This window comes from Aspergillus caelatus (assembly GCF_009193585.1).
Source record: "Aspergillus caelatus strain CBS 763.97 unplaced genomic scaffold BDV27scaffold_118, whole genome shotgun sequence".
Classification (NCBI taxonomy): domain Eukaryota; kingdom Fungi; phylum Ascomycota; class Eurotiomycetes; order Eurotiales; family Aspergillaceae; genus Aspergillus; species Aspergillus caelatus.
Genome location: NW_022475381.1, coordinates 1 through 108911, shown reverse-complemented (window position 1 = coordinate 108911; position 108911 = coordinate 1). Strand labels below are relative to the sequence as shown.

The 108911-nt window shown below is 48.4% G+C and overlaps 31 protein-coding genes across 31 annotated transcripts; 19 read left to right on the top strand and 12 right to left on the bottom strand.

Moving 5' to 3' along the window:
* Positions 1-1359: 1359 nt before the first annotated feature.
* Positions 1360-3967, bottom strand: BDV27DRAFT_8873 (uncharacterized protein). The gene is made up of 3 exons (XM_032077876.1): positions 3843-3967; positions 3352-3762; positions 1360-3205 (listed from the first exon to the last, which is right to left on the bottom strand). Exons 2-3 carry the CDS (start codon positions 3652-3654, stop codon positions 1538-1540), a joined length of 1971 nt encoding a protein of 656 aa, XP_031926368.1. The 5' UTR covers positions 3655-3762; positions 3843-3967; the 3' UTR covers positions 1360-1537.
* Positions 3968-11421: 7454 nt separating this feature from the next.
* BDV27DRAFT_130194 (uncharacterized protein) lies at positions 11422-13350 on the top strand. Its single transcript, XM_032067370.1, has 2 exons — positions 11422-12318; positions 12433-13350. Exons 1-2 carry the CDS (start codon positions 12103-12105, stop codon positions 13162-13164), a joined length of 948 nt encoding a protein of 315 aa, XP_031926367.1. The 5' UTR covers positions 11422-12102; the 3' UTR covers positions 13165-13350.
* A 629-nt stretch (positions 13351-13979) lies between these two features.
* Positions 13980-15470, top strand: BDV27DRAFT_8777 (uncharacterized protein). The gene is made up of 2 exons (XM_032077849.1): positions 13980-15233; positions 15302-15470. The coding sequence occupies exon 1, from the start codon at positions 14215-14217 to the stop codon at positions 15127-15129; it is 915 nt and encodes a 304-aa protein (XP_031926366.1). The 5' UTR covers positions 13980-14214; the 3' UTR covers positions 15130-15233; positions 15302-15470.
* A 479-nt stretch (positions 15471-15949) lies between these two features.
* On the bottom strand, positions 15950-16918 carry BDV27DRAFT_146267 (ribulose-phosphate 3-epimerase RPE1; the record flags this gene model as incomplete). Its single annotated transcript, XM_032070548.1, has 3 exons — positions 15950-16213; positions 16298-16549; positions 16676-16918. The coding sequence occupies 3 exons, from the start codon at positions 16916-16918 to the stop codon at positions 15950-15952; spliced, it is 759 nt and encodes a 252-aa protein (XP_031926365.1).
* A 766-nt stretch (positions 16919-17684) lies between these two features.
* On the top strand, positions 17685-18199 carry BDV27DRAFT_8715 (uncharacterized protein). Its single transcript, XM_032077828.1, has one exon. The coding sequence runs from the start codon at positions 17800-17802 to the stop codon at positions 18085-18087; it is 288 nt and encodes a 95-aa protein (XP_031926364.1). The 5' UTR covers positions 17685-17799; the 3' UTR covers positions 18088-18199.
* Positions 18199-21347, top strand: BDV27DRAFT_8720 (uncharacterized protein). The gene has a single exon (XM_032077831.1). The coding sequence runs from the start codon at positions 18311-18313 to the stop codon at positions 21257-21259; it is 2949 nt and encodes a 982-aa protein (XP_031926363.1). The 5' UTR covers positions 18199-18310; the 3' UTR covers positions 21260-21347.
* Positions 21348-21737: 390 nt separating this feature from the next.
* Positions 21738-22767, top strand: BDV27DRAFT_130188 (Sm-like protein LSM2). The gene is made up of 3 exons (XM_032067369.1): positions 21738-21978; positions 22040-22290; positions 22368-22767. The coding sequence occupies exons 1-3, from the start codon at positions 21965-21967 to the stop codon at positions 22397-22399; spliced, it is 297 nt and encodes a 98-aa protein (XP_031926362.1). The 5' UTR covers positions 21738-21964; the 3' UTR covers positions 22400-22767.
* Positions 22768-25414: 2647 nt separating this feature from the next.
* BDV27DRAFT_130187 (uncharacterized protein) lies at positions 25415-26161 on the top strand. Its single transcript, XM_032067368.1, has 3 exons — positions 25415-25524; positions 25621-25943; positions 25997-26161. Exons 2-3 carry the CDS (start codon positions 25744-25746, stop codon positions 26115-26117), a joined length of 321 nt encoding a protein of 106 aa, XP_031926361.1. The 5' UTR covers positions 25415-25524; positions 25621-25743; the 3' UTR covers positions 26118-26161.
* A 2822-nt stretch (positions 26162-28983) lies between these two features.
* Positions 28984-31147, bottom strand: BDV27DRAFT_165538 (glycoside hydrolase family 32 protein). The gene is made up of 2 exons (XM_032073959.1): positions 30451-31147; positions 28984-30388 (listed from the first exon to the last, which is right to left on the bottom strand). The coding sequence occupies exons 1-2, from the start codon at positions 30841-30843 to the stop codon at positions 29174-29176; spliced, it is 1608 nt and encodes a 535-aa protein (XP_031926360.1). The 5' UTR covers positions 30844-31147; the 3' UTR covers positions 28984-29173.
* Positions 31148-35476: 4329 nt separating this feature from the next.
* On the bottom strand, positions 35477-36977 carry BDV27DRAFT_130180 (NAD(P)-dependent oxidoreductase). The gene has a single exon (XM_032067367.1). It carries the CDS (start codon positions 36673-36675, stop codon positions 35767-35769), a length of 909 nt encoding a protein of 302 aa, XP_031926359.1. The 5' UTR covers positions 36676-36977; the 3' UTR covers positions 35477-35766.
* Positions 36978-37756: 779 nt separating this feature from the next.
* On the top strand, positions 37757-39764 carry BDV27DRAFT_130178 (S-adenosyl-L-methionine-dependent methyltransferase). The gene is made up of 4 exons (XM_032067366.1): positions 37757-37910; positions 37964-39087; positions 39146-39254; positions 39305-39764. The coding sequence occupies exons 1-4, from the start codon at positions 37806-37808 to the stop codon at positions 39485-39487; spliced, it is 1521 nt and encodes a 506-aa protein (XP_031926358.1). The 5' UTR covers positions 37757-37805; the 3' UTR covers positions 39488-39764.
* A 449-nt stretch (positions 39765-40213) lies between these two features.
* BDV27DRAFT_130177 (mandelate racemase/muconate lactonizing enzyme family protein) lies at positions 40214-41780 on the bottom strand. Its single transcript, XM_032067365.1, has 2 exons — positions 41536-41780; positions 40214-41473 (listed from the first exon to the last, which is right to left on the bottom strand). Exon 2 carries the CDS (start codon positions 41464-41466, stop codon positions 40348-40350), a length of 1119 nt encoding a protein of 372 aa, XP_031926357.1. The 5' UTR covers positions 41467-41473; positions 41536-41780; the 3' UTR covers positions 40214-40347.
* Positions 41781-42222: 442 nt separating this feature from the next.
* BDV27DRAFT_158963 (uncharacterized protein) lies at positions 42223-43359 on the top strand (the record flags this gene model as incomplete). The annotated part of the gene is made up of 3 exons (XM_032072793.1): positions 42223-42505; positions 42596-43077; positions 43132-43359. 3 exons carry the CDS (start codon positions 42223-42225, stop codon positions 43357-43359), a joined length of 993 nt encoding a protein of 330 aa, XP_031926356.1.
* An 852-nt stretch (positions 43360-44211) lies between these two features.
* BDV27DRAFT_158962 (uncharacterized protein) lies at positions 44212-44595 on the top strand (the record flags this gene model as incomplete). Its single annotated transcript, XM_032072792.1, has 1 exon — positions 44212-44595. One exon carries the CDS (start codon positions 44212-44214, stop codon positions 44593-44595), a length of 384 nt encoding a protein of 127 aa, XP_031926355.1.
* A 746-nt stretch (positions 44596-45341) lies between these two features.
* BDV27DRAFT_8659 (Zn(II)2Cys6 transcription factor domain-containing protein) lies at positions 45342-46951 on the bottom strand. Its single transcript, XM_032077818.1, has 2 exons — positions 45731-46951; positions 45342-45678 (listed from the first exon to the last, which is right to left on the bottom strand). The coding sequence occupies exons 1-2, from the start codon at positions 46722-46724 to the stop codon at positions 45527-45529; spliced, it is 1146 nt and encodes a 381-aa protein (XP_031926354.1). The 5' UTR covers positions 46725-46951; the 3' UTR covers positions 45342-45526.
* Positions 46952-48069: 1118 nt separating this feature from the next.
* BDV27DRAFT_146260 (MFS transporter) lies at positions 48070-49715 on the bottom strand (the record flags this gene model as incomplete). The annotated part of the gene is made up of 4 exons (XM_032070547.1): positions 48070-48900; positions 48953-49030; positions 49078-49456; positions 49516-49715. The coding sequence occupies 4 exons, from the start codon at positions 49713-49715 to the stop codon at positions 48070-48072; spliced, it is 1488 nt and encodes a 495-aa protein (XP_031926353.1).
* Positions 49716-50430: 715 nt separating this feature from the next.
* On the top strand, positions 50431-52793 carry BDV27DRAFT_146259 (putative transcription factor; the record flags this gene model as incomplete). Its single annotated transcript, XM_032070546.1, has 5 exons — positions 50431-50513; positions 50574-51181; positions 51240-51271; positions 51333-52560; positions 52639-52793. 5 exons carry the CDS (start codon positions 50431-50433, stop codon positions 52791-52793), a joined length of 2106 nt encoding a protein of 701 aa, XP_031926352.1.
* Positions 52794-52953: 160 nt separating this feature from the next.
* Positions 52954-65596, top strand: BDV27DRAFT_8643 (uncharacterized protein). The gene is made up of 9 exons (XM_032077809.1): positions 52954-53737; positions 53785-54426; positions 54474-57216; positions 57322-57542; positions 57604-59824; positions 59875-60572; positions 60638-61787; positions 61837-62534; positions 62583-65596. Exons 1-9 carry the CDS (start codon positions 53113-53115, stop codon positions 65408-65410), a joined length of 11826 nt encoding a protein of 3941 aa, XP_031926351.1. The 5' UTR covers positions 52954-53112; the 3' UTR covers positions 65411-65596.
* A 165-nt stretch (positions 65597-65761) lies between these two features.
* On the top strand, positions 65762-68760 carry BDV27DRAFT_8624 (DNA cross-link repair protein PSO2). Its single transcript, XM_032077797.1, has 2 exons — positions 65762-66935; positions 66990-68760. Exons 1-2 carry the CDS (start codon positions 65967-65969, stop codon positions 68574-68576), a joined length of 2556 nt encoding a protein of 851 aa, XP_031926350.1. The 5' UTR covers positions 65762-65966; the 3' UTR covers positions 68577-68760.
* Positions 68761-69310: 550 nt separating this feature from the next.
* On the top strand, positions 69311-71550 carry BDV27DRAFT_8622 (cytochrome P450). Its single transcript, XM_032077796.1, has 4 exons — positions 69311-69506; positions 69607-69972; positions 70098-70904; positions 70976-71550. Exons 2-4 carry the CDS (start codon positions 69671-69673, stop codon positions 71418-71420), a joined length of 1554 nt encoding a protein of 517 aa, XP_031926349.1. The 5' UTR covers positions 69311-69506; positions 69607-69670; the 3' UTR covers positions 71421-71550.
* Positions 71551-72399: 849 nt separating this feature from the next.
* BDV27DRAFT_146255 (uncharacterized protein) lies at positions 72400-73323 on the top strand (the record flags this gene model as incomplete). Its single annotated transcript, XM_032070545.1, has 1 exon — positions 72400-73323. One exon carries the CDS (start codon positions 72400-72402, stop codon positions 73321-73323), a length of 924 nt encoding a protein of 307 aa, XP_031926348.1.
* A 110-nt stretch (positions 73324-73433) lies between these two features.
* BDV27DRAFT_146254 (DUF2461 domain-containing protein) lies at positions 73434-74674 on the bottom strand (the record flags this gene model as incomplete). Its single annotated transcript, XM_032070544.1, has 4 exons — positions 73434-73622; positions 73677-73970; positions 74027-74196; positions 74242-74674. The coding sequence occupies 4 exons, from the start codon at positions 74672-74674 to the stop codon at positions 73434-73436; spliced, it is 1086 nt and encodes a 361-aa protein (XP_031926347.1).
* Positions 74675-76349: 1675 nt separating this feature from the next.
* On the bottom strand, positions 76350-79575 carry optB (small oligopeptide transporter, OPT family). Its single transcript, XM_032067364.1, has 2 exons — positions 77222-79575; positions 76350-77171 (listed from the first exon to the last, which is right to left on the bottom strand). Exons 1-2 carry the CDS (start codon positions 78909-78911, stop codon positions 76516-76518), a joined length of 2346 nt encoding a protein of 781 aa, XP_031926346.1. The 5' UTR covers positions 78912-79575; the 3' UTR covers positions 76350-76515.
* Positions 79576-80090: 515 nt separating this feature from the next.
* Positions 80091-83541, bottom strand: BDV27DRAFT_146252 (fungal specific transcription factor domain-containing protein; the record flags this gene model as incomplete). Its single annotated transcript, XM_032070543.1, has 5 exons — positions 80091-80211; positions 81192-81357; positions 81408-82258; positions 82307-82747; positions 83519-83541. 5 exons carry the CDS (start codon positions 83539-83541, stop codon positions 80091-80093), a joined length of 1602 nt encoding a protein of 533 aa, XP_031926345.1.
* Positions 83542-88122: 4581 nt separating this feature from the next.
* BDV27DRAFT_146251 (GFA family protein) lies at positions 88123-88702 on the top strand (the record flags this gene model as incomplete). The annotated part of the gene is made up of 3 exons (XM_032070542.1): positions 88123-88243; positions 88339-88547; positions 88622-88702. 3 exons carry the CDS (start codon positions 88123-88125, stop codon positions 88700-88702), a joined length of 411 nt encoding a protein of 136 aa, XP_031926344.1.
* A 452-nt stretch (positions 88703-89154) lies between these two features.
* BDV27DRAFT_165530 (putative citrate synthase) lies at positions 89155-93918 on the top strand (the record flags this gene model as incomplete). The annotated part of the gene is made up of 11 exons (XM_032073958.1): positions 89155-89558; positions 89606-89803; positions 89858-90607; positions 90662-90744; positions 90793-90852; positions 91196-91368; positions 91436-91785; positions 91987-92305; positions 92382-92655; positions 93091-93234; positions 93317-93918. Exons 1-11 carry the CDS (start codon positions 89320-89322, stop codon positions 93916-93918), a joined length of 3192 nt encoding a protein of 1063 aa, XP_031926343.1. The 5' UTR covers positions 89155-89319.
* Positions 93919-94584: 666 nt separating this feature from the next.
* Positions 94585-96092, top strand: BDV27DRAFT_146249 (uncharacterized protein; the record flags this gene model as incomplete). Its single annotated transcript, XM_032070541.1, has 3 exons — positions 94585-94891; positions 94955-95704; positions 95962-96092. The coding sequence occupies 3 exons, from the start codon at positions 94585-94587 to the stop codon at positions 96090-96092; spliced, it is 1188 nt and encodes a 395-aa protein (XP_031926342.1).
* Positions 96093-96785: 693 nt separating this feature from the next.
* On the top strand, positions 96786-97376 carry BDV27DRAFT_158946 (uncharacterized protein; the record flags this gene model as incomplete). Its single annotated transcript, XM_032072791.1, has 1 exon — positions 96786-97376. One exon carries the CDS (start codon positions 96786-96788, stop codon positions 97374-97376), a length of 591 nt encoding a protein of 196 aa, XP_031926341.1.
* A 343-nt stretch (positions 97377-97719) lies between these two features.
* On the bottom strand, positions 97720-98352 carry BDV27DRAFT_146248 (YbhB/YbcL family Raf kinase inhibitor-like protein; the record flags this gene model as incomplete). The annotated part of the gene is made up of 1 exon (XM_032070540.1): positions 97720-98352. One exon carries the CDS (start codon positions 98350-98352, stop codon positions 97720-97722), a length of 633 nt encoding a protein of 210 aa, XP_031926340.1.
* Positions 98353-98804: 452 nt separating this feature from the next.
* On the bottom strand, positions 98805-100153 carry BDV27DRAFT_158944 (Aconitase/3-isopropylmalate dehydratase; the record flags this gene model as incomplete). Its single annotated transcript, XM_032072790.1, has 5 exons — positions 98805-99163; positions 99231-99408; positions 99503-99613; positions 99677-99842; positions 99912-100153. The coding sequence occupies 5 exons, from the start codon at positions 100151-100153 to the stop codon at positions 98805-98807; spliced, it is 1056 nt and encodes a 351-aa protein (XP_031926339.1).
* Positions 100154-101719: 1566 nt separating this feature from the next.
* Positions 101720-106796, top strand: BDV27DRAFT_130155 (pleiotropic drug resistance family ABC transporter). Its single transcript, XM_032067363.1, has 5 exons — positions 101720-102495; positions 102552-104064; positions 104127-105620; positions 105681-106144; positions 106216-106796. The coding sequence occupies exons 1-5, from the start codon at positions 101948-101950 to the stop codon at positions 106640-106642; spliced, it is 4446 nt and encodes a 1481-aa protein (XP_031926338.1). The 5' UTR covers positions 101720-101947; the 3' UTR covers positions 106643-106796.
* Positions 106797-108911: the final 2115 nt, after the last annotated feature.

The window sequence follows — 108911 nt, the reverse complement described above, 5'->3', positions numbered from 1 at the left end:
TTTTTTGTTTTTTACCTGTCTGATAGTGGATAAGTATAGTGGTGCCACGTGTACTTACCTCAAATCCTCTTCAAATCAGTCTATATGCAAGAGGAATTTAGTCCAGCGTATAAGCGTCTTAGTAGTCTGAAGGGTTATAATGATAACCATGGTATACCATGATAGACCGATATGGTGTATATCTCCATGGCAGTCCCAGAATCAGGAGCTTTTGCACGAAAAGCCAACATACGCTTACTAGAACTGATCATAAACAGAGAAATGGTGAACAGGTATTCTATCAGTGCTCTATTGTCATAGTTTGTAACACGAAAGAGAAAGGTTCAGCGAATGAGTATTCGAGACATTCCTAATTGTGTGGCACGGTCGCTTTTCCTGAAGGGAAAGGGGGTAATCTAGAACGGGCAGAATAGAAGGGTAAAGTTCGAATGTCTGGCTAATATATGTTAAAAAATTAGATCTCAGGGATTGTGCAAGTTTAATAAATCAAGTTCATTAAGTTTTGTTATTCTATATATACCCTTTATAATTGTTAGTACAGTTATCTGCAGCGTCAGTATTGAATTGTATCCTTATGGACACATGCTCCTGAAAAAGGAGGCGGAGAATAAATATCGTATCATTCAGTTCCCGAAAAGTATCATCACAGAAGAAGCGAACTTAAAATAGATACACCATGTGACTGATTTGGTGTTGCAGGTTAGTCCCAGATTGCTGGCGCGGTACAAAGCATGTGCTATGGTTCCCCGCGTCGGAGGATTTCAGAGTCCTTCTCATTATTATTAGGGGGTCATGTCAGAGGTCAGTGGTCATATCCATGTGAACCTGACTGCAAACCAATCCAACCAAGTCATGCCCGTTCGATCTAAAGCAGTAATGTAGTATAGTACCACTTCGAGGTAAGTGAAAATACCACGAGGATCACTAACTCGCGCAGGGTATGCACTGCCTTGAAATCTACGCCCTGTAAATTCTCTCGGAGAAAGTCAAGAGTAAGCTAATTAGTAGGAAAGTGCCATATAAGTAGCTAGTTGGCACGGAGTAGCAGTTGTAGAAGTCGTTGCGCAGACATTCCATCCTATCCCCGTTGGGGACCGAAATGGGCTTCCGTCGCTTTCGAGTATGATCTCCAATTGAATATATTGTTAAACTTTGAGTCTGGCTGAGGTCACTGTTCATCATCACACATTATGTCGTATCGCCCGGTGGGCTTAATAGAGGTCCGGGTTATCTCCCACTGCAGTCTCGAAAGGAAGAGAATTCCAAAAATGAAGAAAAGAAAAGAAGAAGTGTAGAATGAAAAGATGAAAGAAGATGATAAAGTGGCTGTGAAAGAAGAATATAGAAGAAGTTCGAAGAAGCCAAGAATCGAAGAAAAAGCCGAAGAATAGAATGATGTGAAAAAATTAAAGCAGTGAAGCAATATAAGACAGGTCCCCAGGGGGAGAAGAAGTAAAAATAGACAGGAAAGTGTCAAAAGATATATCAACAAGAAGTGCGCGAAATCATCAGAAATCTAGTGAAGAGAAACGTAAAGTCACACATACGAGTCGATCTCAGGAACTAAAGGCTGAGCATCGAGATAACATGAGGCATCAAGTGACGGTTCCAGGCCCATCACAGGAAAGGTGGACAATGCATCATACCCATTCGTCAATGTTGACTCCAGCCCTGGGACCGGAAAGTCTTCTGGGGAGATTGTAGGCAACCCATTCATCATATCCTCTGCGGGAACAGGGGGTGGTGCCGCAACTAGATCATCACCTAGTGCTTCCTGGTCAATAAGGTTTTGAGCGTTCTCGAGAACTACTTCCTCCTTCTGCACCATCCAGTGCTTAAGGACTTCCATAGGTGGTAGGTTACCACCGCCCTTGCCACCGCGCTTCTCGCTATCTTTCCCACGTCCGCCCCGGCCACGCTGGCAGGGGTTAAAGTGGGTCCGACGCAAGTGAGCAGCAGCGTTGTAGTTAGCACCATATCGCTTTCCATTTCGGCAAGCTTTACAGTTGGCCAAGAAAGTCTTTCCAGGAGAGATATCAACACAGACCCAAACCTTACGAACCACAGCGTGGACCCGCTCAATGTGACGTCGCAGCTCGTGCTCCCCGTGAAACCCATCAGGTTGGTCGTTGCACATAGAGCAATACGTCTTTTGGCGCGGGGGCCGCTGGATTGAGGCCTTGGGAATAGCTGCGACCTCTTTGGAAGTACCATCAGAGGATGAGATACGTATCATCTTGGTCTGGTCGGCCGCCTTAGGCGGAGACATGCTCTGCGATCCCACTTTCGGGGCAATGGGTCTGGTGCCCTGAACAATTTGTTCTTGGGTCCTCCGAGCCGCTCTTGAGGGCTGCGACAGAGACGAGCTGCTACTGTCTGAAGACATGGAATGCTTCATCTCCGTCGCCGGGGACGAAGAAAGAGTGGACACGGGCGGTGCAAAGGTTGTAGTAGGGGGTGCAGAGCAGGAGAAGGGCGGGGCAGTAGATTCAGTCAAAGGGAACGAGACATGATCCATGTCGCGCTGCGCGGATGTGAAGGGGTTTGTAAATGGAACTTTCATAGGGGACGTGGCGGGAATGAAGTCTGAGGATGGGAAAGGAAAGGGGCAGTTTGGATTGAGATGTGGTCCCGAAGAATCAAATCTCATCATCCCCATACCTCCGCACAGTGAGTCGGTAGTTGGGGTTCTACTCATCTCCACTGCGGCCGACACCGGTTGGGCCGGTTGGTCAACCAAAGATGGCCTCCCTAGCCCAGTCAGGTCGGGAACCAGATCCGATTGTCCGTGATATTGCGGGACGAATGATGGATTCGAGGGTTGAACTCCAGTCGCCGTGGCATCCGTAGCAAGCGCCATCGAAAGTGCGGAGACTCCGCCTTGGGCCTGGTATTCATCCAAGTATTGTTTTGCATATTCGGACGGGGAATATTCGTTGACATGGTCAAGGCGACGATGGATGCGTTGGGGTCCATAGGAGTGTCGATGTCCCGTCAGGGGTGAGGCCAGCGAGGGTCGATGGGAGACCGGAGTCTGCTGGCTCTGTGAGCGGACCATAGCCGTGTGCCGAGAGGTGCCCAAGCCCGAGTAGTTCTCCTTCCGAGAATTCGATCTAGATAGCTTCCGGATCGTCTGAGGAGCAGCTGGCGAGGACGCATGAGACAGATCGCGCGTCAAGTCAACGGTCACCGGAGGTTCCGGAGTCTGCCAAGTGTCAATCCAGGGACTGTTGGCGGGAGAGCAGAGAAGAAAGTGAGGAAGGATGGAGTAGCGCAACAGGAACACAGGATGGGTTAAGAACGGAGAGGTGGAAAACAGGCGGGAGCAGAAGACCAAGATAGATCACATACGGTGACTCGTCGTTTCGTCGGAGGAAGACCAGAACCAGGCAAAGTCCGCGGAGTATCCTGTCGAGTCCGTTTCCCAGATTTCTCGAGAGATGAACCATCATTGTGAAGGGTGCCAGAGCCAGAAACCGGGAGGTAGCTGGGGGAAGATACAGCGGCTGTGGTGGGCATGAACTGATTTAATTGTTCACTCCAAAGTTCGTTGCGCTCTGCTTCCGAGAGGTGAGAAAGCCGATCCAAGAAAGCGTCCCGATACCCAGAGATGGCCCGTTTGAAGAGTTCCTCGTCGGCCATATTCACAGCCATATTGGAAAGATAATTCTCTTTTGAGTGTTGCCGTTTCTCACGTGAGATGAGGCAGGAAAAGAGCTGCTATCAGTACCAAATGACTCTGGGGGCTTAGGAGGGGCAGTTCTCTATCCGAGTCGCGAGTTAGTGCTTGATGATAAGGAGACACTGACAACTTAGAACAAGTGGGTAGAGAGAGGACTAACTGGTAAATCAAGATTGATCCCGTGATGTGCCGTGCGGAATCGGCGAATTTGATGGAGTAAAGAGAGGGGGGGCGGTAGTGTGATGTGATATGCGATAAGGAGATAAGGAGAAGGAGAGATCAGGAAGTATAGGAGGTAAGAGGACAAGGTTTCGGATGTGGAACGGTTGAGAAGATGGAGATGGAAAGGAGGAGGAAAGGGTGTGATAAATATAAGGGCTCCGAGAGTTGGAAGAGCAAGTATCACGATATATATGTTGATGCGACAGACGATCGATAGTTGGGGAGGTTTGAGAGGAGGGAGGTGAGGGAGATATCAATTTAAGAATTGAGCCCAAAGCTCTCCACAGCCTGGTTTGATCAAATGGCCCGGACTACGGAGTACAATGGATGACTGAGATGGGGGAAAGGGGGGTGTGGATTTGATGGTGTTTGGAGAGGTAGGTTGTAGTCGTAGCGTGAGGACAAAAAGTCCGTCAGAGAGCTGTAGTTCATGGCAGGTTTGAAACCAACCGGGCGGGGATGAGACTCCATGAGATGAAGGGAAAGATTGGCCAGTGCCAGCCTGCACTAAAGCAGGAATGGCAGTGTGGACCGGGGGGCATGAGAATGATCATGGATGAGCAGAAGGGTTGACAGAGATGAGGGTCTGGACTCTGGAACAAGTCTGTCGACCGTCCGGGGTGGGCAACAGTCACCAGTGGTCAAATGGAATTATTTAATTTTGGATTTTGGATTTTATTTTATTATTTTATTTTTATTTTCTTTTTTCTCAATGGATTATAATATTTTAATTATTTCATGATTTTTTATTTTAATTTTTAAATTATTTATTTATTCATCCATCCATTCATTCTACCCTATTCCTTTTTTTGGGCGGCCTAGTGTTTACCTAAAATTATCGTGGATTCAATACGTATCCTAGTTATGATTAAATTATTTAATTTTTGTTTTATTTTTAATTGTTTCCTCTCTTTTTCCTGGTGGTTAGAGAAAGCACTAGTACAAATCCATCTATGGGGATGTCCAAGCCTGGGGCAACAACAAAACAATAAGAAAAACTTACTCAGTAGATGAGAAACAAAAGAAAAGTAGTAGATCAAATAAAATAAAATAAAAACAAGAAAAAAAAAAAAGAGATAGAGAACATCGTCATCGTCAGTAAACTAACTAAAACCGCGTTAGCGCAAAGAAACCCAGAAGGTGCCCGGAAAAGAGAAAAGGGGAGAGTAACACGCTGACTGGTTAAACGCAGCTTGAATCTCTCCAGACCAGACGGACGGCTATCATGGGACAAGATACCTCCATGGCTTAGACGGATAACGAGTCAATGAAGGATGAGGTGTGAGCCCGGAAGTGAGGCAGCGAAACGGATTGCGCCGACGCGCAGCCGGTCCAGCAAGAGAACAGATAAGTAGGATGTGTTGGATGATCAGTCATCGGGACTACTTTTATTAGTACATCCCATAGAAGGTTAGGCCGTAGGACGGACTACTACCTAACCCACTCTGGACTAAGGTCAGTCAGTCCACTGCAAGTTAGTACCCTAGATTAGTTAGGTTAAGCGTAAGTGCAATGCTCTGTACGTCGTGGTACTAAGTACGGAGAGAGAGGGTGATGGGGTTCCAGTCCGTATTCCCGTTACCTCCCTAAGGGCGCCTACAGCGGGAAAGCCTTAGGAATATTCGGTACCAGCGTTACGTACCCTAAAATACCCTATCATCGGCCACCTGAGGGAAAGTCCATGAGACGCAGCGCTCCGTTCGCTGTACAACTTGACCAACTGCTCCTCACACCCACTTCTCTTGATTTTTAGGCCCTGTTAGTCGTCCTCATCGCTGCCTCTATTGTGACGTACAGCCCATTCGGGTCTCAGCTAAACTTCCCCCATCGACTCGATGTCTGCCACGTCGTTTAGCTTACACCTATTTGGGCTCTTTCGTCCCCATCCCTAATCAAAGTGGTGTCCTTGTTGGGTCAGTCGCTTTTTCACTATCAGCTCATGGTGAACCGATTATGGGACAGCCGATTTGAACGTTAAACCCGCCATTATCGTGGGAATGAAGAACCCGATCTTTATCGGTTCTAAACCGTTTGTCACATTTACAAGATCCAGGTATAGTTCAGGAGTATAGTAGTCTTCCCGCTATAAAACAGAATACTGGGCTCTATCTTCCGGAAGGCCAATCCGTGCAATCAGAATTTGGGTAGCAATAGATGTGCGCCACGTTCTAGCTTGACCACCAGAAAATGTTCTTTTAGTATCTTTTTCGGCTCGAGTCGTGAAGGTTCCCAAGTTGTATAGCTATTACTCAACAATGGTCGCAGTGACAGTAACCTACTCCCCGAAATTGAGGAGTCCCATGGTACGCCTGCGGGAGGTTCCCAAGGTTCCGTACAGAATTTCGACTCCGTATATTCGACTTGGTTGCGGGTATACGTACGTAATCAAAGTTCTCCTAATTTTCCTCTCTTCGGAGGGGTATTTTCGTTCTTCTTTCGGCTTCTGAGTTCTGCGATGGCTCCGCCTCTATTGTCTGCGGTGACCGGACGATCTCGAAACTATCGACGAACGAACGATCGATCATTTGACGAGGGATAGAGTGGGGCTCCTCCGACTGCCCAACAGGGTAAATGATAAGATCACGTGCAGCACGTGATAACGGGTGCCAACCAGGTCCTCAGGCAGAAGGTCACGGCAGTCGCGGGTGAACAACAACACAGTTGAAAGTGGAGCTGTAGTAGTACTATGGTACTCCGTAGTAGAACGGCCTGAGAGATACCATACCTAGTAAGCGCTTCGCTATCCACCACCATCATCATCATCAAACTCATTACCTATAGCCGACCACGATAATGACTAACCGATGCAGTTTCAAGTATTTCCCTCCCACTATGATGCAGTGGTCGCTGCGATTCCAGCGGTCAGGGAAAAATCCCCCAGCCCGCCGTTGTTTCATCTGTAGGAAACCCGACATCCACCGCCAATCCACAGCTAGGTCACCGCTTTTTTGAGTCTTGGTATATCCATTCTTAGTAGCCAATACCATGTGCCAAAACGTGTGACTCAGTCCCTTCACATACCCGATTCGGCTCTCGTTTGTTCCTTGGCCATGTAAACTCTCCTCATTATTCATACCGTCGGACTCAATTTAATCTAGAAGGAATCTGAGGACACTCGGATCAGATCTGTACCTGAATTGCTGTTCACCGGCTTTAGAACGTTTACCCCTCTATGACGAAATGTTCGAGAAAACCGCGGCAGCCTCTTAGTTACTGCTCCACCACCTTTAATGAGTTTTTTTTTTTTTTTTTTTTTTTGTCCCCTTCGTGAGTACTAAGTAGTACCCTGAATGATCGGGTCACTACAATGAAGTGGGGGTTCATCCGTCTCCTACCGGATGAATTTTCATGGTGAGAACAAAACCTAATTATTCTCCGGTAACCCGACTATCCCCTCCTCCACTGCTTAGTCGTTCCCATTTAGCAGATTGATAGCCAAGATGCTATCATCCAATACATCCATAACAACCCAATCGCCTAGCAGCAACCACGAGAGAGGGAGGAGGGGGAAGAAAGAAATGTAAGGTACAAACAAATCTCATGGTGGTATGGTGTCCAATACGTACCTGATCACAATATCGCAAAAATAGCCCCTCTAGCGCTATTCGTCCTTCCAGAAATGTCGGAGCGTGCCCTCGAAGGGAGAAGAATCATTTCATCTGACAAATAGACGATCGACGTGGCTATAGTGGAACTCAGGGATCGCCGTCTGTCCTGTCACAGTCGAATGATAGGGCCAGGACCTCTGAGCGTTGGTACACTAGTATTCACTATCTGTGATTTTATGCATCTACACCTACACAGGCAGGTACCAATCCTGGACCGTCCCGCGTAGGTAGTGAAGAGCGAAGCACAAGGAATCTTCTTAGAAGCTGTCTGCGGAGGGGTAAACGAGAAGAACAAGGTACGTAGATGGAAACCCGAGGCGTACTATGTCATGAAGCGCTCCACTTCGGAAAGTCTAAGGTTACACTTCGTCGAAGAACATACTAGCAGTAAATGTCATACATATCCGAGTGCCTGGTGCAATTAGGTGCCTCAGGTGCTGATTCATGAGCTAGAGAGGTGCAGTGTGGTCTGACTTCGTATCTTGTACTCATTGGTGGAACCTAGATCCCTATGTTGGGGTCGATTATACCTTCCTGACTAGATGATTTGTACAATGGCCTAGGGACAATCAGTGCGCAGGACGTTCTCCAGGCAATGCGCCAACGCTCGGATGTTGATCGACCCGAACAAGAAAGCAGGTGGCAGTACCATTATCTCCTCAGAAAGCTGAACCTACGACAGCAAATCATTCTCAAATGCCCAATACCAGTCTGTGCCTTACTCTGATCCCTGCAGACGGCGAGTGAGTCAAAGACTGCTCAAACATCGGATACAGACTCCGTATGCGTGTGAGGATATCTCGAACGCAAGAGCTCTCGAAAATCAATGCAAAAGGCTGTCTGTGCCTGGCCAGGCTCTGCGACGCCCCACGCTGACCACCATGTCGGATACATACTACACGCTCTTATAGAGCCACCTTCATGCTCAGCAGCTTCGTTAAGGTTCCGAGACGCAAGCCTATCTGTTTCAAGTGGCACAACCTTTTTCACCTCGATGCTCATGGCCACATTTGGAAATCTGCTACCTTACACTTGGGTATCTCGGGCGAGCGCCTCAGTTAGCCACTTCCACTGCGCCAGGTTTATCTGGGTGTTGTGGTGGTGGTAAGGCACAGGACAGTTCAGCCATAATTCCTACAGTTCTCTGAACAGGATATCTGTCGATGACGCGTCCAACACATGTTGGCAGCCTTGAGTCTTCTCCAGGCAGAGAGAAAGCCTTGGACTGGACAAGGTTTCAGAAATCAGAGTAGTTGTATTTGATCACGTAGGCCTTGGTTTATTAATGGAATATGATGATAGGGTGCGCTCAGGCCTCAATGCCAAAACCTAGATTGATCGGTTGTCTACGGAACATCTGTCAGAATGCCAGCCTTGTGGCCTGACATCGGGAGCGACAAAAGCGCAGCATCTAGCCACTGCATGGAGATGAAAATGGAGAGCCCAGTAAAAGTCGAGAAGAGAGGCGAAATAATCATGCCAGGTAGGCAGAAATGCGAGAGATATCCAAGGATAGTATTATCGCCATGACTTGTCGTTATTGATCGTACAAGAAACCCGATTCATGACCCCGCAGATCATGTGCGAAGACCGACAGAAGGTCAAAGTCACAACCTCAGTTCGGCTGAATTTGCAGGTCAGTAAGTTCTATCTACTTGCCTAACCTAACCCATCGTGTTCAATGGCACGGCCGAGATTACATCATTATTTTAGTAGTGCTCTTCAATCAGGGTATTCAGAACCAACGTTCCCTTAGAACGCTTAATATTCAGAAAACCTTCATTTGAATCATCATTAGCTTTGTTTCTTGCCAAAACACCCTACCTACTCCTTTAGAGGCACGATAATCTTACAGAAAATTATTGATAGCAAATCATGTACTCTGTATCCGAAAAGGTCAGGAGGGTAATTACTAGACTAGGGCCCGAAATTTCTCCGCGAACCGTTCAACACTCTGAGCCCGTTACGCATTGAGGAATTCAACGGTTGTCTCCTAAATTTAGCGTGCTCGGAGATTACCTCTTTGAATAGTTACCAATCTAAACTTCGGATTGCGAGTGTCCAGAAAACCTAGTTGGAACTATGCGACCATGTGCGAAGTAGACACCTTCACACGAGCTCGTATTGCACTTTCCTTCTGCGTCATGTGGATCAACTCATTCGTCGGCTCCGAGAGAGATCGTACTAGTCAACTACCCCTATTCTTAATCACACTACGTATATGGCGTCTTCAAGCCATGCTAGCAAATCTAATGGCGAAGATCATCGACAAGAGATAATGGATCACAGTGTACGGAGCAGAGCAGCTAGAGCTTGTCAAGTAATTTAGTTCGTGGCATCGTGCCGGCAACCATCTTCAATATGATACTCGACTCCCCGAAGAGCAGTATACTATGCGAAGCGCCTTAGTATCTCGCCGCTTGGGGTCCTAATAGTGGTACTGAGGCTAATTTCTACTTGGGAATACCACTCAAACACCTTGAGTCACAAAAGAAAAGAAAAAATAAAAATAAAAATAGCGAGAAGGGGTAAAAGCAGTAGGAGACAAAGAATAAGGTTGTGTCTGCAAATATGTGTGGGCACTATTGTATATAGTCGCAAGCTTTGAAACAACTATTTAAATAAGTAATAAAAGACATAAAATGGACATTATATTCACTCAGGTTATAGTCAACCACTTTAAACATGTGTACAGAGTGGGTATAGCTTCTTTCCTCATACCCAAACGTGGGAGACACCTTCCAAGCATGAAGCACATTATCTCCAACCTTTAATGTACGACGGAGCATTACTTCGACATGACAGTATCTTTGAGTCGTGACCAAACCAATAACCGACAAGTGTAGCAGTACTCTTGAGTACTATCTGTGAGTACACAGAGATAACTGACCGCCAGCTCCCCAGCAGTGAAGCCCTCATGCATAGATAGTTTATGGACTACTTATCGCATTTCGCTACGTTTATTCATCGATGCCGAAACCAAGAGTTTCATTGTTGAAAGTTTGAACTTACTGCAATACAGTCAACTCAGACTTCACTAAATCAGGCAGAGTTCGTGGTGTCTCGGTATCCAACCACATGTATCCGCATCGTTTACGACTGAGCTACTTTCTTCCCAACACAGATCATGGGTACTGTATTTATGTGACCGCTATAGATCTACACTACACATGATCAGATGTGACGACCCCTTCTTATCTTTGCTTTCTATATCACCTCCACTATAGTCTCAACAAGGAATGTAGTGCAATCAGTAAATGTCTACACTTAGCAGCTCAAAAACAGCTTCTATTGTCTACTATCTGTAATACTATGCACTGACACTAATAGTCTCCATGTTATACACGCTCAAATACCTCGGCAAGCTGTTAACTATTAAAGATATAATGACTTAGCTATGTTCATTGGACTGAATAGCGCATAACCTTAACTCGGTCAAGCATCTGATCAAGGACCTCTGATCAACAGTCCATTGTAGGATACCGATTCTCTGTGCATAATGTGCCAGGTATTTGGTAGAGCGAGGTCATGCCAACAGTGTATTGTGCCTTCTTTATGTTGGTAAATAATTAGATATATGCCTTTTCAGAATTCCCAGAGTAGTTCTTGCGCTGAAACACTGGGAAGAGCATGCTTAAGTGTGCCGACAGGGAGATTGGAAGAGATCCTGGAGACTTTATCATCTGATGAGAAGCATACGGATCAGTCTTTTGCAAGATCGAGGTCGATACTGAATCTGAGGCCTACGCTGTAGATGATGAATGGCTAACATAGGTAGCTACGAAAGCATTGTAGCTCTTATCTGGGAATATATATGTAGAGATTGTATATGTGTAAAGCCTTTTTATTGCTGCAAGCAACCACTTTAAGACTTAGCTCTACGCAAGAGAAAGGTATGCGGATTATGCTGAATATCACTGTTGTCGAGCTCCAGAGATATATATATCGAGGTAACTTGAAATTTTACATACAAACGGCATAAAACCTATACAAACGATCCATTATCCAGCATTTAAAACCTTGGAATACTTTATCACAGGCTTATAATAGACAAAAGCCATTTATTCTGCAGTGACCTCAAAACACCGTTGAGAACTTGGTTTCTGGATGTGGGAAGAGGCCCAGCTGACGTCAGGTTGCCACTTTCGGGGCCCATTTCCTCCCAAACGGCGGGGAGAGTGACTGGAGGCAAAGGACACTGACATAAGAAGACCACTGGTCTTTATATAAAAACTGGACCTCCTGTTTCAACCTATTCTCAACGTTTTCCCTCTTCTTTTTCGTGCCAGCCAGTGGATGAGAGATATATTAGCTTGAATATTTCTATATCTGGCATCTCGTTAGCACGTGACTTCGCGTGGGCGGTCAACAGCCACGTCATAATACGGTGCAGAAAACGAGTCCAATTAATTTGAGGGTCTTTTTGGAGAAAGAAGAAACACTGGTGGGACGTGCTTCCAACCCCCATGCCACTTTTCATCGTTCCCCCTGAATGATTATCACCATCTCCTCACTGTATTGTGAGCAACCTTAGCCCTTCGACCTAGAGGGCACTTTTCTTCTTCTTTACTTTTCCGATTTCACTTCGCCATGTCCGATTCGACCCTTTATCTTTACACCTCCCTTACTGCGGGGTCGTCCCATATCGTCACCGCTACTGCACGATTGGAGACGATCCTCAAGGCCAACAAACTCCCTTTCCGCGCAATTGATGTAGCCACCGATGACGCAGCCCGGAAGCTCTGGGGTCGCCGCTCCAAGGGTAGGAAGTTGCCGGGTCTGGTGAAGTTTGGCACAGTCGTCGGCGTAAGTGGTCTTTGTTCCATTTACCCCTCCTTTCTATATGCTGTGGAATTTAGCTGTCAGTCAGGGGATGATGAGCGATGATCACGTATGACTGACGATTGTGGAACCCTACAGGACCTGGAAGAGATCGAAGAATGGAACGAATATGGTGAGCTGAGAATGCAGGTCAACAGCGTCGAAGATTTTGGTGATAGTATTCCTGTTACGAGTACCGTGACCACCCAACCCGAGGCTGGATCCGCTGTATCCACGCCCGCATCAGAACCTTCGGTACCAAAGCAGAGTACTATCAAGATCCAGAACCCGCCCGCGAAGGAATCTCAGAAAGACGACTCCATCACGGTCGCTCTGCGCCAGGCTAGCGAGGAGGCCGCCGCCAAAGCTAAAGAAAGCAAGGCTGAGAAGGTGACTCCAGCTGCTGGGCAGAAGCAGCCCCTCCCTGCTGCCGTCGAGGAGAAAAAGGAAGGAGGCGCAGATAGTGTACGTCGGAAATCATCGGTTGCTCCCGAGATCGTCGAGGGGGGCAACCCAAAGCGGCCACCTCTGGTGCCAGAGGTTGCCGCGGTGTCCTCTGCCAATTTTCATGCTGATAATGCCGAAGCACTAGGATTAGTTGAACATCATCGTGGGTCCATCGTTTCTGCCACGTCCCCGGAGGAAAAAGCAAAGGTCGCTCAGGATATCCGTAAGTCGATTTCTGGCGGTCATGCAGAGATGTTGGAGTCGTTGCGCGACGACCAGGCGCAGAAAGCTGGTCAGGAGGAAACCATTGATGAAGAGTCAGAAAGTGGCGAGGATGTCGAGGATGCTATGAATCGAAAGGCAAAGAGACCAGGTTCCAATTGAATGGCCCATGATAGGTCTTTGTTGGACTGCTGCTGATTGCTTTATGATACGATGGACACGCCCGACATTACTTTTACTCGCCCTGTTCTTTCTCCTTTCTTTTTATTTTCTACTACCCTGTAAAGATACCAGCGCATTGATATCAGTCATTTTTAATCCGATAATTGTGAATTTCAAAATTTTGTGTAATCCTTGTTCATCATTTAGCCGTATTTACTAGTCTATGCAAACTCATCTAGGTACATTCTCCATACCCGCTGTATTGGATATTACCGTATACCAACCCTTGCCCACCTTTTAAACCATCATATGGTCTAAAGCCAAGACGAAAACTGGGATCAATAGAAACCTCCAAAGCGAGGTAAAAAGAAGAGAAAAATCGGAAGAAAAGAGGGGGAAAAAAAGAAAGAAAAAGAAAAGAAGGGTAACCATTACGGGCTATGCGCGATTAAACTATCGTGTCACATGGAATATGTAGTAAGTAATATCGGGACCTGTGAATTACTATATCCGGTTAGTCTTGCCAGTTCTGGGTTAGCGCCCCAATACGCTGTCACGGTAGGTCAAAAGAAATCATGAGGTCATCTCACCACAACCGATTCAACTTCAACGAGCAGTTCAGAACTACCACAAACTAGTACTAACATGGTTGGAACCCAGGGCAAAGGGGAAATGTCCCACCAGTTTCCGATGAGGTTATATTGACAGTCCAAACTCAAAAAGTAAAAGAAGAAGAAATAAAGAAGGCAAAAGCGCAGATCACACTAGGAACGAGAAACGATGCACAGTTCTTCCAACGCCCCCCCCCCCCGGGTCTCTTACAGATGGTGATGATCCTCAAGCACAACCTAAACTAAACCAAATCCAAGATGAAGTTCCGATTCGTAGTCAACAAAAACTCTGGTACACAGGTTCCGATGACAAAGCAAATCCCGAGTCACGATCAATATAACCACAGGCATAAATGGATTCTACCGCCTTTCCCTTCTTATCAGTCGTGAGTGCCTATTCTAGCTGCCTGCCTTCTAACTACCCTACTTCTCACCCACCATGGACCTCCCTCGATCCACCTCGAACGCGTCTCAGTCTTCACCGTCTGAGGTCTCATCTGAGGATCCTCTTGCACTACTGGCCAAGGATGTGAAGCAGCAACCATTCACCACCAACGAGAGCTTACAAAAGTCCTTGGAACGCCGTCAACGAGAACTTCGGCAAGATCAAACTCGGGATCAGTACCTCGTCTTCACGTCTGTTCCCCCGGCGCAATCTTCCAGACTGAGTGATGATGGGTCGCGAACAAGCAAGTACAGTCGATTTTTTTTCAATGCAGAAACGGGAATTTTGATCGCGAAAGTCATGCCGAATCCTGCACACGAACTTGCAATAAGATCATTTGATTCGCTGATTTCGCTCGAGCTGCGTGCGATGAACGTCCATCGTGACGTGAGGCCTTTCGGTTCGACAACAGTTACGGTTGGAAATTGGAAAAAGGAGGCTGACTGCTGCTGGGCTCCGGCTTCGACAAATGCAAGGCTGAGTTTTGTGGTGGAAGTAGGATTGTCAGAATCTGAGCGACAACTTGCTCTTGATGCGCGCGGTTGGCTAGAGGCTTACTCCTCATCTGTGGAACTTGTGGTTACGATCAGCATTAAATGCGAAAATCCCGAGATCATGGTGCACCGATGGGAACTTGCTCCCCGAGGATATGTCGTCCTTACAAGGTCATCCCCTCTTTCAGCGCGTCGTACTGCATTCCTCAAATTATCTCGAACGAATAACACGACTTCTGTTACCGGAGAGTCCTACATGAATGGCACAACTACGACTACTGCACAGCTGGATCTACCCTTCGACAAGGTTGTTGGCCGTCCTCCTCACCAGCCCCTGGAGAGAGACTTAGTGATACCCGAGCAAGAGCTGAGAAGTTTTGCCGAGGATATCTGGTGTGAGCAGAGTCTCCTATAAGTCATCTCGATTCTGATATGTTCGTTGGCCACCAAGCGACAGGCCGCATGGAAGACGATGTTATACTCACGAAGGACGTGTTGATTCGAAAGATTTCTGGGGAGGTACGTGGCTGCTCGGGACTCAAGCCAGGGTCTCATATAATATTCGGCCTGGAATGCTGATGTCTCAGGTTAACTTCGCATCTACTGTATCCGTAGGTCGAGCGGAATTGAAGAGGGACTGTGATGACTAAGGCCTTGGTAAAAAGGAAGCTGGAAATAATGGCGTTGAATGTAGTCAGCCATTTCTGGCGCCCGATTTACCGTCGCTTAGCCTTGGGGTATAATATACTCCGTACAGTGGTGTTCCATAAGTGATGTACAGTGACGTTCCATAAGTTTTTAACCCCCTGCCCCACACCTCCGTAATTACATAATATACTGCCGTCACAAAACCTCCACCAAAACTCCATAATATTGATAATTCTACCAAATAACTAGCTAACGCACCCCCATAGGCCCTAATATGGTGTATACCACCCCTCTGATTCAATGATTGCTTCAACCCTGTTAGGCATAGTCTCTGAAAGGTGCTCTAGGTGCCGCATATCAATGTTTTGCCATGCAATTTGCGCATATTCTCAGCGTTGAGTAGTCCTCGAATTGAGGCATATTTCAATTGTTGGGTGCAGAATAGGGGGTGGTACAGGGCAGCGGGCGGTCAAGCGGCACCTCGCCGTCCGAAGTTACGGGTGGAAAGGCGGTCGTTTCTGGAGCCAGAGGCTGTCATCTTCGGCGTCGATTTCACAGGTCCCCATATTCTAATTGTAAAACTACTTTTAAAGCTTTTGGCGTTTGTTAACAGCTTCGCGAAGCTTTGCGATGACGTCGGCAGGATCCTGAGCGCCAAAAACCGCCGAACCAGCGACAATCACATTGGCTCCAGCTTCAGCGGCCTGGTCCACCGTCCCGAGCCCCAGTCCGCCATCAACCTCGATATTCAAATTAGGGTATCGCTCACGGAGAGCCTGCACCTTGGGCAGCTCGGAGGCCATGAATTTCTGGCCGCCAAAGCCCGGGTACACGGTCATGACTAGGACCATCTGTGGAGGAGGTTCGTTTAGTATGGATTAAGCTATGGGGGGATGTTGCGGGGGTTTCTTTTATGTAAGAATGATGTCACTTACATCTGGGCGTTCTGTTTCGTCTTCGCTCTCGAGGATGTCCCACAGTACGTCTACTGGCGTGTCTGGCTTAATAGCAATACCGGCTTGCATGCCCTCCTCGTGGATGTAACGGATTAATTCCTTCGGGCTCGTCTTGCGAGTGGTTGTCGAGTCGGCAGGCTCGGTGGCTGCGACGGAAGCTACGGCGGCTTCGTAGTGGAAACAGTAGAGGTCGCATCCGGCGTTCTTGAACTCTTTTACCCATTTATGTGGCTAGATATAAACACGGGACGATCAGCCGGCCGTTCTTCGAAATTGTACGGAATAATCGGAAAGCTTAAAAGGCGATGCGCGAAAACGGTGCGGGTTGTTGAAGCTTCACGAGCAGGTATCTCTCACCTCCATGATCATCATATGGCAGTCAAAGGTACCCCGGCCATGGGGCTGGGTTGGACGGTCAACGTGAGACCGGATCTTGGTGACAACGGGAGCTCCGAAGGTGATGTTTGGGACGAAGTGACCGTCCATGATGTCGACATGGAGCCAGTCTGAGCCCTGAGCCATCTTCGTTGAGCATTCGCTTCCTAGAGTCGCGAAATCTGCGCTCAGGATGGACGGGGCAATGATCGCCGGCGGGGACATGATGTCTGGTAGGTTTCAGGAGTTTGTATGAAGGAAAGGAAGCAAATGACGGGCACGGCGGGGCAATGGTCAAGGGAAAGGATAAGCTTCAAGGGACGATGGGGAGATAAGACCGGTTATATACCTGTATCAGGAATGGACTGTGTGAACAGCACAGGTATGGGGAAGGAGTGGATATGTGTACTCCATCAGTAGGCAGGAAAATGCCCATAAAAAAATTAATCACCGGCCATTGATATCACCGCCATTTACCGGTCGACGTCACTCCGAACAGCCAAATCCGGCAAGTTGGATATTGATGATAAGGGCTAGGGCCAAGGCTTTCACGTGGACCACCCGGTGAGGTTGCATTAGGGGGAGCTTCGATGCCTGAACGGAGGTCGAGACTCAGGATCACGGGAACCAGCTTCCTGCCATAGAAATGCCGTTGACCACTTTGGCCGCTGCATCATTGGTAATCTCATGACTTGACTCAACACTGACTTAAATTAGTGCCAGTTCACCTTCGGCGGCCCAATTTCCGATGAATTGGTCGGCTGACCTCGTCGTACATCATTAGTCAACCAGTTGTTGGGCTGGTTGGGAGCGGAATGACCACTTTTGTCTTTCCAGAGAGACCGGTGATGATGAAGACAATGTCTTACAACCATACTTGCTACCTAACCATCATTAATTAACCGCCTTTCCAAAATAACGTTGGGTGGGGAAGCCACGATCTACTGATTAATCAGAACACCCCTCAACAGAAGTTCTAAAGATAGATCGCCCGGCGCTTGTTGTTCACCAATCACACTCACCTTAACTTCCAGTCGCTAAGCATCATTCGTCAAGAGCCGTTCTCTGCACGCGCCCCCCACCTATTGGTGTGATATCTGTCCGGCATGCTGGATGTCACTTCTGTTGTACCTCTCAGAGTGCTGGAAGTCCTTCAGGGGCGAAGCGCCGCCTTTACAGCAACCAATGGTAGCCTCTCTGAAATGCCTATTTCCAAGGATCCCCGGCTTGTCGTGCGCAATGTTGCAGTAGTTTCTGCACAGATGATGGTTGGCGTGGACGGCGTCTCCAGATCTTCCCCTCTTTCTCTCTCAGACCTGGGTGTATTTATCAGAGCCATGCGCCACGGATCGATCGTGATCTTCACCTACTTCTTTGTGGTCATTTTACCTTAATTTTCTTTTTCCTTCTTGTTAGTTTTGAACATTTGTGCCTTCGGCTCTGTGAGCTAGGCTGTCCTTCGTTGTATCCTTTGCTTGCGCTGGTGGACCCGTTGATCGGTGTCGAACGCAGTTGAAATAATATACCCTTAGAACGTTACTTTTGGCAACATCGGCTTATGCTATAATTCCTTATTCTCTATTGAGAGAGAAGAAAAAGAACCACGCATAGGGCAACATGACTGAGTCATTGCGCTCTGCAACCGCCAGATGCCCGCCTCCTCGGCAGGCCCGAGGGACGAGGCTTAATACCATAATTGAGGATTCTCGCGAGGGGGAATACTCGGAAACCCCGCGTCACCGAGGAGCTGGTCCGGACAAGACTGCTTCTCAGCCACAGCTAAGGTTGAAGACCAGTGGTCTGGCGCTGGCGTCTAGACTAAACCGTCTGCTGTCTCCCTTGTCTGCTGGAACTACCTCCTCTTGCTCAGATACAGAATGGCAAAATCAAATGCAAACGTTTGATGATCTGTACGATGCAACTGACGAGGAATCTGAGATGAGTGATGAGTGCACTTCGATCTCTAGCACTCGCCCAACAAGCCTGGTGACGCCTACGACGAGAAATTCGATTTCACCGACTAGTCGCAATCGCTATCCCAGTCTTACGATTCCCTCACCGACAATGTGGCCGTCTCTTCAGGGAGCCCCGAAAAGTTCACCAGTTCCCCCAACGCCGCCACCAAAGATCCCAGTTTCCCCAGCAGCTTTATCATTGCTTAGCCATTCTGTGCCGGCCGTACATGCTCCTCCATCGCTGGATGGTAGTGTCTCATCGGACCAAGTCTCCAACATTAGTGCTCCAGCTACTCCAGATGTCCAGTCACTTCCTGATAATGACTGGAATCCGCATGAAATCCTTGTGCGACCGGACCTCGAAGGTGAAGAAGATGCAGATCTTCAAAATCCAGAGACAGCATCGGATTTACAAAGTATTGAAATCGCAATCGAAGACACCGAAGAGGATTGGCGACAGTTTCTTGGGAACTTCCCTCGAATTCCTGGCCAAGCGAGATCGCCCCCCATTGCTGACCCTGTCCGCGAAGATACACCTTCTGACACAGGCGTGCATCTTCCTGAAGATGCGTTGGCAATGTTAAAACACATCCCGCTGGATGTGACCCCAGATCCTTGGTCAGAGACTTCTGAAAGTAATGAAGAAATGTGGCAGATCGAAACGCCAGAGCGACCACGCAGTGCTGACGATGCGACCCCTGCATCGGACCTCTCTGGATATAGCTTCAGTAGACTCAGTATACCCTCCCCAGGTGGCTTCTTTGCCTCCCTTGGCCCACGGGCTCGTCACACTTGGTCGATTCCCAAGTTAAACAACATTCCTTCATCTGCCATTGCTGAGAGGTTCTACGATCTACCATTCACCCGGACCGAAGGGGAAATCGTTGAGCAGATCATTGAATGCCCTCAAAGGTCAACCGATGAACAGCTAACAGCTGTTTATGACCCAAGTGGACCACCGACTGCGATCAGGATCTCTTCTGGAGACCCGGGGTCCTATTTAGAACATGCAGAAAGCCCAGTTAGTGACGATGTTGACGGTGTGTATGAGATTGCAAGACCAAGCATGTATAATCCGGAGGAGCGAGATGAGAATTATGAAGATGAGTTGCAGAAGAAGGCAATGGCAAGCCTAGACCGAACTAGCGTCTGGCTCGCAGCCCAGTCGTCCTATCTTGCTGCCCTGTGTGAAACAAATCCCGCCAATACCCCGGTAAACGAAAGAGAAGACTGTATGGCGATCGCAGAGAGTGTGACACAAGCCGTAGCACAAGTCGTTTCCAAGAAGTTTGTCCGATTTGACGAGACAATCCCGGAAGCTCCCAGCTCCCAGCCGTCTGCACTGGCAAGCAAGGACTCGATCTATTGGAGGGGATTCCAATCGATCCGGCGACGTGCTAGCAAGACAGACACTTTCATGCACCGAACCATGCGCTTCGACGCTGTGCAATCAATTCGACTGGGTCTGCCTAATATGCATATAAATAGTTTGTTGGGCAATTACGAATTAGTTCGTCCCGGACGACCTCCTTATAGAGGTCCATTCTCTCAAGCACCTAGTGACTCAGTGGTGGGTCCCATCTTGGAGGAAAAGGCGCAGTTCGCCATGTTGGAGAAGGAGCAGTTAGTGCTTACCCAGATTAGCGAGCCCATGTGGGCCATGGACGCACTTCGGTACCTCAATGGTGGTCATCTGATTGCTAGTCCTGCTTTCAGGAGGCTCGCTAAGTCGAAGTCAGTCTCAGCAAACCATCAAATATCAGGTTCAGGTCGCATTAGAGTTCTAGACCTCGGGGGTCATGCTTCGTGTGAGTGGGCATGGCAGATTGCACATGACTACCCTAACGTCAAGGTTTACACCGTCTTCACCGAGCACCAGGCGGTTAACCGTGGTATCAAAGGGCCCGCGAACCACCGTCAAATTTCCGTGCAAAATCTTTGGCAACTACCATTCTCGAACAATAAGTTTGATGTGATCTCAGCTCGTTCACTGCCTGCCTTATTGAAGAGCGAACGCTCCCCTGGTGATCAGCAAGACGAATATGACCTTTGTCTTGAAGAATGCCGTCGCTGCCTGAAGCCAGGGGGGTACCTGGAATTCTTCGTGATGGATGCACAGATATTGCGCGCAGGGCCTTACGCATCTGCCACGTCGGTTGAGTTCACATACAACCTCAAGACGCGGGGCTACGACCCAAACCCTACGAAGAACTTCCTCGGGCGTCTGCAGAAAGGAGGTTTTGTAGGGACCAAACGAGCTTGGATGTTCTTACCAATGGGCAACGAGCCTGCGGTCTCCCCTGTTCCCCGGGAGACACCCGAGCCTAGAGTCAAGAGCCACATCAGCGAGTGTGAAGCGGTCCAAGGCCCGATCGGCAGCACAGCCGATGCTGCGAGTGTCACGGGTCTATTTGGTGGGTGGATTTGGGAACAATGGCTTCTCAAGTTGCAAATTGAGATGGGTCGAGAGCAGGGGAGGCTGTTACAAGGAATTGGAAGCGTTTTCGACGAGGGTCGCAAGAACGGCGCTGGTTGGACATGCTTGTCCGGTTGGGCGATGAAGCCGAGACAGAGGAAGCAAAGCAGGTCTCGAAAGAACCGTGAGAGCTAAGAATTCCCTCACACTTTCACTCCCTGTTTTTGTGTCTGTGTGGGTCTGTCCTTAGTTTGGTTCACATATGTCAAACGATATAAGTTAGCTATGATACCCATATAGCGCCCTGGCGGCGAGTATTAATGTAATGTACAAGATCGATTGACGCCAAATTCCAGACTCTTTTCCAAAGCTCATGCTATGCGAGAGCTTTTGGGGAATATAACTTCGTTCGGGCGCGTTGGGCAAATGTATGATACAAGAGCAGAGCTCATACCGGAACTATATTTCGACAACACGTGTAATGATAAAAAGTGACAATACTTTTTGCCTGGAATTAGACACCTATATAGAAATTTGTTTCGTTCGTTGACAGCCGTCTATTGGATTGGGTAGACTCTGAATAACATTGTTTGGTCATTGCTAGAGGGGTCGAGTAGCTAGTCGAGTAGCTAGTAGTGAAGCAAGCTCGCTGAACACAGACACAAAAGTCTATTGTCACGTGACATCCGACCGGAGCAGATTAGATTGCGACTGACAACATCACATCAACGGCGTTATATTCCCCCACTTTTGCGCTCTCTCCGTTGTATCCCGAATTGCTCGCTGGGAAGTGCAAGGCAATTGTACTTACCGTTCACACATATACTCCACGAGGCAATGCGATAGTCCTATAAACACCGAAACCCCACCCCCACTGTCAATAACCTTCCCGCCGCAACCATGCTCTTCTTCAGGTATGCCGGCCAACGACTGGTAGATCGAATAAAAGAAGCAAGCTTGTCTAACACAATACAGTTTCTTCAAGACTCTCACAAACCAGACCGTGATTATCGAGCTCAAAAATGACATTCGCATCCGCGGGATACTGAAATCCGTCGACCAATACCTCAACATCAAGCTCGACGATGTGGACGTCCTGGACCTGGACAAGTACCCTCACCTGTCGTCCGTGAAGAACATGTTTATCCGTGGTAGCGTGGTTCGCTACGTTGTCTTGCCCCGGTCGGAAGTGGATGTCGGTTTGCTAGAGGATGCCACAAGACGAGGTAAGCCTGCGATTTGCGTTTTCGCTCGGCTTGTCCACACCATTTTCGAACCATTACTGATATCCGTTCTACTACAGAGGCAGCCAACCAAGCCGGAAAAGCCCGGTGATCGAAGTACTCCGAAATACAAAAAGAGAAGAAAAACCGACCATGCTAGCTTAATCCCCTTACGATGTGACGTCGCTACTGCGTGCCCCCGGAGCGAGTTGTCTATGTGATGATCGCCACGGAGAAGCCTAGGATATGAATACCGGTCTAGGTAGTGGTGGAAATTGAATATTCATTTTGGTCTTTGAAATGTCAAAGGAAGCTAAGAAGGGCGCTGAGGATTTGAAGATCCTGTTCCTGTCGAATAGAGCTGATGCCTTCCCTGCATGCAGCAGCTTAGGCTATGTCTACACGCATGAGGCACGGGTTCTTTGCCGGCGCTTTACAAATTCAGATATCATTCAACCGTACTGGTGAAACTAAGTTGAACTTGAGGCAAATCGTAATCCTTATGTGGTATTCATATATTAAATTTCTTATATAAACCCTCTTAATATATATATACAGTATAAAAAATACTATTATGTAGTGTTTTTAGTAGGTTTCTTCAGTATAAAGGCCGACGACAACTTAGAATAAGAAAATCCTCGTGATATGTATATTCGATAACTACAGTTCGTATTTGTGAAAAATACGCACGTGACTAGTGCTACATCCATAAACTTTTCACAGGCTGGCATCATTAAAATACCGCCTCAGATATTGAAGATAAGACGTCATATTCAGGGTGATTTTACCGTTTCGAGTACTTGAATGTGGCGCTGAGCATTTCTTGGGCAAGGCAGTCATGAAATTCGTCTCAAGCCCTCATGAAGAAGGGGACTATCTGCATAGGAAGTAGAACTCGGGGTGGTAGTGAAGCTGTCAGTCAAATAATCGCTATCTCGGAGGTTGAAAACATCGCTCCTGAAGATCCTGTTTCAACTTTATGAAATGTTACGGTTTTAGAGGGTTGTGTACGTGCTCAGAAGGGATCGGATTAAGATAATTAAGCAGGTATAATGTGCAGATCCTCATGTATTCATTTTTCATGACCATTGATTTGCTAATTTATATCGACTACCATATCTATTGACAGAAGCTCTATACTTCTTCCTACATAGAATAGGTAACGGTCGCACAACTTCCATAGCCACTAGTGCTGTACTGTACTAGGTGGAACTAATTTATGAGATCACCGTGGAAAAGATCTCCTAGTGTCAGGTATCGATTCTCAGATTAATATAATCTACAGGAGTAGTTAAACCATCTATTTTAATCTTATCGAGTACTATCCTATGCGGAATAATTAGAAAACTTATTTTACCGGTAATATAGACTAATTTCCCATTCCAACTACCTAATAATACAGATATCAGAGTAATCTAAAGGATTGATTCACGGATCCCAACACAACTATTATCCTAAGCAGTTCTTATCGACAAATTCTACATCAATCACAGACGTAAACCGATAATCTGAGCTTAATTTATCTATAAAATAGATATATATTTAGAGTAGAGGATCTTTAGCTATCCAAAACTCTACTTTATTTGTTAACTTAGCAAAAGTTCTGAAGACAGTTTTCACTCTATACTCCATCTCTTTCCTTATCAGTATCTATTATTCTACTTGAGAGTGTAAAGTTTAAACTTATTTAAAAGCTTTGGTAAGCTCCTGGAGAGCTTATATAGCACTTTCAACTGAGTTCCAGTTAGCAGTCGTTAGGACTATACTAAAAAAAATACCAGTCCTCCCTTAATTTTCTTAGAAAGAACTAGAATCCAAAAGTCGACTAAAACTTAATTACACCTACCCGGCCTTTGACTTAATTAGATACAAACAAAATTAGAAGAAATAATCCCGAAGAGTCCAAGGTGAGCAGGGCATTTGTGCAAGGCACTATATCACAGTTCATCGGTCATCGCTAACCTAGGGCTTTCTCCTGCTGTAGGCCGGGTAGGTGACTATTGGCCTTACAGTCTCTGTCTTTTGAGCCGGTGTCAGATAGTAAGTGTCCTAGAAAGGTTAATTTGTCATTAGTAGTATGCTTTGCCCGGTAATTTGCCAGCTGTGGGCGTGAAAACACCCCAAATCTCGAAGGATCAGCAGTAAATGTAACGAATCATCCATCTATTCGAATTCGAACGCCCAAACAAACATCACCATCACATAATTGGCTGAACACTAATGCCTCTTTAAAGAGGCTTCTAAGACGACGCTCTCTCTGCTGTCGGATTGATCTTTGACTGGCATGTCGCTTTGCCGTGGTCGTTGGAATGGTAGAGGTTGAAGACATTTTCTCTTGCTTGTGTAGAAGGTGCTGTAAGAATAATCGTTCAAAGGGGAAGAAAATAGATTGATGGCAGTTACTTTACACCGCACGAATATTCGCTTTTGCTTAAATGAGTGTTCAGATTCCCTTCCAGTCACCCATGCGACGAATCTGTTTCCCATCTTGTCATGGGGTGAGAAATCATGGATTGAACACATCTTGGTAATACATTCCGTGGGCGTTAATCCAACCAGGTATGGAAAACCTGCATTTGCTAGCCGTCTATGGTGAGAACCACTAATAAGTTCATTAGTATTGCTGTAAGATGTTTAATTCTGAGCGACATATCACCGCAAACTGACCAAACAACCATGCATCCGCTGGTACGTTAGAGATTATATTATACAAGCTACTGGTTATGATGATGTTTCTGTACTTTTTGCTCCTCGAAGCGGCGTTGGTCGCTGTTTGTTTTCATGGCACTCTAAAGCTGTTCCTGCTTATACCTTTGCTTGCATCCTTGTTTTGTCATATAACCAGGTTACAGGGGGGGACTTAGATGAGTCATATTGTCAACTTCAGCCCGAGACTCGCGCCTCTGTTGGTTGCTTGAGCGGTGCATCTGGGTTCCATTGTTATGGGTCCATGGTGGATCATCGAAGGATGCTGTGGACTGGAAGGTTTAATAGCCACAACCCGAATGTTAGTGCCAAGACAATAGCGCCGTCGATGATTCTAAGCTAAGGGAGGATATCCTCTGCGTTGCGGTACTCTATATCTCTTGAGAAAGGGGATCTTGCGATCTACACCCAATTATGAACTGTCCAGCCCCGCATCATGTGGAGTTCACAAAAAGATTGCCCTCCCTATGTTCGCCAACAAAGTCTCGATAGGCTACCTACGTCGCAGTATGCGGACACTATACCGAGATGGTGGGCCATATCCTTTTTTTTTTTTTTTTTTTTTTCCAAGATCTACACTTCGCCACAAAGGGAGACACTCCTGTTGATCTCGCTAATCAGCCTCAGCCTGCCAGAGCTATGTAAGCCACCAAAATCCTCTTTCCTATCCCCCCCCTCCCCAAAAAAGACAACCAAAAACTTTCTCTCGCCAAAACCCTACTCCATCGGAATCCCCCATTTCAAACCAACATGAAGATTTCATACGCTTCTATCATGATGCTGCTTTCCTTGACAGCTCTTGCGATTCCCAATCCGGAAGCATACAGCCAAGATCGGTCCGCACACGCATTGAACATACTTGAAGCGCGGAAGGGCTGTTCCGGCGCGAGAAAATATGAAGATAAATGCTCGGGCAAGCGTCTCGGTGAGATGAACAGTTTCCATGGCTGGTCAGACATCAATCGTCCCCTCATATCTTTAAGAATATTAACTTTGTATATAGTTTACAAAGGGAAGGCAAATGCTGCGCGAAAAACAAGGACGGAAGTGGTGGACAGGATGTGAAAAGGGGCCAGGGTCGTGAGGACTGTGGCTTTTGTTTCACAGGAAAATGCAAGGCATAGATAATAATATACAACTTCAGTATATACTTGTTAATGAATGTTCAATCTGGTATTATCGGCCCATTCCTTTGATATATTAGGAAATGTACTTTCTACCTACGGCATACATTTCAAAAGGAAAGATCTCTTAAATTCGAACCCTTTCCCCAATCTGCGCCCAAGTCTCATCGAAACCTATCGAGCAAATCTATATCGCACTGTCCAATTTACCATTCACGGAATCATGAACTGGACATCCCTCAGTGCTAATTGGTAATGATATATATATACACTAATTCATCTGCGTAGCGTTGATTTAGTAGAGATACCCGCTTAATCTTGCTATGCCAGTCTGGAGTTGAGCCAGCACGCTCGCTTCTTTCCACGACAATCAATCATACAGCTGCTGGGTGAGTTTTCCTGGGAGGGCTACATCCACTCATCTGGCATGTCACCCTACATCCTCTAACAGGCCTTTGCTAGTGGCTATATGTGATCGTACAATCCTTAGGGTTGTTGGCTTCATTCTGAAGACCTGCTCTTATAGGATAGCGTCCTCCTGGGTCATGGCCATAGCCTGCTCTTTAGCCAGGCCCAGCAGCTTATTGCCTTTGCTGGCAGAACCCAAAAGATTTTGACTCAATCTCCGTTCCTCCGCCAGAGTGAGCCAGCTGTATAGCTAGACTTCGATTTTAACTAGTGAAAATAATGTGATCTTGGTTATTATAAGGCAAGAAGTCTTTCAGTGGTAGGATGGTACTGTTGCTCTTATTTTATATATCTATATTATCTATATTGTCATAGATCAAGAGCCACTTCCTGTCTATTTCACTAAAGTGTGCCTTAATATAATCTTTAGTCTTTTCTGGTTTTGTATTCTGGATCCCTACTATCTGTGCAATGGCCGTACACGCCTGTTCAACAACTTCAAGGCTGGTGCAGGGAATCCAGAATATTGAGCATTCAGTGTCTTTATTACACATACGGTAAGCCAACTCAAGAGCTACTTGGGTCTTCCCTATACCCCCCAGGCCAGTAATACCAAGTTTTTTTGGTCTATCAGATATAGAAATTAGCTTCTCTAAGTTGAGGTTACGATACTTAACCGGCTATTGCAGTGACGGAAATGTTCAGCAAGTATCAAAAGATTTTGCGTTGATAGACACAGGGTATTATGAAAAGAGAGAATTATCTACTCGGGGCAATACCCCGCTCACAGCTAATAACCAGGATTCGTGGCATTCGAGGCCGGAATACATCAAGCGGTATGGGTCAGGCTCCGTTGTTTCTAATGGAGCCAACAAGAGAATTGAAGCAAGCGTTTATTGGAATATTCTTCTGCCAACACGCCCTAACCCTCTAAAAAGCCGCTCAGTCAAAGGTAAAGGAGAAGCTTGATACTGTAGAGACAGAGAATATTTCACTAGAGAGAGTATTGAAGGCAAATACTAAGGTCGCCAATAAATCTCAAGAAGCTGATACTTTTAAGGTTACATTTGCCGTCCCACCGAAGGCAACCGAGATTTGGAGGAGGCTTGAAGATTCTTATTTGTGAAATTTATCACAGAGCGGCATGTGGCATTAGTGTCTTGAACCACCTTCCCTCCTTCCCTCTCCCTGTTGGGTGCAAACTCCGGGAGCAAAAACACGTATCTCACTTGTTGTTTCTACACGGCAGACCCATATGCTCCTTGATGTTTGTCGTGAGGGAACCAACCACAATCCTCAGTACGGTATATTGGTCTTACTCTCTCTAATTGTACTCTCCTAGATTGCTATTACAGACAAGCAGAGTTTCTCAATATATCAGGACTGGGAGAGACTATGGAGTAATATATAAGTAAATAGAGATATCTTAAAGCCAGTACTTACAATACAGTAATTAGAGAGGGCAGGGCTATAAATATTACGAAATTTCTACACGCCGGCCTGTGGCAATATACCATAGGATAAGGTACAGCCGTTCACTGTATGTTCCTGCGATAGTTGCTTGATTCAATCAGCTTTCTCAAACGCCGCCTGTTTAGGCCAGTAGGCAGCTCTGAAATTTACTTATCTTCCCGAGAAATCGCAGTAGCACGAAATAGCTGGCCTAGCGCCTGCTTTGTGGGAGTCCGCTGCTCACCCCCACGAAGCTATCCAAAAATATAGAAAATAATTATCCCAAAGAAAGTCTGGTAGCTAGATTTCCAGGACTCCTATTTCTCACTGCCACTGCCGCTGTATGTCTGCGGTTGGAAGTTGATACATTGAAAAGCCTCGGAAGACTCAGCCTTCCGACGTCTCTCCTTCTCCTCCAAGAAAACGTCTGCGTCCGCCAAATCAGTGCAATAATATTATTGTGGGGCGGTTCCAGTACGCGATCTTGTCCAAATATTTGACATATTTAAGCTCCTTAGTAAATTCCACATATTGGCAAGTAGAAGTAACTTCTTTTTATAAAAGTCCAAGCCCTCTCAAGAATTACACATCGCTCTTATAGTCTGACCAGCTCAAGTTTCTCCCCCAAGCAGCAGTTAATTCCAACTAAGATTTTTGTGAGCATATGTGGAACTGAAAGGACCTCTTCAGACAGCTCTTTGAGTAATGATTCCAAAGCTGTCGGGCTCGGGGTTCGGGCCTGGCGGCAAAGCAACCGCCTCTCGATTTCTCCATCCATGCGAATCTTGACATGTCGTAAGGTCCTTGAATATCGCATGGCCCCATCAACCATTGCCACCATTCGCAGGTCACTCATGGCTCCCAATTCTCCCAAATGGAGGGCCCGCAAATCAGAGCGCACCATCGGTTCCACTGTGCCCAATAGAGATTCTTCACCTCTAGCCTTTTCTATTTGGCCCCGCTCTCTGGATCTCTAAAATGACGTGCAGACCGACTTTTATCTTTTATATATTCCATCCATGCGCATGACTTAATATCTAATTATCTCTCGTAGACTTGAACTTGGTTCGTTTTGCTTGATCTGGAATTTCGGAGGACTTTTAGGGCATTACTTGAGATCCTTGCTCATCTATTTTGGGAATCTGGACGATGTTCGCTTGCTGCAGTGTATATTATCTTCAATGCACATGGTCTTTCTAGTTCCAAGTCGAGGACACCTTCCGGATGCCAATCTTGACATTTCCAGTTTGTCCGCCATGCGAGAATAGCTGCGCGAAAGTCGCATTTCTGCTTGGGAATATCTGGGCGGTCAGAGTCGATTCTCCCTCGCCTCCAAACACTTCAACACTAGACCAATCGACCAGTATCCGAAGGTGTACAATTCCCTCGGAACTCGGAACTAATGGCGCATGGTATACCCTCGCGAAGGTCTCGTCAAAAGAGACATCTCCCGACTTTGTTCGATCCACGAAGATCTGCTGGCTTGTAACGTTGTAGCCAATTCTTGTTTGCTGCTTCCAGTCAGAGGTCGCTTGGACAATGATTCCGAACTCAGCTGCATCGTAGGGTGAGAATTCTAAGTCGATATCTAGCGTTTTACCCACAGAGCCGAGATCCTTCTTTCCTTCAGCGAATGACTTCCAGACTGAGTTTCTCGTGTGGCTCTCGATCGATTCCAAGTTTTTATATGGTTGCTGAATCAGGGTTGGCTTCTGGTCGATTGTCTTTAAGGACATGTGTCGAGGGGTCGCCATTCCGCCGTGCCAAGGGTATGCTGGGATTTTCGCGTTGTACTGCCAATTGCTCATCCATGCCATCACAGTACGATTAGTATCAGACAGGCCGTTATATGTAGCAGCGGCGTAGTAGTCTGGACCCCAATCCAGCCAATTCGCGGTCTTGTTTCCCGGGTAAACACTCTCATTATCGGCAACAAAAGTCGTTCCGTCAAAGTCTCCAATGAAGTATTGTGTTCCTGACCCGACTGTGCCTGGTGGTCCTCCAGGATTGAGTCCCAACACCAAGACCCATTTTATGTTCGATGCATCGTTGTCGAGGGCGAGAGGGAATAAGTTAGGGCATTCCCACACCCCACCAACGGCGTTGAATGGCCCAAATTCACTCGCGACTTCCCAGTCCTTCAAATTGTCGGAGGTCCAAAGTACAAGCTTGTGCAATTCGGCCACAGTAGTCACCATGATCCATTTGTGGGTTTGTTCATGCCAAAACACGAATGGGTCTCGGAAGTTCTCCCATTGTTCTTGGTATGGCGTCGGTGGGTGTTGGAGCACAGGATTTCCTGCGTCATAGGTTGTCCATGTCATACCATCGTCGATGCTGTATGCAATTGACTGGGATTGCTGATTGGCTTTCACCTTCTTGCCACTAGGTAGAGTTTGCGTGACATCGTACTTACCAGATATGCGAATTAGCCGGTTTGTGTTTAGCTCGACGAGGGCACAAATAGACTTACGAAGGAAGTGTACACAGCAACCAAAGGGATCTTGCCATTGGCTCCAAACCCACTAGTGTTGTGTATGTCGACAACAGCGCTGCCAGTGAAGAACATCTCCGTCACATTTTGGGGAAAACCTCGGGCAAGGAGGGCAACGGGCTCCTCTTTCCAATGGGTCAAGTCATGACTCGTCGCATGGCCCCAGGACAAGTTACCCCACTCAATTCCCGCAGGGTTGTGTTGAAAAAAGAGGTGGTATGTTCCATTGTGGTATACTAGTCCGGAAGGGTCATTCGTCCAGCCTTTGGCGGGGGAGAAATGAAACTGGGGACGGTAGGGTTCCTTATAGTCCATGGCCCATGTAGGGCTGATTAGAAGGCCCAAGCCAACAGCTTTCAAGAAAGCAACCATGGTATAACCAAGAATATTGGGAAAGAGAAATGATTTGGCTCATTCACACAGAATTCTCATGTGTATGAAATAGTATTTAAACACAGCGACACGTGATCTCATTCCCCGCGGGGACTGCCCAACCTTTCTCCAAGCCGAAGTTTCTTCGGAGAAATCTGAACTTAGGTCCACAATGCTATCTCGTCGTCCTTGTAGTTCTAGGTAATTGCTTGGCGTGGGCACGCTTGCTGGGTAATCTAGACGATGATGGTGCTTAATGTAGACGTCTGACCCCAACACAAGGCAAAATGCACGAAGCCCTAACGCTGTTCGACTCGTCGATCAATGGTGAATAATTTCGGTACAATTCCATCATCCTCATCTCGAATAAAGTAGAAGAATTGAAGAAAAAGAAGAAGCTTGCAGTTTCTCCAATCTCCAAACACTCCCTAAGATTTTGATGGTTCGAATACGGATTGACGATCATCTCCAGGAAACGAGTCGAACACGGGGCCGTCAGATTTCAACATTACACAAATGCCACTGACGTTATACTAGCTGCCATGGGCTATTCATGACCATCGTCTCGTGACTTTAGAAGGCCACAGGCGGGTAAATACTATAATCAAGGGTTTAGCCGGGGCCGGCCAGCTCCATAATTTCCCCTGACTCCGATGAATCTCCGCAATCTGATACCTCTGCTTCAGGGAAGATCGGCATCCCCACACCCGCTGTCTGACCGATAAATTTACCGACAGAGCCCAGTGCCGAACGAGCCGATGAGCGGTGTGACGGCTTGACCCGAATCACATCTCCGATATTCGCCCGCCATCTGTACGTCACTGATGGAGTCCGATGTTGATCAGTGCACATACTTCCGGAATCACTGGCTTGGCTTTGGCTACAAGCTGCAACGTGGGCAATATACGGTTGAGTCTTACCAGGGGAAGTCAGGGACAAAAGTAGTGACCGTTCCCACCAACGAGGGATGGCTTAAGTGGCCTTTTTTTAAGACCCTCAAATGCTATCAGCAGCTCTTGGCAGCATGGCCAATTGACAGTAGGAGATGTCGTGCCAAAAGCCAATTATGTATTGGCAATAGCTCTAGGCTGAGATAGTAATAACACTTGTGGTTCATCCCATCTCCTGACCTGGTAGAAAATAGCTGGTCAGCCAAAGTCATTACAAAGACATTGGATAGCTGCCTGCCATACTTGAATAAATATACCGGCGGTAGTCAGGCCAATCTTAGTAAGACTGATAGAATAAATCTCCGGTCACTGTGTTCAAATCTTGGTTCATGATAGCTGATGTATAGCACGACACTTTGACGCCATTCATCTAAGCAAAAGAATTACTCAATGCGGATGGTGTGAGGTGGACTTGTTGCATTGAATGGCGTTCCAGCGCCACACTCAGCATGTATACCGCGTCCGCAGTTGCTGGTGTTTACGGGATCTAGCGAGTCCAGGACAATCATGACTGAGGCAAGCAGGAGCAAGCCTTGCGTATTGTTGGAGCTATGCCCACTATAATCCAGCGGCAGTACTAGGGCTAGAGTTGATATTGGGACGGGTTTTTGGTAGGCAAACCCACACCCACCCCGAACCCAGGGACAATTTAAATTGACCCGCCCCGCGAAAAACACGAAACCCCTCTACTAGTCCCAGGTAGGTAAGGCGTTGTTTAGTAATTAGATATCTTACCTATATAGATTTAGATTAGAACCCTAAATAGAATTTTAAAGTTCTATATACCCTAGAAGGCTACAACTATATAGAAATATAGGAAATTCTAGAAAGTCTAGATTTTCTTTTAGGGCGATTATAGTACCCAGTGGCGTAACATTACAGTACGCGTACCAAAAGAAAGCCTATGGGATTCCATGGAAACCCATGGTGGATCTCTGCAAATCATGTAGGGAAAGGCCACCTACTTCCTAGTCACTTTATGATCTGCTGGGAGACCCCCATTCTCCTTCTCCTATGCGGCATGTGCTGGTCATCAATTGTTGGGGTGCCTCTTTGGCTCAGAGAAACCCCAACGAGTGATATCATCGGCAAAAACCCGTCCTGACCAGTTTTCGGTTGTTTGTAGGCGAACAACACCCTCAACGGCAGCTGATGGCGTAGGTCTCAACTAGTTGTCACTCACCTTAAGTCTTTCCTTACAGTAGGCCTAGCCATATGAGGCCTAATTCTCTCATTAGCCACGATGATTACGGCGTTCAACAAGAACCCAGATCCCGACAGTTTACATCTGTGTTTGTTTCTACATTGCATTCGGTACCATTTCAGTTACGAGAGAGTATCAGTAAAACTAGGTGCCGAGCGAATGACATCGCCCCAGGGGCGTTTCGTTTCGATGGGAAGATCGAACGTCTAGATAAGCAACGGCTAATAAGAGCAAGGGTCCTGTGGGTGTCAATCGGGAACTTTGCATGAACGGATCACAAGAGGGGACTCACGAAGAGCACATTGGAACATGGAGAATCATTACGGTTATTGTTCTAAAGTATGTCGCATTGACACGTGGCTGCTCTAGAACGCGGCAAGGTCTTCTTTGGAGGTGTTGCAGCGCAATGGGAGACAGATACGACGGCCTTTAGTTTCAGCCGCCATTGGAATCCGTGGCCCTTATTAGCAGAGCCTGGGACAGAAGGTCAAGAACACAGGAGGCCTTGCTTTGAGCAGGTACCGCAGACAGGTTTCCCCTCGTCGCACTTCTTGTGGCGGAGACGGCAGCCCAGGCAGCCAGTTTTAGTCCTCGGACGACGAGGGGGAAGTGACTGTATGGGCCGGACGTATTGTTGTATATCGTTCTCTGGCATCTAGATAAAAATTCGAGTGTCGTCGGTTTCGGCAAAGCGTTATGTGCAATCTGACTAAGTTGCCAGTTGACTATCTGTAAAGGGCCCTTTTTTTTGGCCACATATCCTTCCTATCCCTTGAAATGGCGCGATTGTTGGTCTGTCATTCTGGAACACTAGCTTATCGATGTAGCTTCATATTGGTTGCTATACTATTTTATGTTAATCTTTCATTTATCATATAGTGTCATATGAGAGGGCGGAGCTCTCCGAAGGTCAAATTTACCCAGTCATTTGGATAGAAGAACAAAAGCCTTAACCAATCATGTCGTCTTTAGATCGAGCGTTCCTTCTACAGCGGATGGATGGATGAATTCATTTGCCCTGAAACGAAGGAACGGAGTGGAAGGGGTTACCAAACCCCACGGCTACCCAACACTGACGTTGATGCTGCAAAAACCACAGCGAGAAACACGCCCCCTCATTTTTTGTTTTTTCTATTGGTGCGCCTGGATGATCTACTTTCCTCTGAAAATCTCACCCAACTTCAGAACTCGGTACTAATATTCAAAGTTTGGAGTTAGCCAGTGGCCAATAACTTCTAATATGGACTTATGATTCTTGCTGGTCCACACATCCAGAGAAAGAGCAATTGTTGAGCAAGTTCTCGCAAGTTCCTCAGTCAGTCCGGCCCGACACTGGTCGAAATCCGAGTCAATGCGTCGAGCAATGGTGCGAGAGGAACTGAATGGAAGTGGAACATCTGGCAAGTCCGTAATATCTGTTGAAATGCAGGAGACTCAATGGCTGTGGAAGCTATGTCATCTCTCACAAACCACCGAAGAAGGTTCCGCTCCATGAGGTCTCTCACGTCCAGTTCAATTTTGTGTCGGAAGATAGAAGCGATAGACAGTTGCTTCGCCATACCGGAATCCTTGTCTTGATCTCCCTCCCCCACTTTTTCGCCAAGATTGTGTTTGGCTAGATGAGCCTTCATGTTAGTCGTAGAAGTTGCTCTTGCAGTGCAGAGTCCGTGGTTTTCCAACCACAATGTGTACATTGGATTTCTCGGTCCTCCAATAGTCGTCTGCTACACTTAGGCCACCATGGTTTTCCTGGGAGTGGCTTGACATCGAATTGACTCCAGAGCCATTGACTTTGTGGCTTAATGCCGGATTTACCGACCGATTTATAAGACTGTGGAGCCTCTCTGAGGCTTCTAGTGGAGTTACCTTGCGGATGGGATTCTGATGGAGTAGGCAAATTCAGATAAACTTGGCTAGCAGACTCGGCGGGCCCACTGATTCAGAGCGATCCGATGGTGGATCGTGCTTTCTCTATAGCCCGATCTTCAACATCTCCCTCCTCGTCGCTTCCACAGTTCAAAAGATGGTAGTCGATTCTCTGAGAATGTTGCGGGCGCGACGGCACATTGGCAGATAAGTAGCTGGAGCTGCCGCTTCAGATTAATTAGCAGACATCTTGAAGAATCCAATCCATCATATGCAGACACAGTAAATATCAGTTCTCCTGTCGCGTCGCGACAAAGTAAACAAATGAGAGGCGATGCCTCTCATTGGACGTTATGATTACTAATAATGTCTTGGCAAATTTACGAATATATTCGACGAATATCGGCCCCTGCGAATACGAATATTCGTAGAGATTACAAATTACGAATGCGAATGCGAATATCTCAAATCCTATGGGCTTGTATTCGTGCCGGCCACTATATGTTTCTGCGTCTGCAGGACCAGACGAGTCATCCCATTTATGGAACCCGGTCTTTCTAGAAAAAAGCGCCGGTTGTAATCCACATTGGCACTTACCACATTGACCGGGGAGGCTTAGAAGAAGGCAAATAGGAAGACTGATTGTTTTCGTCTTCTCGAGGTCTAGGTATTCGGGCAATTTGTACCGCACACAATCGATCACACAATTATTCAATTGCCCTAGCTGGTTTAGATGCAGACGCTCGGGAGTGCTATCATGCCTGCCTGCTCTCAAAACCCTCTCTGTACTCGCTGAACCAGAGCACGTGACTACTACATATAGGCTCAAACGTAACGAGAACGGAAGGAGAGATTCGAATATCAACCGCCGAATCCCAACGGTCCCACTGCCCGCGCCTGACCTTAGTGTTTCTTTTGCGAGTCAGAAATGGTCTCGACCAGGCTACTTAGTTCCTCATCTGCTCCTCCCTGTGCAATTCTAGTTTTGACAAGTTCCTGTAGTGGGGCCAATACTACACTAGCAAGACCCAGTTCCGAATGATGCTGCATTAAAGACTCCAAGGAGTGGACCACCAGACCCAACCGGGCACCCTCGGTGCTACCGTACTGCTTCTTATCGATCTGCCTCGCGTAGTCTCTGAGCATGCAAGGGTAGTCATGCGCAAGTAACGGTGCTATGGCCTCCGACAGGAAACGTTCAGCACTCCCGTGGGAATAAAGGTTCGACTTTCTCAGCACCGCCATTGACTGGAGAAACCCAGCGACGAGGCCGAATAAGGTATTCACAAGAATACATTCTTGGATGCTGGCTGAACTTGGATCATCCCCAATATAGAGTGGCTTCCCAAGGACTCTGATGTCATCAGAAATTGCTTTAAAAGCCTCTGAATTGCCGCTATAGTAGAGCGACGTTTCCGGAGTACCCACATACGCAGGTGTTGTACACACAATACCACGAATATAAGCCGAAATGTGTAAGTCCTTGATCATTCGTTGAGTCTCCTGAATTTGGGCAGCAGTGCCCGAGGTAAAGTCCACTAAGACTGCTCCATCGTCGGGATGAGGGCTCACGTTGGCGAAGATCTCGTGGAGTGCTTTGTGATCCAGAAGGCAGGTAATGACGAGGCGACTTGCACTGACACATTCGGTTATCGATTTCACAGCGATTGCACCTTCAGCGACCAAGGATTCAGCTTTAGCGGCGGATCGATTCCAAACAATCGCTTTCCATCCCGCTCTCACGTAGGCTCGAGCAAGGGCAGAGCCCATTTGGCCCAAGCCAAGAATAGAGACTGAACGCTCGGCGGTCATGTTTAGTTATGGCGTTGGAAATTCCCCGAAGGAATCTGTGCGGTTTGTGAATATATCGGAAATTAAGCGTATTCCAGATGCTAGGAAAGGGCCTATATACACCGTGCAATATGGATTCCTATTGCTTTATATGATATGCAAGCAACGGTGGTGGGGTCTGCCACATTAACTGTGCCATGCCAAGACATCTGCACCCCGCACCCGAAGGCGTGAATGTATTGCACGGTTTCTATACTACACTTCGGGTACAACCTTACTTTAAAGCTATTGCAATACAGCCGTATGAAAAAGGCTGGGCTCACCACTGCCTAACCTAGGCGGCGAGTGAACGGCATGGCAGTGGGGCGATCTGTTTCGGAGTACCTGTAGGATCGAGCGGCTAGATAAGCGATGATAGCCGCCGCAGCAAGGAAGCTTATTCAGGTTATTATTCGTGTAGATAACAGGAATTCGGTCATTGCCTAAAAAGAATGGGCCGCAAAAGAACGACCAATAAAGTAGTACTATTATCGTTTATTTGTACTCGATAAGTGGATGGGCGATAGATCTTTACGTTTGAAAGTTTAAAGTTCGTCTCTAAGTTATATATATTGTGAACGAACCCAACAAAGAATGTTTTTGTTCGAGATACTTTTATTCTCATCACTCAGATTAAGGTATTTGTGACAATGGTTAGTCTTCAACAGTTGTCGTTCTCGACTGCCCTTGAGGCAGTTGTTCTCATTTATGCATATCCAACAGCTCGCTGAATGGGTTGTAAGCCTGCTTTTGTCCGACCGAGCAGACTTCCATTGGGCATTGATATCGTGAAACGCTTTATAAATACGATGGAGGAGCAGATTCCCCAAAATGATGATCTGATGGTTTACGAAGAGTTGGGCCGGCGCTCGACGTGGAATCAGAATCTTCTCGGTACTTGGCACCACATCACATCAGGCTATGCTTGCGACGCAATTCAAGGACTTTGAACTTGGCGGATGATCGGGGCCCGCGGACTGCGCGGTGGGCCTCTTTTCAAATTGCGACGCAGGAAAAGGAACCGAACACCGTGTCGTTCTTCGCCATACTTAAATCCTTTAGTTGCAACTTCAGCACAGGATACGAACTATTAGTGTTTATACGCGATCACGATGGCCGCCGAAATTATTAATATCAGCGACATTGACTTCATCCAAACTCCCGCCGCCAAGCCCTCGCGGTTTAAACCTGAGGATTGTGGAGTGCCCTTGACAAATGTTAGTTCCAATGCTCCTCCGGGGAGTCCGAACACTTGCTAATTAACCCCAAGTCCGCAGCCATTCACAATGGCCCTCTCCCAGCGGACGGTCCGGGTAATGAGAGCTTCTCTAACACCCTCTTAATAGGGGCGCTCGTTGGAGTCCCCAGTTTCATGACTTATGTACTCGGTGGAGGAGTAAAGACGGCAATCGCCCTTGCGCTGGTGACGGCTCTGCCAATTTTGGTGGCTTTCTGGACCTGGGCCTCGTCCTGTAGCCCGCGCACCAACGAAAAGGTCAAAATGCCGGGTCGGCCAATTGAAGAATACGTGTCCTTCAAAAACCAAGCGGACCGGACGAAATGGCAAGGTCGGAACCGCGTTCCCATGCAAACATTCTGCGAAATGTACCTCGACGGCCAGGTCGATTTCAACGGAGATTGCCTCGAAATTATGGAATACCGCCATGATTGGGCCAGTTTCCGCTTCACCTGGCAGCTCTTCAAGTTTATCGTCTTTACTTTCTTTCGGGACATCCTGTTCCACACCAAATCCCAAGATGAAGACCAAATCCGTCCCAATTACGACCGCGGAAACGATCACTACGCTTGGTTCCTTGGTCCCCGCATGATCTACACCTCCGGTATCATCTCGGACACCGAGAGGGAAGAAACCCTAGAAGAAATGCAGGACAACAAGATGGCGATTGTCTGCGAGAAGCTCAACCTCAAGAAAGACGAGACCCTCCTCGACATCGGCTGCGGCTGGGGTACGCTGGCGAAATTCGCGAGTCTGAACTACGGAGCCAAGGTCACCGGTCTTACTATCGCGCGGCACCAAACGGCCTGGGGCAATGACGCCCTCCGCCAGGCTGGTGTCCCGGAGTCGCAGAGTCGCATTCTGTGTATGGATTACCGGGACATTCCCCGGATGCGGTACGATAAGATCACGCAGCTGGAGATGGGCGAGCATGTTGGCATTCGCAAACTCACAACCTTCTTCCGTCAGTGCTATGACATGCTTAACGATGATGGTTCTATGTATGTGCAGCTCTCTGGACTGCGACAGGCCTGGCAATATGAGGACTTTGTCTGGGGTCTGTACCTGAACAAGTATATTTTCCGGGGCGCGGATGCATCCACCCCTCTTTGGTATTATGTGAAATGCTTAGAACAAGCAGGATTTGAGATCAAGAGGTGTGTATCGTCTGCGATCATTCGTGACTAACGCAAAGACTGACGCTAGAACACCCAGTATTGATACCGTCGGCGTCCACTACTCCGGAACGCTCTGGAGATGGTATCGGAATTGGCTCGGCAACGCGGACACAATTAAGGCCAAGTACGGTCAACGGTGGTATCGAGTAAGTTTCTACCATCTTTTTTAAGTCTAACGTGATTTAATGTTGGATAGATTTGGGAGCTGTTCCTGGCTTGGTCCGTCATCGCTTCTCGCCAAGGTAGCGCCACTTGTTTCCAGTTCCTTGTCGTCAAGAATCTGAATTCAACCCATCGTATCAACGGTGTTCCGTCTCAGTATGGCCTCTCTGGTGCTCTCAATGAGAGTAGAAAAGCTGGCAAGTCAAGGCTGCCATAGGGTGGTTAGAGTCGACATTGGCCCACTCCAGAGGGCAAAAATAGAAAGAGCGGACTATCCTCCCAAGTCACATTAGAGCCTAGCACGTTGCAGTCGTATGATAATGGGGAATGGACATATACTCAGTCGGATACCACAGGAATAGGGCCTGGAGGGTATGTTTCTGTTGGCTTGATGAGTAAGGTCACAAAAGCTGACATGGGTGGAATTATGTATAAAAGTTTCATCTATTTTATATATCAGAGCTACACTAGATAGCAATGATAGCCCCGAACATGTCGCCACTAACATCATATGGTCTGGGATACGTACGTACATCTCGCATCCGGACCGTTCCCCTGTGCGCCCGGTGCCCAAAGTGCATGGCAATACATCCGCGTCCGTCGGATCTTATCGATGGAGATAAGTCCAAAGCATCTTGTGCATACTACTTTATCTTAAAATAATAAACCAGTAATTTCGTATTAAAGTGGCACAGGTAGGGTTGGTTTAATCAGGTTCTCCACTGAACCCGCCCCAACTTCCGGGGGCTGGTTTAGAAGGCAAAATCAAATCTAGAATCAACAATGTAGTTCCAAAGTCTAACTCAGCTGACTTTTGCTTACCTAGAACAATTTGTAGTTGGAGTTAGAAGTTTCTAGCATAGCGAGTAGTTCACTTGGCTTTAGAAAAATGGCACGTACGAAAGGCAAATCCATCGAAACAGATTTGTAGTGGAGTGATGAACACGATTCAAAAACTTCAGAGCATGAAGAGCAGCGTTTAAGGTGGGAGTAGGAATTTAATACTTTCAAGATGAGTTAAATTGAGCAAGGGCCTTGGCATCGTCCAACCTGTGCTTAGAACACCCGGGAATCAGACTATGCTGTGATGTTGAATATGGGCTCCCCTAAGAAGCTGATATCTACACTCCCAAACCCATTCCCAGGGATCTCTAGAGGGACAACGCCACCATTAGACTTCTGCATCCGAGGCGCATCTGCAATCATTGGGTTTGTCCACTCTGCATAGCAGTCAACAGCGCGGAGTCTATCAGGTCGAGTAGACGCGGCCATTTGAAGATTCTGCGCAGTCGTAAGCGCGCATCCCCAACTATCGTCAATAGTAACCATCATGTCAAGACCAACCGCGGCGTCACGCAGGACTCGGGCCTTCGTAAAACCGCCGACGCGCGAAATTTTAATGTTGACTCCCGTGATACCCGCTGCGTGGGCCGCTGCTAGATCGGCCATAGTGAAAATGCACTCATCGAGAATAATTGGCACCCCAGTTCGCCGACCGACCTCAGCAGAAGCCGCTAGCGTTCGGCATGGTTGTTCCAAAGGCATCAGGGGTAGGTCATGTTGCCCCAGTGCTCGGCAGTATGTCAAGGCCTGTTCAAGGGACCATCCGGCGTTTGCATCCGGGAAGAGCTTGATATGTTCGGGCAGTGCTTCACGAATCGCACGTATCCGCCGGGCATCCTCCAGAGGATCATCCCCGACCTTCAATTGCATTGCAACCACACCTTTCTCTGCTTCAGCCAATGCCTTCGTAACAGCAACCGAAGGCTCTCCAAATCCAATAACACAAAAGGCTGACGGCGCCTTTGTAAGGCAGCCACCAAGCAGAACGTGAGTTGGTAGCCCCACCGATTTTCCTAGGATATCCCAGCAGGCCATATCGATAATCGATTTCGCAGCAATGCCTGACATCATTGCGCGATCGAGCATTGCACTAATAGCTGCAGGTGACCGAGGGTCAAGCCCCAAAATCTTCGGACCAAGCTCCTTCAAGGCAGCGAGCTCGCCAGTGAACGAACTCGGTAGATAGTCACTACCTAACGGGGCATTTTCAGCCCATCCTTCGATGCCGCTGTCGGTACGGATACGGATCACAAGAGACGGCTCGCCATCATTGACTCGTCCTCCTGACATAGTATAGGTGCCATAGTTGTAATTGGCCTTGTAGGTAAAGACGGCAAGCTCGGTAATACGCATTTTGCTACTACAAGAACAATGTCAGTGAGCGCGTGACACAACAGCTCGACCAACGACTTGAGTACGTACATTGGTCGGAGGTGGATGATTGGTAATAAGTTGCCCCTGTCCAGTGAAACTCTTGTTTTACGGCTTGAATACAGAGCTGTCGAATCCAAGGGTTGGACATTTTATATGTCATGATAATACCTACCCCATGGGAAAGTCTCCAAAACCGGCTTGGAGTACGAAGCTTTGGCTCTATTGGGGGCGAGAGGGGCGCAACTTTGACGGCTATGCCGGTGGATCTATCGGATGATGTGGCCGAAGCTGGGGCCTCATGGTCGTCCAGTGTGGCCATATCTAACATGAATGAAACTTAGACCCCCTTGGCAGGGCATTGCCGGAGTATCTTCGGCTCTCGTCTGATCAGCGCGGCTATTATAATGACGGAAAGGGACTAGTGTCAGGCCTCGACAACAGGTCTGAGATATACATCTAATCCCGCCGTGTCATCTTTACCGTTCATGGAACAGGAATCATGATGCGGGGTATGACAATCACTTCTTGAGAATATTCTCCAACTAATACACGTAAAATCATTATGAAACACACAGGAGTGGAGTTTACTGGTTACCTACACAACCATACGGGAGATAAGGCTTACGAGAACGGAGAGGATACCCACAAGGATGACATTCAAACTATCATCCATTAATATGTATTTCGTAGGAAAGAAGGCTAAGGGAACAAAAGGTCGGATATATGATCCGATATATGAGAGGACAGGTTACTTCTGCTCCGACAACCAAGCTGTCTGTTCTCAATGCACCTTCCGACGACATGTGGTGCACCCTGAATTTCCTTCCGGTTCATGTCTTTGCTATGCTCACCAACCATCTGTTTGCTGATACCTATACCACAAGTCGCAGCAATAGCTCGGCGATTATCCATAATAGCAAGATATATCAAGAAGCTACAAAAATTTCAACTACAACCACAACTATCGAGCAGCGCACTACAGACACTCGGACCTTGAGACACCGTGTTTGGCTTAAAGGTGTGTGAGCGAGATTCGTTCATCGTCTCTTTCTGTTATGTAATTTCTCGTTGAGCTGATAATGCGAACTATGTTGTGCTTTCGCCGGAGATGAGTTGGGAGGCGTTGAGCGGAGAGCTTTCGGCGAAATTGGACAGCCCCCAGAGTTTATGGCGAAATGGGGAGCATCGGGAAACTCTATGCTCCATTTAACGCCGCGGGAAAAGGGTCCGCGAACTGTGCGCGTTGAGTACCTATGGGATACCGGATCGTGGATACCCCATGGTAGAATGGAAGGGATATCGTACTTAACGCTCCCTCATGGCCCTGGATCTATTGTGCTTGCACTAAGGACTGAAACGGATCACATTCATTGGCATTCACTACTCAAGATTTGCGCCATATCTTTCAAGGATAGAATAGATGATGTTGACGCAGTTGAGGCTCAACATATAGATGTATTACGAGATGGCCAGACCAGGAACGCAATTAACACTTGTCTGATCTTCACATGCACAGTGGTTAGTGCCGCGTCGTTCTTGTTTGGTTTCGATGACAAAATCATCTCCCCGGTTGCTGCATCGCCAGCCTCTGTGAGTGTGACGCTACCTGCCCCATGATGAGGAAAGATACTGATCTAGTTCCAGGTAATGAAGTTTCAAGGGCTCAACTCGGCTAGTGGAGCGTATGTCCTCACGGCTCGCAATCAAAATCTGGTGTTTTCCCTTCTGCGCATTGGTTCTGTGACCGGCGGTCTCTTTGCCTCGCCCTTGAACTTCCACTCTGGCCGCAAATGGCCTTTGCTTCTTGCGCACTTGACCTCTGTGGGGGGCAGATTGCTTCAGGTCTTTGCTCCAAATAGAGACTTGATATAAGGTACCTTACTAATAATGCCGGGAAGATCCCCAAGCCCATCACCGTTGCTGCCGAGGAAGCTAACCGGGTAAATCTGGTAAATGACGGCCTCTTTCCACCAGGTTTTCCCGACAGAAGAAGTCATGGTAGAGAATGTGTACAATGTTCTCTTCTTAAATGGAATTGGGGAACATCAAAGTAAAGAGCGATATAGCCTTGTATCTGTAATGCCAAATTACACTCAAGGCGCAGTCGAAATTTTAATATCATACTTCAAGACAGTAGGCTGAATACCAAGACCTCAGGATTACTGGTTTCGGATATTTGGGGAGAATCTGTGGACAGCTCAGGGAAACATGTAGCATTAGAAAATCGGAGGCCCATGCTTGGAGCTTAGTTGCTTTCCACACCTGGTTTCGCTGGGGAGCCTCCGATGCAGTCCAACCACAGCTAGAAGCTGGCTCTGCTGCAAATCCGCGGAGGTACTCCACAAAATTTGCTTCCGGAGCGTTTAGGGCCGAAATTACAGTGGCTTCCAAAAGCTTCGTTCAAACATTTGAGGGATATAAGAAGAGCTAAAGTGGCTTCTCGGGGGGGATCTCGGCGAAGCAGCCCTTGGTAGATTTCCGGGTGATTTACCGGCCGCCATAGCCATCAACATTTAAGTCTTTAAAATTGGACAAATACCATCGAGTACAAGTATGTCTTCCTCTGTTTCCTTTGAACAAAAACACATGATGAGGGAATCTTGTATAGCCCTGCATTCTTTGGCTCAACAGGGCTCATTACTCCCGAGAGGTTTAAGGCCGACCTCCCAACGTGTACAAGAAGGCGTCCAGCTTTTCACTTGATGCCTCAAGAAGGATGGATCAATGACCCATGCGCTCCTGGGTATGATCCCTCTACTGGAGTTTACTGTCTCTCCTTTCAGTGGAATCCCAATGGTCCTGACTGGGGTGATATCGCTTGGGGTACTGCGACTCCTCATGATCTCATCACAAGGAAAGTCGAAAAGCAACCCGTTCTGTGATCCATGGCCCAACATGAGTAAGACCTTCTGGTTGGATCCGAAAGAGACCGTGTTCGGGATCATTTCTGGAGGCATCAGAAATATGACTCCCACCAGCTTTCTCTACAGAGTCAACCCAAACGACTTGGTCGACTGGGAATACTTCGGTCCTATGGCCAATTATGGTCTGAATTTTAGACCATCAAGGCGATCGGGCGATTTTGGCAAGAACTGGGAGGTTACTTAACTTGCTGTTGCTATGTGATGGGAATGATCCCCACTCGATCTCGGACTTTCTAATCATGGGAGCTGAAGGATGCCTCGAGGACATCTAAAAATCGTCCCCGAGCATTGCAGGTCCATCAAACCCAAGGCGAAGTCAGCTTTGGATGTTAGGCGAGGAGGATACCTAAGCGACCGATATATGAACTCAGAAGGTCACAGGTATCATCGTACGCAAGAAAAGTAGGCTACCATCACCAAGTTAGGAATCAGGGCAGCATCCCTGCTAGCATTCTCTAGGTGGCAGAGTACGATTAGTACGTGTCATGCATTCCCTCTACCGTATGCATGGCCAGGGGAGCAAATCCAAACGGTGTGCTACCCCAACCACTGCTGGAAGCTGACATGGAATTTGATGTTGGATGTGCTGCATGCCACAGCCTCTGATTGGTCTTACTAAGCTGGAACATGCTGATTGTGCAGTAAGGTTCTCTATTACCAAAAAAAGATATGTCCCAGTCAGCTTGCATGCCATCCTGCAAACGAGAATCCACTCTAGAACAAAAGTCATTGTTCACTATGAATAGACGTACAGACGTAGTACAGATGTTGTGTACTCCAGCATGTCACATACCTAGGCTGTTGACTTTACCAGACTAAAACCAAAATACTAAGCTCGTTCAGCCTAGCGCAGCAAGTTTATAGGTTGATCGACTTAGGTAGTAGACCCCATCCACTAAGGATAGATTCTGTTGTTGGAAGGCTCGCGCTGGAAAAGGGTCGGTGGAATCATAGAATGTTGGAAGGACATAGTAGATGGAGGCCGTTTGTGGTGTTTGTTACTTTACATATCACCTTGATTCCCAACCCATGGACATGTGGCACATCGAATCATGAAACGTTCAAAGATACCAACGTCCAGATCGCATCTCGTGTTTATCTAGAGAGTTGATCCACTATAAATTTAAATTATGCTTTAACTTGCCTTGTAACTGTTCAATCTTCACCCGAAGACCGCTACTTATCCCCTTCTCGAATGTCGTACCAGTGCTGATGTCCCTTCTCAACAAGGACTCTAACATGTTGTCGTTGAGGTCTTTTACATGCTCTGGAAGGTGTCAGTGGCAGGTCTGCTACGTGGAACACAAAAGTGAACATACCAAGATCGTTCTCGATGGCATTTAAGGCATCCAGCAATATCTGAACGGCATTTAGTGTGCGTACACATCCATCATTAGTGAGCGGCAGATCTCCGAGTCGCAGTCCCCATTGTGATTCCGGTCTTGATAACGTTGCAGCGGGAAGAAGCGCTAAAAGCCTTTGCAGGTCGCAGATCACTGTGTCGTAGATGTTGATCAGTGAGATGTAGCATGAAAGCATCAGCAGCAGTGTGGGAGTGTCGATTGTTTTCTCCAGCGCGGGGTTTTGATGAGAAATCTCGCTGTGCTGCCATGTCTGCCTCGATACGAGCTCCCTGAGGGACTGTGCCAGGGATGTTGCCCCACCGATCGGATAGTCGTAGATGCTGCTGCTGCTATTGTGCTTTGAGTCGATGGTTGTTGTGCGGTAGTAGTGAAGGTCACCTTTATAGTTGGTCATTGCGACTAGGATCGAAGAGAGGCCGTGAACTTGAGCGGATGACGTTTGGCTGTCGCCTAACGGGTCTGAGCTGGATATGCTGGGCACTGCCTTAGAGTGGCTCATGTCGCCGTGGTCGAAATTCTGCTGATCTAACAGGTTTGCGGCTTTGTCCAGATCAAAATCTGAGCCCGGCGATTCAGACGCATACCACCAGCCTGCTTTCCATCCCGGATACGGCATATGGACAGGTAGGACTGGTGTAGTTCCCGAATGATCAAGAAGGTTCTCAGCGAAGATCGTGCCCAGTGAAGGATCTGTCAGGGGATCCACACGGATGATCGACGCCAGAGGATCATCCGCGCTGGATCCTGATGAATCGGTAGGTGGAGTACCTTCCGCATGGTTCACCCTCTTCGGCTGGCGTCCACTGCGAGCTCGGCGGCTGAACACACAAGGCATTCGAGCGCGCATGCACCGTTGGCAATCCCCGTTGAGAGACGGGACACACCTCAATTTCTGCGACCGGCATCGCTCGCATGAGGTGCGGTACGATTGTGCCCACGTGGCAGACATGGTTAGATTCCACAGGTCAACTCTTGGCTACTCAGTCAAATCGTTCTGTGGCAGTAATTGGGGGAGGCTGTGTGGTCTCGCAGCTTGGCAAGAGTTGGCAATCCAGTGGAAAGTGTTGTTGGGGTCAGACATGGTTCCCAGATATATAATTTTAGGAGAGACATGAAGAACGTATCTACTACCCGCGCAACTTGGAAGTCGCCATCTACCGCACCATAGTGACCAATACTCAGCGTGCCAAGGCGCCACTCGAATCCTTCCGTATTCAATAAATTGGGTGTATTGTAAGGGCTCCTCCGGTGTATTTATGGCTCAGTCAAGCCCCTGGCACCTCAACTTGCGGCGGGGGAATTGCTGCCTGAGGCAACCACTGGTACATGTATTGCGTTTGTTTGGTCTAGTTCGTTCCAGTCATCTTTTAGTTCCCCATGGGTTCTACCAGGTTGACATGATACTAAAACTGTATCTCATATGAGCTGATACCTCTGACCAACGTGCTAACTCGAGCCTGAATTGGTCGCTGATTGGGATGCCGGCTAATTCCGGTATGGTCCCAATCATGCCATGTGTCGACTAGTCTATGTATAAGCCCGGCATGACTGTCAGCCACGTGTGAGGTGGCCATCCCAGGATCATCGAGGGAGGTCGCGATTCGATTCCTCAAGATGCACCGGGTGCTGGGGACATCGCTGGGTTCCAAGTAGTGTGAGATTCTGTCCAGTGGTTTGTTAGCCCCCAACAGGACACCAGACTAGTGTGCGTCCCTATTTCGGATAAGCGCAAGGTACTATTTGCCTGGTATTACCCGGTGGTTCGTTTCTCACAAGGTAGTACCGTGTGGTAGCAGATTATCTTTTTCCAAGTTTCTGCAGTCAACTTTCAGAAGTGGTTAGGGTTATCACTACAAAACCTCTAATGATTTGCCATTCTGTTCCCGGGTTAACCGAGACCTCGCGATATCCTTAACCTCACTTTACACTGGTCCTGTCTAATATATTATCTTTATACAGATATTTCTATAGATATTGTGATCAAATGATATCTATCTAGGTTACACAAGACTATGAGACTTTGGTATTGAGGTTTGCGATAGTGTACTCCGTTGCTTGTCAGGAACAAGCTTGTATGGGTGGGAGCGCCGGGGTCTCGCTTCTCGTATCAACCCATTCCCCGTATCGGCGGCCCTTGGTCAGTGGGGTCTGCACCGTCTTTTCGTATCTGCCTGGCTTACTCCACTTCTGTATTACGTTTACGACTGCATGTATAGCCAATGGCATTGTAAAAGGGGAAATATCCATGTCGCCGTAGGGCTGTATCTATAAATATCCTATAAAAAGAACAAGCGTCATAGCCGGACGGTCGTTCGGCTACGCAGCCATTCCCCATACCGATAGAACAACATAGGCACAGGTGCAAAGGCCAGCGCCAAGAAGCCCAACAACGTATTGCCCCAACCATAGTTGAGTGTTGCATACATGTGCGAGCCAGCGAGCGGCAGGAAGGCTCCAAACAGTGAGCGCAGGAGAATGTTCGCCCCCAGCGCAGATGCAGCCGCCTCCGACCCAAATAGGTCCACTAGATAGAGCTGTGAAGGCATGATCACGAAGAAGGAGCCAAAGCCGACGATGAATGTCCCAACGATGGGAACCATCCAATGCACCTGGTAGTACGCTGTCCAGCCGTAGATAAACAGGCCCGGCCCAATAACCGGAGGGAACCACATCATCAGGACGAGGCGATACTCAGGTTTGGGTTCCTGTGCATTCTCCGCAGCCATTTTCGCCTTCAGAATGCGGTCGCTTAAGACTCCGAATGTGAATAACCCAACGAGTTCACCAATGCCCAGTCCTAAGTAGGCCAGACCAGAGATCCCCGTGCTGAAGCCGTACTGGCCTTCAAACACCATACTGAAAGTGGCAAACAGCAGGTATAGGAGGCCAAAGATGAGAGCCACGTAGATCGACATAACTAACACGATTGGGGAAAATAGGAGGAGTTTGGTTGGTCGTACGAGGGAGGTGAGGATGATCTGCTGATTTGAGAGACCGCGATCGAGTTTCGATCGGAGGCGTGGGTTCCCAGTTGAGCGTCGCAAGTAGGCGGCCTTCCGTTCTAGCAGCGTGTTCGGATGCGTTTCGCGCATGAAGATGAGTGTCCCGAGCGATGCTGCCCCTCCCTGCCCCGGATTGTCAGCATTATAAACAACACGCCAGAATATGAAATCTTACCAGGATTGCGACCACCCAGAAGGTCCATCGCCAGTTTTTCCCTTCGGCCACAAAGCCCCCAATCACCGGCCCCAGCACCTGGTTCGCTTAGTATACCTCGCATCAAAGAAGGAAGGCCAACGTACCGGTCCCAGAAGGGGTCCTAGGCCAAATAGCGCAGCAGCGGCACCCCGTTTCTCGACCGGAATGACATCCGCAATGGTCCCGCCACCTAGGGCTAGGGGCGCCGCTCCCGCGCAGCCATTGATGAATCGGAAGACCAGGAATTGAGCCGTCGTGTGGCTCAACGCGCAGGCCACGACGAAGATGACGAACACAGCGTTGGAAATGTGATAGACAATGAGCCGCCCATACATCTCGGAGAGAGACGAGATGAAGAGGGGGCCCAGCGCGAACCCCAGAAGATAAATACTCACTGCCAGGGTTCCTAGCGTTCTACTGGTGATCTCCAAATCTCTGACTACGCCCTCCATTGCGGGAGCGACCATTGTTGAGGCGATGTTCCTGACAGGGTGTTAGCGCGGCCAGTGGTTGGGCATCCATCCCATTCGGGGGACACTTACACAACCATTGATAAGACGGCGACGATAATGACATGACCAAAGCTTTTAGCGGTTGACCAGTTGAGGGGATTATCGGGGTCGTCCGGGCCATTCCAGTCGACCACCTCATCCTCGAATTTCTGTGACGGTAGTTTGGCCACCTCCTCATCAGTAGGTTCCAATCGCGTCCTGTCACTCTCGCCACTGGTGGAGGGTTTCATTGTGAACTATACTTCACGGTTAGATTTGCGAGAACGCGGATTCTGCTGCAAGCAACGAGGTCTTATGCCTTTTGTACTGTGCTCTGAAAGATTGACGCCCACGGAGGAAAAAGTTGTCATCGGTCCATCGCAGCTCGGGCTCTCTGTGCCACCAACGCCGAGCTTCCCTGGCTGACTGACAACAAAGACAATAAACGACTAATAGGGCTGAAGAATTCCATGGTTGCGCTCTTGCAACGGACGAAAGGGGGAACGAGCGGATGAATCGATGGAGATGTGAGATGGGCGGAGGAAACGACGGAGGAATAGGCGGAGGAATATGGTTGACAGAATGCTCCGGTTGGTTGGATCTTCGGCGTGGGGAACGTGGACGGAACACGGGCAGTGATGGCGCCTTGGCTAGCCTGGTTAGTCCACTGTAACATACAACATACGATCGGTTTCGTGCTTGTCATGCAGACTTCTCTTATTACTTCGACTTATCACAACTCGTCTGTGTGGTCCAGGTGGAACCGCCCGAAACTGCTGGACGGAGGAACCATCTCCACACCCATCTACGGCCCAACGTCGGATGCGAGGCCTCAACCCGATTACAACCTCGCTAGCGGCTACAATTTGTATCCAGACCTATATACGAGATATATATAGCATTACATAGTGATCGCGTTACATCCGGATACCGTCGTCGTGCGTATCAGTATCTCCGACAGCCACTATGGATCCTGCATCCGCCCAAGTGCCACCAGTCAATCGTCGGAGCAAACCCCAACTCTCCTGTATGTTGTGTCGCCGCAGGAAGTAAGTCGCAGCACACTATCCTCCGTATATGCAAGCAAAGTTGATTGAATCCTCCGATAGACTCCGATGTGACCGCAAGCGACCCTGTTCGGCATGCACATCTCGTGGATTGGCGCTCTCATGTGGCTATCCTAATAATGAAGCTCCACAATCACCCTCTGTGACCACGATTCCCCAGCCCCAGAGGGCCACAAGGCCACAGGTGCCCCACAATGGTCGCCCCCGGGCAACCGTTCAGGACCGTTTGGGCCAGCTGGAGCAGATCGTCGTCTCCCTGATGCAGAAGGCCACTGGCGATGGCCCAGACCACCCGGACCACCACCCGGTGCCAGGGTCTGCGACCCGAGACTGCCAGAATGAAGCAGAGACAATTAGCAGCGAGCAATCTCCAGCCCAGTCCGATGGCGGGAGTATATGGTTTAATTCGTCGGATGCTCAGTACGTCGGCGGAACGCATTGGGCCGCCATCCTGGAAGGCATCGCAGATCTCAAGCAGCAACTCGCCGGAGAGGACGATAAGGATGTAGAAAGGCCGATGATGCTACACACATTCCTGTTGTATGGATGCAAGTCAGCGACCAAAGAAGACATTCTGGCAGCTTTGCCCGACAAGGCTGCCACCGACCGGTACGTTTCGCGGTACTTCAATCTATTGGATTTGGCGCCATGTAAGTCTCCAATCTATGATACACAAACACCTATTGATAACGGCATTGTGAACACTAGCTTGCATACACAGTGGCCAATTCCTACGCGAGGTAGGTTCAGCATGTTCCTGGATTAATATAGGCATGCGTGGCTAACGATACGGTGCTGTAGTATGAACAATTCTGGGAGAATCCATCCCAGACTGGAGTCATGTGGCTAGGGCTCCTCTTCTCTATGATATGTCTTGCAGTACTGGCTTCAAGTGCTACGGGGTCTAGTGCTCCTACAGGAAATCGTAATCCGCTGGTGGATACGTACCGCGAAAAAATAGTGCAGTGTCTACTTTTGGGCGAGTATACCAAATCAGGGAGGTACACCTTTGAAACTCTCTACCACTATTTAACCATTGAATATTCCATCCGCAAGGATGCGGATCGAGACATATGGATTCTGTCGGGTATCTCGGTCAATATAGCTCTGCGCATGGGTTATCACCGGGATCCATCCCACCTGCCAGGGATCTCCCCGTTTGCGGGAGAGATGCGGCGTAGGGCCTGGGCCACCATCCTGCAGGGGGATATCCTAATATCAACCCAGATGGGTATGCCTCGGATGATAAAGGATTGGCAGTGCGATACCGTAGAGCCTCGTAATCTGAATGACTCCGACTTCGATGAAGATTGTACTGAGCTTCCCCCGTCCAGACCGGAGACGGAGATCACAACGGTATCGCATCTAATCGCTAGGCGCCGCATCTTTATTGCGCTAGGGGCAATCGTCGATTTCACAGCATCGGTACGGCCGGTAGCCTACGACGAAGCAATGCGACTAGATCGAGTTCTGCATGACGCGGAGGCAACAGTCCCTCCTTATCTCCGCATGAAGCCCATGGCAGTGGCAGTGACTGATCCTCCACAGGTGATCTTACACCGGCTCTTTCTTAGACTAATGTTCCACAAAGGCCAGATCATGTTGCATTGTAAGTATTTAAACCCAGACCTAGTCCGGTCTCTGGATAGGCGGGCTTTATACTCTTACTCGCGGAGCTCTTGCATAGAGGCGGCCTTGGGTATTTTGGAGATCCAGCGGATATTTGACGAAGAAACGAACCCAGATGGTCAGCTTTATACGATGCGATGGCGGGAATCGTCTTTTATGAAGCATGAGTTTCTCACCGCTACAATGCTGCTGTGCTTCCTCGCGCGCCAGAGGCAGGACAGCTCAATTCCCCCAACAGATGCCTGCAGCTGGGATCAAATTATGGAAGCATTGACACTGGCACATAAGATATGGACTAGGTCAAGTAGTTCATCGATGGAGGCAAAGACTGCAGCCGATACCCTCAACATTGTGCTGGTAACTCTCTCTGGCAATAGTAAGGTAGACCCAGAGAGGCCAGGTATGAACAACGATATTACCTCAGAATCAGGTCAGTTTAGTTATCTTTTCATCCTCATCCTTGCTTACAATAGTGCAGTCCAAACAATGCCATTCACTATTGGAGGCCTTAATCAATATAGCCTGCAGGAAAGTTTCTATTATGGTCTTCCTTTCATGGGCCCCAGTCATATGTTTCCCGGTCCCTTCATGGAACCGAACCTCGCCTCTCAATGGCAAACGGTTTGTTTCTAGTTCCAACCATCTGTAAAAGACCTACTGATTTTGGAACATAGTGCCTTGAAACCGAATTACCACAGGATTCAGCGTAAATTAGGTGGGGTTCGGATGGTTACTGTGTTCGGAGTTTTTCGGTGGGATACTACTAGCTTAGCTGATAGAGTCCCAGATCAGTCCATGTCTCATTGAGGCCAGTGCTATACCTCGAAGATAGGACAGATGCGTATAAAACGAACAGTTTTGCTCATGATAGCCATTCATTCGAGCAATTACCTCCTACAACAAAGCTCCTTTGTCTCTTCCACAGGAATTACTATCGTAACGCCTGCCTACCATGCCTGAACCAATTGCCATTATTGGGATCGGTTGCCGTTTCCCAGGAGGTTGTGATACTCCTAGCAAGCTCTGGGAGCTTTTAAGAGATCCCTACGATATTTCCAAGAAGGTCCCTTCTGATCGATTTAATGTTGATAATTTTTACCACCCAGAAGCAACTCACCATGGAACTACCAACGCAACGAAGTCCTACTTTCTTGAAGAGAATATTGCTCATTTTGATGCGCCATTCTTCAACATACAACCAATGGAGAGCGATGCCATTGACCCACAGCAACGTCTACTCCTGGAAACTGTGTATGATTCTCTCTGTACTGCAGGTCTGCCCATGGAGAACCTCCGTGGGTCGTCTACAGCAGTCTACGTTGGTATGATGTGTGATGATTGGTCTACCATGGTGGCCAGCGATATTGAGGCACTTCCGACATACACGGCTACTGGCTTAGCTCGAAGTATAGTCTCCAACCGGATATCCTACGTTTTCGACTGGCATGGTCCATCGATGACCATTGATACAGCATGCTCGTCCAGTCTTGTGGCCGTGCATCAGGCCGTGCAAACACTTCGTAGCGGTGAATCTTCGCTGGCTATAGCAGCAGGAACGAACTTGATTTTGAGTCCTAGTAAGTAAGCACTTCTGGCTGACCTAGCTCGCTGCTAATTTGTGTAGCCATGTACGTGACCGAGTCAAACCTGCGCATGCTGTCACCAAATGGCCGGTGTGCAATGTGGGATCGCGCCGCAGATGGCTACGCTCGTGGAGAAGGTGTGGCAGCCGTGGTCCTGAAGACTCTGAGCCAGGCTCTTGCCGATGGGGACCACATTGAATGCATCATCCGCGAGACTGGTGTTAATCAGGATGGACGGACCACTGGTCTTACTATGCCGAGTAATATTGCACAAACGGCACTGATTCGCGACACCTACCGTCGGGCCGGTCTGGATATCAATAACCCTCTTGACCGTCCTCAGTTCTTCCACGCTCATGGTACTGGAACTCAGGCTGGCGATCCGCAAGAGGCGGAAGCGATATCGGCAGCATTATTCCCTAGCGACTCGATTTCTGACACCAAATTACTCGTTGGTTCTATCAAGACCGTGATAGGTCACACTGAAGGCTCTGCTGGACTGGCCTCTTTGATTGGATCATTACTGGCCATGAGACATGGGGTCATTCCGCCAAATCTGCACTTTGATCAATTGAGTGACAAGGTCGCACCATTTTACACTAATCTAGAGATCCCCACGAAGCCTTTACCTTGGCCTACACTGGCTCCTGGCCAGGTCAAACGGGCTAGTGTTAATAGCTTTGGTGAGCAACTGTGTTACAATGTTGCATTAATTTGCTGACCTTACTAGGCTTTGGTGGAACCAATGCCCACGCTATCATCGAAAGCTTCGAGCAGGGCTTTCAATCATCATCTGAACCTTCCTTAATTTCAACCTTCACCCCTCTGATCTTTTCTGCCGCTTCTGAAAAAAGTCTTAGGACTATGCTGTCCACCTACTCAAGCTACATAACAACAAGTTCCACCTTGGACATCCAAGATCTCATTACAACGCTGTGTTCGCGCCGCTCGACACTTCCTTATCGAACATATGTTCCAGTCCGCGACAACGAAGGACTAGCTCAGCAGCTGAAAACCATGGCAGATGCTGCCAGAAATGAGACGGAACTCAGCAGTCGCCGCTATCAGATCAATAATCCTGCCATTCTTGGTATCTTCACGGGACAGGGGGCGCAGTGGCCGCGGATGGGAGCATGCCTTCTTGAGTCATCTGCGTTTTGCCAGGAAAGAATTGCTTACCTCGATTCAGTCCTTCACGACTTGCCTGTGGAGCATAGACCTAGCTGGACCATCCAGGACCAGTTGCTTGCCACTAGCGAGACCTCGCGTATCACAGAAGCTGCTGTATCGCAGCCTTTATGCCTTGCGATCCAAATCGTACTGGTAGACGTTCTTCATGCGGCGGGAATTCGCTTCAAAGCAGTCGTGGGCCACTCATCTGGTGAGATCGCTGCTGCATATGCGGCGGGCCTTGTGTCTGCCGAGGATGCTGTACGCATTGCATATTACCGTGGTATGCATGCCAAACATGCGTCATCCCCCAATGGTGACAGAGGGGCTATGATGGCTGTTGGCACCTCCCATGCCGAAGCTCTGCACATCTGTGCTGATCCACGCTTCAAAGGTCGCATTCAGGTTGCGGCAGTGAACTCCAGCTCTAGTATAACCCTCTCTGGTGATGAGAGAATGATCGATGAGGCCCTCGAGATGCTGAAGGCAGAGCAGAAATTTGCTAGAAAGCTGAAGGTTGATACCGCCTATCACTCTGCGCACATGTCGCCCTGTGCAGCTCCCTATCTAGAGTCCATGAGATCATGTGAAATAGGGGTCAATGAAGGAACAGGGCCAGTGTGGTTCTCAAGTGTTATTGAAGGACAAAGGATGTCAGAGGAATTGCTTTCTGAGGTTTATTGGGTTGACAACATGTGCAACACAGTTTTATTCTCCAGTGCTGTATCTCAAGCCGTCTCTGAGCTTGGACCGTTCGATTTAAGTATAGAAATCGGACCACACCCGGCGTTGAAGGGTCCAGCGACAGCAACCCTAGAGGAGTTTGGATGCGATGCCCCCTATACCGGTGTCTTGACCCGCATGAAAAATGACTGTCACGAATTATCCGCAGCCCTGGGCTTCGTATGGATGCATCTTGGATCCGGCAGCATTCAATTCAATGCAGTCAATCAGCTCCTATCTGGGTCTAAAGGTTATAGAAAAATTCTCACTACATTGCCCTCGTACCCGTTCGATCACCAGCGTGAGTACTGGACAGGATCCCGAGTCTCCAACCACCATAAATTCCGCCGCAATCCCCCAAACCCGCTACTCGGTACCCAATGCTGCGAGGCGAGTACTTTCCAGGAAATTCAATGGCGAAACATTCTCCGTCCGAGCGAAATATCTTGGCTTAGTGGACACCGACTACAGGGACAGATGGTTTTCCCAGCGACGGGCTATGTTTCTATGGCCATTGAAGCTACAAAGCAGCTTCTCAAGCGGAAGCAGATTTCCTGTTTGAAAGTTTCCGACCTAGAAATTGGCCGTGCGATTGCTTTTGGTGACGATGGGGCTAGTATTGAGGTCATCTTCAATGTTAATGTGGTACATACTTCTGAGCAATCAATGATCACTCAATTCGCCTGTTATTCGATCGCGAAGGCGGATGGAAACGAAGTATTGAATGCGAAAGGCAAGGTTATCACAGAGTTCGGCACCTCGAGTCCCACGGCACTTGCCAACTATGAATCAGATCCCTTCAACCTTGTTACTGTTGATGGGAATGAGTTCTACCGGTGCCTTTCCAAGATCGGTTATAATTACTCCAAGCCTTTCCAAGGGGTGTCACAAATCCAACGGAAGCCCGGATATGCCACTGGCCTGATCGAGGACCAGTCCGGCATGGCATGGGAGGATAACCTGATCTTCCACCCGGGAATTCTTGACACTGCCTTACAAACCGCTTTCGCGGCGTGGTCCTTCCCTGGCGATGGTCAGATATGGTCCCTTCACGTTCCCACGCGGTTTGAGTCATTGGTCTTCAACACCCACTTTAGTCATCTTGTGTTAGGCAAGCAAAGCTCCTTCAAATACGAGACCTTTATTCGTACCAACACCCAAGGAAGCTTGACTGCCGATATTCACCTGTATACAGCAGATGGCAAAAACTCGTGCATCCAGATTGAAGGGGCGTCTCTCGTACCATTCTCTCCGGGTTCTCCTAAGGATGACTTACCGCTCTTTTCAAGCTTCAGGCTGAGGCCTGCTGTTCCAGATGGTCATCTTGCAGCAATGGGCGAGACGCTCTCCCCTTCTGAGGTACAGGTTTACAAGGATATTGACCGTGTTGCGTTTTGGTACATATGCAATGTTGTTCGATCAATTCCCCCTGAGGAGCGGGATCAGATCCTGCCTCATTTCAGGTACTATCTTCGATGGTGTGAACGCATGATTGACATGGTTTGTCGTTGCGAACATCCCAAAGTACCGCCTGAATGTCTCAATGATGAGAGAGAAGATATCAGGCAGATCTTGGGCAAGTAAGTAATTGGTTTGTCGTTGTCATGCTCCCCACCTGTCTCCTTTTGCCGCTTGTTCATGTTTAGGGTTTCGCGGAAGCAAAGCGGCTGATTGGATTGTATTAGATACGAGGGACGAAAAGACATTCGCTTCGTGGAGGTCGTGGGCGACCATCTTGTCGAAGTAGTCCGCAGCGGCACTAGCATGTTGGAACACATGAATCAGGACGGGCTTATGCTCGCGGTATACGAGAATGGCTTAGCCGCTGGCCCAAATAACCGCTGGATGAGTCGCATAGTTGCCCAAATTGCGCACCGCTATCCGGGAATGCACATTTTTGAAATTGGTAGGTTTACATGTGCAATCCTTCCTTTCGGCTATAGAGGATTTAATCTAATTTGTTATAGGAGCTGGAACAGGCGCGTCGACCAAAACAATTTTGCCGGAATTGGGCTCGGCCTTTGCCACATATACCTTTACTGACATTTCTAGTGGATTCTTCCCGGAGGCGGAGGAACGCTTCAAAGAATATGCAAACCGTATGGTATTCAAGACATTTAACACTGATTTGGCACCAGGTGAGCAGGGGTTCACAGAAGGACAGTACGACGTCGTTATCGCTGCCAATGTTCTGCATGTTTCAGCTGACATACAGCAATCAATGGCGAACGTCCGCCGGCTATTGAAACCTGGAGGTTACTTACTTACTTTGGAAGTGACAAACTGCGACCTTCTATTCAGTGGTATGACGGTGGGAACACTACCAGGCTGGTGGGCCGCAGCTGAGACAGGACGACCGTGGGGACCTTGCCTAACACTGCCTCAGTGGGATTCTGTTCTCCGCCAAACCGGCTTTTCAGGTATTGATACGACAACGCCTGATATCAGCGATTCTCTTCCCGTGACAGTGTTTGTTTCCCAGGCTATTGATGATCGTGTGGCTGTCCTTCGCAACCCCCTTTCCCTGTCGTCTGAGAATGAGAGACTGGGCACATTGGTAGTTATCGGTGGCACAACACTGCCGGTTTTCCATCTCGTCGAAGATATTTGCGCAAATCTATCTTCCAAGTTTTCCAATACCATCGTTTGCGAGAGCATTGAGGATCTTGTATCTCCTAGTTCTGCGGCACCTTCAGGGGCCACTATTCTGTGTTTGACAGAGCTCGATGAACCTTTCATGAAGAGGCTAACTCCGCAGAAGTTTCATAGCCTACAAAGACTTTTCGAGATAGCGGGGACCTTAGTGATGGTTTCGTGTGGCTGCAGGGCAGATGAACCGTACTCCATGATGCTTGTCGGGATCGGGAGGACGGTGAAAACCGAAAATCCGAACATCAACCTCCAACTATTTGACATCGAAAATATCGATAATCCAACAGCCAATATTCTGTCTGAAGCTATTATCAGCCACCATCTTCTGCGAAGATGGGGGTCCAGGAAAGAACCTCTCCTCTGGTCTGCAGAACCAGAAATCAACTATCAAGACAGACGCATGTTGATTCCAAGACTCTTACCCAGCACGGCCAAAAACCAGCGTTACAACTCGCAACGACGGGTGATCACCAAAGAAGTCGATCCACAGAAAGAGACCATACGGATTATTAAGGCTGGAGCAACATTTAATATCGAAGAGGTCTCGCCCTTGTATAATCCTAGCGCAACATCATCCGACGATGTGCTAGTTCGGACAATTTACTCCTCACTTCAGTCCTTGAAGGTCGGGAGCACGGGGTTTCTCCGACTCATCTACGGTGTGATCCATGATTCAGAGAAGACAGTCATTGCCCTTACGTCTTCTACTCAGTCGCCGGCAGTTATACCGTCGAAGTGGTGTGTCACAGTAGAACAACATGCTATGGGCCATAGCCCCTTATCCTTTCTTGCCTCGGTCGCTGCTAAAATATTAATGACAGCAGTGCTAAACACTATAACAGAAGGCGAGGTACTCCTGATTAGGGAAGCAGATGAGCCTATAAGGTCTTACCTGCGGGACGGTGCCAGGGTTTTGGGTGCCAGGACTGTTTTTGTCACCAGTCAGAACCACGATGATACTGCTGACAGTTTTTACATCCACCCTAGGCTATCGCACCAGAAGCTAAAGCAGCTGCTTCCTGAAAATGTCACCACCTACGTGGATCTTTCTGTCGGGTCGGAGAGCAACAGTTTCTCAGAAAGTATCGAAAGGTGTCTCCCGCCACAATGCACGCACATTAAGCGAAGCTCTCTTCTCAACAATGATCTCAATTATCCATCTCTGAGTGTTTCCGGCAGTATCAATCAGCTTCTTAGGCAGTCAATCGAGACTGTCACCCATTCTGTCGAGCCTATGGTCATCCCGCTTAGCCACGTACCTAGCCTTTCTATGCTTGATGAGCGTTTTGCAGTGGTTGATTGGTCGATCGAATCTGCCCCCGTTAGAGTACGGCCAATTGATTCTGGCAATATCTTTAGACCGGATCGCACCTACTTCCTTGTCGGTCTGGCTGGTGAGCTTGGTCAGTCTCTGTGCCAATGGATGATTTCCCATGGAGCAAAATATGTTGTCTTGAGCAGTCGATCTCCAAAGGTCAATCCGAAGTTCGCCGAGGCAATGGGGCAGCAAGGAGCCACTGTAAAAACATTTTCGCTGTCAGTGCACCATCTCCTTCCAGTACACTCTATCGACTAACAATGTATAGGGACGTTACGAGCCGAAGGTCTCTATGGTCGTGTTATCGAGAGATCAACCGCACCTTGCCCACCATTGGCGGCGTTGTCAACGGTGCCATGATTCTTCAAGACAGTGTTTTTGAAAATATGACTTACGACCAGTTCCTAAAGGTAATAAAACCCAAGGTTGAAGGTAGCAAGCTCTTGGACGAACTATTCTATGACACGCCTCTGGAATTCTTCATTGTCACGTCATCAATCACCGCCGCGATTGGCTTCAGTGGACAGAGCAACTACTCAGCGGCGAACACATTCATGACCTCTCTGATGTACCAGCGCAGGAAGAGGGGTGTTCCAGGATCGGCAATGGATATTCCTGCTGTGCACGGTATTGGTTACGCAGCTCAAGAAGATAACTTTGATTTTGAGTACTTCACTACGCTCGGCTATAATAATGTCTCGGAGCAAGACTTCTGCACACTGTTTGCAGAAGCCATTCTCTCCGGCCGTCCTGACTCGCTTGATGAGGCTGAGGTTGTATCAGGTGTAAACTACGTTCCCGCGGACTTGGATATACCACAAACTCATACTAGAGACATTAAGTTTTCTCATTATAATCTGACAACAAAGGAAGGGTCCACGACAGGTAGTGGCAAGGCTGCTGCGCAGGTGAGGGTCCAACTGCAGGGAGTTGCTGGAGAGGAAGCGATATACGAGATTATCAAAGGTAGGTGAATCCTTTTATCATGTTCACAATGATAATCATGAACGTCCTTGCTAACACCGTTGTAGAATCATTTGTGGTGAATCTCAAAAAGGTCCTACAGATCTCACCTGAGGATGATGTCAACCTATTCACACCACTCGTGGAACTGGGCCTAGATTCACTGGTGGCGGTCATGGTTCGCTCGTGGTTCTTGAAAGAGATTGAGGTTGACATTCCAGTCTTGAAGATCCTTGACGGCAGTTGTATTTCCGACCTTCTCCAAGTTGCTGTCCAAAAGATACCTGCGTCGATTACTGGTGCAAGTGAACCAAAGCACGACCCAGCTGATATCCTCAACGAACAGTCGCCTCCAAAACCAAAGAAACTCATCTCCGAAACTGCTATTTCGGAGGTACCCAGTGACTCCGCGTCTAACTATTCCCCACTTAGAACGCCAAGCGAAAGCGAGGCTTCCTCTATCGAGCTGCTGACACCAGACGAACCCGTGGAGCCCAAGCAGCTACAATCACCACATGAGCTAGCTCAATCGCAACGCGACTTCCTTGGTCGGTCATCTCGCCCTGTACGTGAGTCTATGTCCTTTGCACAAGCCAGGTTTTGGTTCCTTCACCATTTCTTAAAGGACAAGAACCCTCTCAACTTTTCAACTTCTGTACGTCTCTCTGGAAATCTCCGCGTTGGAGCTTTTGAGCAAGCTTTAGATACCGTTGTCGAACGACACGAGGGTCTCCGCACTAGGTATCTATGGTCAGATGGAGATACTGGTACCCCAATACAAGAGGTGATTGATTATCCCTTGTTGAAATTAGAGACCAGGCGCATAAACTCCGAGGCTGAGGCAGCCGAAGAGCTCGAGAGACTACAAAGGCATGAATACAACTTGGAAGATGGGAACTCGATCAGAGCAATGCTGCTTACTCTATCAGATACTGTTCACTACTTTCTCATTGGCTGTCATCACATTTCCCTGGATGGACAAAGCATGCATGTTCTTCTCTCCGAGCTCGACAGTGTATACAACGGAAAGATTCTTCCTGAGATTACACAGGCCTCTCAGAACCGAAGCTTTTCTGCCCGACAGCAACATGATTATCAGTCCGGACTCTTGGGAAGTCATATTGACTATTTTCGCACCGTCATCCGTGGTGATCCCGGCGCAATTGAGCTTTTCCCTCTTGTTGATATCCCAAAGCGCAGAACCCTGGATACTTACAGGTTGGTTGCATACCCGGTGTGAATAAAGTATTTACTGATTTTTGTTTAGGCATCATCGGGTGTCAACCAGGTTAGGAGCTGGGCTAGCTAGCAAGGTAAAAGCTATCGCTCGCAAGCTCCATAGCACAAACTTCCATTTTTACCTTACCATTCTCCAAGCCCTGGTCTTTCGCATGCTTCCCAATACCAATGAGTTCTTTATTGGCATTGCAGACTCGAACCGAGTCGACAAGGATTCAATCAACACGATTGGGTGTCTCGTCAATTTATTACCGCTCAAATTCGACCGGGCAGAGTTCTCCAAATTGGACGGCGCGGTCAAGCTTACTCGCAGCAAAGTGTATTCTGCGCTACAGCACTCCAAAGTGCCATTTGACGTTCTTGTTAACGAGTTGGGAATAAATCGCTCCACCACGCACACTCCAATTTTCCAGATCTTTATGGACTACCGACTGGGCGATCAGGAGAAGACAACTCTGACCGGTTGTGATGCCGAGCTTTCGTGGAACAACGCTGCAACTGGATATGATCTGCATATGGAAGTGCTTGATACGGTAGCTGGGGAGTCGCTAGTTGTCTTAAAGGTTCAAGAGGCTCTCTATTCCAAGGAAGCTGCCGAACTACTGTTTGGTGCTTTCATCAATCTTCTAGAGCACGCTACAAAGATACCTGCGGAACAGGTCGATCTGTCGACGCCTTTGCTGTGGTCTGGGAAGGCTATTGATAGTGCTTTGGCTTTAGGGAAGGGTCTGTTATACTTTGGTCATATACGTGGTCATGGCTAACTGTTCATAGGCCCCGAGTTGGAGCCTGAATGGCCGGCTACGGTTGCCCACCAGATCGATAAAATGATCGATGCACACCCTGAGACCACTGCAATCAGGGACGGACATGGAAACGTACTCACATACAGCAGGATGGCCAACCGGGTAAATACAATTGCTGCTACCCTAGTTCAGCATGTCTCTGGTGGTGACAGCGTAGCTGTTTTCCAAGAGCCAGGAGCAGACTGGATTTGTTCCATGCTTGCTATTTTCCGTGTTGGTGCAGCATATGTTCCTCTAGACCTAAAGAATGGCCTGGAACGGCTTGCAGGTGCTGTGGAAGTTGCTCAGCCACAAATAATCCTGTACGACAAGTGGACAGAACCACACGTTGCCGATCTTCGGGCGGCAGATGCAGTTGCCATCAATGTCTCCAGTATTTGCAACACTACAGCTTCAAACATAGTGAACAGGGCCACTGCGGAGAGTACTGCCGCAATACTGTTCACCAGCGGATCCACTGGTGTCCCCAAGGGTATTGTCCTTCCGCATTCCTGTTTCGCAACGCATGTTGAAGCAGTCGAAAAAGCTTGGAAGGTCGGCCCAAGCGTGGTCCTCCAGCAAATCGCCCTCAGTTTCGACTTTTCATTGCATCAAATATTCACAGCCCTGGCCAATGGAGGAACCCTTTACGTGGTTCCGTCCGAGAAACGAGGTGACCCATACGAAATTTCAAGAATCATTATGGAAGAAAAGGTTACCCACACCCTCGCCACTCCAACAGAGTATGGTATGTGGTTTGACGCTGGGTCGGACATCCTTTCCCGGTGTGTACATTGGAAATGGGCTCTTACCGGTGGCGAGGCCCTACCAAAGTCGATTATTCGACGATTCCGAGACTTGAACTCCAGCAACCTGAAGGTCTTCGACTTCTACGGTCCGGTGGAGGCCACCATTGCTCTAACTAAGGGTGAAGTTGATTTCACACTTGCTGATCTTGAACAGCCCATTCCAGTCGGGAGTATCCTGCCCAACTATTCGGTCTACATCCTAGATGAAGCGCTACACCCTCTCCCGATCGGTGTTCCCGGGGAGATCGTTGTTGGAGGTCCAGGAATTGCAGCAGGATATCTTGGACAAACTGAGCTTACCAATGAGAAGTTCATTCCAGTTCCTCCCATTTTGCAGGATAGGCGTGCAGAGGCCCACGGCTGGAACAAACTTTATCGAACAGGAGACCAGGGACGTCTCAACAGGGATGGCACTCTAATCTACGAGGGGAGAATCGACGGAGATAACCAGATCAAACTTCGTGGCATCAGAATTGAACTAGGAGAGATTGAGAATGCCATCTTGCAAGTTGCAAACGGCAAGCTCTGTCAAGCTTTGGTGGCTGTCCACGGAGAAGCTGCTGACAAGTTCCTGGTGGCTTATGTTGTTTTCTCGTCACTAGGCGAGCCCAGTGAGAGGGTCCTGACAGATATTCAAGCAGCACTTCCACTTCCTAACTATATGCGTCCTTCGCTATTCGTTCCCATCGAACGTGTCCCTGTGAACGTGCATGGGAAAGCAGATCGGAAAGCTCTTTACAATATTCCTCTACCAGATATTTCAAGCCCAGGCCCTACTAACCCTGACAAGATGAATGGACGAGAAACCAAACTATGTGAACTATGGAAAGAGGTTCTTCCAGCATCCGGAATAACAATTCACGCGGGTACAGACTTCTTCCATATTGGGGGTAACTCGCTCCTTCTCGTGAAACTTCAACGCGTCCTTCAAGAATCATTGGCGTTTACTCCGCGACTGGCTGATCTTATGAACTCTAGCACGCTGGGCGAGATGGCTAAATTGCTAGAGGATACCTCTGTTAATGTTGTCGACTGGGAGGTCGAGCTCGCTATCCCACCATCCTGGGCCAATATCCTTCCAAGCGCCCCGGTATCCCGCGAAAACGACGACTTAACTATAGTTTTGACAGGTGCAACTGGGTACATTGGCCGTCATCTGCTCTCCTCGCTTATTGAAGATGCTCGAGTTTCGAAGATCATTTGTCTTGTTCGCGACGTGACAAAGTTAGCAGCAGATTCGGAGAAAGTCAAAGCCATCGAGTGCAACTTTCAGAAGGCAAAGCTGGGTCTTTCATCAGACACCCTAAGCAGTTTGTCTGATAACGCCGACATAGTGGTGCACTGCGCGGCTAATCGCTCTTTCTGGGATGACTATCAAGCACTCCGGGCCGTTAACTTCCTTTCTGTCCACGAACTTGCTCGGTTGTGTCTCCCCCGCATGATTCCACTTCACTTCTTTTCTTCTGGAGCCCTCAGGCACCATGATATCCTGCCCGATGCTCGAGATGGGTACTTGACCAGCAAATGGGCAGCTGAGCAATTTCTTCGCAATGTATCTCAACAATTTAATATCCCAGTGTACATCCACACACCAAGTGAAGCACCGGCAGATACGCCATTCACGACCAGCTCCATAGTGGAGCAGGACTTTATCGATTGTGCCCAGCTCATCGGTGCGCGCCCTGATATTACGGCGACATCTGGTTATATGGACCTTCGGCAAGCGACTACATTTATTGCTTCGGTATCCGAGGCTATCCTCAAGACTATTGATGATATTGATGACACGGCATCCTTATACAAGAGAGTGTTATACCCTGCCGACCATCGGTTTGACATCCAAAGCTCTATGAAGGGTGCTTATTCGAGATCAACGTGGAAATCTCTCCCGACAATGGATATGCTTCAGTGGATGGGCAAGGCGAAACAAAACGGTTTCCCATATGTTTTGACAGCACAGAATATTATTATGGGTTCGGGGCAGGGGCAGGTTATTTCTCGGCGATAGGCTTTCTGGATTGTATGGCACATCATTTCAAGTTGCATATATATTTTTAGATGCTGCATGTGTTATTTCTCTTCTCATCCTACCTACTGCGGTCTTTTAATCATCCCGGGGTGTTCCACTAGTTCGATTTTCAAGATCAGAAATACGGCTTAATGCCCATTAGATTATATGCAGTGCTTATTATATAGTCAATATCACAACCTGCTATTATGTCCATCATTCCGAGTTTGCCCAAATGTGTACTGAGTCCCACTGACCCACACCTATCGGGTAATATAAACACGTGATCTCGCGACGCGAAAATGATCGCCGCGCGCCGCGCCACGGTCGTTGTCTTACGTTGGTTTCTATCGTCGACATTCTTTCTGGTTTAAATCTCGAGAATCGTATAAGAAGGCGGGGAATGCGATACAGGATGAATATATAAGACATACAACGCATTAAAGTCAGATTTTACATACTGGTTACCATCCAGCGGCCAACAATTTGCCCCTCACCTCAATATACCTACGGCCGTCGATTTCGATCAAAACCTGCTCTATATATAGCATTCGACATGGCTGGCTCATTCTCGAAGAAAGGCTCGACGCCATCTAAACCATCTTCCAGGTCCAAGCAACCAACCTCTGTGAAACGGAACAGCAGTCTCCTGAACTTTTTCCAGAAGGCGGACGGCCCCCCGCAAGCCACTTCTCGACAGTCTCGGATCACGCAATTTGCGACGAAAACGGACCGACCGACGGGTAGCGGGCACAACAGCCCATCATTGCGGCGAGAAGATAGCTCGAAGAGTAACGGTGGTGGCGGGTTGTTCTTGGATGATCGGAATGGGAAGAAGTCGGCCTTGATAGATCCTAGTACGTCCCCGCGATCCCGGTCACGGACACCTGACGATATATGGGGTGAAGGCGATGGGGACCTCGTGGTCCCGAAAGAGGAGGAGGAGGAGGAGGAGGAGGAGGAGGAGGAGGACAGGTATAACGAGAATGGGTCTGCGGTTAAGAAGCGTAAGGTCGAGTCAGAGTCAGACTCTCCTCGGACGGATCAGGTGAAGGATGAGGCCTCTGCGACAACGCCTGCTCCGGCCAAATCTCGACAGGTTAGCGGGCCGTTTATCGATGAGTCTGACAGTGAGGAGGATTTGGGAGCGTTTGGTGATTTCGGTGACGAACCAGCCGTGTTGACAAAGGCCGAAGCCGTGAAGGACGCAAGGGGCGTTGATAATGACCGGAAAGATAATGATCGAACTTCCGATGTCGCCGTACCACCATTGGTAAGAGAAGCCACGAGCCATATCGAAGATGATGAACTTGCGAATTTTGACGATCTAGAAGAAAACGAGTTCGGAGGGGAAGAAGGACTCTTAGACGAAGAAAACGACGACGCAGAAGGATCCGAAGAGACGGTATTTTATTTCGACGACTCGAACGATTCGCCAGCTCTAGAGGAGTGCGACGTGGATCCTGGCGGTGGTGTAGCAGTATGCCCAATATGCCAGATTGAGTTGGTAGGCTTGAGTGACGTTGTAAGGCGCTCTTTTGGCTTGGATTATGTACGAGTTGTTTGCTAATAATAGTAGGACGTGTCGGTGCATGTCAATGATTGCCTTGATGGGAAGCCTGCCACTGTCTTGCCGAAACCGAAGCCCGATACGCCGGCGAAGGCGCTGACGCGCGCAGAACTCGCTTCGATTGCAAGGCCACCGCAAAATGATCCATACTCCTCCGTCACATCTAAGACAGCATCCGCTTTCTCGAAGCTTATGGCAGGTAACGCAGAAGATACAGCATGGACAGCCGCGGCGGCCAGCGAGGTCAAGTCAAGGGGCAAGCAGGCATATCAACGAACTTGTCCATTCTACAAGATTATTCCGGGATTCTCGATTTGTGTGGATGCTTTTCGTTATGGAGCAGTCGAAGGATGCAATGCCTACTTTTTGAGCCATTACCACAGTGACCATTACATAGGCCTCTCGGCCTCTTGGCGCCATGGGCCCATCTACTGCAGTAAAGCTACTGGCAACTTAGTCCGCCAACAACTCAAGGTGGACCCGCGATGGGTAGTGGATTTGGAATTCGAGAAGACTACAGAGGTCCCCAATACTGGCGTTCAAGTGACTTTGATTGAGGCCAATCACTGCCCCGGAAGCGCCATTTTTCTGTTTGAGAAGGCCATGGGGTCCGGTCCGTCCAAGAGGATTCAGCGGGTTCTGCATTGTGGCGATTTTCGAGCATCTCCCACCCATGTGCAGCACGCCCTTCTTCGCCCCGAGATAATTGACTCCGTCACGGGCCAGAAACGGCAGCAAAGGATTGACGTCTGCTACTTGGATACTACTTATCTCAGCCCTAAGTATTCCTTTCCCAGTCAAATCGATGTCATCGAAGCCTGCGCGGAACTCTGTGTTAGCCTTGACCGAGGCGAGGACGATGGCCCTGCGCCGTGGCAGTCACAAAAAGCAAGTAAAGGAGGCGGGAGTATCATGAGTAAGTTTTTCAACTCTGTGACGGGGTCAGACAAGTCACAGGAGCGATCGTCTCGTCCGGAAGGGCGATTGTTGGTCGTCATTGGCACATATAGTATTGGTAAAGAGCGTGTATGTCTAGCAATTGCCCGAGCCTTGAAGAGCAAGATTTATGCTACTGCGGGCAAGCAACGAGTGTGCGCTTGTTTGGAGGATGCCGAGCTTTCTTCGTTGTTAACGGACGACCCCGTGGAGGCCCAGGTTCATATGCAGACGCTGTTCGAGATCCGCGCCGAGACGCTGGCCGACTACCTGGATTCGATGAAGCCGCACTTCACTCGTGTGGTGGGATTCCGTCCGACAGGATGGACATACCGTCCACCTACAGAGCGGATGTTGGACAACCCACCCGTCTCGACGGTGCTACATTCTGCTCATTGGAAGACGCCTTTCACCGCACGCGACCTAGTGCCCCAACGCGGAAGTACGCGTGAAAGTGCCTGCTTTGGGGTGCCGTACAGCGAACATAGCTCGTTTCGGGAGCTAACGATGTTCTGTTGTGCGCTCCGGATCGGACGGGTGATCCCTACGGTAAACGTCGGCAGCCGGAAAAGTCGGGAACGAATGAAGGCATGGGTTGAGCGATGGGAGGCGGAGAAGAGGAAGAGTGGATTGTATCGGGTGGAAGGGGACCGGTGGTAGAGCGGACTATCTATGAAGAAGTAGACTTGTACATATTCATACACCGGCAGTATACTGTGGAGCGTTGGTTGGATCGGATATACCGCATATGTAAGCATACATCATACTAGTAGTAGGGCCAGCTAAATCCTGACCAGCCGTAGAGGGAGTCTTGCATAATGGGTTCTTCGTATCTGCACATAATTATTTGGAACAACGTGACGTCCCATAGAATCTAATCTGTGCCTACCTACATGAGATATTTGTCATATCTGTACTTTAGGTTACCCCCAAATGTTGCTGAAGTATTGTCGAACACGATTGGGGGTCTAACCTGACATCAAAGCGTAGAAAAAGTAAATCAGTAAATACGAGATATGTCTATTTGCCCACAGTAACGCCACTAACTGTGTAGTAGAAAAGAACTTACAGGATGACAAGTTGGGTGTGCTGTTTCACCACCAATGAGAGAGCGGGTAAAGGTAAGGACATTCACACCATATTAGCTTGGCTCAAAGCTAAATGAGGGTGCCTCACCAGTCATAGACGTAGAAGCGACCAACGAAAACCGTGGGTAAGACCTGGGCGGTCGATCATGACTCGTGACTTGCAGGGGGACATTAACCGAAAGAAGCGGGGGATCGGAGGCCAGCATCGGCTGCGTGAGAGTAGTGAGGCAACCCCAGACTTCCCGAATTCGTCTCCCGTCGGTTGGATAGCCTCGGGGAAGCCTCGTCCACGCTAGTCCCATAAATATTGACCGTCAGCCATGGTCATGATGAGGATGATAGAGAGAGATGATATGATTTTTCGACTTTTGGAGTGATTCTCATTCTTATTAGCATTATTCTACTTCTTCTCATCTTCTTTCAATTCACTCTTGAATCTTGACCTTCAACAGTTTGTGCGATTGATTGAGTGAACGATTCATTCCTAACTTACCAAAAAGAGGTTAGTGGCAACGGTCAACAGTTGATTCTCCACGAAGATCCCGTTATGGTTAATTTCTGAATCCTTTCGCGAATGCTAACGTTTCACTTCCCTTGCCTAGTTTCTTAATTGTCCTACATTATCCCGTCCTGCTGGGGGAGAAAAAAAGAACGACAACAGCCGCCATGATTGCCGAGCTCCTGACGCCCACGGGCGCAGCATATGTGCTCACCGCCGCCGTATTCGTCTACTATATCCTGCCGTACCTGCAGCTATGGCGCTTACGCGATATCCCGTCGCCCGGTTTCGCCGCCTTTTCTAACCTGTGGCTGATGCTGCAGTACCGCAAGGGCAACCGCTTCGTCACCGTCGATGAAGCTCATAAAAAACACGGCAAACTCGTGCGCATTGCTCCCAGACATGTCTCCATTGCCGACGACGAGGCTATCCAGGCGATCTACGGACATGGAAATGGTTTCCTCAAGGCGTATGTTTCTTCCTTTCCTTTACTGTTCCCCTATACAATCGACACCCCACTCTCTGCGGATAAAAGTCCCGCCAACAACAGCACAACAACTTTAATTCAGATAAATAATACTAATCATAATACAGTGACTTCTATGATGCCTTCGTCTCCATCCGCCGCGGTCTCTTCAACACCCGCGACCGTGCCGAACACACCCGTAAGCGTAAGACCGTCAGCCACACCTTCTCCATGAAATCCATCGGTCAATTCGAACAATACATCCACGGCAACGCCGAGCTCTTCGTGAAACAATGGAACCGTATCGCCGACACCCAAAGTAACCCCAAGACTGGCTATGCAACCATCGACGCCCTGAACTGGTTCAACTACCTCGCCTTCGACATCATCGGTGACCTCGCCTTCGGCGCCCCCTTCGGCATGCTCGAGAAGGGCCAGGACATCGCTGAAATGCGCAAGAACCCGAACGACAAGCCCAGCTACGTGCAGGCCGTCGAGGTCCTCAACCGCCGTGGTGAAGTTTCTGCTACCCTGGGTGCCTGCCCCAGCCTCATTCCCTGGGCGAAGTATATCCCCGACCGCTTCTTTAGGGATGGACTCGAGGCTGTGGAGAACCTGGCTGGTATTGCGGTTGCGCGGGTCAATGAGCGTCTTCGCCCAGAGGTTATGGCTAACAACACTCGTGTGGATTTGCTGGCTCGTCTGATGGAGGGCAAGGATTCGAATGGAAACAAGCTCGGCCGCGAGGAACTTACGGCTGAAGCACTGACGCAGCTGATTGCCGGTTCTGATACCACGAGTAACACCTCTTGCGCCATTCTGTACTGGTGTCTGCGCACTCCTGGGGTTATTGAGAAGCTGCACAAGGTGCTCGACGAGTCTATTCCCAAGGATGTGGATGTGCCCGTTCACGCGATGGTTAAGGATATCCCCTAGTATGTTATTCTCCTCCCTTCCCTCCTCCCTTGTATTATGTATCATGGCAAAAAGCTAACGAAAGAAAAAGTCTCCAATGGGTCATCTGGGAAACAATGCGTATCCACAGCACTTCGGCAATGGGTCTTCCCCGTGAAATTCCCGCCGGTAACCCACCGGTCACCATCTCGGGCCACACCTTCTACCCTGGCGACGTCGTCTCCGTACCCACCTACACCATCCACCGCTCCAAGGAAATTTGGGGTCCCGATGCCGAGCAGTTCGTCCCCGAGCGCTGGGATCCCAAGCGTCTCACCGCCCGCCAGAAGGCCGCTTTCATCCCCTTCAGTACTGGTCCCCGTGCCTGTGTCGGCCGCAATGTCGCGGAGATGGAGCTGCTCGTCATCGTTGGAACTGTCTTCCGCTTGTTTGACTTTGAAATTCAGCAGGATGGACCCATGGAGACGAGAGAGGGTTTCCTCCGGAAGCCTTTGGCACTCATGGTTGGAATGAAGAGGAGGAGTGTTGCTGTTTAGGTTTTGGGAGGGGTGGCAAAGAAAGTTTTGGTTAGACTTTGGGTGGAACACTGAATTGGATGTAAATATGACTTTCTCATCTGGTTGTATGATTTGAAATTGTGCGATGTTCAATGAATTTCTACTTTCGAATTTCTTGATGACTGGGGCTTATATGTATATATGATGAATGACCCTTTCTAGGCTCTCTTTCTTTCTTTTTTGGTATTAGAAGCGTTGTGCGTAATATATATCTTGCGGAGGCCTTAGGCGATGCATGAACTGAAGCGTAGTGCATACCTCAGTCGAGCCGATCACTTCAGTAATGTTAACACCGGCTGACGTTGTAATTCCTTGTTTGTTTTCGAGAGAGCAAAGTCAGAACCATGTATAGGGCAATATAACTGAGTAATCGCATCTGTAATAGCTAAATACCTGTCTTCACAGTAGACCCGAGTGCTGTAATGGAGGATTCTCGCGAGGAGGGATACTCCGAGGCTCCGCCTCACCGAGAAGCTGGGAAGAAGAGAACATGATCAGAGCGTAATCAGAGACACGAGGTTAGCCAAATCCTGACAGTTGTTGCTATATCCTGGTCTCAGTAAATTAAAAGTGCGTGGCCCTGACGATTGCCTCGCGATGCAGCCGAAAGAGGAAAGTAGAGTGGATCACTTAGGATGCTCCACAACTAGGTAACAGGGTACGACCGATTATAGGGTATACCTGGGGAATTTTTTTCTCTGGTAGTTGACATTTGACTGGTCTTGGTTTTTACTATAGTCAAGGGTTTCTAAGGATTTTCGGTACCTTGCCGCCCACGATTGCGCATTTTACTTCTACTCAATAGACCCACAAGAACGTATATATACTCAAGCAGTGAAAGTCCAAAGTGTAGATTCACCTTTTGAAACTCCTTTAATTGGACTCGGACGTGCCTGCCATTGTACTCCCACTTCCATCCCCCCACACATCCTCTAGTTCAGAAGAACATCTCATAACCATGAGAATCGCACTTGTTGGTGCAGGAGAAGTAGGCCTTCGCCTTGCGACAGAATTCTGCAAATCAGAGGACGAGGTGATCATTATCACTGGTACACTAAAACCGAGCCTCAAACAACTCAGAGCCGAGACTCGTCTCACGGACTACTCCATCGAAGATTTAGAGAAGCACCTTGACGACTGCGACGCTGTCGTCTCAACCCTCAGTGGACCCAGCGAGTTCTATATCTCCGCCCACTCAAACATTCTAGAAGCATGCAGCGCATCGCGCAGCTGCAAACACTTCATTCCTTCGGAATGGAATATCAACATCGAGGATTTTCCCGATCAACCAATGTTCAGTTCCGCCACGCATGAAGTTGTTCGCCAGAAGCTACGATCCCAACATGACGTTAAGTGGACAATGATCTGCCACGGCTGGTTCATGGAATACATCTTGCCTCAGGATAAGAATCCACTTCGCGAGGTTGGAACCGCATGGGCGATGGACCATTGCACGAAGGTCTTCGACGTATATGCGGATGGCTTGCAAAAGGTTACTTTGACTTCGCTTGGAGATGTAGCTTGGGCAGTTTTGGCTGTATTGCGGAATAGTATCCATACTGGGGCTGATTTGCCGCCGGTTACCCACTTGGCTGGGCAGACTTTGACATACCGAGACCTTTTCGAGCTGATTAGAGCTCACGATCCAGCGTGGAAATTGAATGTAGTGACCTTTTCGGAGGTACTTGATGCGATTTACAAGGGGCTCAAGGCGAATGATGGCGGTGTAGCCGTCCATCAGATGAGGATCCTGGGATTCACGAATGCGAATCACATCCCCGATGCAAAGGCGCTAGTTTGGGGAACTGGAGTTCTCCAGGGATTACACGCTACAAGTGTCAAGGAGTTGTTGGAGAAGGCTAAGGCTGGACTAAACCAATAATTCAACCAGTGTGTGGGACTTTGAGAGTTAGATATGTTTTATGTTAGGGATCGAAAGTGCAAGGCAGCCTCCGGCGGCCCGAAGGAGCCTGGAGAGATCACAAGGTCTCCTCAAGACTCATCATGATTTGGCATGATGATATCATTAAGGAACGTAACAAACGGTAGTAGAATACTAAGGATACTAATTATCCTATCCTGCCCATCTTCGGCGGTAAAAATTGCATCATCCACCGGTTTCACAACGTGGTAATTCCGTAACTTCAACAACTCGATATCACGATGATGTACATCATATCCCTAAGTATGTTAGTACTGACATTGGCTATGCATTTCGCAAACTGTATATCGTACCTTTGGCTTTGTTTTTAAAGCTCCCTCTTTGTTGGCCTCAGCAAACGCCTCCAATGCTCCTTCCACGCCGGCCTTCCCTTTCGGCAAAAACATATCCCTGAAATTCTCAGAACTCAGAATTTGACGCCACGCTTCAGGTCTCTCGTTAATGCTGTCCCGCAGTAGCTGGATCGTCGGGGGCTCTGGAGCCCAAAGCCCGCCGCCGACGTACGCTGACCCCGGGTCCAGGTGGATATAGTAACATGCATATGGTCTCCTTCTACCAGTGCGGGAGAAGGCTGCGGAAAAATGGGACTTAAGGTAGTAAAGGTGAGATATTAAGCACTCCGTGTGGTAATGGAACTACTAACCTTGTAGAGTCTCTTGTCCTTGCTAAAGCGAACATCTCGGTATATCCGAAATATGACGTCCTTGGGTGGTAGTTCAGGGATGGTAGAATCAAACGCAATGATCTTGGGCGTAAGAGTTTCTATAAACACCTCCCAATCTTTCCAGGCACGTTTGAACTCCTTTTGATGGCCTATTGCTGTCAGTATTGTCTTCGGTCTTGCTTTTTTATACTTACGTTTGAACCAAGTCCGTCTGTTATTGGCTCTGAGATCCATCAGATATAGAAAAGTATTCTTATGTACCTTGTAGTCTGAGTATTCAACTCCATTGAGCGAGCGTAAGGTCTCGTGAGGAATGATAGTAACTACCCTGCCGCTCTTTTCGTCTTGAAATACAGTTCGCTTTTCGTATTCGACATCTTTGTCCATGGTACCGAACCCATCTTCGTCGCTGTCGTGCTCGATTTCTATATTATCAGAACCATGGTCCTCGTCGGCGGTATCATGAAATGATGATCCATCCCCATCTGTCTCATCTATTTCATCTGTAACGTGATTCTCGTTTTTGACAGGAGTTGCAACACGATTGTTCTCAGTTAAGTTGGCAATTCGCCGTGACCGGCGTGCGTGTTGAGGGGATGACGACGCCATGCGCTTGTATCTAGGCATGACTATCAGGATTCGAGATTGCTGTTTGTTAAAATCCAGGATCCAGCAGTGTTTGAGAGTAATGCAACATCCACGCTGAAAGAAATGATACTTGTCATACCGGTATGTCAGCAGCAAGCCCCTCGTCTATATAGTCGTGCGGGCTGTCTTGTCTCGCCACCTTAAAAGGACGATTAACTACAAGCATGGAGATGCTCGATATAATGTATTAATTATAAGTTTCGCAATCCGGCATAAGAAGGTAGGTGGGTATAAGCACTATGTGGGACTTGAACTGGGTGCCAAGTTGCCTATCTCGGCCACATCGCGAGGTCCTCCACAGTGGCTTTCAAGGGGCAGTCATTAGGGCTCCAGGTATCAATTGATTCCCTTGAATGTCATGTTCCACCTCTGATTCTTTAAAGCAAAAATCAAGTTTACGCCCTCCACCCACAGACAGGACAACTGTCTATCCCGTTACCCTCTTCTGTTGTCTGAATCTTTACAGAATGACACTGTAAGCATATCTTCTGCGAAAGATGGGCACTTGACTTTGATACCCCTTTGCTTGGGTTTTCATTTTACCTCGCATTCCGAATAGAATAGGAAGGTAGAGTGGATCTAATGATCTAGTGGCGGCGGGAAAAGCTTCCGACAATTTTCCGTCCCAATGATCGGTACGTAAAATGGTCAAGTAAAGTTATCGGGGTCTTGACATGTTCATCGCCAGTGATAGATAAAGAGTGAATGTTCAATTGATGATTGGAACTCAATCTGTATTTGCATGAATAGACTACCGGAAACAACATAGAGGGTAAGATCAATCAAGGGGCGTTTTGTAGTAACGCTACCCCCAACAGTCCCCCGGTCCAAAGTATTCAATGAACCACCGGCGGAAGTCCGACAAATTGACTGATACTGGAGAGCCCTTGTGGTGAATCAGGGACCACTGTTGAGAATAAAAACCGACTGATTTTATATTTCGTGTTAAAAAAAAAAAAATGCGACGAACGAAGGGTGACATCGATTCTACTGTTTGCGAAGCACTCCGTGTGCTCCTATAACGACAATAGTTCATGCATTGACAGCCCGGTGGACGATTTTCCTGATCTCAGGTCAGCAACAGCTACTCAGCTTTGCCCGAGCTCTTGTACTAAAAGCTCTAGGTGAGACTCGGTACGTCACCCTGACTCACGGTGGGATCGTGGTGCTTGATGAAGCGAATAGTAATTTTGATATGGAGACTTCTTTGCCTATGCAGAGATTGTTAAAGGCGGAATTCGCTGGCTGTGGATGGATGGCTTTTGTTGTTACTCACCGCCGTGAGACTATGGACTTTGCGGATGAAGTTATCGTCATCGATGCTGGGCGTGTCGGTGATCCTGCGTACAGATATTATTCGTGCACTTAGACATACAACTGCTAGTCGGCCTAGCTTGGTGCTTAAATGGAATGATTGGTAGGTCATTAAATATATTATCTTAACTTGGCAGTTAGTCGAGGCATGGATGTATAAATGAGCCTATCTCGCTGCCGGGATTAAGGCCGATAATAAACCAAAGCCCTAGAATCGTACACCCGATATAGCTTGGGGGCAGCAAAGAAAGCACGCACTTCCTGATAATGCCAATTGAGTGAACTTCATTATGCTCTCATATATATAAGAGCTTTACAGCGGTTATTATCCATAGTTAGCGGAAACGCCACCATCATGTAGACCGGTCATCAAAGGACGGACATCACTCATTATAGATATCATTCATACTACATGATCCGTAGCCGGATGGCCTAGGCATAACAGGAGAAATAGATAAATACATTACGTTACTCCAAACCCTCCTCCAAACACATCATGGATGTGATCACCATGTCGCTGGGCCGAACTTCTCCCCAGTAATTTCTACTGCAGTGCCGGCAGCATCCATGGTATCGGCCGCGATACGAGTACCCCACCATGACGGGAACTCAGTCCCAGTCAGCTGCAGGCAAAGGAAGATGACGATCGTGGATAGGGTGAGACCGACATCGAGCCCTGCAGACAGGACGTAGTTGTACTGCATCCACCAGCCGCGCCAGCGGGTGCGAATCCACTTGTTGAAGATGAAGCCAACAATGCCCCAGCTGAGGTAATTGAGGGGCGTAGCAGGGGGAATCAATCCGGCACCGGTGAAGATTAGGGGCGCGCTGAGGTAACGGATCTTGCTTCTGGGCCATATACGGGCGCCCAGATAGATGAGAACGGGCAAGGCAGCGCCAGCGAGCCAGAACCACATCAAGCCGGAGTAGAGCTGGCCGGGTGAGAACATGCGAGCGGGACCAATGACTCCCCAGATGACGGAGGCGTTGAAGAAAACGCGGCCGTTCGGACAGGTGTAGCGGTTCGGTTGATCCAGTTCACAGACGCCATTGATCGATCCTAATGCCCAGTTCATGACTGCAATCTGGACGATCGACGTCCACAGGGTGGCGACCATCTGGGCGGCAAATGTAACTCGGGGAGGGATTTTCATATAGTGACCTGTAAAAGAATTAGCGCTGAACCCAGGGGAATCTAAGGTTGAAGCTGACCAAGTTTCATGTCCTGGCAGAAGTATAAGCCTTGGGACATGGATATATAACCAAATGTTTTGAAAAGCATCATGGCCATTGGCTTTCCAGGCTGCATGTAGCCGATCACAAACTCTGTCAAAACGTTAAGTCCCAGTTGGATGTTTGTAGCTGCCTGCACAATTCCAACAGGCAAAGTCCACACAATGGCCATGATCAAGGCGATAAAGAAAGCCCACCAACTCAGGTGAGTGGGGTATCCGAGTGACACACCCAGACCTATACCCATCATAGTCAAAAAGAGTGCACCGTACCACCACAGCGGAACGGGCTTGAAGCGAGCCATCAGACGGGCGTGGATATCGTCCTCAGTCTTGCGGAAAGTCTTGAGGCGGGCCAAGACCTCCTTACCATGAAACAATATCGCATGCAGAAGGACGGCAATAACGCCAGCAAAGCTCAGGCCGTAGCACAAAGCGAATGTCGTGGACAGAAAGAGAGGCGAGTACTCTTTGTATTTGGCAGCATCGAAGGTAAACTCTGGCGTCAGGATTCTGGACACATCGTATACCTTTCCGAGGTTATCGTAGCTGCTGGAATCGCTAATGGGCAAGTGCTTGAACCAGTAGGCATTACTGTAGTGTAGACCAACAGTGCAGATCCAATAGAACACCACCATACCAATAAGGGTGTTCGCGTGCGCATGCCACGGCGAGATCAGTGGACTGAAGTTAAAACCCGAGATTTGAGTCCAGTCAAAAGTGATAGGAAGTAGAGACAACCCCGTCCAGCCACCGAAGAGCTGATTGACGACAGGGCTCTGGGGCTTAATCCATGTCACCCAGGCGAAGACGCTGAGGAAGGGAGCAATATAGCCAGGGAACCAATACCAGACGAAAGATCCGATCAAACAGTACAAAAACATGCGATATCTGCCGATTGTCCAGCCGGCAACCTTTCGTGGATCGGGAAGAGTGCGGTCGTGCAGTGCGCTAAAGATGGATGTATTGATGAGCGTTGATGGCCAAATCATGGCTGCTGGGGCGACGAGGAATCGGTGAAAGAAGCCCGCAAAGCCAAAGCCCAGCATCTGGGTACATATACACAAGAGGAGCTCATAGCCCCATCCGAACCGTTGTTTGTAAAAGGCTCGTTGGGCAACTATGATATCGGTGGCATAGGCAGTACCACCCCCAAATGAGGCGTTGGCCATGAGAACTGCAATGGCGTGTTCCTTTTTACTAAAAGGGCCGGGGTTCAGATTGAACTTGAGACCAAACAAATTAAAAGTCTTATTTGGCAGTAACATTGCCCAACCTACACCGATTGGGTAGGCCACAACCTGAACAACATACGAGGGAATCACAATGTATGGCTGGCGTAGAGAGAACAGCATGTTCATCCCCGATGCAACAGTGGCTAGGACTAGGCCAATGACCCAGGCGCGGATGGTATTGGTATGACCACCCTCGTCATAGTTTGGGACGGCTGCACGCACTTCTGGATATGGAGAATTGTCAATGAGATCCTCAGCAGCCTCTGCTCCAGCTTTGTCGTCAATCTCGTCGGTGACATCTTCGGGCAAGTTTGGGTCCCATTGTTGCTCCTTCTTCAGTTGTTTCAGATGGGAGATGGCCGCATCCGGTGCTGCTTCATCAATGGCCGCTCCGGTAGACACGGCCACCGTGGGTCCGGTCTCTTTCTCCTTCATTGTGGCGCGTGACAGGGAGACGACGCCACTAGAGTGTGTTGGTATGAGAAGGTGGTCGTACTCACACTGACCATCCAACTGAAGAAGAGGAGAAAAGCAAAGGGGGTAAGCTAGCTGAGAGAGTGATGGGGATGTGGAAAAGAAAGTGAGAGTGCTGAAGGCAGTTACCCCATATAAATGATACGATGGCGCTCTGCTCCTTACCAGAAGGGTGGGGAGCACTAGCTATGTCCGATGGTAGCCCGACATCTTATCGTCTATGTATGGATAAATTAATTAATAGGAAATGGAACCAGCGCTATCAATTAGATCCCAAAGCCACTAGTCACTAGGCAGGTTCCGATGTAACCCCGGCTCAGAAACCAAGGTTTCCACTGCCTGAAGCTCGTCTTTATAGACATACCAATGTTGGGTAAGACAGACAAATCGAGCGTTCATGCCAAGAGGGAACAATGCGGCCATTCTACCGTGCTGACAGACAGTCACTCGGACAATTTCACATAGACCCCAATATCTTGATCATGCAGATCAGCTGTGAAGAATCCCCTCGCTTCAACGACGTTTACCCTCTGGCAACACGATGGAAGAGAATCTCCGCAGATCGGCGCTGTTTCGCTATATCAGCTGAAGGCCGGGCGCTGATAGGCTCCCTAAGCTATTCGGCAAACATGACACTAGGGCTCCTCGACCAGCTCCCTGACCTATTGCCTCTTCGTGACTGGCCATTGACTAATTGACCTGACCACTACCGGGGTGGCGTTCCTATATGCGCCGACGAATCGCACAACCTATGCATGTTTTACCGCAATCAACGCTAGAGAGATAGAAGGCTGGATTAGGGGGTAATTGAAATTAGTCGTGAATTGCGTCGGACGTCCGGTCCGTATCTGGGGTATTAAGCATTGGATTTCTCGCGCTAATTCAGTGGAGGGAGGTGGGGGCCAATCTACAATCGATTGTAGCCTATGAGTGGCCTGCATGCGATACCGATAGGAGGAATGGGTTGATACGAGATACAAGACCCCGGCGCTCCCACCCGCACAAGCTTGTTCCTGATAAGCAATGGAGCACACCACCGCAAACCCAACACAAAAGATTCACGGTCTTATCCAACGCAAAGAGACATCATTTGATCACAGCATCCATGGAAATGTCTGCGTGACCTGCCTCGGGGCCTGCCTAGCGTCGTTTAGACAATATACTAGGCGGGGCCCATACGAAGCGAGGTTGAGGATATCGCGAGGCCTCGGTTAACCCGGGAACAGAACGGCAAATCATCGGAGGTTTTGTAGCGATAACCCTAACCGCTTCTGAAAGTTAACTCCGTCTTAGCTTCAACTTGGCGGGCTTGATAAGGCCCATGCAACAGGATGGAGCCAATTGCTGTCTCTTCTCGAAGCCCCCTGCTTCAACCCCAACTGCGGGAGCGATAGAGCGATGTAACATGCCCAAAATCGGCACCTTTTCTCAATACACCCCATCTCCTTCCTATTCTGGGGCCTTGATTCATGAATGGCGGTTGAAATTTCCCATCGAAGCTTATGGTAGATATAGTACACCGTATTTGTCCAAAGTCGGCCGTTGTTCAAAATATCGCCACAACAGCCATTATCCCAAAGTGGGATTACTAGCAAGGTTTGGGGCGAATCACAGCACGAAGAATCCTTCGTAAAGGCTGGGTGCAGGTAATTAGTAGATAACATCATCGCCGACTAGATTTGGTGGCTTGAACACCCGCACGGACTCGATGTGAGGTAGCACGCTGCCATAATCTTGAATTTTGGCCTAGATTCCTGTATTTGGCAGGTGCGAAGATGGAACGATGTTCTAGCGCGGAAGATACTGAGACGTGGGATCAACGGCCATATTCGGCTGTGATGCAGCTAGTGACCTCAAAGTATATGCCCGCACTAGAACTTATTCGCACATCTATCGTCAGAGCGTCCTATGAGTCTGTTGCACTATATTGGCAAGGCCACATGGCGAATGGATACCGTCGGATGCCGGGTTTCAATCACCCCAGCAAGCCATGTGTTATTGTTATGCTAATGGCAGGTGAATTCTGATTGCCACGCTTGATTGTGATTGGGTGTGAGCATGGCATCATTGAAAGCATAAGGCGTGATCAGTCAACATCTTGGACTGAGCCTGTCGTGTTTACCGAAGCACCTGCGACTCTCCTGTGACGGTGTCTATGTTAGTCTCTCACTACTATTCAGTCTAAGCCGTTGGCGCCGACCGGGGGGTTATTAGCGCTAGATGGTAGCTCCTAGTGATGACCAGCCTGAGCCATACAGCTCAGTCGGAGGGAAGAGTCCGTCATCGCCTAAAGCCCATTCGAAATCAGCCAGAAACTGGTCACCAAAAAGGACAGGCTCTTGGCGTTCCATCAGGCCAATCGGTGCGTTTACCACCGCACCGGTGCTGTCTCGATTGGAATCAATTCCTATTCCGATGATAAGCTTCGCCATGAGGGGTAAGATGAAAGAAACATACCATCCGGCGCATTTCCCTGGGAGGGGACGCCTGACCGACATTGGGGGTCATGCTCTTCCCGCCACCACCATACTGCATCCACCACTGGACTGAGCATCAATCGGCTACGGATCCGAAGCGTTGGGAAATCACCCCCGTCGGACTTGCGAAAGGCCCTTGTACTATTCCATAGTTGGTTCAATACAATAACCGTTTTCGCTGCAGCATCATTGTTCTGGACGGACATCTGTTTAAGGAGATTGATTGCAATAAAAAAGCGTGATCGAGCCCTCTCCAGATCTAGCCCAGGTAATGAGGGGCCTTTGAGTATGCGCAATAGAGCTACTGAGGCGAGGAGCAGCGCAAAGTACAGCTGCAGAGGAGCTGCTGCAAGATTCAGTGGTGTCCGGCTTAAATCTTGAACTGACCCGATAACCGAACAGGCGGTACATAAAAGACGTTGAACGCAACCCGTCGAGGATAACGTCTGATTTTTGAAAAAGTGCAACATTTGAATGCTTAGACGACAAATAGTGGTTTGGATCCGGTCATGCGCTAGATGGCAGTGAGCCTCTCCCGAACTAATGAATGGGAAGATAAGATTGGTATTACCTTGACTTGTCTGTGCCTCCAAATCTGTGACCTGGTTCTCAAATGTACGTAACAAAATATCTAAAGCTCTCTCTTGCTCTAGGGACACTGTTCGTACCCCGATCTCGAGAACAGCCGCGCTACAACGAGCAACCAACTCCTGACATTTCCTCTCCACGACGAGTGGCGGCGATAGCTTCTGAACATCCACTTCACGTTGTCCAAAGTCCTGCTCTAGTTCCATGACGGAACGAGGCGGGTGTCCCTTTATAGAGCAGGCACTGGTATCTCTTAGCATCTCATAAGCAGGTTGGTGGTTTGCACCTTACCGTTGGTACACAATCACACAGCGTGCCCAAAGCTCGGATCGCCGCACCAGCTCTGCCTCGGATGGGGCAGGAATTCTTTTCTTAGTGAACTCGTGGCTAGACATGGGAATATGAAGCCCGTTCTGCATGGCAATATGCAGCATACTGCCACTTAACGGAAAGGTTAACTCGGGCCTTGTATTATCCTTCGGCATAGGCCATGTCAGGAAGAGCAGCAAGGCCTGGATTATATGCCATGGGGCCGATGTCGATGCAGGTGAAAGTAAAGCCATGTCTGTGATGCTTCGTGCAAGCGCGGTGAGCAATGTCGGATTTTTCGGGTACGTCCTGCATGCGACCCCGATGACAGCCCAAAATAGGAAGGGGCATTGTGCATAGTATGCGTTCGGAGTGGTTAATGGGTCCAACACGGGGAGGAACTGGGCATATTGCTCAAAGAACCTGGTTTCTCTTAGCTCGTACAGCAACATCTGTGGTCGGTTAGGCGCGTACAGTTGGAATATCTCGTCTATTTCTTCGCCAGTGACCTCGATACCGCTTAAAGTACGCGACACTGTTGGATCCGAAGCTCGCTCACCAGGAGCATATTCCACTCGTGGTAGGGGCGGCCCTAGGACGAGAGAAGGAACCGTTGGTTCAGCATAGGAAGCTGGGGGTGATTGTGATTGGGGCGTTAAGTGTAGGCCAACTTCATTTCCCGTGGAATGCACACCCATTTCCGCTGCAGCTGTCAGCATGGCGATAGGTGATGACTGCGGGACAACGCTCTGCGATGACCTCAATCTCTTGCGCAACTCATCTGTCTCCTGTTCGAGTTCTGAAAGTCGCCTTTTTCAATTATTAATTCTATAAACGTCTGATAGAAAGCAAACGCATTCGTCCACTCACTGGCGTTTGTGCTCTCTCCGGAATGGGTCTGAGATAATGCACTGTGCTTTCATCTTGACACACCTGGTGCATGGCCGATCAGGGTTGACGTAGGCATCGCATCGGGCCTGCAGACGCTAAGATTAGTGAATAGTTCGTTGGTAGAGTCATTATGATAACTTCATGATGCAAAAGCATAATGGAGAGCATAATTTGCGATAACTCGCCTTTTGCTGCCTGCACTCGGTGCAAGCTTTCTTGCTCCGTTTCGATGGCCTTTCGACGCATTGCGGCATTAGTGGGTGACATCGTGCGTAGACCGGTGAGCATAAGTTCATTACTTACGCCGTATTATCTTGATCATCCATTTTATTGAAATAATCATCTACGCTCTAAGCGTGGAAAACTGACAATGTAGTATTAGGGGAGATGAATGTTGATGGCACGACGGCGAGAGAAATGTTAGAGTTGGGAACAAAAGCACGGAGATAGGACCATAATCTCCGCAAGATTACTTGGATCTGGGTAACGACCAAATACAGCATAACAGAGTTACAGACTATATGACTCTGAGAATATATTTGACCGATATGAGAAATTCCCATTTATTATGCACATATCGAAACATATGCACACATGCATAGAAGATCCATTAGCTTGTAAAGTTTGGAAACCAAAACTGTATACAGTAGTAACAGTACAGGGTATAGTAGGTATGGTACATACTACAGGATCTACAGAAACAAGTTTGCCAGATGTGTCAGCGCGGCTACTCCGTACCTAAGCTACTTGATGCCTTAGGCCATTATTGTCATTCGCTAATCACCTGCCTATCTTCTAAATTAAATTAGTTTTATCCAAAGTTAAGGTTCGTTTAACCTGATGATTGCAATGCTAATAGCCGGTAGTAATAGAATCGTGGTCTGAGATCACCTGCTATTTCAGGAATCCCGGTACCGGCCTGCCATGGCGGGTTTTGCCGCCACTACGGGTGGTTCAAGTTTCCGGTCCCGGCTTGTCTCCGTTTCAAGACAGGGGGACCAACCTTCGTTTAGTTTGCACTTCTGTCGCTAATTTTTGTTGAAGGGATCTTGTGAAAGATTCATGGATTTTCCAAGTGGGGTTTTCTGTTACTGCTCGAGTCTACCATAATGATGGTGTTCTGTGCGTTAGTATGTTTGGAGTGTCTCGATGTATATATATGTCTCTACCGTAGGTCCGTAGTTGCCAACTACGTGTCGCTCCATGCCCAGGGTATGGGTTGTTTTTGAAACAGTTTAGAAAGAAAACAGTTCAGAAAAAAAAAGGTACGACATATCAGAGCGTAATGGCACTTCCGCTAGGAATTGTCACACGTGACGTAGAACAGGGACCATAATATGATGTCCTTATTCCTTTGGGTAGATCGGATATGTGAGGTCATCTGCAAAACATCACTAACTATGTAAGTGACACGGACACTGTTATTTTCTTCAAGGGCTCAAGATGCCTCTTGCACAGCGTTACAATGTAGGGTGTGATTGCCATATGCAAGCCGGGACACTTATGTCTTCAGCAACAGCTTCCCGGCTGATATCCTAGTATTGCTTTACTACGGATCATGGATTCTCACATGCTAGATACCCAGGATATAAATGGGCACAATGATACTATGAGTCTTAGTAGTGATGAAGGAGACTTTCGGGGTTCTCGGCATCTTTCTCCGGTAGCCCCTCTACTGATGGTTCTAGACTTGGATTGAGCCTTATGTGAGCAGCCCATTAGTAGAGTGGATATAAGACTCGATTGGATAGCCTCATTCCAAATAGACCTGCGGGTTGGTCAATACAACACGCCGCAAGGGGTGTTGAACTGCAGGGACGTTGTGGCCATAAGCCTTTCATGGAATGGAGTCGTGCCAATTACTGAAGAGAAGGTATAGCCAAAAATATGATTTAATGAGTGATGATGTTGTCTAATCTTACGTGCGCGCCAATACTTCCCAGTACTAGTCTACAGATGTATAGCTACCTTATGGCTGAACAGTATAACTCTACTGAAGCGTGTTGGCCTATGGGCCACTTTTGTACGTATGTACGAAACCTATCCAGTATTCAGCACAATCCAAGTACAAGATATGTAGAGGTGGGTTGTATCAATGACGCTATATTGGAAGTGTCAGCATTCGACTGTAAGATATATGGCTCTGTGCGTCAAAGAGACGGGTCAACAATTCCATGGTCCGTTTCAGCCAATCATCTGTGACAAGCGAACGGCAAGGGGTGTATTCTTTCTAAATAAATAACCTGAAACCTGAGAAGCGGATCTATATAGCGGCGGATGCATTCACAATGGTATCAGCGGGGAGAAAATGAAGGCTAATTATATAAACAATAATATGCGAGAGAATAGAATAGATGAAAGCCAGGTCCATCTTGGCTGTTTAAAGTATCTTTGTTGTCCAATCTGCATCACAGCCTTCCATTGATCCATGAATTGAGGAGCACCTCAGAGATGGAACAATGTATCAATGGCGGGGACGTTGCCGCAGAATCACAAACAGGAGGTGAACTCACCGGAGGAAAGCTCATCATGCGTGACGCTGCAGGTATTTTGTGGCGGAAAGATCCGAATAAGCATCGAATAAGTATTGATACGTGTCTCAGCGACCACGCAAAGCCCGGTGGTGAAGCGAATAAACGTCAATGCTAAGGAAAATCTATTGCACAAGCCACAAAGCAATGCTACACATGAAGTTGTCCAAAAGGTGCAGATTTTAGAGGTAATATCACGGATGAAACATCGATAAATGTAGCTTGACAAACAACCTAGAGCCGTGCCTTGAACAGTTTAACTCTTATGAATACCAAAACTCGGCCTATGACGAATAAGAACAATCATCTGGGGGTATCTCGTGGGGCACTGCAACCTGGTCTGTCGTTACCGATAGTAGTGACCAGTCTTTGTTGAATGGAACTCAGCATTCTCCATTGACGTGCAGGCTAACCTTGCTCTAGACGTTAGAGGATACAACTATTATCAGACGACGCAGTGTTTGGATCGGATGTTAGCTGATCGAGATTAGAAGTTTAAACTGCGGGAAATCTGCCGTTAGAAGGATTTGCTATTCTCAACGCCCTTATTCTATCACATAGCAATGAACACTGACCTGAAAAGAAAGGCCCTTGACTGTGTATGAAACTATTTTGTAGATTGGACTGAGTAATGAATCCTATACTATTGAAAAGAGACATGTCTATATCTGTTTACGAATGACAGTTGGCCAGCTAAGCTTACTGGGATTTGCGATGATGGCCCATACAATAGGCGGTCTAATCATGGATGGCTACCTCCGAATCCTGATTGGAACGAGCATACCGGCCTCTCTAGATATCAGTCATTCAAAGCGTATTAGGTAGATAGCCGTACTCCTCCTAGTGTTTTCCTACGCGCCTGTGACTCCTATACATCTCTTGAGAAATGGTCATAGGCGAGTCACAGTAAAGGTTGTATGGTACAGGTGGTCCCTCAGATCCCTCAGATCTGCTCATACAACAGTTTGGAGTGAGATGTAAACAGGCCGTTTCCTGCAAGACAATCGAACAATAGCCAGGAAAGCTGACCTGTATTCGCGAGGGACCCAGCGACAAAGGATATCCCCACAACTGAGCCGATCAAAAGGCTATGAGATCGTCGATGATATTAGATGGTCTCATAATGCACTGGTAATGGCAACGGAAATTCCCTAAGCCGATCTTTAATAACTCGAAGCGAAAAAGCAAGCGACAAATACCCAAGCAGGCGGCGTTCGGCACCCTCATAAAACCAAGGAAAGGGTTTGGGATATCCCCAAGCGGTGTGACAGAATCTTGGATAACACTCCGGACCCATGCTGATTAGATGGGGTATCTCATTTTTGAGACTGTATGGAGGGGCATTGCATGATATGCAGCTGATAGAAGCGCCTGAGGGGGAGATGTGACAGTGGGCCTGGACGGACGATCCGTGCTTCTCACCGCGTTAGTCCATGTACATCGGACCCCACTAAACGAAAACTGCTGTGACAAAGAACAGACACGCCTCATTAACCGAATAATTTTGGCGATCCGTTCGGCCGCCCTCGGCATAAAACATGACAAATTCTTGCATAAAGGGAAATGGATTGGTTTGAGATAGTCTCTGCAAAACAAGGTTTGCGACCGGCTGAAGTGGCTCGGTCGGTACTATCAGTAATCAGTCATCAAATAATCATGATCTAAGCTCCTTCCGAGTGGGGAATATTGCAGATCAAGTAGTGGATTATGGAGGGGCTTGCATAGCTGAGATGAGGGGATTGTCTTTGCCAGGAGGTTACGGAGTACTTCGGGAGAATTCTGTTACTCAATTGATAGGAATGAGTAAAAATAATACGCGATTCTCACAAACGCAGCGATGGGTTCTCCCGAGGACAATTGAGTGGGCGAGTGAATGAGTGAGAACACGTAAACACAACAAAGCGAGAGGAGGTAGAGAAAGTGAGTGAGTGAGTGAGTGAGTGAGTGAGTGAGTGAGAGATAGTTTGGTGGAGCTCGGGAGAACGTGACCGACTGGCCAATTCCAGCAAAGTTCAACCCGTGACGCAAGGACCCTCTTCAGCTTTGCCCCTCATGAGACTCTTTTCATCCATTTGGATTGCTTACCAGCGATTGATTCACATTGTTTTTTCTCCCCCTCCACTTGGTTACGCCGCAATGACAAATACCCTTACCGGTGGATTCTTTCCCACCCAATGTAGCAATGCCAACCACGGCTGAGAAAGAGTTGATTCCCTTTCAAAGAATCGATACTCAAGGTGAATGACCAGGGGACCATGGAGGGCTATAAATACCCCCCTAGGTGCCATCATTCCTCGAAGGTCCCCAACCCATGAGAACCTTGTTCGCTTGACTCTACACCAATTAACTTTAACCAATCCGATTCGTGACATCAGAATGCCTTTGTCCGGTCACTGTCTGTGCAAAGCCGTCACCTATAAGGCTGACGTCGAGGCACCGCTCATAACCGCGTACGATCACTGCGACGATTGCCAGCGTCAGAGTGGATCAACTTATTGTATGTGTGATTGTGTTTAACACCCATTTCTCGACAGCGATTCCTAGAATACTGTTTACAGTAGACCATGGGCTAATATCACTCGCGTTTCACAGCTCTCGTCGCGGTAGTACCTAAAGACAAATTGACGATCAATGGACCCACCAAGAGCTACGCCGGAACGGGATCTTCAGGCAAAGCAGTTCACCGAATTTTCTGTTCGGAGTGCGGCTCCCCTATTGCCCACGACCCAGAAGCTGCACCGGAGATCATCGCCTTGAAGGCCGGAACCCTTGATGTGGAGATCAAGAAGACCTTGAAGCCTGTATGACCCCTAATATCCTAATGGCATGATAGGCTCCCTTTTGCTTCCCCAGCTAACGCGATATGTCTGTCTAGGACACCGAAATCTGGACTGTCAGTAAGCTTCCATTCTGCCAGGAGCATCTCGCGAAGCCTTTCAAGAACATGCCGGAATAAACTCATCTCGGCGGATGTATGATTTTCAAAATGCACAATGATTTGGACGATGAATAGCGTATGACTTATCTAATAAATGAAACTGCAATGGCAATTGAGAAATTCGCACTTCGTGTAACTTAGTACGCTACGTACCTGCACCGCACACCCACAGCTGTAATCGGTGGACTGTAATTGTTAGCTGCCATTCTTCAAGTCACTTTTCACCGAAGGAATACTAGACTATAAGCTCTTAATTTTCTCAGTCGATAGCAATTACTAAAGTTCGAGATTTACATTAAAAGATTTAGTGTTGAAAGTTGGGTGGTTCCATCCCTATTCGACCTGGGATATACTGGGTTTGAGTGGGAAGAAACTGGAAACCTCCCGGTTGCTTGGCAAGGCTTTTCGTATGATGGACGGCGTACTCGGGTACCCGTCTCAGAAGATTACACCTGATACGTACTGAAAACCTTTGACCAGCGACAGAAGAATGTGCAGTAGCATATATGGCAACCTATAAAGCGGCTGGCTCCCTTGTGCTCGAGAGTACTATCGTTACTTTTAATGTATGGAGTTTCCTGAGCATAGGGTGAGATTTGAGGTCGCTCTAGCAACCTGGAGAGTTTCGTTACTGCATGTGTCAAAAACCACTAGAATCTCCAATGTCTTCGGGGATTCTTCATATCGTCGACTCTCGGACGAAGCAGAAGTACGAAATTCCGATCAGGCAAAATGTGGTTTCTGCCATTGACCTCAAGAAGATCACGGCACCAGCAACTGATATAAACCGAGCAGATCATGTGGCTGGTGGGCTGCGGGTACACGACCCAGGGCTTCAGAATACAGCGGTGATAGAGTCAGCTATAAGTTATTCGTACGACACAGTGCAAGGCGAAACAGTGCACAGACTGACGTGCGTAGGGATCATGAAAGAGGTGTACTTCTCTTTCGCGGTTACACATTGGCCCAACTATGGGACAGCGACTTCGAGGACATGTTACATCTACTCGTTTGGGGCACATATCCAACAATGCAGCAAAAGAGGGACTTAAACAGAAAGCTTACAGAGCAGATGCTGGCTGTTCCAGAAAGTGTGCATCGGACAATTCGAGGACTTCCGTAAGCGGTCGTGTCATAATGGTCTTGTTGAAATGACTGACCTTGATGCTACAGCCGCACAACGTCTCCATTGCCACTGATCTTGGCTGGGCTCTCGGCATATCTGGCGTGCTTCCCAGACACAATTCCCGCATCAACACATGCGAGTCTATACCAAGGAAACGTGCGTAATGTCGACGATGCGGTTATCCGAACTGTAGCGGCATATGGTGTTATCTTTGGTCTGGTAAATAGCCATCGGAAGGGCATTGAGTTCCAACTGCCATCGCCGGAGAATGGCTACCGTGCGAATTTATTCACTATGGCAGGGTTGGTGGATCGGGATTCGAGTCGCCCAGACCCAGTTAAGCTGTCATGCTTCCGGCGCTTTACCATGCTGAATGCCGACCATGGAATGGCCCTGACCGTATTCTCAACACTAGTGACAGCATCCTCGTTAACGGATCCTATTTCCTGCTTGATCAGTGCGGTGGCAGCCGCATATGGGCCCCTTCACTTTGGTGCTACCGTGTCCGCCCAACGTACGCTCCGGGAAATCGGTAGAACGGACAAGGTTCCCGAGTTTATCGAAGAGGTTAAAAACGGGCAAAGGAAGCTATTTGGATATGGACATCGCTTATACAAAGGCCTTGATCCCAGGGTTCGCCCAATTCAGTCAATCCTGAAGGATCTGGAATTATCATCGAATCAGTATTTGAAAATAACCGAGCGCATCGAGGAAGTAGCCTCAGCGGATGACTACTTCCGCCGCAGAGGACTGTATCCCAATGCTGACTTTTACGGTAACTTTGTATTCACTGCGATGTAAGCTACAAGCTCTACACATGAACTACCCTACGGCAGCTGACTAGTGGATAGTGGCTTCGACCCAGATATTATACCAGCTGCTATGTTGGCACAGCGAATAATAGGCATAATGGCCCATTGGCGGGAATACATGTGTATGTGCTGATTGCGGTCAGATATCGGAGTATTCTAACTCATGGCAGTGACACGCGGCAAGTTGTTTCGACCATCGCACATATACACAGGTGAGACAGAGGTCAACGGTTCATTGCCCAAGATTTGACTGTGTGAGCCGTAAGATTCATCTTCGTCTATCACTCAGTAACATGATGGCCGCGTAGAAGACTTTATGCTCTGTGGCTTTAACCACTTTAGCCCAAAGGAATGCAATGCTGGGAATTAGGGACTTAACAAACTTTATGAAGGTGCCTGAAGACAACATATTTGCCCCATAGCCACTGTACATAGTAGACCACATCAGCCATCAATGTACATAGCCCTCCCCGCCAAAGAAGAGCCAAGGCGAGATGACCAACAGCCAGGAAGCTTCGGAAGAAGGACGACTTACCGAAAGCACACCCCTTTTACAACCTCATCCCGGGAAAGAACGATATTCAGTTTTTACTACCAGACAGAAGCGGTTGATTATTCTCGCAGCAGCCATAGCGTCGACGTTTTCCCCTATCTCTGCTAACATCTACTATCCAGCCCACAATTCTATAGCTGTCGACCTGGATGTAACCAGTTCCCAAATCAACCTAACTATAACTACATACATGGTACATCGTCCTTCCTATAATACACTCTAATACATTCAACCGTTACTCAACCCTAAACTACGTGCAGATATGTCAAGGCTTAGCCCCAACCCTCACAGGCTCATTCGCAGACCAAGCTGGCCGCCGGCCGGCTTACATCCTCTGCTTTTTGATTTATATAGCAAGCAACGTCGCCCTAGCTCTCCAACATAGCTATCCTGCGCTCCTGATCCTCCGCGCGATTCAGAGTACCGGCAGCAGTGGCACTGTGGCCTTGGCATCAGCCGTCGCAGCCGATGTCATCACCTCCGCTGAACGGGGAACGTATATGAGCATTACCTCCTTAGGGAACATCCTTGCGCCATCACTAGGACCTATCCTTGGTGGTGCCCTGAGCGAGTATCTAGGATGGCAGTCGATATTCTGGTTTCTAGCAATGTCATCCACGGCCTTCTTCATCCCTCTCGTGCTCTTCTTTCCAGAAACATGTCGAACGATCGTCGGAGATGCCTCAATCCCAACATCAGGATGGAACAGATCCATTCTCAATTGGTGGATGTCTAAGCATCCTCAGAAAAAGCCCATTCGTATTCCCTCTACCAACTCAGAACTGGCCCGCCTAGCACAACTGCCAAAAAGAAAGATAAACCCCCTATATACGCTCTCTCTTCTCTTCCACCTCCCTACAGGCCTCATCCTCCTGACCAACGGCCTAATCTTCGCCAGCTACTACGCGATAACAGCCGGGCTACCTTCCCAGCTCAGGTCAATCTACGGACTAAGTGACTTGAACATTGGCTTAAGCTTTATCCCAATGGGCGCCGGCACCCTACTGAGTGCAACATTCAACGGAATAACCATTGACTGGAATTATAGACGAATGATAGCAAAGGACCGACAGGACATGGAGAACTTCGAAATTGAGAAAGCCAGACTAGGCGTCGGGGGACCGATGACTGTACGCACGCACACCCACACCTGCTTTTTTCTAACGTATTAACCACTCCTAATATTCTATACTAATATTACGAAAGCTCCTAGCCCCCCTCCCAATCCTAATATACGCCATCACAACACCAACACCCAACCCACCACCCCTCGCCCTAACCCTAACACTTATATTTACCATATCCTTCACCTTAACAGCCACCTACAACATCCTAAACATCCTTCTCGTGGACCTCCACTACACAACACCAGCAACAATAATGGCCACGAATAACCTTGTCCGGTGCTTCCTAGGCGCAGCAGCAACAGCCCTTGTCCATCCTTGTATCCAGCACTGGGGTGTTAGGGCAACATATTGCGGTGTGGCAGTTGTCGTACTAAGCGTCGTTCCTTTACTATGGATGGTGTGGAGATGGGGCTTACAGTGGAGGAAAAGAGAGTAGAGTAATTTGTCTTTGCCTAATATTGTGCAGGATGAGCCTATCACTAGCCTATGATTGTGGGTGTTTGTTTAGATTCGATCAGACCTTGTGCGCCTCGCCATCTGCTTCTGGCTTTAGCTTTCCAGTATCTCATTCGTGAATTATGTTTTCTCCGATGTTTGTAGGTGGTCATTGCCCTCAAAGAACAGATCGATAGTTTTGTTTGTCATGGTTAATTGCCGTGGCTTCAATGTTACACACATCGTGTCTTCGGTTTGATATGACAGGAATTCAGAGAGTACTATAAGAGGATTGTGAAGTCCAGCTAAACCCGTTCTTTATTTCAGGGCTATAACATATCGCTACACGTTAGGAACAATGCTATGCATTTTATTATATCTCCTTTGGACTCGGGCGGCAGCTCAAATAAGCCCTCTTCCTCCAGATATTCCGATGTTGTATTTGCGGTATCCTGATACATCGTTGATTTATCCTGGGGATACGATTTTGAAGTCTAGTGAGGTTCTCATTAATTCTTAATTTATGGTTGGGATAATGTCTAATACTTAATACCAAAAAAAAATTAAAAAAAAAAATAGGAACGGAAAACCTGCCTATAATAAGCGCGCGCGGACTAAATCCCGAAGTGACATATCTGCTACTATTCTTTGACTTGGACGTTATCTACGACATGAATGCAACAGTCGCATTACACTGGTACCAGCCCGATATGGTTTGCGCTATGCAGCAAGGCGCTCTGATGGATATATCCAATAATACAGGAATTTTGGAGAAAATAGACGGGGATTCAGGTGGCGGTGTCCTAGTCAACCTGAGCGTGGGAGCCGAATACATCGCTCCACGACCGCCACCCTTCTCGCACCATCGATATGTCTACCTCCTGTTTAACCAGAAGACTGATTACCAGTTCCCGATGTGTTATTGCCATATCTTCCCGCAGACGGCAGAGGCGAGAGCAGGCTTCGATATCCAGCAGTTCGTAGACATCGCTAGGCTTGAAGCGCCAGCGGCCGGGAACTATTTCGTTGTGGAGTATGATGGGCCCGTGATAAAACCGACGGCTACGGCTAGCCCGACGACGACGTGGCTAAGGTCTATGCTGTGCGATGGTCCTGATCCCACGGGTTCGCCAGAGGCGAAGGCATGTGAGATGGAAGGGAGCCTGCAGGTTGTCATGTAGGACGACAGGGTTGAAGGGGCTCCGCGCGAACGGTCTAGACAAGGGGCTAAGGGAGGATGCAGCAGACCCTCGTAACTGTGGAGTTCAGGCGATAGGCAAATCAATGTGTAGTGACTTTCGCACTAGCTTTGATCACAGTAGCACTGTCCACGAAGTTGAACCCTAAGACTTGGCAATACGAATAGCGATTAATCGCACCACTGCGAGGCCGCAGGCTTAATGCCCTACGGTTATGATTAATTCCAAATACCTGGAATTGCCGATGGGTCGGGTGTGGAACCTGGGTAATGTAACATGAATAAGGAAAGAGCTGCATCCCATTGCTACCTTGATGTTGAACTTTGAGCCTATTGATATCTGAGGGTAATTGCGGAGAAGGTAGCAATGAGATGGACTGCACCCTCACAAAGACGCTGATCAGCCGGTATATAGCATGCCGGACAGAAGGTCCGAGGGTAGCTCAGAGCACTTATCGGTCCAGACACGGTATTGTATTCAGTCGCCATGAATCGAGACAGGTTGTCAAGAATGCTTCCCGACCCTCTCCCCAAGAGTGTCAAAGTCCGATCTACTTGCAATGCTTGCCAACAAGCTAAAATCCGTTGTAGTCATGAGAGACCATCGTGTCGACGATGTCAGAAACACAACATAGATTGTATCTACAGCATGTCCCGACGCCTAGGAAGACCTGCAAAGAAGAGAGACAATGCGCAAGACGATTCCCTGGATCGTGAAATCTCAGATCACCCTCGCCATCAGACCAATCGAAGAGTTCGGAGCCCGAGGAAGAGGAAGGTAAAGCGAGACTCGGGGCAGAGAAGTGGGCAGGATATAAGAAATCCCCAGGATGACGAGGAGGTGATCCTGGACGAGCTCGCCTTCAACGACTCCATTGTAGATGATATGTCCACCGAGGATACACGCTTACCAACCCCACCGTTCCTAGATACAGACAAATTATCACTCTATGAGGGTTCGTTTTACATCCCCTATACGGTACTCAAGCTAACATGGACCATTTGTTTGTGTCATCCAGGCTCCGATACCATAGACCTCTCCGACAACTGGCTACAGGAGTTTATATCTGGACAGCCGTCCGACCTGACGCAAGACCGCAATTTTCTCGATGCCCTTGGACTTAGTAGCGCTGACAGCGGTCTCACAGCGATTCCATCCAGCACAAAAGATTTCACTGGCTCTGCCAAGACCATCGATGTGGCTGCCTCCGAGCTGCAAGACCAGGGGCCATTGGTTGCGTATTATCCACCAACAAGTGGATTTTCAGCCTATTGTGAGCCAACGATAGAAGGTGCGCAGGCCATGAGTGATATAGAGTCCCCTTATCCGGGGTATATCAAAAGGGATTCGTTAGTTTGGCCACAGACTGCACCACCTTCGATGGAGAATGATTGTGTTAGATTGTCCGCCACGGGTGAACACCTGAACCCACTGATTACAACAAAGGGGCAACGACGCACCCACGAGTACAGTCACTCATTGGAAGGCCCAGGGCTGCCCACGACTAATGCAACCCGCCAGTATCAGTGCCAGTGCCATGATCACATTGCCCGAGATCTGATGCTGCTCAATATAAGTGCTTCTCGGACATGGCCAACTGTCACAATAGACTCGATCTTGAAATGCCAGCAGATCTTACAGCAGTTGACCGATACTATCCTTGAATGTGCCATTTGCTGCAAAACACGGGTAAACTTGCTCATGATAGTCGTTGTTAGTATTGACAGCCTAGTAACCGCGCTTGAAACAATCACGTCCGTTGACAGTGGTGTTTGGGATGGCGTGTTTGCCGAGTATCATGACACTAGCCTTCGGGAATATGGCCAGGAGATTTCAAATGGGGCTGTCAATCGTCGATACAAAAACGCAAACTTCCACTTCAAGGCACAGGTGGAGGAATGCCCATTGTTAGTGGGTGGGTTCCCGGTCCCATCAGAAGAGAAGTTTGCTTTTGTGAAGCAAGTTTTGCACGCGCGACTTTGCGGGTTGTCAAGTATCATCGGTCGGATACAGCGCTGTACTGAGGAAATATTGGCTCTTCCGTCATCATGGGGAAGATTAAGCATGATTACAGAGACGAATCGAAGGGTGCAGTTGGTTATGACGAAAATGAAACCGCCGGCGAGACGTTGAACAGATATAATATCTGGAGCTAAAATCTTATTACGGTTTATGTTCTGTTGCGTGTGAATGATAGTCACCCTATGTGTGCCCAATACCTGTACATTTCCTTTTTATCCTCCGATATAATCACTAAATGTTCGCGCCCTAATAGCGACAACCAGGTCGTCCGTAGATGCGGCTATGCCTGGCTATTTGCATGGCATTGGACTTTGTAAATCAAAGGTAGGTGTTGTGATACTAGTCCGGACTGACCGCTACTCGGGGGTTATGATAGCTGGGAACCATTACATTTCATTGTCAACTTCTGTGTGACCATTCTGCGGGTCTTAGGACGTGAGTGTGACACGACGAACAGGCTCCATAGGGAAAGGACCAACAGAGCTCCCTCGTTAACTTCGAGCTGACGAAATGTGAGGCGGCTATCAAGTGAACCATCACATCATGTTAGAAAGTCGTATTTCTATTGGAGTAATTGAGGGCTATGTGCGCCCTTGTGAACGGGAAATACCTTGGAGGATATTCAAGCTCTAAGCTAACATGCCCCTTTTCCCGATGTAGTAAGACGTGCGTGATAGACTTCTGATTCACGCGACTGGCGGCTCGACACCCTGAGTGCGTAATGTGAGCATCTATCAAAGGACCCTCGAGTGTTCTGACATCGCGACAACAACTTTGTTTGCCAGCGACAAGTGTGAGGACGATTCCGCTGTAACTGCTTCCCACTGATGGAACCCGAAAGCAGTTGTAGGTGTTCAATCGATGCTTTGCAAATTTTGACGGAGGTTCGGAATGTAGACACGGTCGTGGAGTGTGAGACTATTCTGGACTTGGTCCAGCGCGTGTATAATCAAGGACAAGCTATGTTGAATTGCGAAGATTGTCGCAAACTTCCACCACAAACCTCCTCCTTTATAACCATCCCTGCCCTCACTGATCATTGTCTTTCGTTATTTGAGGCCGTATGCTCAGCATACAGCATCACCACCAAGAACTGCCTTTTCGATGCGAATATCCTGGCATTTGAACAACCCCTACCCCAATTTATCTGCATCCGAAGCAAGGTGCAGCTTGGGGAAACAGATTTGGACGAAGCCGAGACGGGGATGTTAGTCCGAACCCTTCTGTGCCGCAATTCTATGAGACTCCTCAGCCTACTAGAGGCACTTCAGGGGATTATTCGACCATTTTCGACGGATAATACCCAGGTACACCCAGCTAGCGCAGCAACCCTGCGGGCGTATGAGTCGTCCATCCAGTCAACTATGCATCGGTTCGTATCATTCCTGGACCAAATAAAAGTCGAACAACGTACGTAATCCAGTTCATGTCCATGTATGATAAGCTAATTGCATCAGGGGGCTAAAAAAAATACCAAGGGGCAGCCACCTTCTCTGGTCATCGTACCACACGTGTAATTCTTGAAGGCATTGTTTGCTCGGTTCGAGGGTAATCTTTTTTCTGGTTATTATAATGGCATTATCAAGCAATGAGGCAGTAATAAGAAAGACAGTACAAGAAGCAAAGGTATACCACTTCATCATATTGTCTCAGGCCACACTTTTCCTACAGCACTTTCTCTCTCTCTTGGTCCATGAGAGAGCCCAAGTGTTTATAGAACCTGTGACATTATCATCCGCCGTACATTTGGACAAGTACCGTCTAACTGGGCCAGGGACGTTCGAAGTGCCCAACCCACTGACCCCATCCGACGACTTTGCCAACCATCGCTATTGTGATCTGTTTTTGGCTGACCCGTTGTGAACGATCGAACCGAAGGGACTCGCTGAGGGCAACGACAGTAAAGATGTATCGATGAGCGCCGTGTCCCAAGGGTGGGGCAGGCCCAATGTATGAGTTCCCGAGTAGATTGGGGACAAATCTCCAGCCAGACCGAGTAACATGGTCTTTTGTATTTCTGTCCTGTTCAGTATCGTCTGGGAGCACTCCCGTAATCGTAGGTGGAATGGCATAAAATAGCCCATGCATGACAACAAAGCGAGGAATGGGCGGGTCAATATCCTCGGAGATCAAGATATACTCTTTGACATCGACCTTGGGAGGAGGAGTCCAGTGGAGTTCCGGGAAGCTACCATTCTTATCGGCAGCTAAGCAAGTGTGGTGTGGGAGCATCGGTGAGCCGGACGGTCCGCATTCTGTGGCTTCCAGCTGCATATTCGACAGTGGGAGGTTCTCGAAGGCTGCAGTCCGGATGATCAGTCCCGCATCGTGGCCACGAATGCGATAGAGAAGCTGTCCCAGGAAATACTGCAGATAGATAAGAATCCCTGCCATCGCGCTGACTGTTGACAATCCCGGAAGGTGTGAGCGTAGATATAGAACACAACACTGGTAGCGGTGTAGAGGCATAAGATATGAAACCTGTAGGTGACTGATAGTGGTTTTCTAAATAGAAAGGGAGCGAGATCAAGAACCGGAAGGAATAATTAACTCGAAGCTGAACCGGCCCGGTACCGGCCACACCTTCCTCACAGAGTGGTACTAATGTCAACGTGACCAGGCAGCCTCTATAACACCAAGCTTACGGACAAAACCATAGACAAAGCCTACGAGGCACGTTGTCTGGTATCGTGGGTGACAATAGCCATTTGATATCCTACACCATTAGAGAAGTTGATCCTTGTTCCTTCCATTTCGTTAAGCTTGAAAGGGTTAGAAGACACGTCGATTAAACAACTCCACACGAGCGCGTATTGATGTACGAAAGAGGCAAAGAATTCGGACTCCTACCACTGCAGCTCGGGATGTAAGTCCGCGGACTTTTTAATGCCATGATCAGGCGTTAGACCCATGCTCTTTCCCTCCGTTATCGCTTCAAATAAGTTACTGCCAAACCTTCTAAAGGCAGACGCAATACCACCATGATGAAAGGGCGCTCTCTCCATTGGGCTGAGATTAAAGCTGAATGTTTGTCCATCCATATCAATGATACTATCATTGAAGTCAATCGTGATTTCCGCCCCATCCTCGACAGCCGCGTGGAATGATCTCTCCGGCATGGTAATGCCAAGGAGTCCAAGGTTTAGCATGTTGCGCTGAAAGATGAAAGCAAAGCTTTCAGCAATGATACATTTGACACCACACCCTGAGAAATGAATGTTAAAAACAAATGGGTGTGAAGGATTAAAAAGGATATGATATGGATAACATACCCAGCAGTGCCCTGACAGCCTGTCCCCGAGAGGATCCACAGCCAAAGGCCTTGCCGGCAACAACAATATTGAAACCCTCTTTCACACGGTCACAGAATTCTGGATGGGTATACTGCAAGCAGTGCTCCCCAGCTGCCTCATTAGTCGTCATTTCAATCAAGAATTCAGCCGACGCAAGCTTTAACAGTCTGTTAGTTCACCATGCTCATCCGATCTTCTTTAGCCATCGAGGAACGCTTTGCTCTTTCACTCGCATCAATCAATCCCTGAACTTTCGGAAGGCTGTTGACCCGAGGATCAACTACATCATCTCCAGCGAGCCAGCAGCGGTCATTACGGAAGATCCCCGGCTTTCTAAGGCGGTTGTACGTTGACTCCATGCCCTGGAGCGCCCTGTGAGCGCAGTAGTAGCGAAGGGTGGAGGAAGAGCTTTAGCATGCACTTACTGCCCAAGAAGCTTCCGATGCAATCACCCGATCCACATCGACTCGTATTAAGTCGCTCGGAGCTACCGAACCCCGCTGGCCAGTGTCGTGCAATGGGAAGACCTTTTCACTCAGGGTCATGCCCCTCCGGCCTTCGGGACGGGTAGGCAGCGGAGCGGGAAGTGAGCTGGCTCTGTCTGCTGAATTCCGCGCTTCCCACCATACCGACACCAGAAATAGAGCCTCGGACTCTTACTCCTCGGTAAGGTCGGCATGTTCCGCCAGACCTAACCCACCCAGTTCAGGGGGTTGTGCACAGGTAATAAGGACATCATTCAGGGCATCGGACTCTCGGAAATGACCATGATCACGCAGGATATTTTGTGCAATCTTAAGGTTCTTTATGAGATTGCTGCCTGATGACGAGGTTTCTTCGATAGGCTCGTCAGATATTTCATTTTCTGTATGCTTACTATAGGGTGCGCTTCTCAGGAACATACTCTCTGCATGTCCGATCTTGATTTTCCGTACATCCTCCAGGATCTGATACAGGTGCTCTTCCGAGACATGTCCGGCTATGTTGGTAAGGGAATACTTTAATAGGTGGTAAGGAACAGTTAGACTATTACCCGTCGGTATGTGACACGACGATCACCTGAACAGATTGAAGTCCAATACGTCACCTCACTATTTGAGCATCACCCTCAGATAACCATGGACGCTAAAGAGTAAACCTCAGGCACATGCATAATGTCTTGCGACCGCGCAGGAGGGAATGTAGGTCTTACGAAAATAATTCGACCCCCCTCCCGCCGCCCATCTTTTCAGGAAAACTAACATCTCAATGAAGGGTGAATAATGGTGTCAGCGCACATATCTCGTGGGTAATGCACAATAATTGGGGGCTGATGTATCTCTGTTCTTATTTCGGATGAAGAGACCAACTGATGGCTGCCAGAACATACAAAGAACAAGAAACATAAAATACAGGTATACCCCGCATGTAAAATACCCCAATCATCGGAACTTTTAAACTTAATGTTACGAGGTGGATGCGACCCATCTCTGGAAATGACAGCATCGGGCTTACTATGCTCTTTCACGAGCTCGACTTTCTCGAAGTCTTGTAGTACTAATAATGGGTTATATGAACAATAATATCCCCCTCCGTCTGCGGACTATGTTGTTGACGTTTGCTCTGATTGTCTGTATCTTGGTGGGGACCTGCAATATAAGGCAAGAATAAGGTATGTACATACGCTGAGATGACCAGCATTAACCCAATCCGGTTTAGCTCCGGGACATTTCCAGGTCTAGAGTGGGGGTGGTCCCAATACGAGACCAATACGAAGCCAATGAACGTCTACCATCTTCCGTGGAATATGAATTTAACCAACCATATGCACAATGCCACCGTTGATGTAACGGGGAGGGACGTTAGACAGCGTTGTGTCTCGTTTACACTCGTAGCTCCCTGCGGTTCTTGCAAGGTCATCCTTACCACCCCAAGGCGTCTGAGCTGGATAGAGAAGCAATGAACCAACACAAAGATAAATGCAAGGATCGCGAGACGGAACGCAATACGCACTGAGTCATCTAGTAAAGTTCTTTTCACACACAGACGAAGTTAAGAAGTCGGTGAGAGTACCAGATACAGACAGGCATGCTGATCGAGCTGCAACCCACTCGAGAACAAAGATTGATATGCCATAGACTACTTACTAGGAGTAGCTTCCGCGGGAGAGCATTCCCGCACATGACTTGTAACCACATCAATGAACATGAATCAAAGGAAAACGGCCTATCGGTTCCCATGCCAAGGATCTGAGAGTCGCACTTTCCAAACACTACAAAGGCACATGGTACAATGATCTCTCGGCCATGGACCGGCTCGGCTACTGCCTTCTCCTATCCCCTGTCCTCACTTCCCTGTCCATATTATGCTTTCCTGGTCGGATGTCGTCTCTCCCGTATTCCGTGTCACTACTCTTTTATATGGCGTCAAACTTTGCCTCTCGTTGTTTACTCAGCCATGATTTAATTTTATTTTGTATTCTCCTCTTAGTTGTTTGTCCCTTCCTTCTTTGATTCCTTCCTGCCATTTTTTCCACTGCAGTATCCGTGAGTACACACTTTGGCATCTGTACTTCTCCAAGCTTCTCGAACCGCGTGTAGGCATTGCATGTTGTATTATGACAAACTGTCAGTGTAGCTTGTTGAACTACAATACGAAGCACAACAGGCCTTTCCTCAACACCTATAACATCCGTTGAACCTTCAGCGACATCAAGCATGGCACTGCCTGGCGGCGAAGGCTCATTGCATCGCCACACAGACACTCATATGGACCAAACTACCAGGCCGGCGGTTGACAAAGCAGAGAGTTCGGATACAATTGGGGCTGATTCAGAGGATGGCATCGTGCAAGAGGGGCAGGCCAAGATTACTACATTGGCACGAAGCCTGTCGCGTATCTCTCAGACAAATGGCGGCGCCGAGGGACTCAACCCTTTTCTTAATACTATTGACCCCGAATTGGACCCGAACACGGACCAATTCAACTCTCGAAAATGGACTAAGAACCTTCTGCACATAACCTCGCGCGACCCTGAGCGCTACCCCCGTCGCACTGCAGGGGTCTCGTTTCGGAACCTCAACGCATTTGGTTATGGAACGGCGGCTGACTATCAGGCTACAGTATCGAATGTCTGGCTCAAAGCAGTGGGTTGGTTCCGAGGTTTATTCGGTAATGGGAACAAGGTTCGGATCGATATTCTGCGCAACTTTGAGGGTTTTGTCAACAGTGGGGAAATGCTGGTGGTTCTAGGCCGACCCGGCAGGTAAACGTCGTTTCCCTATCTAGAACCATCATACAGACTAACTCCTATATCTGCAGTGGTTGCTCGACCTTTCTAAAAACCATCGCTGGTGAAATACATGGACTGTGGCTGGATAAAGGAACTGATATTCAGTATCAGGGGATCTCATGGGACGAAATGCATACTCGATTTCGTGGAGAGGTGATGTATCAGGCAGAAACAGAGATTCACTTTCCACAACTTACTGCCGGGGACACTCTTCTTTTCGCGGCACAGGCACGAGCACCAGCAAATAGACTCCCTGGTGTAAGCCGTGATCAATATGCGACACACATGCGGGACGTTGTCATGGCCATGTTAGGTCTTAGCCATACCATGAACACACTAGTAGGAAACGATTTCATTCGGGGCGTCTCAGGAGGCGAGCGCAAAAGAGTTAGTATTGCGGAGACTACACTTTGTGGGAGCCCGCTGCAATGCTGGGATAATAGCACGCGAGGGTTGGACAGTTCGACTGCTCTCGAATTTGTCAAGAACCTACGTCTATCCACGGACTATACTGGGTCCACGGCAATCGTGGCAATATACCAGGCGAGTCAAGCTATCTATGATGTATTTGATAAAGTCATTGTTCTTTACGAAGGACGCCAAATATATTTCGGCCGGGCCCGTGACGCAAAGCAGTTTTTTATTGGAATGGGTTTTGACTGTCCGGAAAGACAGACTACTGGAGACTTTCTAACATCGCTGACCAGTCCGACAGAAAGGCTGGTTCGTAAGGGATATGAGCACCTGGTCCCTCGTACACCTGATGAATTTGCGGCGCGATGGAGGGACAGTCTGGAAAGAAAGCAGCTCCTCACAGATATCGAGGCATTTCAGAATGAGTTCCCTTTAGGAGGAAGCAAAAAGGAGGAATTCAGTCGTTCGCGTGCCGCAGAGAAGGCCAAGAGCACAAGGGCTTCCTCCCCTTACACCTTGTCATATTGGATGCAGATCCGGCTTTGCCTTCATAGAGGATTTCTACGTCTCAAGGGCGATATGAGCATGACACTATCAACGGTGATCGGCAACAGTATCCTGGCGTTAATCATCTCAAGTGTGTTCTATAACTTGGACGAAACTACAGACAGTTATTTCTCCCGAGGGGCATTGTTATTCTTTGCAATCTTGATGAATGCATTCGCCAGCGCCCTTGAGATGCTTACGTTATGGCAACAACGGCCAATCGTCGAAAAACACGATAAATATGCACTTTACCATCCATCAGCTGAAGCAATTAGCTCCCTAATTGTTGATCTACCATCTAAGGCACTAGTTTCCGTGGTCTTTAATTTGATTCTATACTTTATGACGAACCTGCGTCGGACTCCCGGGCATTTTTTCGTGTTCTACCTGTTTTCCGTGACAACAACCTTGACTATGTCCAACGTGTTCCGCTGGATAGCTGCAGTTTCTCGGTCCCTGGCGCAGGCAGAAGTCCCTGCTGCAATCTTTATGATGATACTAATGATCTACACGGGCTTCACTATACCGGTCCGGGATATGCACCCCTGGTTTCGATGGCTCAATTACATCAATCCAATCGCAGTAAGTTTCTAGATTGCCGTTCCTTATGAGTGTAGCATTTTCACTAAAGTCGTGAAACCCAGTACTCGTTTGAATCGCTCATGATCAATGAGTTTGCTGGACGCAAATTTAATTGTACAACATATGTACCTTCCGGTCCAGGGTATGAGAATGCGCCTCTTGACTCGAAGATTTGCTCCGGAAAGGGGGCTGTGGCAGGCCAGGATCATATACTTGGTGATCGCTATCTCGAAGTAGCCTTCGAATACTACCCCTCGCACTTATGGCGCAACTTTGGTATTCTTCTAGGATTCCTCTTCTTCTCGCTATTGGCCTATATTGTCGCCAGTGAACTTGTACGGGCGAAGCCCTCAAAGGGGGAGATTCTGGTTTTCCCTCGGGGCAAGATACCCGCCTTCGCAAGGAAGGTCCATCGGGAAGTGGATCCAGAGGATGCCCTCACATCAGAGAAGCTGAAGGTTGGCAGTGAGCAGGACGATCATGTCGGTGCCATTGTAAAGCAAACATCAATATTCCACTGGCAAGACGTTTGCTATGACATCAAGATCAAAGGTCAGGACCGTCGGATCTTGGGTCATGTTGATGGCTGGGTTAAACCGGGTACCCTCACAGCCCTAATGGGTGTGACCGGAGCTGGCAAAACCTCTCTCCTCGATGTTCTGGCCAATCGGGTGACGATGGGGGTGATCACTGGTGAGATGCTAGTGGATGGGCGCATGCGTGATGACTCTTTCCAGCGCAAAACAGGCTATGTCCAGCAGCAGGACTTGCACTTAGAGACGAGTACTGTTCGGGAGGCCCTTATTTTCAGTGCTCTGCTCCGCCAACCTGCGAGCACCCCACGGGAAGAAAAGCTAGCATATGTAGAGGAGGTTATCAAGATGCTCAATATGGAAGAGTACGCGGAGGCGATCGTCGGCGTCCTTGGTGAGGGCCTCAACGTTGAGCAGCGCAAGCGGCTGACGATCGGAGTCGAGATCGCAGCCAAACCGGATCTTCTTCTCTTCTTTGACGAGCCCACCTCCGGTTTGGATAGCCAGACTGCGTGGTCAATATGCTCCCTCATGCGGAAGCTTGCCGATCATGGTCAAGCCATTCTATGTACAATCCACCAGCCCTCCGCCATCTTGATGCAGCAGTTCGATCGGCTACTGTTTTTAGCAAAAGGGGGCAAGACTATCTATTTTGGCGATCTAGGCCCCAATATGAGAACCCTAATTAAGTACTTTGAGGACAAAGGCTCAGCCAAGTGCCCATCAAATGCCAATCCCGCCGAGTGGATGCTTGAAGTCATAGGCGCAGCCCCCGGCTCTCGGGCAGACAAGGACTGGTCCGAGGTTTGGAAACAAAGCTGTGAGCGTGCTCAGGTACAACAGGAACTACTACAGATGAAACAGGAACTCCTGCAGCGACCCCAGCCTCCTCGAACAGCTGGGTATGGGGAGTTTGCGATGCCACTGTGGGCACAGTTCTTTATTTGCCTCCAGCGAATGTTCCAGCAATACTGGCGCTGCCCGTCATACATCTATGCCAAGGCCGCCATGTGTATAATTCCGGTAGATATTTCCCTTGCCTCATGAGATAGTTCCTGATTCTGGCCCACTGACATGGACTAGCCATTGTTTATCGGCTTCACGTTCTGGAGAGAACCCACCAGTATACAAGGCATGCAAAACGAAATGTTTTCCATTTTCATGCTGCTTGTCATCTTCCCCAACCTAGTCCAACAAATGATGCCATATTTTGCGATGCAGCGCTCTTTATACGAAGTGCGGGAGCGTCCATCAAAGGCCTACTCATGGAAAGCATTCATGCTCGCAAGTATTGTCGTAGAGCTTCCGTGGAACATGTTGATGGCCGTACCCGCGTACTTCTGTTGGTATTACCCTATTGGCCTTTTCCGCAACGCCTATCCGACAGACTCGGTAACAGAGCGCGGTGGGACGATGTTCCTTCTCGTCTTGATTTTTATGTTGTTCACGTCCACATTTAGCTCGATGATTATTGCAGGCATCGACCATCCAGAAACGGCCAGCAACATCGCTCAACTTATGTTTTCGATGTGTCTCATCTTTTGCGGGTATGTCAATTCCTTGTGGGATCGACTGTATATCAGTCTATATTGACAGCTAACTCGCCATTGGGATCTAGTGTGCTTGCAACTCCAGACGTCCTCCCTCGGTTTTGGATATTCATGTGGCGCGCATCGCCGTTTTCCTACCTCGTGGGTTCCGTCTTGGCGGTTGGGATAGCCAAAGCTCCAGTCCATTGCTCGGATATTGAGGTGCTTCATATACCACCTCCTGGAGGCCAAAATTGCTCGGGCTATCTCGAACCTTTTATCAAGATGGCAAAAAGCAGCTTGCTCAATCCGAAGGCCGACAGCGACTGCCAAGTATGTGCCATGTCCATGACAGATCAATTCCTGGAGGGGGTGCATATCAAATACTCGGAGCTGTGGCGTAATGTCGGGATCTTGTTTGTGTATATCGTTTTCAACACGGTAGCCGCAATCTTTTTGTACTGGCTGGTCCGCGTACCGAAGAAGAGGGCTCTTAAAAAGGCTAAGAAGGAATGAAAGGCCGAAGGACTCGAGGCTGCGGGGGATTATCATATCATTTAAGTTCTAGTTTCTGTATGTTGCTAGAGGAGGTAATTGAGTGGGGCTAGATATAGCTATTAGACGTGGGCAATTGCGTATTCTACGTTCAATGTCATGTCTTTAGTGAAACACCCCGGAAATCAATATCAGTTCCTATCTATCCAGGTCATTTCATATGCTATTATCTCGAGTGGGTAGTTGCCTTTGGAAATTATTATATATAATTGTACTCCAACTCGGTTAGGGGTGCTCAATATCCACATTCGTTGCACCTCACCCAAAGCAGCAGTATATATATCCGGCCCGGTAGTTCGATGCAAGCCCCACCCAAACATATCCAAGGTGGTTAACGCTTAGATGTAGGTTGATATCTAATTTATCGATACACAGGGTCATTTCAATATTACACTAAGTTAATTCTAAACTATGATCTATCAGGTTAGGTTACAGATTCACCTGGCAGCAGAACCAGCTCTTGTTTGCCCAACCCCGAAGCGCAACCACACCATACCTCATTCGGAAAATGTATAACTGACGCCTGATATATCAGGCATGAACTTTTTGATAACTCCCCGCTCCGAAACCAATGACGCATTCTCGGATACGCCGAGATGGTTGTGTACTTAGTACACAACCGCATGGGACAGTTTATGGATCATGGGCTGATCCCTGGGAAATTTCGACTCTGGTCCAGACACCCAGGGTGAAACGACGACTTCACCCGGTGGGCTGAGCAAGTGAACTTCAGTCCTTGACTTTTCCCTGAAATCTAGTCTATCTTATGTGCAGATGAAGCGTCTCAGCCACAGGGACACAGGAACCCGTCTCACCGCAGTTCTTGCGGTGTGGAAGGATGAGCTTCCCTTCCGGTGGGCTGGTTTAGAGAAATCTAACTTTAATTAAAAGATAATAATAAAAACAAAAAAAATAAAAAAAAATAAAAGTAAAATCAGCCAGGAGAATAAGCAAAGTGACAAGAGCATGACTCGTAAACATGGATGGTGGTCAGCGGAAAGATTCTAGCGTCACCGATGGTTCTGGGGCAGGGTTTTTGGGTACTGGAATTGAGGTGCCGGTTGCCGAGAGCCACTGACCGCCCTCAATGGCTATCTACTGGTGGTCACACCGTGTACGGATGGTATTTTATTTAGTATTTTGGGGGCGGTAAAAATATGGATACCTGAGGCCCCGGTCGGGACTTTTCCTCTTGTTGTCCGTCGTCGCCTTGTCGAGACTTTCGTTACTACGGAGTATGTCATGGTTTTCAACCATCTATTATTTTCAAACTTTTCTCGAGTCGGCCCGTCACCCCCTCTCTGGACGCTATTTTGGATGTCGCGCGTTAAATGACAGGAGCAGAATGATTCTCTGCGGGGATAAACGCAAGTTGACTGCGGCAGCGAGGATCTCTCGCGTTACGATTCCTGAATGGGACAAGAGTCAGAGATGAAGGATGCATTCGTGCATCAATCCATCGAGACGGGCAAAAAAGCGCCCCAAACTGTCAGCCACTAAGCGGTAACGATGAACATCTGATCCTGCCCTTTCCAGTCATCCCCTGCAGACGACTCCATCACTGTCGATGCCTGGAATGGTTCGCTTGCATTTACAATGGGGGAGCAGAACGCTGATGGGCTCGATAAGGCTTTCTTTCCCCACGAGCCCGTCGCCATGGATTGTGGGTACGACGGACTGGTCGTGCATCCCGAACTAATACATTTTTGGCTTTCTTAGCAGCACTGCCTGAAGCAATGGCGCTGAGGCTGATTTGGCCTTTGCTTGCACTTCGCGCAAAAATCTCCCTTCATTCCAAGTTCGTTTGTGGTTCTTGATTGATCCTGGTCTTGTTCTTTTCTTTTCTTTGCTTTTTCCTTTTTTCCCCTCCCTCCTCTTCGTCAATCCCCTCGACGGAGGATTTGTGACTGGCAACTGCACTGCATACTCTGGAAACAATACACGTGGAAATGCGGCTGTGAAAGCTAAAACTGTCGTTGACGACAGCGGATCCTGGAATGGAATCTTCCGCAGTCCCTTCCTGAATTCAGTCCAGATTGACAGCGCCGTGAGGCTCTCTTGGGTTGGAGCATTTGTATCCAATCATTTACCCCAATGGGGAGCATTCGGAGCTATCATGGTGGCGTTTCCTCCACCCCTAATCGTGAACCACGAGGGCACCCACCCATGTAGCCAAACAGCCACTTGTCCGACTCCTGCCGGATTTGCTGCAAAGTAATTAAACAAAAAA

Coding starts and splice junctions, on each gene's coding strand:
- BDV27DRAFT_8873 (XM_032077876.1), bottom strand. CDS start 3,654: ATGGCTGTGAATATGGCCGACGAGGAACTCTTCAAACGGGCCATCTCT. Junction 3,206..3,351: donor CGACGAAACGACGAGTCACC/GTATGTGATCTA, acceptor GACACTTGGCAG/ACTCCGGAACCTCCGGTGAC.
- BDV27DRAFT_130194 (XM_032067370.1), top strand. CDS start 12,103: ATGTCCGATTCGACCCTTTATCTTTACACCTCCCTTACTGCGGGGTCG. Junction 12,319..12,432: donor AGTTTGGCACAGTCGTCGGC/GTAAGTGGTCTT, acceptor GGAACCCTACAG/GACCTGGAAGAGATCGAAGA.
- BDV27DRAFT_8777 (XM_032077849.1), top strand. CDS start 14,215: ATGGACCTCCCTCGATCCACCTCGAACGCGTCTCAGTCTTCACCGTCT.
- BDV27DRAFT_8715 (XM_032077828.1), top strand. CDS start 17,800: ATGCTGGATGTCACTTCTGTTGTACCTCTCAGAGTGCTGGAAGTCCTT.
- BDV27DRAFT_8720 (XM_032077831.1), top strand. CDS start 18,311: ATGACTGAGTCATTGCGCTCTGCAACCGCCAGATGCCCGCCTCCTCGG.
- BDV27DRAFT_130188 (XM_032067369.1), top strand. Junction 22,291..22,367: donor AGAGGATGCCACAAGACGAG/GTAAGCCTGCGA, acceptor GTTCTACTACAG/AGGCAGCCAACCAAGCCGGA.
- BDV27DRAFT_130187 (XM_032067368.1), top strand. CDS start 25,744: ATGAAGATTTCATACGCTTCTATCATGATGCTGCTTTCCTTGACAGCT. Junction 25,944..25,996: donor ATGAACAGTTTCCATGGCTG/GTCAGACATCAA, acceptor CTTTGTATATAG/TTTACAAAGGGAAGGCAAAT.
- BDV27DRAFT_165538 (XM_032073959.1), bottom strand. CDS start 30,843: ATGGTTGCTTTCTTGAAAGCTGTTGGCTTGGGCCTTCTAATCAGCCCT. Junction 30,389..30,450: donor TTGCTGTGTACACTTCCTTC/GTAAGTCTATTT, acceptor ATATCTGGTAAG/TACGATGTCACGCAAACTCT.
- BDV27DRAFT_130180 (XM_032067367.1), bottom strand. CDS start 36,675: ATGACCGCCGAGCGTTCAGTCTCTATTCTTGGCTTGGGCCAAATGGGC.
- BDV27DRAFT_130178 (XM_032067366.1), top strand. CDS start 37,806: ATGGCCGCCGAAATTATTAATATCAGCGACATTGACTTCATCCAAACT. Junction 37,911..37,963: donor GTGGAGTGCCCTTGACAAAT/GTTAGTTCCAAT, acceptor ATTAACCCCAAG/TCCGCAGCCATTCACAATGG. Junction 39,255..39,304: donor ACGGTCAACGGTGGTATCGA/GTAAGTTTCTAC, acceptor AATGTTGGATAG/ATTTGGGAGCTGTTCCTGGC.
- BDV27DRAFT_130177 (XM_032067365.1), bottom strand. CDS start 41,466: ATGCGTATTACCGAGCTTGCCGTCTTTACCTACAAGGCCAATTACAAC.
- BDV27DRAFT_8659 (XM_032077818.1), bottom strand. CDS start 46,724: ATGTCTGCCACGTGGGCACAATCGTACCGCACCTCATGCGAGCGATGC. Junction 45,679..45,730: donor TGCCATCGAGAACGATCTTG/GTATGTTCACTT, acceptor GACACCTTCCAG/AGCATGTAAAAGACCTCAAC.
- BDV27DRAFT_8643 (XM_032077809.1), top strand. CDS start 53,113: ATGCCTGAACCAATTGCCATTATTGGGATCGGTTGCCGTTTCCCAGGA. Junction 59,825..59,874: donor ACTGTAAAAACATTTTCGCT/GTCAGTGCACCA, acceptor AACAATGTATAG/GGACGTTACGAGCCGAAGGT. Junction 61,788..61,836: donor AGAACCCTGGATACTTACAG/GTTGGTTGCATA, acceptor ATTTTTGTTTAG/GCATCATCGGGTGTCAACCA.
- BDV27DRAFT_8624 (XM_032077797.1), top strand. CDS start 65,967: ATGGCTGGCTCATTCTCGAAGAAAGGCTCGACGCCATCTAAACCATCT. Junction 66,936..66,989: donor TGGTAGGCTTGAGTGACGTT/GTAAGGCGCTCT, acceptor TAATAATAGTAG/GACGTGTCGGTGCATGTCAA.
- BDV27DRAFT_8622 (XM_032077796.1), top strand. CDS start 69,671: ATGATTGCCGAGCTCCTGACGCCCACGGGCGCAGCATATGTGCTCACC. Junction 69,973..70,097: donor GGAAATGGTTTCCTCAAGGC/GTATGTTTCTTC, acceptor ATCATAATACAG/TGACTTCTATGATGCCTTCG. Junction 70,905..70,975: donor ATGGTTAAGGATATCCCCTA/GTATGTTATTCT, acceptor CGAAAGAAAAAG/TCTCCAATGGGTCATCTGGG.
- optB (XM_032067364.1), bottom strand. CDS start 78,911: ATGAAGGAGAAAGAGACCGGACCCACGGTGGCCGTGTCTACCGGAGCG. Junction 77,172..77,221: donor CTGCCAGGACATGAAACTTG/GTCAGCTTCAAC, acceptor ATTCTTTTACAG/GTCACTATATGAAAATCCCT.
- BDV27DRAFT_130155 (XM_032067363.1), top strand. CDS start 101,948: ATGGCACTGCCTGGCGGCGAAGGCTCATTGCATCGCCACACAGACACT. Junction 104,065..104,126: donor ATTACATCAATCCAATCGCA/GTAAGTTTCTAG, acceptor CGTGAAACCCAG/TACTCGTTTGAATCGCTCAT. Junction 106,145..106,215: donor ATGTGTCTCATCTTTTGCGG/GTATGTCAATTC, acceptor ATTGGGATCTAG/TGTGCTTGCAACTCCAGACG.